At 37.7% G+C, this 144,179-nt stretch overlaps 1 long non-coding RNA gene across 2 annotated transcripts; it reads right to left on the bottom strand.

Moving 5' to 3' along the window:
• Positions 1-84,893: 84,893 nt before the first annotated feature.
• LOC109023454 (uncharacterized) lies at positions 84,894-139,085 on the bottom strand. Of its 2 annotated transcripts, XR_002002829.4 has the most exons (4): positions 138,957-139,085; positions 135,976-136,119; positions 90,374-90,439; positions 84,894-84,933 (listed from the first exon to the last, which is right to left on the bottom strand). It is a non-coding gene; the product is annotated as an uncharacterized lncRNA (long non-coding RNA). The 2 variants fall into 2 exon arrangements; XR_008671770.2 differs by lacking the exons at positions 84,894-84,933; positions 90,374-90,439 and adding an exon at positions 108,393-108,504.
• Between the last annotated feature and the right edge of the window lie 5,094 nt (positions 139,086-144,179).

Here is a 144,179-nt window from a genome sequence, read left to right as displayed (position 1 = left end):
GACTTGGACAGCTAGACAGATTTGTCCATGACATTGAAAAGGAAACCCGTGCAGTTTCTTGGAGTCCATAAATGTTTGGCTTGTTGGAGGCAGTGCAAATACTGGTGGGAAAATCAGTAGGAAAGAAGGTGGAGGGTATAATGGGAATAGGCTATGGAAATTCTGTTAGGCAGGCTCAAGGATTTATATTTTTATCCTGACAGTATAGAGTCACTAATGAGTTTTAAGTAGGGTAATGATGTGATAAGATTGTTTTTCCCGTAGGTTCTTTATCTACCTTCACTTCAAGGTTATATAGAACACATCTCTTCCACATAATGTACAATCCTATGAAAGTCCTTTCAGAGGTCAGTGTTTGTTAGATTGTCTGTAATTTTATTTTTACCATGACTATATGGTATACAAATTCTAACTTTTGCCTCAGCGATTAGAATTTTTTTAACCCACTATAACCAGTAATTGAATTGTGTTATCTTTCCTTTCCTATCTTTCGATTAGGGGTATTTCAGCAAAAAAATATCACAGTGTTAACTCTCATGGAAGTTACTGAAACCCGATGTTAAACTCTGAACTTCCATCCACAACCTCTTTAAGCCATGTTTCTCCAAAGTAGTCATTTCTCTGGGCTGAAATGGAGCCCTTCTAATATGTCTCCTGAAAGCTTTACAAATTTTTAAAAATAGATAATAAATGACTTTATTGTGTTCATTAGAAATCATTCATATAAATTATAAAAGATTATAATTAATCTTTTATATTGTCTACAATGTGTCTACAAAAAGTTAAGAAAAAAATCCCCCTCCAAGCATTTTTTCAAATTTAAACCTACACAAATTTGAAATACTTGTACAATAAACACCTCAATGCCCTTTATATAGATTAATCTACTGTTTTAAATTATCATGTATGCTTCCTCTCTATACAATTGGGCAAATGAAGCATTTGAAAATAAGTCACATGTATTATTAACTAAAACACAGTTATGCAGAATGCATCTTCTAAAAATAAATATATTATCCTTAAATAACGACAGTACCCTTACATTCGGTTGGTGCAAACATACCTAATATACTAAATATTGCCATTACTTTCAATGGCAAAAAACCACAATTACTTTTGCACCACCCTAATAATGGAGAAATGTAGCAGTAATAACAGTACTATGATAATAGTATTAACAATATTATTTTAAACACAGACCATATTCAATTGTCTCCAAAATAATTTTTATAGCATTTTAAAAATCAAAATTCAGACACTGAGTTTTACTTTTGTGTGTCTTATTCATTTTTAATCTATGAATGCCCATGTATATATATTTACAGATACATATTTCTTTTTATGACCTAATTATTTACTTTTGCATATTTAATTGGTTTTGGACTGAGGACTACCTGTACTTTGTAATGTGTGGAATTGCTCTATTTGTAGATTCTTAACATACACCCAATAATGGGAGTTTGAGTTGTTAGTTCTTGTTCTTGTTACTTTTTTTTATTTTCTGTGTGGTTTCCAGGAAGGGAAGTAAAACAATTAAAAACTAACCTGGAGATGGAGTTTTTTTTTTTTTCCACTTAGGATATAAAAACAACACATTGGAAAGTCATTCCCATCTTAACCATGAAAAATAGCTGACAAATCTTCAAAATCACCACTTTGATCCCATCAAAGAGCTGAGATCATTAGCCCAACAAGTGAATTGAATTCCAAAGAATAGGAAGACTCTCCAAAGAAAGAAAACACTACTCTTTTATCTTTGGATAAACACAGGTAAAAGAAGTAGTCTCCATAAAAGCATGTAAAAATAAAGTAGTTGAAATTTTTATAAATTATTAAAGGACAAGTGTGGGTTAATGTTACAGTTTAGAATAACTAGTAACACCGGACACAGGGGAGTCTGTACTCACTTAAAGTTCCTTTTCATCTGCCTGTACTGGGTACTCACAACACATACTGGGGGCAGAATAGGAGACTGGAAATACAAATGACCCACTTATTGGTTCATTAGGGGTTATTGACTGCTGCTGATGGAAGGCACAAAGTCTCTTTCAATACCTTGAATGATTATCTAATATGAAGCAAAAGTTTTTAAGTCACTGAGTGAGGAACAGGAATCCTACTTTCTAGCCCCTGGGCCTGGGTAAAGCTATTGATTCTGGTGGAGAAGTAGAAATAAAAGCCATATTTCCCTGAGGGAAAGGCAGGAAGCCATTTTGAATCCAGAATTCTGCACAAATAACAATTAGAGTTTGAATAATACTGGATATGGACAGGACATTCTCTGGCTTGAGACCTCCACAGATACAGGACAATTTGGTTGCCATGGGAGAGAGGCAAAAATGCTGAAAAAGGCTTACCCTCAAGGTACACCGGCGCTGCATAAGACTGAGTCTGAAGCAGGAGGATATATAACCACCTCTAGTCCCCTACAATGACCCAAGAATGGAGTCATGAGCAATAGCTGTCTACTACTGAAAGAGGGGCAAGAGTTTAGAGAGACTCCCCTGTGACAATTGTATGTGGAGACTACTAATAGCATTCCACAATTTCAGGGCTTTAAATCTGTAGTGCCTTGAAGGTAACTATAGCAAAAAAGTAAAATTCAGCTTAATCTCTTACTAGATTTACTCAACATCTCAAAGTAGTAGCTAAAGAAAAGATGTGCCAAATTATGGTTTTAATTATTATTTACCTCAGTCTCTAATTTTTTGTTGTTTATAGAGAATGTCTGCTCTTCAATAAAACCTATGATACATCAAAATTAACAAATAAACACTATAATTACCCATTTTAAAAGATAAAGCATTAACAGAAACGAACTTAGAGATAACAGAGACTTTAAAATAACTGTAAATAATATGTTAAAGGGTCTAGCATGATGGTTGATAATGTGAATGAAGAGGTGGGGTATTTTCATAGAAATAGAAAACTGTTTAAAATCGAATGAAAATCCTAGAAATAAAGAAATAGATAACAGAAATGAAGACTTTTTTGACAAATATACCAGTTTACTAGACACATCTGAAGAAAGGATGAGTTAACTTAATGACAGGTCAATAGAAATTATTCAACAGGGTTACAAAAAGAAAACAGAATAAAAAACAAGCAAAATATCCAAAAGCCGTGAGAAAATATAAAATGATCTCACGTACATATAATTGTTTTTCTGAAAGAAAATGAGGGACATACTGGTCAGAGAAAATATTTTAAAAGGTGACAACTGAGAATTTCCCCAAATTAATGAAGAGATTTAAATCACAGATTGAAGAATCCTAGAAAAGCCGAAGAAGGATAAATATAGAAGAAAAAAATAGACATTTAAGCCAAAGTGATGAAAATAAAAAATGAAGTAAAAATCTTAGCCAATTAGAGATAAAATAAAACATACAGAGTCACATATATAAGCAATGCAGCAGACTTCTCATTATAAATTATGCAAGCCAGAAAGCAATGGAGTCATATTTTTAAAGTACTGAAAGAATTAGAACCCTGTGTACAGTAATAATGTTTTTCATAAATGAAAACAAGTTAAATACTTTTTTTTACACCAGGCGGGGATAAATTTCTTGCCAAAGGCCTGCACTACAAGAAATGCTAAAGGAAGTTGTATAGAGAAGATATTACATGAATATTTGGATTCAAAAAAATGCCAGAAATAATATAAATGAGGTTAAATATATATAAACATAAGTGAGTCTGAGGACATGACTAAATTGCTGCAATCTCATGATAAAGCTTTAGTGGATGATGAGTTGCTTCTTATAGATGAGCAAAGAACATCGTTTCTGCGATGGAACATACAACTGGTACAAATGCTGTAACACGGTTGACATGACAACAAAAAAATTAGACTATCAGATAAATTTAGTTAATCAAGCAGCAACAGGGTTTGAGAGGATTGATTTCAATTTTAAAAGAAGTTCTACTGTGAGTAAAATGCTATCAGACAGCATCACATGCTACAGGGAAATCTTTAATGAAGAATGTCAATTGATGCAGCAAACTTCATTGTGTGATTTTAATAAATTTTCACAGCCACCCCAGACTTCAGCAACCACTGCTCTGATCAGTCAGCAGTCACCAACATCAAGGCAAGAACCTCCTCTAGCAAAAATATTACAACTTGCTGAAAGCTCAGATTATTCTTAGCATTTTCAGCAATAAAGTATTTTTAATTAAGGCATTTTTTAGACACAATGCTATTCCATACTTAACAGACTATAGTATAGTATAAACAACTTTTATATGCACTAGGACACCAAAAAAAAGTGTAACTCACTTTATTGTGATATTCACTTTGTTTCATTGGTCTAAACTGAGCCTGCAATATCCCTGAGGTAAGACTATAACTTTAATAGCTGTGATATATCTTTTTTTTTGTTAATTGGTCAGATTTCCTGGTTCTTTGTATACTGAAGAACTTTGATAGTATCTTAACAATTTTGAATAATATGTTATGAGACGTTGGAACCCATTAAGATCTATTGGATACTTTTAAATTGTTCTTCACCTGTGAATTAACCCATTCTGCCTTGAACACAAATTCTGTTTCACCCTCTTTGGCTAGCTGTTCCAATATCAGTTTTGTTTTGAAAGGCTTTGCTATTCTGAAGGTACCAACCAAAATTTCAGCTAGGACTTGGGTGGTAGTTATATTTTAGTTCAGCTCTCAAAATGTTTGCTACGCTTCTTGGATTTGATCTTGCTTTTGCAAGAGCTTGGGAAGAAAAGCAGGAATTTTAGTCAGCTTATATACATAGTTAGAGTACTTCCTCTCTTCTTCTCAGTATTTCCCACACATTCTCTAGTTTTAAAAGTCCCCTTTCCCAGTCTCTAGCTAGAAGGTCAGTTTTTCTCTCAGAATTTTAGCCCCTGCACTGATACCAATGGGGAGAAGCAGCAATAAAAAGAAAGAGAAAAGGAATGTATATTTCCCCCATGTTCTCCACACAGCATGGACCCCCTTTCCTGGTTCTGTATCCAAATTGATGGGTTTCCTCTCAGTGTTTTAGATTCCCTCTAAACCAGCTAGTCCATTCAATTGAACATGAGGTCATGAGAGTAATTCATATGAATATTTACTCTCTTTTTAGTAGGGAATCAAAATGCAAGCAGCATAATATTTACCTATCTTAAAAGAAGCTGACTTCAAAGCTATTATAAGAATATATTCCTAACTATGAAATTCTGTCTTACTAGTGAGGCCCACGAATTTCCCATCCAAACCATCAAGATTTGCTTCAATGTTTAGTACGTTCTTTGTACTTGAGTTATCTAAAAATGTGTGAAATACTGAAGGCTTTTGCTAGAGAAACATTTAGAATTGCTTAATAAATTTTATTTTAGGGGGCTTAAAGATCAATATACCATTTTGAATTAATTGTTCACACAGTGCTAAAGATTTTCCATCATATATTTCTTATGTTAATATTTATTTTTGCTAATGTAGACCAAAGGTTGTACTAAGAACTGAATTTGGATGCTTTTATCCATCACGTTAGAGTGATGCATAAGCACAGTTTCTTTGCTATTAAAATTAAAATGTCCCATTATACGGTATTTATGCGATGGGTGTTCTTAGTAAAGTGGAATTTTTATATTATGTCATTAAAATGAATATCAAAGTGGTACAATGGCAAAATATAGATTTTCATAATTCTTTGGCATAGAGAAATTCTAATGTGGAAGTACAAATAGAGTACAACAGAAAGACCTGGATTGAAGTCTTTGATTTAAAAGGAGGGCCACGTAGTTTTTAAAAGATACAGTTTAAATTCCTTTAACTCTTTCATTAATTAAAGTGATGAAATAAATAGAGTTTCTAAATATTATTACTATCTTTCTCTCTCTCTCTCTTTTTTTTTTTTTTTTTAAGACAGAGTGGGTCTCGCTCTGTTGCCCAGGCTGGAATGTAGTGGTGCCATCATAGCTCACTGTAACCTTGAATCCCTTGGCTTATCCGATCCTCCTACCTCAGTCTCCAGAGTAGCTAGGACTACAGGCATGTGCCACCACAGCTGGTAAATTTTAAAATATTTTCTAGAAATGGGGCCCTTGATATGTTGCCCAGGCTGGTCTCAACTCCTGGCCTCAAATGATTCTCCTGCTTTGGCCTCCCAAAGCGTGGGAATTACAGGCATGTGCCACCACATTGGACCTATGACTGTCTTCTTATACATTTTTTCCAAATATTGTATTCATGAATAACATTGAACAGCTGGCCATCATTCATTGTTCTCCCTTTCAGGTAAGAACATTCCAGCTTTCTTGTGGAAAAACCAATGCCGTTTTGGTGTGATTCAGCTCCTATCCAGGGAAGTTTTCTCAAACTTTCAGCATACCAGAAATACCGGAAGTGCTGGTTAAAACACATATCGCTGGGCCCTACCCACAGAGTTTCTGATTCAGCAGGTTCCAGGCGAGGCTTGAGAATGTGCATTTCTAACATGGGCTCAAGTGAAGCTGATGCTGCACATCTAGGGACAACACTTTCAGAAGCACTCATCTAGAGTAAATCTCTTTATTTTCTCATCACTGGGTAGTGGGTTCCTTCTGTATCACCTGTGAGCCATCATAGACTAGGCCAGTATAATATTCTCCATGCTGAATCAGAAACACACAGCTATGAACTGAGGATATGGTATTGCCGTTTTGAAACACGGGTGGCTGTTGATTAGAAACCAAAACTTAGTCGGTTGTGCACTGTGGTCAGAAACATAGTAATAGCAAATGGCTTATGTCATTTGCTTATGGGATAAGCCCTGTGTTCCTCAGAAGTCTCTCTCTTCGACCAACATCATTTTAGTCCTCAGGATACAAACTGGGTACTTTGGCCTCCAGGAAGTCTTCCTTGATTTATCCCTTCCTCAAGCTAAGCTATAGATCACTTCTTATTGCTCTCAAGACACTCTGTGAACATAGGCATCATTGCATTTTGCTCATTTTTTAAAACAAATATCTTTTTATGCATCTGTTGACTTCATTGGATTTTCTTTTGCCCTCAAAGACCATTTCTTATGAATCCTTTAACCCCAATATTTTAGACAAAACCTTGAAAGAGTGGTTGGCATCTGATAATTTTTTTTGAATAAAAGAAAGAGATTAATGATAGATGATGTGTGAAAGGGAAACTCAAGGAGTAGCCCATGCAAGATGATTTCCTGGGACAGTGGGTGTTTGCACCAGCACTTCATAAACTCACATGAGTCTGCACACGAGAAGTTATTGTCACCACAGCCCTTTATTCTTTTCAAGAAAGTGTCCATGTGCTTGCAACTTGTACAGAGAATGACAAATAAAACGCTCAAGGGGATAAGAGGCGATAGACTGGAAAATTTAAACTCTAGCTAGAAAGACACAAGCTGAAGGGGAACATGTCAGAAGTTTAAAATTCATTGAACACATGGATAGGAGAAGGTATATTTATTTAACAAACCCAGTAAAATAAGCTAGAATTGGACGTTTCCTTGGGGATTTAAGAAATTACATTAGTGCATATTTTAAAAAAGAAATATTACCTTGCATAATGATGAATACATTGCACATTCATCCTCTACCTACATTTTTGTTCCTACTGTTTTGTTCTGTTTGATCATTCTCCCCCTTTAAACTCGAAGCCACATTTCAACACTGCCAAGTGGCAGACCAATTACCTGAACTCACCTCTGTTCCTGCTCCAGCCTGGAGTGATCTCTTCCTCCACTGAAACTTATACAGTCCACACTAATGATCAAAATCCTGCCTTATCAAAACACACAAACATTTGTGAGCTGTGTACTGTCTTCAACTAGACTGAGTTATTTGATGTCACATATGAGAAATGGCAAATTAGATGCATTTTGCGTGCTACTTTTCACCAAATGGAAGTGGCTGCCTAAAGTCCTGTGATGAGAAGGATGCTGAGGGCATGTCTGGGCTTGATGAGAAAGAGTTTAAAAATCTGAGAATTGTATGTGGAAGGAGGAAATGGCATTATGCATGCCAGATATGATATTGTCATCAAGGTATCCCCAAAACTGATAGGACAGAGTTAGGCACAGAGAAAGACATATTACTCAGTAAGTTTAATGAGTAAATGAAAACAAATATAATATTTATTAAATTCCTTCTATAAAATGTATTTTGTTTAGTAAAATTCCTACATGATAGATTTATAAGAGATATTAATGAGCTCATGAGTGTGTATATTTAACTTTTTGAAAATACGTTTTCCTCCAAATTTTTGTTTCAAATACCCAAAATAGAGCTATTATTAGAACTATGAATAGAACTATTTTAATATCATGTCCTTACAATCCTAAGGTAAGCAAATACGACTCCATATAAAAACCAAACTTTGATCTGGAATCTCTGGACTTCATCTTTTTCCAATTGTTAATTTTCTATTCTGTGGCGTGTATTATACAACTACCTTTAAAACGAGGAATTTATGTTGCAATTGTAGAACATCAGGGTTTAAAATTTTAATGAATGTAACAGTCTACCTCATGTATTTGTCTCTGTATTCATGCAGGATTTCACCTAATCACCTCAGGCACATGAAAACGTGAATCTACTTTGGTGTTCTTAAAAACTGGGCAGCATTTGAGTATTACAATTGTTCATTCTTTTCTTTCTCAGTAACATTAATCTAAATTGCTCTTGCAGCAGAAATATCTTATTTCTTATTCATTTCCAATGATGAAAATTGCTGCTTCTTATAGATCTCAATAATACCTTGATTAAATCATGGATGAAGTATGCTTTTAAGTTCATTTTTCCCCAGAGATGGGAATACCATTTCTACCCATGGGGTTGAACTCCTTAGCCCTGAAACTTGTAAGTCTCTAGTATTTGTATAAAAGATAACTTGATTGCTTTTACTTCTTTTGGATGGCATATTATTATTTCTTTCTCTCTCATTAGCTCTCATTCATAAAATTGTATTCTCAACTTTCATTTATTAAATTTCTTCTCTATGCCAAACACTTCACTAAGTGTATGCGTGTTGGTGGGGGGTACACAGATGAAGATGATACAGACCCTGCATTCAAGAAATTCATAGGCTAATGAAGAGACACACAAAAAATAGGCAATTAGACTAAAATATATGTGTTATGATAGAAGTAAGTGATTTGTAGCCCTTTAATCTTTTATCACGTGCGTCTCTCAGGATTTAGGGCCCCTAACATCAGTACAATCTTTATACCTAGTTATACTTTATTTTTAAATTTCTGTAGCTCAGTCTTTTTCATGACCTTGCTCTACAACAATCTCTTATTTCTTACTCAGCACTACTAAGTTGAAAATCCTGTAGTTATTCCTTATATATGATTGTACCTTGATGTAGTGATAATAGATATAATGAGGCATTAGAGGATACCTAAACAAGCTGGAGATATGTCCCTTCCAGAACCTGGGTGAATTGATACATTTAAACATGAATTACCTGTGAAAGACAGGTGCATAGATGGGGGCAGGGTGGCTGGCTCTGACGTAAGACCATCCTAGGCAAAACTGTAATGAGTCAATTTTAGCTTCATTGTCTCATCCTGGATCTGTCCTGTTCCAGATTAGGAACTGGCCTCCGCTTTCTTGTTTTTGTTACATATGTTTTCATTACTCAGTACCTGCTTTGTACTTATAACAACGCAGATTGTGAGGCAGATCATGTTCAAAGGGGCAGGAATTAGGAAAACATCTGTCCTCATCATCTACCCATTTCTGGAAAATGTGTCATGTTCATTTCAAAATCTCTGTTTGCTGTAGAAAATGGATGAAAAAACCCTTTTCAGTGCTAATGTGTTCTGAAAAAATATATTGTCTAAATAATACAAATTTTAGGCAGGCCAAAGGAGTAGATATTTTGTGCTAACAACACACAATATGTACTGCCATATATTCTGCCTATAAATATAGTTACTCTAATTCTAGGCAAAATTACAAGGTTGAGAGCATGCTGTATTTGCTGTTTTGTAAATGTCTTTGTTCATTCAACAATGCTTTGCATTTTCTAATGTCAACGCATTCTACAGGATGAATTTTAATGCCTAAAAGTATTTAATGCATCTATCCCTTACCTATATGCATATAATTAAATTATATGCACATAAGTCAATTATATGCATATGATCTGCTATCATATAAGTATCATATGCATACTTATATGACATAATCTTATCACAGGAATGTATTGAGGTCACACAACATACTCCAAACATGAGGCAGTGAAGGCAAGGAGATAGAGAGCTAAGGGATGTAATAAAAATCAGATGTCCAGTGGGGAGAGATCCAGGGGCTGATCTCACACTGTTAAAGTCACCAGCTCTAATGGCATCACTTTCAACATATTCAATTCTATTTATAAATTTTTAAGTCTAATTCTATGTAATATGTATACTGCTTTTATTCAGAGCAGATTCAAACCTACTTTTTAAAAAAGAAACACATAGATTTTAATTAGGAAAATTAAAATATAAATTAAAATTTCATTCTCATTCCTTGTGTAACAAAAAGGTAGTTATTATTTGTAATATCTATATAGTTAAGATGTGGCTGGGCAGTTGATAATATACTAGGTCATTGGAAAATCCACCCTTAAGTCTGAGAGACATCTTGGCCAATTATACAGATGCATCCAGACAGATGGAGCTAGTGGCAAGCTGAACTTTGACTTTCTAAAGATTTGTTTGAATGAGACATAAATTTAATATTTTCTGATCAATATTATATAAAATACATTGTATTCTGTTTTTGGACACTGAGCTCGCTTACATTTTATAATGGTATTTTTAAAGGGACACATATTTTGTACATTTTTGGCAACCTCTTTTGGATAAATTCCTATAAAAGGAATTGCTTTATCAAATAATACAAGCATTTTTGAATGTTTCATTCTTTATTGTCCTATTTCCCTCCACAATATTGCTTACACTCCCAATAACTATAGATGCAATTGTTCTAAAAAGCCAGTTAGCCACTTATAAAATAGTTATTGGGCATTTAGAATAATTGGAGTTCCACGTTAGGTGGTGAAGGTGTTTCAATGAGCACAAGAAGACCAGGCAAGGTTTTCAATTATCTGTTTAATTTAGTAGTTATAGGACTTTGCCAATGGTCTATTTTGTCTTGTGTCAATTCAAATTTATTAACATAGACATGCTTATAATATCATTTTATAATCATTTTAATGGCTCAGAATCTATGGTGATGTTCTTATTTTTATTCTTGATATTTCCTATCTTGTCTTTTCAATTTTATTGTCTTCAAATAATCAATTTTTGTTTTTATTCATCTTCTCTACTGTATTTCAGCTTTCTATATAATTAATTTATCTATTTTATTATAGCCTTTATTATACTTTATTTGAGTTTGTTGTTTACAGTTTTTCTATTTTCGTTAGGTGAATCTTTACCGCATTGGTTTTTTTTTTTAGCCTTCTTGAGGATTGTAGATTTATTGTAGATGTTAACAAGAAAGATTAAATAATACAACTTTAAAAATGTAATATTAGGAATAAGGAAGGAATTTCTAAACAGGACAGAAAAAGCCTTAACCAAAAATTTGAAAAAATTGATACGAAAAAAGTTAATACGTTAGTATATTTCTGTTCATCAATATAAACACTAGAAATAAAAAGTGCAGAAAGGAAGAAACTGTTCAAAATAAACATCACTCACTAAAGAATCATATCTTTAAAGACATATGATCTGATATTGGCTCATGCCTGTAATCCCAGCACTTTGGGAGGCCAAGGTGGGCAGATCATGAGGTCAAGAGATTGAGACCATCCTGGTCAACATGGTGAAACCCCGTCTCTACTAAAAATAGAAAAATTAGCTGGGCGTGGTGGCCTGCGCCTGTAGTCCCAGCTACTCGGGAGGCTGAGATAGGAGAATCGCTTGAACCCGGGAGGCGGAGGTTGCAGTGAGCCGAAATAGCGTACTGCACTCTAGCCTGGCAACAGAGTGAGACTCTGTCTCAAAAAAAAAAAAGAAAAAAAAATGGACATAAGAGATGAAAAATTACCTATTTGGTTCAATGTACTCTATTTGGGTGATGGTACACTAAAAGCCCTGACTTCTTCACTATACAAGCCATCCACGTGACCAAAACCACCTAAAGCTGTTGAAATAAAACATAAATAAGTAACATTTTTAAAGAAATGGACATGAATCTCAAACAGGCATTTCAAAGAAGAGGCTCCTGAAATGACCAATAATTACATGAAAATTTACTGTATATAATCTGAAATCTGAAAATGCCAATGAAAATTACAATAAATGAAGAGTCCATATCCATCAGAAAGGCCAATATTAACAGGATTGATAATTTTACAATAACCATAGTAATCAAAGATTCCTCAAAGAATAGCCAGTGGATATTAAAATAGTTGGAAAGAAGATCCCTGGGGTCAGGATATTTTCTGACTGCCTCACCTTGTTGCTCTGGGATGCTGAGTCATGTACGTGGTGTTTTCTGCAAAGAGTGACATGCACCATGAGTGCTGCAACTCCAATGATCTAATGTTTAATCAGCAATGCTGTTTCCTTGACTGCTGTTTTCTGGAACTCGGAAAGTAATTTCAAAAGATAAAAGAGAAAACATACTCTAGTAGCCTCAAAAAGTACTCCTTGTGCAGAAAAGAAACAAACTCTGGGTTCCTGAGATAAGAAGCAGATGGTGTGGCATAATAAAAAATATCTTTGACCTCTTTCAAGACCTCTATCATAAGACATAACATGAAGTAGTCACTGGTTATATTTCCCAGTACAACTCAACTAGGTTTACAGTCAAATAGAAATTCCTCCCAAAATATTGTAAAATTTGTAAAGTTTGTTTTAGTTTATTACCATTATACCATATGTATTGGTTTCTCTCTGGGGGCACCTTTTTTCTCTTGTTGTTAGTAATCATAATGCATTATTGTATTTACTCATCATTTTCACTAGACTTCAGGCTCTGTGAAGGTAGGAACTATTTTTTTTTAAACATTATTCCGTGGCACAGTGTAGGTGCATCATATAATCTTTCAAGTAATGAAGGGAGCAATCACACACTCATGAAGTTTTAAGAGAATGCGTCCGTAATAGCTAGCTACATGTCACTGTACTTTAGAATTTATGTTATTAACATCTTGGCATTCAAAAGAAGCACTCACTAACAGCTGCAGAATAATGATTGGCACTGTATTGAATGGATTGGGGCAAGAACAGACTGTGTTGGGTAAGATGCAGTTGAAACGGGAACTTATACACTATGTTAGACACATGACAACCTAGCTATGTTGGCTAGACCCGTGAAAAGACTCAGAAGATAAACAGGGCACCTTATAGAGTGTCTTAAACTTGGGGATAATGAGTTTGAATTTATTAAGCATGATAAATACATAAAACTAGTTTTAGCCGTAAATGTTAAGATTTAAACAGCATTGCAGTGAGAATTAATTCAATGGCTATGTACATAATAAATTGTGGTTAAGTAGGAAAATGAAGCGAAAAGGCTGGTTAAGAAAGGGAAAGTATGGGCCAAACATCAGAGATATTCTCAGTGATTAGTTAGATTTGGAGGAAAAGGAAGTAAGATGAGTTAAGAATGGCTTTTGACAGGTAGACTACTGAGACTTGGAAAACGCACTCTGTTTCCGGGCTCTACTTTCTTTCCAGCTACCATGTGCATTTTCTAACCCTGGGGCCTTCTCTTCAGGTCTCTTTTGTTCTTTATCTTCCTCTACTTCTCTTTTCTTCCTCCTCCATCTCTCTTTTTTCCTCACTATTTCTCTCACACTTTATCTCTTTTCCTTATGCTCTTTACTCATTTTATTGTTTCTTTTCTTACTTCCCCCTGTAATTAGCCAATTTAGGATTGAAGATCACTCTTCATGTATTTATTCAACAGTTCAAGAAAAATGAATAGACTCCACACTACTGCATGGTGATGTTATAGTTAATTAGCATATAGAGATGAATAAGATGCAATATCCTGCCTCAAGACATTTAAGCATCAAACAGTGGTAAACATTCATTAATTCATCTGTTTATTTTGATTATTATTTATTTACTAAGGTACATAGTTCAATCATACATGATTCATGTTTGCAATGAATTCCAAGTTTGGTCTAAGAATAATTAAAACATTTTTATTGGTTATCAAGATGAAATGTGAAGGGATACACTCCATGTTGTTAGTACTGATTACCAGAGGGGTAGGGTTAAAGGTGAGGAGGGGAATATGGTCATTTTCCTATATACAACTTTGATTTATTTCAATGAAAAGGTATTTTATAACTTAACAAATGTAATCAACCAAAAAAGTACCAAATGCAATGTTATATACAACATATATTCTCTTGATAAATATGTCTTGCATTTTCTGAAATTCCCTTATCTTTATAAAACCACTTCCACTTATTATTAAGTTTAATTCTATATACTTTAATTTATTATTTTATCATTTGGTTCAGGGGCTATGAAAAGGAGGAGAAAAAGTTTTCTCAAGCTGTTTCACTGTTACTCTGCTACTGCACTCATTCAAAAAAATGTATAATTAAATTAAATTCTCAACTCATACTTCTATTTTCTTGCTCATGTGATTTATTCAAAATTCCCTTAAAAACTACTGCTTTCATGATGAAACTAATCTTATTTATTCATTACAGCTTTGAAATCCCCTGAAATACAACGCCCATTTTCACAAACATTTTAGCCAACAGTAAATTTATTTTTCATTATTCTCTAAAGTCTAAGCAGCCAGGAACAGCAAGTCTCATTCAAGGGTTCTGTGTATTCCTTCCCCTCCCAATTACTTTCTATCCTCAAGAAAGACAGAAGTGTGTCTTGACATATTTTAGATCTTGACAAGAAACCTGTCTTAGCTGAATGTGCTTTCCCTTCTATCACGTCTTTTCTTTTCTTTTTTAAGCAGTTGTCCCAGAATTTCAAAATTGAAATGAAAACCCATCATAATAAAAGCATACATTTTCAGGTTTCTGTGGAGCTTCTTGGCAAAGAATATGTCCTTTAAACTGATTTGAGAGAGAGAAATGTTGTGCTCCGATTGACAAAGGATTGCCCTACTTGTCAGATTTGTGCTTCTCTGGCTCTGTCACCTCCCCAGTAATGGATGCTGAGTCAAGCATATGGTGTTTGCTGCTGCAAGTGACACTGTGCTGGTTTTCTTTCCTATTCAGGAGCATCTTCCTGTGCCAAGTCAATTTGCAGTGGCTTGGATCTTTCAATAGGCCTTTGGTCCGACTCCAGAGTCCTTCTCAAATATCAGATGATGATGACCTCTTTGTGTAAACGTCAATATCTCAAAGACCCAACCTAAAACCCAAGAAGGTTTTTCAGTTTTTGAACTTTAATCTTGGGGGTCTACTTACTGTCCTTTGATTCCGTGGAAGGATTACTTGGTAACTTGCTAATATACCATCCAACTTGTCTGGAAGCTTTGGCTTATAGCCCTGTAGAAGGATAGACATAAAGACTTGGAAGCTGAGAGGCAGAAGAGAGCTGGCAATGTTACTACGTCCAATTAAGATTTATAAGTGAGAAGGCAGGAAAGAGGTGAAAGCAAGAGAGGTATGATGCCAGGAACAAAAAACAACAAACAAACAAGAGACACAACAACAGTGAAATACATCTCTTGTTGTAGCTCAACTGTTAAATGAATGTAAAAGAGTTGGTTATAAATGTGTGCATGTGGTGGTGTGTGGGGTGGCAAAATGTGGAGGCCAGAAGAAGGAAGTGGTTTTAGGAATATAGGAAATAGAAATTTTTTGCAGAAAATTCATAAATTATAAAAGTCTCTTCTCTGTCTTTAATTTTTCTTTTTTAACATGTAAGTTCTTTTTAGAGAAAAATAAATAAAAAATATCTTTATGTTAATCTTTCCTACTGTCATTTTTATTTTTTCTGACAGATGTTTGGTTTATTCTATATAAAAATGAAACTGATTGATTTTAAGTTATAATATTTGTCTGGATAATAACAACATTAATGGCATTAATATTTCTCTGTTTAGGGTGACTTTCTCTTTTTTTTGTTTGTTTTTTTTGTTTTTTGAGATGGAGTCTCGCTCTGTCACCCAGGCTGGAATGCTCAGCTCACTGCAACCCCCACCTCCCTGGTTCAAGCAATTCCCCTGCCTCAGCCTCCTGAGTAGCTGGGATTACAGGTGCATGCCACCATACTCTGCTAATTTTTTTTTTGTATTTTTAGTAGAGATGGGGTTTCACCATGTCGCCCAGGCTGGTTTCAAACTCCTGACCTCAGGCAATCTGCCTGTCTTGGCCTCCCAAAATCCTGGGATTACAGGTGTGAGCCACCCCGCCTGGCCTAGGATGACTTTCTTAGTCCATTTGCATTGCCATGAAGGACACCTGACGCTGGGTAATTTATAAGGAAAAGAGTTTTATTTGGCTCACAGCTCTGCAGGCTGCACAAGAAGTATGACATCAGCATCTGCATCTGGGGAGGGCTTCAGGGAATATCCAGTCACAGTGGAAGGGGAAGGGGAAGCAGGCATCACATGATGAGAAAGCAACCCAGACAGAGAGGTGGGGGGAAGGATGCCACAATCCTTTAAACAAAATATCATGAATGATTGGAGTGAGAACTCACTCACTACTGTGGGGAGGGCATGAAGCCATTCATGAGGAATTCACCCTATGACCCAAACACCTCCCATCAGGCCCCATTTTTAACACTGGGCATCAAATTTCAACATGAGATCTGAAGGGGACACATATTCAAACTATATCACTGACTATAAAGGAATACTACATCAACAAAAGCTTTTCAGCTCTTAAGAAGCTTAATTTTTAATTGAAGAAAAGGCATTTCTACATTAGAAAAGAGAGGAGGAAAAGACAAACAAATAAATGTTTACTACCACCATTGTCTGTAGGCCCACACATACACATACATACACACACTTCTTTTTTCTATGTAATCCCATTGTCAGTATCGTCGTTGTTAACAGCAATACCATATCTCAAATAGCATTAAAGGCTTCTAATTTATATATTTTTGAAAAATTAATGATTGGCCAGGCAAGGTGGTTCATGCCTGTAATCTCAGCACTGGAGGTCATGAGTTTGAGATCAGCCTGGGCAACACAGGGAGGCGACATCTCTAAAAAAAATTTAAAAATTAACCAAGCGTGGTGGTGCATGCCTGTAGTCTCTGCTGCTTGGGAGACTGAGGCTGGAGGATCACTTGAGCCTGGGAAATTGAGGCTGCAGTGAGCTGTGATTGAGCCCCTCTTCTCCCACCTAGGTGATATTGCAGGACCCTGTCTCAAAAAATAAAATAAATAATCTTTTAGAGCAGTTTTTTAGTTTTACAGAAAACCTGAGCAGAAAGTACAGAGAGTTCCCATATACAACATTTTCTCTTTCTTCCAATTACTAGTATCTTGCATTAGCATGGTACATTTCTTACCGTTGTTGAACAAATATTGATATATTGTTGCAAAAGCCCTCATTTACTTTGGGAGTCACTCTGTGTTCTAAAGTTTTATGAGTTTTGCCAAATGCTAACATCGGGTATCTATCATTAAAGTAGCATACAGCATACTTTCACTGCTCGAAATACCTTTTTATTATTTTGTATTATTTATTTATTTTATTTTATTTTTTTGAGATGGAGTCTCACTCTGTCACCCAGGCTGGAGTGCAGTGGCACAATCTCGGCTCACTGCAACTCCCACCTCCTGAGTTCAAGCATTTCTCCTGCCTCAGCCGCCTTCATAGCTGGGACTACAGGTGTGCACCACCATGCCCGGCTAATTTTTTGTATTTTTAGTAGAGATGAGGTTTCACCATGTCGGCCAGGCTGGTCTCGAACTCCTGACCTCAGGTGATCTGACCACCTCGGCCTCCCAAAGTGCTGGGATTACAGGTGTGCCCGGCCTCTAAATATCTTTTTAAAAGCATTGTTAAACCTATCTCCTGAGTAAAGTATAAGTGTAATTCTTGGGTGGTAAACAAGAAATGCAATGGCTGGGACACTGGAGATGCATGTAAACAAAAAACAATTTAAATAAAACCTGCCAATTTTCTCTAAAATACCCACACCAATATACACTCAGCTGCTTGAGAGTTTCTAATTTCCTTTGCCATTGCCAACATACAACCACATTTTGAAATTTAAAAAGGATATCTTACTTCAATTGACATTCCCACCAGTTACTGACGATGATTAACATCTTTTCATATGTGTGACTGAACCGACCATTTGTGTTTCTTCTTATGGTAACTGCTTTTTCAGATAACTTGTCTATGAGTTGGAGGTGGGCAGTTTGTCATTTTCTCATTGATTTTCAGGGTTTCAAAAATTCTAGACATTTAACCTTGACTGCCAGCTGTGTTGCAAATATTGTATTTCAGTTTGTTTCATTTCTCTTAACTTTGCTTATGGGGTGTTTATTGAATATAAGTTTGAGTAAAAAAAAATTAAATTAAAAACGAAGTCCAGAACATCACTTCCAGTAAAATAATGTAGGAGGATAAGTGTAGGGGATGGTAGCCAGAGGACATAATAAAAACATTTGCTATGGTCCCAAATTTGTATGGGGCTGATGCTTGTTCTGGTGACTAGCTTCCACTCACTTTCCTGAAAAGCAAATTTGTAATATATTTATTTTTTCATTTTCTTCTTCAACTGTTTGTGAATGAATTTCATTTGGTTTTTCTGTCACCCAACCATGTCATTCCATGAAAAGTCCCTGCTATTCCGATTTCCTCATTCAGAGCCCTTGTCTTCTGTGTTTGATGCTCTATAAAGGGCTGTGTACACTCACAGTTCTCTATAAATAATTGAAAGAGTAATAATTTGCACATACAGTGGCCTGTAATTGGTTGTGATATACTCACTAGTAATTTTGCATGAGGGATGCTCCAGTAAAATAAATCGTGCTTGTCTGCGTTTACTTTGAGCAGGTAAAGTACTGTATGGCATGCTGAATTTTTATATCAAGTTTTAATTAGGTCATCCTGCTTGAGTTACCAAAATAACCTGCTCTCCCCAATAATGAGAACGGGATTTATTTTGAAATGAATATCAATGGCTCATCTTTGGATTTCAGAATGTGAAAGAACTCTTCTCTTTAATATATGCAAGTTAAATATTTTGCATTCTAATCTAGTCAGGCTTACTGATTGACTCTTAGCCAAGAAGAGCTGCTGCCAAGGCAAGGAATGGAGATATTGGGGTCAGGACTCCACTGCACACCCAAGAGAGTACTGATAACCCAGTCTTCGGGGAGCCAGAGTGAGATCAACCTTCTTCCTTGTAATTCTCCCTCCAGCAAAGATCCAATCAGACAGGAAGGGGACAAACCCCCAACACTGTTTTACTTTTGGCAGCATCCAAAAGTAAGAGCTACACAAGCCCTGTATTTTTCAAAATGAGAGGATGAAGATTTTTGCAGAGTTTCACTCTTGTTGCCCAGGCTGGAGTGCAAAGGCGCGATCTTGGCTCACTGCAACGTCTGCCTCCTGGGTTCAAGTGATTCTCCTCCCTCGGCCTCCCGAGTAGCTGGGATTACAGGCATGCGCCACCACGCCCGGCTAATTTTGTATTTTTAGTAGAGATGGGGTTTCTTCATGTTGGTCAGGCTGGTCTCAAATTCCCGACCTCAGGTGATCTGCCCATCTCAGCCTCTCAAAGTGCTGGGATTACAGGTGTCAGCCACCGCACCTGGCCCTTGATTTCCTTTTTTACATAATAGGCCTTTGCAAATCAAGTGGATTTTTTTGAAACTTGGGATTTTTGGTTTAATCAAAATCAAAGCATGGAGAATGGCAGGAGAAAGTAGTTATAAGTTATACTAACACTTTGTTGTTATGATGCTTTTTATCCTCATGGAGGGCTTCTTTTTTTTTTTTTTTTTTTTTTTTTTTTTTTTTTTTTAATTCTTACCCTTACCAAGGCAAACTCAGGGAAGGAATACTAACGATAAAGCTAGGGTACAATTTGCACAGGATTTTAGGTCCATCCTAGTCACTTCAGAGATACACACAGGTATTTACTGATTCCATATTTATGTGCAAGGCACAGTCTATAGAGGAGGGAGTCAGGGAGGGAAGGATTTGTGTCCTCACACAAAGAACATATTATCAATAGTTTACAGTCCAATCAGATTATTGGAGATGAGCTATATACTTTCCTGGAAACAAGACTGGAGGGCTGTATCCAAACAAAGAAGGCATCATACTCCAGCAGCCTAGACGTAAGTCAAAAATTTTGCCTTGAAAATGTGTTTTTCAGGCAGGCGTGGTGGCTCATGCCTGTAATCCCAGCACTTTGGGAGGCCGAGGCGGATGGATCGCCGGGTCAGGAGTTCAAGACCAGCCTGGCCAAGATGGTGAAACCCCGTCTCTACCAACAATATGAAAATTAGCTGGGTGTGATGGTGGGTGCCTGTAATCCTAGCTACTCAGGAGGCTGAGGCAGAGAATTGCTTGAACCCAGGAGGTGGAGGCTGCAGTGAACAGAGATCATGCCACTGCACTCCAGCCTGGGCAACAGAGCAAGACTCCTAAAAAAAAAAATGTGTTTTTCACGAAAACAGTGGTTACGAGTTCCTAAGCTTTGCTGGAGTTAAGACTTCTTCCTTGAAACAGAGCCACGAGCTGAGGAGGGTGCTGGAAGTAAATTTCTTAGATGTCAGAAGTGTTTTTGAGAATCAGTGTCCTGGCAAGCACTGATCAGATGAAAGTAGGGTTATGGGAAGGGAGAAAGATAAGTGGAGGGATGCAAGAAAATTAGAGGAAAGTAAAAATGTGAGAAGGTGGGAGGCTGAGGCAGAAGGACCGCTTGAGCCTGGGAGGTCAAGGCTGTAGTGAGCAGTGAACACTCCAGCGCGGGTAAAAGAGTGAGACCTTGACTCAAAAATAAATGTGGGAGGGAACAATGGTAATAGCCAGATTGAACACCCCCTTCAAAGGATGCCTCATGGAGGTCGCTGCTTCCTTACTGAGATCCTCTGATACTGACATGGTTAATTTGCCTGGCTAGGCCATAAAGTCCTAAGTCCTATTTCACTCCCAAAATACTCTGTAATTCCTTCCCCATCTCAAATGCAATTAAGTTCTTTCTGGAGAAAGCCTGATAAAGAGAAAAATTTAAAAATCCTTCCCTGGTCTCTATCCATATATTCCCTATTTTGGTCCGACTTAGCCTAAAGAAATATGAGAAACTAGGTCCCAGCTATTTATCTTTGTTTTTATTGCATTTGCTTTTGGGTTCTTGGTCATGAAATCCTTGACCTAATTAAACTAAAGAGCTTTTGCACGGCAAAAGGAACAGTCATCAGAGTAAACAGACAACCCACAGAGTGGGAGAAAATCTTCACAATCTGTACATCTGACGAAGGACTAGTATCCAGAATCTACAAGGAACTCAAACAAATCAGTAAGAAAAAAAACAAACAATCCCATCAAAAAGTGGGCTAAGTACATGAATAAACAATTTTTAAAAGAAGATATACAAATGGCCAGCAAACATGAAAAAATGCTCAACATCACTAATGATCAGGGAAGTGCAAATCAAAACCATAATATGACACCACATTACTCCTGCAAGAATGGTCATAATAAAAAAAAATAAAAAAACAGTAGATGTTGGCATGGATGCAGTGGTCAGGGAACACATGTACACTGTTGGTGGGAATGTAAACTAGTACAGCTGCAGTGGAGAACAGTATGGAGATTCCTTAAAGAACTAAAAGTAGAACTACCATTTAATCCAGCAGTCCCACTACTGGGTATCTACCCAGAGGAGAAGAAGTCATTATTCGAAAAAGATACTTGCACACGCATCTTTATAGCAGCACAATTTGCAATTGCAAAATCATGGAACCAACCCAAATGCCCATCAATCAACAAGTGGATAAAGAAACTGTGTATTCCATGTGATGGAATACTACTCAGCCACAAAAAAGAATGAATTAACAGCATTTGCAGTGACCTGGATGAGATTGGAGACTATTATTCTAAGTGAAGTAACTCAGGAATGGAAAACCAAACATCATATGTTCTCACTGATATGTGGGAGCTAAGCTATGAGGACATAAGGCATAAGAATGATACAATGGGCTTTGGGGGCTTGGTGGGGAGAGTGGGAGGACGGTGAAGGATAAACAACTACAAATATAGTGCAATGCTTGGGTCATGTGTGCACCAAAATCTCACAAATCACACTAAAGAATTTACTTATGTAACCAAATACCACCTGTACGCCAATAACTTATGGAAAAATAAAATTAAAAACTAAATTAAAAAATTAAATGTTTTAAGTTTCAAGTAACAGAAAAAAATACAAAATTTAAATAAAAGAAATATGAGAAACTAAGTTGAACTCAACACTTTGGTCCCATTCTACACCCTCTCTTTCAAAATTCCAGTAATTCTTTTCCCCAGAAAGATGAAGTTCTCATGAAGCTCTAAAATTTGACCAGAGTTTCCCCCTCCTTTCTAAATGCCATTTCTTTCCAGGGATCCCCCAAAACAGCACAGATTACCTTAAAGGCTTAAAATCATATATGTACGAGAAGAAAAGCATTTCCATAAACCATAAAGGTGTGAATGACTGATAGTCAATAGCAGCACATTCTCTAATTGTTTCAAGTGGCTTCTTGTTAATATAATGATTCTGCAGATAATGGAATTATTAACATGCTACTGAGTTAGTTTTTAAACAATGGGTTATGTGGGGGAATGTTACGAAAAAAACAGAAAGGTGTCACTATTACATGAACTCTTACTAGAAATTGGCCACTGGTATTGACTCTTTAGAAAATTTCTTCTTTTCATTGTTGGTTTTCCTTTTGTCTTTCTAAATCCACAATTTCCATTAAAGTATGATGCCCATTTTATTGCTGTTGTTGTTTTTGTTGTCATCTTCCATTTTACTTCTCTATTAATCCCTTAGCATCCCTAGCCCATCTGGCACACCTGGTATACCTGGTGTGTGCTCCACCTCCCCTATCCACATCCCCAGTCCTAACCCGAAAAGTCCATGCTGGGCTCTGTCCACAAGCAACTCTGCACATCGTGCCTAGTGTTCGAAGCCCACCTTGTTCTGAATCCCCTCTCTCACATGCACGGCCTTCTCCTGTAATTCCCAGCTCTCCCTGGCTTCTCTTTCTGCTTCCTGGCCTTCACTTGTGCCCTAGCCTAAGGCCACTGGTTTGGCGAAAGAGTCTGCCTCACAATATAGTTTTCTGTATTTCATTCCACAGGTATTTTATCTTGTTGTCTAAAATCTGTTTACTTTTGAGAGCTCTCAGAGAACTGTCATGCTCAATACCTGCCCCACAGCATGCCTGAGTTCTCCGTTGTAGAAATTGGCCTCAGGATAGGTCCAGAGAGATGACAGCTTAAGGACATTCACCCAAATGCCTTTCATCTGTCCCATGCTTGTAGGAGCACATCACTTGAAAGTGGAAAATGCTCATCTGGCAACAATAACAGGGACTTCAGAGGGGACAGCGGAGAGTGGTGGTTTTTCACAAACGTAATTACAAAGTAAGGTGTTTCTTTATAGGATTTCAGGAACCATAACATCCATCAATGCAAGTGGTGTCACAAAATAGTTAACATCCAATGCTAAAGAGGTGGTTTGTGAAGAAAGAGCCAAGGGTAGTACTAATCAGCAAAGTTTGTTTAAAGGAGTGGGAATACAGCTTCAGGTTATCTGAATGAAGAAGAAAAAGACAGCTTTTCCACAGTGTCAAGACTATGCAGAAAATCACATTGGGAGATGAATGCATTTTCTTCAGATATTTAGATTGAACCAAATGAAATGACTATTTTTAGGTGAAAAAATGGCCTAATACCAGCAATTTCATAAGACCCAACCAACAGTTGAATAATGTTGCTGGGGGCTGAGGAAGGTTGGAATGGATGGAAGGTTGAGAAGATGAAATAGGGTCATCAAGGAAGGATTTTTTATTCCATGCTTGAGTTTTAGGGGGTCCTTCTTATCTGCATGAGTTTTGGGAAAGACCGAAAGTGTTTGAGAAAGTCAAGGGCATGATAAAATGGTGTTTTTGGAAAACATACCTGGAAGTGAAATTCAATGAAGGGATATCAAAGCTGACAGGTTTCTTTTTATGATTATTTTAAGGCTATGAAAGCATTTCCAGGTCCTAATGAATGATCTTTCTAACACTCAGTGACCCCCAGCCCCCAATGGTTGCCTTCCCCGCATCCAGCAACTTTTGTATACATGTTCTTACACATCTTTCTTACAAAGGAAGAATAAAGTAAAGAATCAATCTAATAGAGAATGTAGATGCATGTCTAATTGGTCTCTGGGTAGGAAAAACTTTGCAAGCATAAGAATATGGAAAAAACAGTTGAAAATTCAATAGATTTGATCACATAAATGTTTCAATCTTTTACACATCAGAAACCAATATAAATGGAGTTAAAATTCCAAAATAAATTATTAAATATTTGGCAACAGGGCCAGATGCAGCAGCTCATGCCTGTAATCCCAGCCCTTTGGGAAGCCAAGGTGGGTGGATTGCTTGAGCTCAGGAGTTCAAGACCAGCCTGAGCAACATGATGATACCTTACTCTACAAAAAATACAAAAATTAGCCAGGCCTGGTGGCATGTGCCTGTAGTCCCAGTTACTCCTATAGTCCCAGCTAACTCAGGAGGCTGAGGTGGGAGAATTGCTTGAACCCAGGAGGTTGAAGCTACAGTGAGCCATGATTGTGCCATTGCACTCCAGCCTGCGTGACAGAGTGAGACCCAGTCTTGAAAAAAAAAAAAAAAGACAACATATATGAAAAGGTCATATATCATAAATTGTAAAGTACATTTATACAGCAATAAGAAAATTACATCATTCTAATAGAAATGAGGCAAATTGACAGGCAAATCACAAAAAATAAAATAAAACTGATAAACATGGGAAACTATCCTCAGCAATAAAAAAGGACAAATTAACTAAAATAAAAGGCTTTTTTGCCCATTTAATTAAAACATTTCAGAGTTACTATTCAATGCTAGTGAGAAAACATTCAGATGACTCTTCATATAGTGCCACTCTGATACTAAGCCTTTCAAGAATCTGCTAAATTATATCAGAAACTTAAAAATGTTTACATTATTTGACTCAGAAATCATATAAGGAATTTAAAAGCAAAAAGAAAGTGATATACAGAGATATTCATCTCAGCCAAACGTGAAAAACAACTTTGAATCTTTAGGGTTCTTAGATTAAACAAACAAACAAAAACAGAACCCACTTTAACTGATTCAACAAAAAAGAAATGTATTGCAAGTGGCTCACAGAATTCCAGGGAGCGTAGAGTCACATTTAGGGGCTCTACAGGCATATGACGGGGCCACTCCAATGAAGACTCCTATGCTGCTGTTTTTTGTCACAGAACCTACCGCTGACACCACCTAGGTTAGATTCTAACTGCCATTACTTCAGCCATCACAGTCCCAAAGAGCCAGACACCAGCCTTGCTGTTGTTAACAAATGCGGATCTGCCCATTCCCAGCACATTTTCTTCCTAGGAGAAGGGTCCTGTGGGGGTGTCTGATTGATAGAGCCTAATCACATGACTCCACCTTCATTGCAAGGGAGGCTGGGAGAGGAAGTTAAGGTTTCTTACCTGGGGAGCTAGGACATGAGTATGGGAAATTCCTCTGATAGAGGAAGAATGTTAAAAAGTTGCAGGTCAGCGAAAGAATGAAAAATGCCCTGCACAAACCTAAATACCACCCCAATCGGAGAATAGTTACATAAATTTATATCCAAAGAATGGCTTAGTATGGGGTCAACTAAAAGTCATATTTTAAGAATATTTACTGGTGTGGCACATGATAAAAAACATATATGACAATATATACATACAAAACTATAAAGAATGGTTCTATTTTTAAAGATATGTGGGGGAAAAGGACTTAAAAGTTAACATAAAATATTAAACATGGATAAAAGGTGTAGTTTTTATCTTCTTTAATGTTTCTGTATTTTGTATAATTACCACACATTTTGTAATAAGGAGTATCTATTAAAATTCTAACTTCTTATGTGTTGGATTATAGATATTAATAAATTATCATGACATGAGTGTAATGTAATTTGCTATGCTTTGCCTGCCAAGACATCTTAGGTGCTCAAATGTTGGATCACCTGAGGTACTCAACTCCATCCATAGCCAGTAAATAGCTGAAAAGGAAGGAAACTGTTTATTGTGGGTCTACCCACATGCCTACTTGGCAAGCCCTTGTTTTTTGTTATTGTTTTTGTTTTTGTTTTGAGACAGGGTCTTGCTCTGTGGCTCAGGCTGGAGTGTGTAGTGGTGCGATCTCGGCTCACTGCAACCTCTAACTCCCAGGTTCAAGCGATTCTCCTGCCTCAGCATTCCGAGTAGCTGGGATTACAGGCACATGCCCCCATGTCTGGCTAATTTTTGTACTTTTAGGGGAGACGGGGTTTCACCATGGTGGCCAGGCTGGTCTTGAACTCCTGACCTCAAGTGATCCACCTGCCTAAGCCTCCCAAAGTGCTGGGATTACAGGCGAGAGCCACTGCGCCTGGCCTAAGCTCTTGTTATCTAAACACTCCTTGAAAATAAATTCTACATTCAGCAGCCCAGATTTATCACCTTCTTTCCTTGTTCAGTGTTTAGCAATCCAGTTTCTGCTCCCAATGTTGTGTCAAAAGATCTCTTAGCCAATCACCAACGACCTCCTAATTGGTAAGTCTACTTTATATTTTTCCCATCCTTGAATTATGACTTCTCTCTGCTATATTGCATTTTTAATATTCTCCTTTGTTAGGGTTTACTTCCATATTCCTGTTGAATAGGAAAGGGAACTACACTCTCTCTGTTTTCCTTTTATCTATCCACTCCTTTTTATTTGCAAATAAATATTTATTTGGCTTTCTATTATATTCCAGATACACCTGTGAGCAAGATTGATAAAGTCCTTGCCCTGAAGGAACCTCCATGTTGGGGTTGGTGAAAGGAATATTAAAGAAACAAATAAACACATAAAGCAATTTTATTTTAGGCTTCTTAACCTTTCTCTACTTCATACATAGGCTTCTTTCTTCCAGCAATCATTTCATCTTAGTGTTTTTTGGGGTTCCCTCTTACTGTCTCTTCTCATTATGCACACTTTTCTATCCTTTCTCATGGTTTCAACAAATGTTTAGTCTTGATCTCACCCACAACTCATGTATACAACTGTCCATCCACTGATATCTCTACCTGGTTGTCTGGCAAGCATCAAATTCAAGAAATGTCAAGATAAATTTGTTATCTTCTTTCAACTTGCATCTTCAGGAGGGATCTTCTCAGATGAAAAGTCTACCCTAGCCTAAAAACTACTATATACTCATAGAAAATGCAAATCATTGCTCATCATTCCTATGTCTGTAATCTCCCAGAGTACCAAAATAAAGTACTGGTTTTCATCTCTGATCTTCCAGAACAATCCACATTATAAGTACAGTGACTTCTTTATTCTAAAATTTGTAAATAATAAATGCAACCTCAGGGACATGCATGCACAGTGAATCCTTGGAAGTCAAGTTTAAGTCTGGTGTTCCTAACTAATTCTATTCATTTCTGGAAATAGGTATTTACAATAAGATGTTAACATCAGAAATCTTGATTTCTATTTCCCCACACATCTATGTTACAAGTTTCCAGTTAATATCAGGCTCTGAACATCATGGCATCTCACTAAAAACTAGGAATGTACTAGGCCCTTAATAAATGTGTCCGTTATCTCTTGTGTTTACTTAGAGATCCTGTACCTTGAGGCTGCTGCTGGCCAGTCACTGAGAATGAAACAAAACAATGAGAATGAAAATGAAACTGAGTAACTTGTTTTCTATTTTAACAAAAGGTTTTGAATTTGTGCTGCGAAGTAAAGGATACACGTATATCTTTGATTAAACATTATGTGATGTATTTTCTGCCCTTACCTCTTGGCTTTGTTATTGTGAAAGATGATTTGAGATCTGTTTTATTTGTTTAACAACTGTTTGGCAATCAAGTGAATCTACTGTATTTTCCACAGCGTAGTCTTTTCCTTTCTTTTTCTTAAAAACCTAACAAAACAAACAACATCAGTGCAGTAGCCTCATGTGTGCTGGCCTGACCTGCTATCCAATCCGATTGGGCACAGGTTTCCATCCTGCTCACCCAGCAACCTGGGATGCAAGTCTACTAGCTGGCTGGGCTCATGTTCCCTCAGCCAGCTGAGTTGCTAGCCTCGGGAAGATGGTATCCTTTTTCAAGACAGAAAGGCAGCTGCTGGAGGCCACAGACCTGGACCTGGAGAAAGGCACACACGGACACCTTAGGTGGCACCCTGTCTATATTGTACCCTAAAACCTCTTCGTTATTTGCAGGAAAACACTTGCAAGGTACAGAGTGAAGTCCAAGCATATTTTATAGAACAGGTTTATTAGAGCTATTAGAATCCAATTCCAATCTATATCATCACCTTCTAAAAGCACTCATGTTTTTCCCTCAAAACTTTTGCATGCTGCTGTTATTCTGACCAAGGTGAAATAAATGCCTGATTACTCCCACAGGCCCGAGTCTTCTCCCTCCTTATCCTCTGTCTGTATGCTTTCATCCCTGTCTCTGTTTTTCTGTCCTCTCTCTCCCTCTTTCCTCATATTCCAAAGGAGAAAAGGGCTGAGGAAGAAGATGTGAAACAGGCTTCATTGCCTTTAGCTGCTTCTAGAATGCTAAACCACTAATAATAACAACATTCACCATAACGAAGAAATGGGGCCAAAAAAGACTAAAAAACCTCTAACTCACATTCAGGTTGTTTAAACCCCAGCATTTACAGGAGCTCGTTAAGAGAGATGGTGCATGACAACGCTACCCACGAATAAGGATGAGAACTTTAAAAGCGTTTCTTTAAACAAGCAGAAAAAAAAGAAAAAGAAATGCACCATCCTCAGACCCAGATGCAGGGATTGGGAAGGGGAGCAGTTATTTGCTAAAGGTGTGCCTCTCCACTCCCATTTTGGGGATCTTTGTATACACAATCCAGCCCCAGACAAAAGGAACAGGGCAGCTTTAGAGTCTTCAGAACTGGGGGCTGAGGAGGCGAGGGAAGAGAGGGGCATGATTGATGGAGTTCTGGTTGGCTTATAAAGGGCAGCCGGGAGTGCAGGGAAATAATCAGGGAAAAGGGCGTCCCGTGCTGGCTTTCTCAGAGGGGCGAAATGAATCCTGCTCCTCTGCATTATTAAGTTGTCAGGCGGGCTGATGATGAAAATCTGAAGGTCAGGCATAACAAGAAGCACCTTATGGGGGGGATCACGACCTTTCTGAAAGTGCTACACTCATGTTTATCTGCACCTAACCCTTATCCACAATTCTTCATTTGATAAGAACATTGGGAGAGGGGGAGGCAGGGAGGGGTGTCTCCTCATATGTATAAGCAGTGAGTGAAATTAGGCTTCCCGTGAAACTGATTGTAGAGGCTCAATTCACAGTGAAAGATAATAAACCAAAAGGACACACGAGGGATGCAGGCAGAAATTGTTCGCTACAGTGAAACTCAATAAAGGGAACAAGAGCTTCCCTAAATGACAAATTTGGTACAGTGGTGCTAAAATCAGGATTCTCCCTGGAATTGCCACAGCAATTCACTCTCGGCAGTACCACTTTTTATTTACTTTGGAGATCCTAATGGCATGGGGTGAGGGCTGCTTTTGGGGAATGTTTATTTCTTTATCTGCTTGCTTTAAACCAAAGACTCAAGGTGAAGGATAATCAGACACATTTTTTTTTTCTATTTGATATTTATTTTTGTTTGTTTTTGAACTGAGAATGGAGCGGCCGTTCTCATGTATCTTGTTCGTGTGCGTGTGTGTGTGTGTGTGTGTGTGGCGGTGGGGGGGTGGGGAGTTTGTATTTTTCACTTGAAGAATCCTTTTCCAGGTGTTCTCCATTTCTTGGGAATTGAGGAAGTACTTGGGATTCTCAGCTGGGAATCATAGACAAAATCTCTAACTGATCACAAAAATAAACATATCACTTGTAAAAATAACACTGGAACAATTCACAAGCTACAATGCAGGCTTCTAGCGACACTTCCAAATCTAGTTGTTTATCCCTGTTTGTAAAAGGAGCATTCTTCAGATTTTGACTCTTTGGCAGTACCATAACGTGAAAAATGTAGCATTTACAAAATCATCTACTTTTAAAGTTGAAGATATATTTGAAATTGCACAGAAACAAAATTTTGGCAAAATGAGGACTGAAAATAATTTACCTGTGGAATAAGAAAAACGTTCTCAAAGTCAGTTAAGAATTTTACCTTCCTGGAAAGGAATTCTCTAAAATCTGGAAAGAAGGAAAATGTCGTATAATGCCCCTCATATTTCTTTTGCTTATTTCTCTTTTAAGGAGTAAAACCTGATTGTCAACATGATACTTTGAGATGGACCTATTACCAAATGTGCAGACTTCTATTTGAGTGGATGATATTCAACCTGGATTTATATTCGTTTATTTGCTAGGGCATTTTTTACACTTTCCTCAGGTTCTTAAAGTTTATCTCCATAAGCTTCTTGCTATCTCGTCTACCAACTCATATGCACAGAAACATTATCCCAAATAGATAAGCCACATATAAACTAAGAAAAAATTCCATTTCAGTTTCTCAATTCCACATAGAAGTAAAAATGCAATATATATATTATAACTTAACTGACCCATCACTCTTGCCGTATACATTTGAAGACCACATCTGTGCTTTTACCTCGCATGTGTCTCCCTGTGTAGTTGAGATAAAATCACTACCTTTCTATCATGCTCATATTCATAATGATTGTTTAAAAATTGGACTCCTGCTATAAAAAGTAGCATTGGGACATACAGTGAAACAATGTTCACCAGCGATGTTGCACTCAAGCATGTATTTATTATTTTTCTTTTTTCTTTCTTTTTTGTTTTCATTTTCCTTTTTTTGCCAGAAGACAAGATAGGTTTAAAATTGATTAGACACTCTGGCTTAGACTATCTTGACCCAGAAGCCAGGATGAAAGTGAGAGAGAGGGAGTCTCTCATTGCTAGCATGGCTGACATGCCCGGGTGCACCAAGGCTGACTTTTCACATAGGCCGGAACAAGTGCTGAGAGATGAGCCCTTAGGAATATCATTGCACAATTATTTTTGATAATTTTAAATAAACATCATCCTTTCGATTCTTTTGTAGGCTAAAGTATGGGTATCATTTGGAATGTATTTTACACAATATTGATCAGAAAATATTAAATCCATGTCTCATTCAAACAAATCTTTAAAAAGTCAAAGTTCAGCTTCCCACTAGCTCCTTTTGTCCAGTTGCATCCATATAATTGGCCAAGATGTCTGTCGGACTTAAGGGTGGATTTTCCAATGACATAGTATATCATCAATTGCCCAGCCACATCTTAGCTATACAGAATATTACAAATAATAACTACCTTTTTGTTATACAACGTGTGAGAATGAAATTTTATTTTTTTACTTTGCTTCTTTAAAATCTTTGCATTTCTTCTTTAAAAAATAGGTTTGAATCTGCTCCCAATAAAAGATGTAAACATATTACATAGAATTAGATTTAAAAATGTATAAATAGAATTGAAGATATTGAAAGTGATGCTATTAGAGCTGGTGACTTTAACAGTGTGAGATCGGCCCCTGGATCTCTCCCCACTGGCCATCTGATCTTTATTACCTGCCTCAGCTCTCCACCTCCCTGCCTTCACTGCCTCATGTTTGGAGTGTGTTGTGTGACCTCAATACATTCCTGTGATAAGATTATGTCTGTGGTTCTAGGGCCATGACATTCAATTTGTCTAGGCTTCCACCAAGTTTTATATCACATTCAGAAAATTATCCTAAAATATTGGTAACACTTGTGTGTATGGAAGGGGCCCAGTCTCCTTAAACCTTGGTATTCAAGCTGTGGTCCCGGGACCAGAAGCATCTGTCCCCTGGCAGACCAGCAGCACACTGGGAGCTTGGTGCAGATGCTCTGGTCTTAGATAGCCCAGACCCACTCACTCAAAAACTGCATTTTCACAAGATCTGAAGTCATTCCTATGCACATTCCAGCTGGACTGAACTAGAAGCAGTTTGGCATTTTCCTGGGCTTCATATACCTTAGTAGAGGGCAAGTCTGCTCTCAATTACATGGCAATTGCAGATGCCTGCTACCTCTACAGTATAGTTTTCCTTGGTGAGTTGACAAACACATAACCTTTCTCTACTTATCTTCCCCCTGGCTGAGCAGAAAGCATCAAAGAGAAGTCGGAAGATAGTTTCTGTGGAAGCAGAAATCCCTAGAGAAAAGGAGGTCTCCATTTCCCACTAAAAGTATGACTCAAAAGGTAACCAATAATAGATCTTCCAATAGCAGATACCTGTGCACCAAGTTAATTTTAAGTTGCAATAACAATAATAAAAATGGATATTCTTTTTTTTACATTAGCTATGTCAAGAGAAAAATGCATTCTATTCTCTTGATGCATTTTATAAGCTGCCTTTTCTTTCCTTATCTTTGCATAGGGCAAAAAAATACTACTTGTGTTTTTAAAGGTACTGGAAGGTGAATGCTACCTATCACAGTACCCTTTATTTTATTTTCAACTCTGCAAGAAACTACCACGACTTTTTACTGCTGTCTTTGTTATACATTCTCAATTTTATAGGGCAATCGATTCAAATCCATTTTAAATCTCAATGGGCTGGAACTTGGCATGCAAGTTGGTTGGCCAGGTGCAAGTTTCTCTCCAAAATATGACAAAAGTCATGGCTGAAATATAGAGCGGCAAAATTGTTGGAGAGTTTTGCCAAGCTGCGGCCAAACAAGGCTGACTGTTATTAGCAAGGGGCAGAAGGGCAAACTAGGGGGAGGGAGAGAATGTGGGCAGTATGCCATTTGCATGATGATCAAACTAGCTTTAAAAAAGGAAAACCACTTTGCTTGTTTCTGTTTGTGCTTTTTTAAGCTATTTGTTCATGTTAAAAAAAAAAGAAGGTAGTTCAGAGACCTAAGAATTCAGAAAACAAATGAGACAGGAGAGGTGAGATTGGAAAAGCTTTAATGATCTTAAGCTAGATATTCAATCCCCCTAAAGTTCTATCTCAATGACACCTCAAGATTCAGTTTCAACTGCCATTGCATGAAGCTTTGCTGTAGCACACACAGTTTATGTACCAATGAGCAGATGCTGCAAAATAAGGATGAAACAGTTGCTTGTTCGTTTTAGATAATCACAGCAGATTAAGCAGTAGTTTCATTACAGTGTTTTTACTATGCATTATTTTTACTATGCAGCGTCCTTTGAAATAATGGGAATTGATTTCACAGATCTTTTGCATATTACTGATACTGAGTAATGTTGCCGAGTAAAACCTTTTCTATCCTGCCACTGTGAAAAGGCACTAATTGGGGAAGAAGAAGGTTCCCCTATGGAAGTCTCTCTTCCGCAGATTTGAGGCTGGGAAGCAATTGAGCCAGGGAAGCTATATGTAGGCCTTTGTGGTTTTGCAGCTGTAGCTTAGAGTCCTGATTTAGCTGACCTAAAATTCATGCACTCCCAGATCACGGAGCATTGGCTGCACTGCCCTTGGTTTCCCCTTCTTGGCCCTCAACTCACCCCTGCCCCTCCCCCACCTCCAACACATTTCATTTGCTGGATAAAACAACTGGAAATGAGCTGATGATGAATGAGGAATCTAGAGAATGAATGCAGAGAGAAAGATCATTGATGTCTTCCGAAATCAGACATTAACTTTAAAATGCATTGAATTTTTCACTTCCACATTGAGTCACTTTGTGTACAGTCCATCTCTACCGGGCTGTTTGGCTACATTCCCTGACTAGCATATCTGCAAACCTACTCACCAATGGGCATGTTAAGCGAAGACAGACCTTGTCTCTCTTCTCCAAAGTTGCCTTTATCACAGTTTGACTTGGCTATGACCTCGTTATTCCTCTTGGACACATTTTTTACAGGGAGCATCTATGGTTTTGCTCAAGCCTCCGTCTCTAAGTCAATGGAAATTTCCTCTTGCTGGGAGTGAGGAGATCTTCAGTATTGGGAAAATACAGTAAGAGAGGCAACAGGCAAACTGGAATGGATTCCAGTGCAGTGTTTTGTCATGAATATAGCTGCAGGACTTGCGCAAGACATTTAACTTCACTGCAAGCTCACTTTCTCCATATGCAACTTCGGAGTGATTAAGGCAGTCTTCACCTTCACCACTCTTACCTTTGGGGAGTTCTGCTATTAAATTCCATATGATAATTCACCTACATCCTAATATCAACACTGTAAGCAAGCCAGGCAGTACTGAGCTGAAGACATTAGGAAGAGGCTGGAAGATTTACTGATTTTATCTGACAAAGTCTGAGAACAGGACATGACAAGATATTTCTCTTCCAGTTAGTACGTGGAAATACTTGGGCAGAGAAAGTCTATATAACTCATTAAAATATTTTAGATGATAAGGTTGGGTAGATTCAGTAGTAATATTCTAGAATTATTTTAAATGTAATTTGTGTGGGAGCAATCTGTTTCAGTACACTTCAAGGATAAAATGATCAGCAAAGACTCAGAAGTATCTTGTTCTATGAGGCTTTCCAGGGAGTTCAAAGTCGATTGGTTCAACCTAGAGTTACAATTGCGACAGCTCAGGAATTGATCTGGAAATTTCCCAAAGTGTGTTACCTGTTTCCCCAACACTGTGTCAGTGAGATGTCAGTGGTTAGTCCACACACACAGAGTTAGTTTTCATGATTAAAAAGTTTGTGAGATTTGGGCTGAAATACAGTTAAACTGGTTTTTCAATGGCAGGATGTTGAGAGTTTTATCTGCAAATGTGCACCATGAATCTCACAGAGAAAGATGGCCTTCATACTGTCTTTATAACCTATAGGGCCACAGAACTCTCTGGAGGAAAATACCAGTTAATACCTTACTAAACCAGTGCACCTCAGAACACAATTTGCTAAACAATGATATAAATCCAATCGTTGGAAACAAACAGAAGTAGAAATCCAACAGTAACTCCTAGACATAGCTTTAAATAGATAACGTTTACAAACTTTGGACAATGATTATTAGGTTACTCTTAGTTACTTTTACATATCCTTATCTTTCTTGGTAGAAAAGGACCAAAACCTCACTAAAAGCCATTTTAAGTGGTAAGTAAAGATGATTCATGCATTATTAGCTATTTGGCTTAAATTTTTAAAAATTTTAATTTTTTTTTTTGTCAGGGAGTCTCGCTCTGTCACCCAGGCTGGAGTGCAGTGGTGCCATCTCGGCTCACTGCAAGCTCCGCCTCCTGGGTTCATCCCATTCTCCTGCCTCAGCCTCCCAAGTAGCTGGGACCACGGGCACCTGCGACCAAGCCCGGTTAACTCTGGGACCAGCCTCCCAGAGTGCTGGGATTACAGGTATGAGCCACCACGTGGTATTCATAGCCTGCCATAAGGAAACCCCAATATGCCATTTAAACTAGATCACCCATTACACAGAAATCAAGTGATGTAATTTTAGTAACATCAAACCCACCACGTGCTTTCTTTCCTCCTGCCTTGGTTCAGACAGTGTTTCCTACCTAAAAATCCTTTCACCCTTATGGCCACTTTTTAAATTCTTTTTATCCTTGACGAACCACATCAATGCTAAGAAGCTTCCTTTGATCTGCTTATAACTAATCTTTTCCTCTTTGGTTCTTACTTAGCAATTTGTACTGCTGCTAGTTACTGGGCACACATTCCTCCTATTATATTTAGCTCTTATTATTATCTTAATTCCTACTCCATGCGTTTATTCCGAGCCAGTCATAGGGCTAAGTTTTGCATACATGATCTTATTAATGTGTAATCTATGCAATGATAAGTACCTATCTGTCCCCACACAGGTACTCTACCCACATCCCCATGTAATCACTCTCTTAACAATGATGGGGGCTTAGTGAAGTTTTTTGAAATCCCTGAATAGTGCTAAAATTGATTTCAATTGGGTGACTAAGACTAAATGTCTCAGATGAAAGTATGCCATTTTTCCAAGTTTCTTTTGCCTTGGTCAATGTCCAAAAGATGTCCTGCATTAGTATCTTGCTATGTTTGCTATGTTTGATGACATTTTGCTTTGTGTTAGACACCTTCTTAGTCCTTAGAAATCATGAGATGCTGACTGATAATATCCCATGCTCTAGCATGGCTATGTTTTTTTTTTTTTTTTTTGGACCAAGGGTCATTCCTGGGGCTACATGAACCTGTTTTTGAAAAAGTGGCATTCTTTGTTCCATCCAAAAGCAGCAGAGATGCCATCACTTGGCTTACATTAGCTGAATGAAGATTCCTACTTCAGTTCAGTACACTTCTCCTGAGTGCCAAGACTTGCCCAAGACATTGTGGATACAAAGTTAATTAAGACATCTCATTGTGCACTAATGGGTAACACACATTGATAAGACATTATTTTAACAGAAAGTATTAAGTTCTAAGGCTGACATATACTCTGGGTGCTATGGAAGTCCTAAAAGAGGCATGTGCCCTAGGATAAAGCTTTAAAAGCCCCAATTAATCCTAGTTTCTAACATTTTGGGACTTACAGCCAAGAATTCTTGTCTATGTGTCTATCTAAAGTTAAGAGAAATCATTGTTTGGCTTCTCACATGTCTAGTTGAAAACCTTCTACCTTGACAAAATTCTGTATGTCGTCAGTCTTGGAAGTCCGTCCTAAGTAGTGTCTGTGTCACCCACGCCTGACTCTCCAACTAAGGGGAGGAAGGAGCCAGTCTTTCTTTCAGCTGGAATCAATTTTTTCTACCCAAGTCCATTTGCTAGAATTAATTGTTTCGGAAGAAGCTCAATTTTGCTGGAAAATCCAGAAAAGATTTTAGTTACAGCTCCACAAAATAAAGCAATTGTGTAATTAGTAATACATTTGTCACTCCTTTACTGAGTGGTGGGGGGCAGGAGGGAGGGCAGGGGGGAGGGGAGTAACCCATGGATTGCTTTAGTGTAAATCCTGACAGTGGTGATTTTTTTTTCAGGGAATTATACCATTATACCATAAAAGTGTCAAGGCACAAGTTTACTGTTCCTACTAATATTCTAAAATATTCTCTTAAGCTGACATCTCTGTCAATTAAAATTAAACAAAATTGCATTCTGCCATATACATTTCAAGGAGGAAGCGTTTGAGTTTATGGCTGCGCTTTGAATTGATTTTTAACATGGCATCTGTAAAACTTGGCTCGAACAAGATGAGGTGGGATGTATTTAAGGACCAGTCAATTAAAAAAATGTTTTTAAAGATCATAAATTGACAGGCAGAATAGACTGCACATGCCTCCAGGTTTCTCAGCTATTAAAATAAATCCAGCCATTCTTTTGAATTGAATGTTTGTGCTGACATAATTCAGTGCCAACACGCTTCTGACTTGTTTTGGGTTTTCAGTGTTTTTACAGAGAATAACATAAACAAGGAAGCTTGTGAGTGTCGCTTCCAGTTGCTCAATTCGCACAGATTTGGGAAAAGTCCTTCTCCTGGTGTTTCCCACAGCGGAGCAGTGGGAACGTGCTTTCTCACGGGACATTGGTTCTCAGGGAGGAGAGCAAGGGCAGTGAGCACTTTTGGCAGAACTGCGCTGCCAATAAAGTCTTCGGGGAGATCACCCCCTGTGATAGGAAGATGAGCAAAGTAAATCTCTGTTCCAATTCCTTTAAAAGGAATTTAAGAAGCCGTCTTTGGGCTCAGCCCTCCGATTGCCAAACCTTAATGTACAATGTTTTATTGATGCATTTAAGGCAAGTATTATTTAATGATCCAGAGTTTCTAAGGGCCAAAGTACTTTCCTCATTCTTTGTTAAGCACCTTTTGGAAGCTCAATGTGCCTTTTCAGGTCACCTGGTTACCACTTAAGAGAAAGAGATAATATCCTAAGTAGCTTAAAAGGGTTTATGCCCTTTCAAGCAAGTTCACAAATGATATTCTGGCTTGGCCACTGTCCCGAATAATTTGGGTATGTGTGAAACATCCGTATTCTTAATGGGAAGATGCTTTGTCTAGACAGAGAGGAAAAGGTGTCCCTGAAAAAGCAGGGAGGAATGGGGGAAACTTTCTTCTTTGCTTTAAAGTCAGGAGGCCAGGCTGTGAAGGGACAATCAGGCAAGGAGTATTTGGGTCTTGCCCAAAAGGATGGCATCTTCCTTATGGGTCATTTGTAAACCTCTATAAATTCTAAGGCCATAGCATCACATCCAGCTTTTTCACTGGTGAATCCACCACGCCAATCATACTGGTACTATATGGTATGGGCTACATAAATACTTCTGAAATTATAAATAAATGAATAAGCAAATTGAACTCTGGTGTCCCAATTTTTAAAATATTTCTGCCAAAGAAGTGGAGTAGCTAAAAATACCTAGAGAGGAAGTCACATGGAGAAAACCTACCCAGGGGAGACTCTTGTTGGGTTTTATAGAGACTCACAGAGACCACAGGGGTATGTAACACTCCCTGGAGGAAAATCCAGGAGACAGAGGTTGCTTTCACTCTTTTGGTTGTCATCCTCTCTTCCCTCTTTCAATCTCGAACTCTTCAGTAGCCATGGTTCCTGTGTTCTCTCTCTCTCTTTTCCCTCCTTCTGCTCTTGTTGGGTTAAGGTATGTCTCTAGAGGATGTCTACCGTGTGCTGCACATCCAAATTACATTGGTGGATGGTGGTCACTAGAGAGACCGAGCACAGGACAGGGGTGGTGATACAAGATGAATGTCCAGACATGAGTCAGGTAGGCAAAGTGCACAGAACCAGGAGAACCAAGTGGCCAAGAGAATCCACCTACTGCACGGGTAGCATGAAACTGGTCCCTCACAGAAAGTTTGATTTATAACACTGTCCTCTGCCCAACCCACAATCTGGAAATACTAAACAGTTTTTTTTTTTTTTTAAACGTAAAGCTGTGTTACACAAATTCTTGAAATGTCTGACATGGTAATAGGGTGTATTTTAGTTGATTATTGATTCACTCCACATTTTTTTCATTTTAATAAATATTTACCAGGCTCCTACTATAGGTAGAGGTGCAGTTCAAAGAATCTTGGATTCCGATAGGAATGACAATAAAACTCTTCCTAATGGAATTTATATTCTAGTGAGGAGTATAAGCAAGATAACTTTTAAGTAAATATCTATGTATGTATACACAGCAAGATGATAGGGAATGTGGGTAGGGGGTGTTGGAAGGGGGTGAGAAAGGGTGCAGGAAGTGGTAATATTTTCAAAGGGTGCTTGGGAGAAGCTTCCTAAGAAGGTGCTATTTGCATAAAGAACTAAAGAAAGTGAAGGAGCCAATCTTGCAGATTCCCACCCACCATCTTAGCCCTCTGCCACTCTCGAACACTTGGCACTCAATGAATGGCATTATTATCCAACCTAATTACGTAAATCATAAAAAAGTGGTCTTTGAATCATCTCTCCTCCTCATCCATGAGCCCCATCCAAACATCTCTGTGTTCACTGGATTGATATTCTCAATGGATCCCTCAGATCTTAACTCTTTCACCCATTTCCATTATCCCCTGTAGTCTTGGCTATCATGCTATCATCATATCTCATGGCCTACCTGTTTTAATCTGTAGTTACTCTTGGCCTCTCATATCTCTTCTCCACACATTAGGGATGTCTGTGTTCTATATCTTCAAACACATGTTTGATTATTTTACTTTACTTAAAAATTTTTGGTGGCTTTCAATTGTTCTGAAGATAAAGATAATAATTCCTAATTTGGCCCACAAGACTTATAGCTTTCCCTTTCCTGCAACAGGTTTATGCCTGTTGTGACAGTGTAATTCTTATTAGCATCCCCTTTCATTCTCAAAAGAATCTAGGTTTGGACCATAAATTACATGGTCAGTTTTCTCCTGATCAAGTTTATATTCTTAACTGGTGAACACCAAAATTATTCTCAACTTCTTAAAGAAATATTTTCTGAACAAACAGAAATTTGTTTTCTGAACAAACGCATTTTGATTGAGACAAAATACAGGTACTAGCAGCTTAGGAGCCATGTTTCAAAAAAAGTATTTTTCATTGTTCCCCTGAGAAGAAAGGAGAGGCCATGGGGCCCTTGACCCGATGAATAAGGAAAAAAGAGGCTGGTGACAGAGAGATGTTAATTCATGCATTGTGAGTTTGAATGATGTGTTTTCTTTACACCTTCGAGTTAAGATCACCTGGATGACTAAACCACAGTTCAACTTCCCTTTCACTGTTACAAACCGTGGAAGTTAGTCTAAGCTTCTGGATTTCTTTCAAAAATTCAACATTTCACCTTATATGAAATCAAAATTTATAGTCATCTCATGATAAATTTTAAAAGGTGGCATGAGCTTCTGTTTTCAGATGAGAAAATAAGATTTTTAATTTTTTTTTAAATAAATGAACTTTGTAGTGTTGTTCAATGTTACTGGAATGTTAGCCTTTTGTTAAATTTAAATTATTTATTCATCATTTGTGTTTGAAGCCTGCTAACGTTTCAGAAGACTGCTGAAAGAGTCTAGACAGATGCTGCTGTACATAGAATTCTGTTCCACACTCTGGAACTGGACATGGTTTGAATTCCAGCCCGACCCTTAATGATCCATGGGACCTTGGCAAGTCTCTCTGTGTTAGTTTCTTCATCTGTGACAGGGGTTAATAATTGTGAAGACTAACAGAGATAACTTGTGAACAATGTGTAAATGTTCTCTGGCAGATGATAGACCCACTATATTCCAAGTCTGCAGATTATCTTTATTACTAGTTATTGAGCCCCTAATATGTAACAAACTATATGTACCCTTACTCTGTTCTTCATAACCGAGTATATTTTTCATATTCCCATGAAAAAGCTACCCAGATAATTTTTTTTTTTTTGAGACAGAGTTTCACTCTTGTCAGCCAGGCTGGAGTGCAGTGGCACGATCTTGGCTCACTGCAACCTCCACCTCCCGGGTTCAAGCGATTCTCCTGCCTCAGCCTCCCAAGTAGCTGGGATTACAGTTGCCCACCACCATGCCCAGCTAATTTTTTTATTTTTGGTATAGACGGGATTTCACCATGTTGACCAGGCTGGTCTTGAACTCCTGACCTCAGGTGATCCATCCGCCTAGGCCTCTCAAAGTGCTGGGATTACAGGCTTGAGCCACTGCACCTGGCTGCTACCCGTATCATTATTAAACACCTCCATTGGCAAGTATTTAAGGAACAGTGAACACAAACAACAATGCATTCAGCATTCTGAGATGCCAAACCTTCTATCTTCGGACTACCACCTGAGAAAATTATATAAAAAGATGCTTTGAGTCTCTCATGATTGACCACCATCCCTCACCCTTCAGCCTTATTTCACTCTCTTGTGTAACTCATATACACATTTATGCCCCACACATTCCTCTAAGTGTCCATCTCACTTCTGAGTGCTGCTTCACTTACTGGTGGCCATGAACTGTGAAAGATGCATAAGTCATGTCTATGTCTCCAAAGAGCTTACGAGATACTTTCATAAAGATAACATATACATAAAGCCACAAGTGAGGGAACACAAATGGGCATAACATTGTTTTCCATACTTTAAAAATAACTATTGTATGTGTGTTCCTCACTCGATTTGCCTTTTGAAAGAACGTTGTGACTAGCTGTTCCTATCTGTTCAAATTCCTTAGACTTATTGACTTTTATGTGCTTCACACTCAGATTTGGTTAATAGCTTTGCATATTCTGAGACACTTTTCCCAATTTTTTGTCCACCAATTTGAATTATTTCTTTGGTAAACAGCCAGCTCTTGATGTTCTGCATATGCTAGGTTGAGAACACAAACATCAGTATATTTATATCAACTTGAGATCCCAAAAAATTGACTTGGACCATCATGTAATTCTGAAATACACTTTGAGACTAAAGTATGTCTGTCTAGTTAGTTATTCTCTGAAAAAGATCCCCAGAGGAGTTTGGCCTGACCCCAGAGTGTTTTTCTTCATTGTTGGAGGGGGACAGTCTTGAGCCTAGCCCCACTGCAAACTATATAACTGTTTATTTTGATTCCCAGGCAGATCTCCATGATAAATAAAGAAGACTTGCTTTGCATGTAGATATTTATATTTTAGAAATGTGGTCCAGGTTTCTCAGCTCATACCATTCTGCATGGAATATAATCAAATGGGTGAGGATAACAGTAAAAATGTCAATGAAAGACTCTCATAAGCAACCGGGCTGGGCTTCTCAACCCTAATTCAAGCACTTCCCTGATTCAGGCAGAGGCCTAGCCAGGTTCAGAATCCTTAACCATAATGATTGGAATCCTTTGTCCATTACAGGTTAGTTCTGTTCTTCCCTGTTTCATTTCCAGAGGCCACAATTGTTCTCTATATTATCTACTTTGCTCTCCCATTTTCTGTCTATTTGCTCCTGGTCTCTGCTGAGGACATGGTTGAATCTAAGGCTAGTCACGGTCTCCTGAGATCATCTCCGTCATTACTGTCATCTTCATGCAGTTGGTCACCCATGTGGCCATCACCATTGTGGCAGAGAAAAATACCAAGCAAAATACAACCTTTATTAATAGGTAGAACAATCAGGGACCTTGTCTCTTTGTTACTTTACAACAGATTTATTTTACAATTTTTTCAGTAAGTGCTGCCACCTTTCCCCAGGAGTTGGCAGAATCTATCAGAAAATCCAGACACAGGACAAAATGAACATCATTGCAGAATTGACAGTCAAATCCACCCATTCTCACCAGCGTTTAGACAGCCCAATGCTAGAGGGGGTGCCTCAACTCTCTCTTTGCTCAAGTGTGTTGCTTTCTCATCCAGCTACCCTGGAGGGTTAGGAGTAACTGTGCGCATGTCATTTGAAGGTTATAGTTCCAAAGGATAGCTGATAAGATCAACATATTCTACCATATTAGGTAATGCAAAGTACTGGCTCTAGACCCCTGGGCCATGACATATGGCACACTGATACGCTGTAAACTCTCAGGAAGTACCATCAGGTTTTTTGATTTGTAAACTTTCTCTTCTTCATAACCGCATATACGTATCCGTATTTGTTGGTGTTTGGTCTGAGCTTTGCTAAGAAAAAGAAAACAAAAACACAATGACGAGATACAGGTTAGTATCAGTCATAGAATAGTCCAAAGTGTGTGGGAGGCCTGGGGCAGTAGTCGACTCTGCTACAAGTGGTTGTAGAACCCTAGCTGCTTCTGCAGTGAACTCTTGCAACTCAGCAATTCCCTAAAGTTGAGCTTTCTTGGATACATGGCCAAACTTGGCCCACAAGATTCATGCCTGTGTTACACATGTTCCACAGGAAGGAGGAAATCAAAGTCGTGGAGAGCAAGGAAGTAAAGAGGGAATTACACACATCACATTTTGCCTCCATTGCCTTGGCAAGAAGGTGCACATGGACAAAACAAGATGCAAGTAAGTCTGAGAAATGCAGCTTTCAGTTGGATGGCTACTTGCTAGCTAAAGCTCAGGGGCTAGGGGGCAGGGTTCTATTATTAAAAAGAAAAAATGGAAGACTAGTGACTGGATGACAATTAGCAGCCTTAATCGCAATACTGTTACAGTGATGCCTACAGGGTGTAGTACTGAGCTGAATGGCTCATGTGGTGCAAGGTGTGCTGGGCACAATTACTCCACCTTTGGACTAATGTGTCAGGCTGAAAGTGGAACTTTGCTTGGTGAATCCGTAAATGGAGCTATGGAAGCTTCCTGGAGCAGCTAAGTACACAGATGGAAGGTTACACAAGCAACTACAGGGATGATGCAGAATGCTTTATGGATGTGATCAGACATTCTCAAGAGTCTTTGAATCTTTTATTTTCCTTTTTAAGTGCTGTGAAAAGTTCTAAAATTCTAAACAGTACCAAAGACACAAAAACATTGTGAACGACTTGTTTTATAAGTTCAGCAGAGGGCCAAACCCCGCGGCTATGATGACGAACAGGATAGACATGGACACTCCTCCCAAGAAACATACGGAGGGGGAAAAGAAGGTAATAACTACAGGCAATTAAATGATTGCAAATGTGTGAAAGACGGTGAGGAAGATGTACACGATGCTAACAGCGTGTTTATCTCCAATAATCCAATCTAGCCTGGGGTCATGAAAGGCTTTTCCAAGAAAGTGAGGTTTCTGTTCAGACCTGCAGGATGGGAAAGGATTCCTGAGGCTAACATGAAGAAGGTTAGAGGGTGAAATAGTATATATGAATTTAGTAGGATAAGTTGGACAGCTTTGATTTTGTAAAGCTCAGGGTTTTCACCTATAAAATGGAGATAAAAATGTCTACCTCTGAGGACTAATTTGAGGGTTATGTGAAATAATGCAGATAATGCTTAGTAACAAGTATGGCAAGAGAGAAAGTGCAATAACCGGTAGGTTTCATTTTTATTATTATTAATATGATTCCTACTCACCTAGGAAGCTGAAGGAATATTTATGTAAATGTAATCTCTCACCCGACTCTGGAAACATCCTCCTATATCTTAATTCCTCTTATTTCCTTTTGCTGGTTGTGTAGAATCCCTGTGCAAATATATACACAGCAGATATGTATACCTATATCCATATTTGTATCCATATCCGTATCTATGTCTAGATCTATGTTTGTGGCATCATCTAGCCAGCAGGAATAAGAAGTCAGAGAGCTAGATTAAGCAAACAGGAGTCTTAGAGATGTGTAGTCATACCAGCTGAAAGTGACAGAATATCCGGTTAACGGTGGCTCGAACAATAAAGATACTTAATAATCTTTCCATCCAGAGAGTCTAGAGAAATGGTTCTACTGGTAGTGCAGTGGCTCTGTGATGTTTTTAAGGACTTTCCAATACTTTGTTCCACCTTTCTCAGTATTGCCTCTTGCTTGCAATGTGGCTGCCACAGATCCAGGCAGCTCAGCCTTTTCCAAATGCATTCAAGGCAGAATGTGAGGGCCACATAAAAAGAGCTTCTTTTTCTTTTATCAGTGGGCAAAATCTTTCCCAGGAGTACTGTAACAGAGTTTTCCCTTGTGTATTAATACGTGCCCACCTCTAGCTGCAAGTGACATTAAATAAATTACCAAGATTGTTGTGATAGAGTCAGGTTAACTTGTCAATGGCCTACTTACTGTGGGCATAATACTGGAAAATGTGATCAGGAGAGGAAGTGAATGTTGGATGTTGCTTGTGTAATTAGCAATGTGTATAACAATGGTTTAGAGACAATTTGAGGATACAATTTTTGGTTGATTTTCTAGGTTAACAAAAAATAAACCTGAAAAAAGTGTGAATGTAAACAGCCAGTACAGCGTTTAGCTTTACATACAGACAAACCTGAAGCAGATTTCAATTCAAATCAAGATTTGTTAATTAACAGGAGCTTTGCTTATATTATCTCATTTAATTCTCAAAATCCTGGAGAGGGAGGCACTAGGCTTTACTACAGATCAGAAAACTTAGCTCCAAGAAAACTTAGCTCAAGCAATCCTCCTGCATCAGCCTTCCAAGTAGCTAGGACCACAAGTGTGTGTCACCCTGCCCAGCTAATTTTTGTTATTTTTTGTAGAGATGGGGTGTGACTATGATGACCACGCTAGTCTCCAACTCCTTGTCTCAAAGAGCTAAGTTCCTGGGTTCAAGATCACATCCTAGTCAATCAAGGGCATAATTGGGATTCCAATTTATGTAGTTCTGACAATAATTCCAGGGTTTTTTTGTTTTGTTTTTTTTTTAGATGGAGTTTTGCTCTTGTCCAGGCTGGAGTGCAGTGGCACGATCTCAGCTCACTGCAATCTCTGCCTCCTGGGTACAAGCCATTCTCCTGCCTCAGCCTTCTGAGTAGCTGGAACTACAGGCGTGTGCCACTAAGCCTGGTTAATTTTTTTGTATTTTTAGTAGAGACGGGATTTCACCATTTTGGCCAGGCTAGTCTCGAACTCCTGACCTCAGGTGATCCACCTGCCTTGCCCTCCCAAAGTGCTGGGATTACAGGCACGAGCCACTGCACCTGCCCTTTTTTTTTTTTTGTCTGAAAACAGTCCCTTTTTCCCAATGACAGAAAAGCCTGTGTAAAGAAATGTGTGAACGTGGCTTTAAAAGAATTAAACCAGTATGAACTTAAGGTGCAATTACTAATATGTACTAGGATTTGTTGAGCACCAAACTACAGGCGCAATCTGAAGTTCTTTAAATACAGGTAGACATCTTAATAATAGATGCTACTATACATTGTCCCTACTTTATGGGTTAAGGCACCATTAAACCATATGCCCAAGCTCACATAGCTGGTGCGCTCCACTCAGTGGCATAGGGTTACCATCTGACTCTAGGGCTCAGCCCATTAGCCAGAATGCAATGCTGCCTCTGAAGAGTCATCACGGTGAGCTCTGGGCTGTTCTCTTCAACTACCTGTTCTCCTGGGAGCCTGTTTAGAATATACCCCAGGCACATGTATAGTGACTCCACAGCACCTGCATGTGGGCAGGACAGCCTCCCTCCTTCGGGAAAGAACCCATATTAGGAAATGAGAACCCATATTAGGAAGAGCTGAGAAAGACAAAAGTTAGTGAGGGGGAAAAATACCACATAAAACCCCAACAATTGAATAGTTCGTTAGAACAAACCACTAAGCAAACAGAATTCTTTCAATTAAATTATCTCACCTAATAGGAAACATAGTCACTTATATGTTTTCAAAAAGTATTGTCAATAGCCAGAAATGGTGGAAGAAGAGAATGACACTTTTTTTTAGTTTTGATGTATTAAGGGTTCCCATTGGAGTTCAGTTCCAAGAGCTTTTAACTAGAACTGTCTCCTCAGAATTACTCTTTGGGATTCTGCATGAAGCTGGTATATTTCTTTTCTTTCCTTGTTTTTAGAGACTGGGTCTCACTCTGTCACTCAGGCTAGAATGCAGTGGTGTGATCACAGCTCACTGCAGTCTCAAACCCCTAGATGCAAGCAATCCTCCCACCTCAGCCTCCAGAGTCCCTAGGACCACCAGCGTGTGCCACTATACCCAGCTAATTTCTTTAATTACTGTTTTTTGTAGAGAAGGGAATATCACTGTGTTGACCAGGCTGGTCTCCAACTCCTGGCCTCAAGCTATCCTCCTGTTCAGGGTTCCAAAAGTTTTGGGATTACAGGCGTGAGCCACCATGCGTGGCCCTTCCTGTAATTTCTAGCTGTATTGGGGGAGGGGCAAGCATACCGTAATAAGAAACTTACAATAATTCATAAACTTAAGAAAGGTTAGCCATGTTTGCAGGAAGAAGAAACAAATAACATTTTCCAAGTCACTAGGAAGTGCTAGAAGTTCCTTCAAGTGGAGCAACTGTTGACATTACCAGCAGAATCAGCTGATGTGAGGTTTTCTTTCTAGTCCTAAAATCCTCAAAAGACCAGATCAAGGTTTAGATGATCACAAGAGTGAATATGTCTGTTTGTCCAATACGACTTTAAATGCCGATCCAAATTTTATATTTAATTTTCTTAAAAGGCCCATGGAATGGACTACCCTCAGGAGAAATGAAATAGCAAAAGAAAGAAAGAAACAAAAATACATATTATAAAATAAAATTGCCCTTACATTTGGGTCTGTGGCTGAATGGGACAGGAAAAGAAAAAGCAAGATGATTTTGAAGGCCTATTGAATTCAGTTTGGCAGTCATATAGTCAAGGAGATGAGACAGAGGGAAAACTGTGCTGAGGGTAGAGAGATGAGATTTTCTCCAATCTTGAAGGATGGATTCACAAGTTTAAGGGGCAAGGAAACATTAAAGGACGGATAAAAGTTCAAATTAAAAGCCCTTTATCTGACAGTATTCACATTATATTTGCATTGTATTTTCTTTGTGAAGATTTTGCCCTGGATATTTCTTTTGCTAGAACAGCAATTCACAGTTGAACTGTTTGAAATAATCCACATCAAAATAAGGCCCAGGGTGTCTCTATCCAGGCCAGAGAGCCAACCCTCAGTGGCATGAGCCAGGGCACCCTGCCTTTACATCATGCTTTGAACTGATTAAACCCATTCAGAGATGGACCACCCGAACAAAGACAGAAATGTAACCCCCTGTCTTCTGTCCTGTTGTGTCTTTTTTGAGAAAGTAGAAACATTTCTGCTCTTACCATAAGGAAAGGAAATAGGAAGAAGCCAAATTATATGTGTGATCCCTGTAATATATACCTGTATATATGTATGTATGTATATTTGTGTCAATAAGAGATTAAATGTATTAATTTACTTATTACTAAAGCAAAAAAAGAAAGTAGAAGGATAAATATTTTACTGCTTCAAATTAAGAGTTATAGTATTTTATAAATATAAATAATATTGGCATTTGATTTTTAAAAGGTAGCTTTGTTTCCTTTTTTAAATTGCAATGCAGAAACTGTGATAATCCAGTTAAAATAGTTATGCAATAATTATCAAGGTAGAGAAAATATTGGGGAGAATTAAATTGGTCCATTCGTGGCCATAATTCTTACCTCTACTTGATGTGGCAGGTGTTTTTACAGAAATAGCTCATTTTTCCAGTTTAAAATGTGGCTAGCATCAATTTCAAGTTAATTTGGAAAAATTATCATTTTAGGAAAGATACACCAAGGCATTAACTGTAGTTACTTCTGGAATTGGAGATTATGTGTGATTTTTGTTTTCTTCTTGATACTTTTACATATTTTAAAAGTTCTGTGCAATGAATTTGTGTTACTTAAACAATTGATAATTAAGAAAAGTTATTTTAAAATAACAAAATGTACATCGTAGTTTTTTCTTATTGAGTAAAAACAGTTATATTCTACCAAATAAAAGGTTAAAGAAAAACCATTTATTTTTATTCCATAAACTACCCAAAGTCAGAAAACAGACAATGAAATCAGGTGACATATCATGAATCAGATGGTTTAAATTGTTGTCTTTAAGAATTAATTTTGTAAATACTTCCTACCCTCAGCCAGCGAATTTACAAACATTTTTAAAAATTTTTGAAAAATAATATGTTTTATTTGTATAGAAATGGCAACTTTTAAATTTTTCTGAATTTCATACTTTTTTCATAGAGAAAGCTAGCATTTTCTTGTTTTTTGTTTTATGTACAAGATTTCTGTTTCCATTTGACAGGAATTTAGTACATTTAGATTTGAACATATATTCTCCAGGTTTAGTACTTACAGGGATTTTGGAAGATTCTCACATACTCACTTCGTATAAATCGTAGAAACTACTTCTGTCTTAGATCTCCACCAGCCGTCTGTTTTATTATTTTACCATCATTTACAATCTCCTTATCTCATAAGCACTTAGAGACTCTCTCTCTTAACTATAACTTCAGGAACAGATTAAGTTTGCTTTTCAAAGCCATTTGTCATCTGAGATATGTTTTGTTAGTGTTTTCTTTTGTAAATCATTTTATTATTGTAAGGTGCCTCTGGATGCTGGCATGATAATAGGCTATATAAATGATTTTGTCCTATATTTGTGTTGTATATACTTTATTGTAATAGCACTCTCGGGTCAAAAGCAGCCAATATTATTCCGATTAATTCCCGTCTAGACACTCATAAATTGTCCCTTAATTTGCAGAGAGAAAACGAAGTCATATGAAGCATAACCTTTCTCCGCTGCAGAAACTGCACCTGGCTTTTCTGGGTGAGAGGAGGCCCGCCTCCCTGCGTCCTTCAAAGCAGCAGGCCTCGCTGCCACAAGGGTGAGCATCTCGTTTTTTGTGCTCAGCCCAGGTAGCCAGCCAAGGCTTGCCAGTTGGCATGCTGCTCCTCAAAAGGAAAACACAAAGCCTAATCCCCCAACACAGTTTCAGACAAACACTCATTTTATTTACTCATATTCATCTCCCCAGAAGAAAAAAAAAAAGGAGGAGAAAAGAGCCTGCTTAATCCCAATACTAACACAATATTGATTCACATTCATGTTCGGTATTTATTGACGTGCATTGCATACAATGGGGGCTATCACTCAGGCTACTGTGTTCAAGGGAAGGCGCAATCACCTTAGAGAAAGAGATGAAGCACACAGTTTATACAGCCCTAATTTTATGTAATGTAAACCTTTCAAACATTGCACATGGGAGTGAAAATGCATGTCCTAATGAAAAACCAAATGCATACCAAATGGATTTCTCTTAAAGCTAATTATGGCTGCGGAATATCTGTCCTCAAAAGTTCACCATTATTTCCTAAACTTGTATAATGAAATTAACTTCTTTGGCTTTGCAGCAGCTTTCTGTATATCTCATTAACCAACTGTAAATGCATTTGTGCTTGAGAGCACAGCACAGGGTTTTTGTTTTGTGACATCTAGTGTTCAGTGTTTTGAAATTATGCAGGTGGTGTGTAATGCTCTAGGCTAACTATATACAAAGCTGGAGTATATATTGAATACCAGACAGCATATATGTATTACTAGCATATGGCTTCTGCAAGAAGAAAGCAGATATGAAAAACACTGTACTCTTTTTTTTGGCCCCTTGGAGATTTTTATTGCCTAGTGGCAGCTGTATTTAATAAAATATTAGTAGCCACTCGAGGTTTAAAGGTGTAGCACAATTCTGTTTCAATATAACAATTCCATAAATTCAAATATGAAACCTTCATAGAAGCATGATATAGCTATAATTAAAGAAAACTTGGTATGTGCTTTTGAAAAACCAAATGGAGGGCACATTGTACCTGCAGTCGATCTATAAAGTGGATTTTGGGTAATCATTCACAGGTTTGAAAGTTGGAAGCGATTCTAGAAAAGCCTCCATAACAGAGACTGATAGTTTAATTTCTGTTTTGTTTTGTTTTTGAAAAATCTTACCAAAACCACAACGATCTGCCCACGGCTTACAAATAAGTTTTCTTCCCCCACCTGACCCCCCCGCCATTGCTTTCTTCATGCCTTTTAAAGTTCTCCTTTCCAGACATATCAAAAGTATGAAAGTGCTTAGGAAGCTGCCAAGTTCCATACAAATGTTAAACTTCATTGCTGTTATTTACAACTGCATAAAGAAACAAAACACTGCCTTAACCACCTTGCTTAATCTCTGTCCTGGCATAGTCAGGGTGCCAGAGTGACAGAGGCTTTGGGTAGGAAAGAGTTTGGTTGGGCCCCTGTATTGATGAATTTATTTAAAGGACAGGGTGAGAGAAATAGTCCTCTACAGGAGGGAGATTGTACCTTTATAGATACCCAGCAAAGACTCTAGAGGAAACTCAGAATATTTGAGTGTGGTCAGAGTACATACAGAGGTTGCAATGGCTTCGCAAAAGCTGCATCCGGCCCAGAGAAGAGTTCTACTTGCCTAGCACAATGTATTTAAAACGATGTTTAGTTGCTTCAGATTGTACATGCTCTCTAGCTTATCACAGTCCCCAGGACTCTCCATCAGCTTGAAACTGCTCAAGCACCCAGGAGACAGTCTAGGTTATGATCCTTGCTATAAGACATGGGGAAAGGAAGGACAGGGAGACCCCATGTTTGAGACTAGTGGAGAGATAAGTGAGGGGGGTGAGTGGATGACAGATCAAGGCAAAGCCCTCACGGTGCTGGTAAAGGGAACTCCTGAAGGACTAAACATGATACAACTCGGGAATTGCGTAGAAGAGGGGACAGGGTGTCCGGCTAAGCAATGATTCAAAATAGCCTCAGGGGTGATGAAGAATAGACTAAAGGCAGTATCAGGGGACAATGAAGAGGCCCTGGCTTCTGAACATGTTAGTGAAGTAGAACAAATACAAATTTCTACTGCACTGTAAGGAAAACCTGGTTAAGGGAAAGTTTCATATAACTTCAAATATCTTAGCTGAAGTGCAGAAATGAATGAGAAGCAACTAGCAGAGATGGAGAAGCCCATATGAGGAGAACAATGGTGAGTTTTATGTGTTGAGCAGACGTCGGGTGGAGGTAATCAACTCTGAAACAGCATGGGGTTTTGGAGAATGCTCTAGAGATGATAAAGTCTTGGCTAGAGATAAGGTCTTGGGTGAGATGGATGGCAGGGAATTGTAAGTTGCACAGTGACTAACCTCACTTGGGAAAAAGAATACTCAGTGAGAAGAGAAAGGGGCCAGATGTGGCTCCTTTGAACAGCAGTGTACAAACACTGAGAAGATGAGGAAGGTAAAAACAGAGACTGAGAAGGAATAATCAAAGAGAAGATGAAGAATCAAGAGTGAGGGTCGGCTGTGATACCAAAATACAATGGTTAATATTACTATCCTGTATGATAGCAGGGAGGTGAATTCCCAGAGGGAAGGGTACTCTTCTTTTCTTTCCCTGAGAATTTTTTGTCTGTAAATTGATTTTGTGTTTAGTCACATGGACAGGGCCCATTGTGAACACATCAAGAACTCCTATTTTCCACAAGCTAACCAAAAATAGCTAACCAAAAATCTTGTTTGGAGATGCATTTCATTCCTGTGTGTGACTCCATTACAATGTTCTAAGTGACCCTGTAGCTGATTTATTTTCCTGTGAATGCTATGATAAGGCTGGAGCTCAGGAAACAGGACTTGAGAAGTTCAGAATTTAAATCAAGATGAACTTTATTAAAGTGTACAATTTGAACCAAATTTGAATCTCTAGTCCCAGGAAAGAAGAATTACACAGCCCAATCCAGTTGGACTGTGTGTATTGCAACTTCTCCAAACATGGGTCAGGAGCAGATGCTACTGTTGCTATGGTAACTTCTGAGCTTTTAGTCTGTGTGCGCGTGTGTGCGTGTGTGTGTGTTTTTGTGTGTATGTGGTATGTTCTCTATCTTGCTTCTGCAGTTCCAAAGTAAGATAATGGTTGCTAAAATTTCAGTGTTCTTTCTTGTAGTAGTTAGAAGGAAAATGCATTTCAGATCTTTGAGACCAATGATTTTTTTCATATGTATTAAGACATGATGGAATTATTTAATTACCTTTGCTAGCAAGTTTACAGACAACCATCCCCTTACCATATTGCATATCCGCAAATAGGATTATTTACATCCAATCTAAGGAGTGCTGACTGGTGTCATTGGAAGCTGAAGCTGTATCAGCATTTAAATTCTCACTTTTCTGGGCAAAAACCCAACTGAATGATTCAATTAAACTCGTTATGTTATATATTATCCAGAAGTTCACAATACTATAACATGATTCTCCCAGTCTGAACCCCTGCCTTTGTGATTGCAATTTGGTAGCAAGACAATTTCCAAGTACTATTTTACTTGAACTGCAATGAAAACGTCAGGCCATAACACACTTTTTGATGTGGGTTTTATGAATGGCACTCTAAAATCAACCATTATTTCAAGTACATGCAATACAGAACCTTCATTATTCATCAGAGCGTAAATATGCATTTGTGTTTGCAAATATGGTGGTTCCCTGAGCAAAGCAGCCTGCAATCAACAGCTCCTTCAGCCATTTAAGGAGGTAACAAATGGACGCCAGCCTCTTTAATTGGTAAGGACCATCTCTGGAGTTACTGAGAGACAAACAGCTTATTCTGCAGCAGAGACTTTGCTCATTGCCCTGTTCCCAGTGCCTAGTATCAAAGAGAGTGTCATATTTTAAACATTCAACTAATATGTATTAAATAAATGACATTTAACTCACACTCCCTAGTGCCCTATGGAGACATATTTTTCTCCAATGATTTTAAAGAAATTCATTTTCCACATCTCCTGAATTTGTCAAGCCCAAAGAATTCTTTCAAAAGAATTAATCTATTAGGTAGACTTAGTAAATTTCAGTCCTAAAACTGGAATGGTAGAAAATGTCTTTCTTTGAAGACACTTGCTCACTGCCTAACATCTTTTTGTTTCAAGACAGAGAAAGCCAAAAATATTTGCACTGATATTCTAAAAGTATATAAAGCCAACACAGTATATCAACCCCATTGTACTGATAGATAAATCCACTATGTCCAATAAAGCCATTGTGTGTCATTGCTTCCGACATCCAGGAGAGACACATTTCTGGTCACTTTCAGCTTCCCCAGCACTTGGTCTTCGAACCTCCTTCTGCTCCAGACCTCTTAAATGGATTTCTTTGCCAATTTAATACTCCTTGCTATTGCCTACTGGGCTGATAGAGACATTTCCCTCCCCTTTGTGTGATTCTGTTACTTCACCTTCTTCACTAGAATTATATTGCTCATTTGCTTGTCCGTGTGTTTATCTACGATAAGTTACCAGGTGCCTGCCATGTGTCAGCCACTGCACTTTGTGCTGCATACTGGGGTATAAATATCAGTAACTCTGTTATGGACTGGATGTTTGTGCCTCCCGTCCCCTAAAAATTCATATGTTCAAGCCCTAACCTAACCTTCTTTTCTTTTCTTTTTTTTTTTTTTTTTTAAACAGAGTTTTGCTCTTGTTGCCCAGGCTGGAGTGCAATGGTACCATCTCAGCTCACTGCAACCTCTGCCTCCCGGGTTTAAGCAATTCTCCTACATCAACTTCCTGAGTAGCTGGAATTACAGGTGCTCGCTGCCATGCCGGGCTAATTTTTGTATTTGTAGTAGAGAAAATACAGGGGTTTCTCCATGTTGGCCAGGATGGTCTTGAACTCCTGACCTCAGGTGACCAGCTCACCTTGGCCTCCCAAAGTGCTGGGATTACAGGCGTCAGCCACTGTGCCTGGCCTGATAAGTGTTCTCATAAGAAGAGGCACTAGGGAGCTCGCTCTCTTTCCCCACCATGTGAGGACACCGCAAAAAGGCAGCCATCTGCAGGCCAGGAAGAGGGTCCTCACCAGGACCCAACCACACTGATGCCTGATGTTGGACTTCCAGCCTCCAGAGCTGTGAGGAAAGCATTTCTATTATTTAAGCCACTCAGCCTTTGGTGTTTTGTAATGGCAGCCTGAGCAGACTAAGGACAAACTCTAAAGTGCTCTTCACCTCAGTGCCAGGGGCTGATCCATAATATCAGCCATATTCACTGTAGTAAGTACCATAACCCCAGAGAGGAGATAGGCTAACTGCTTGGAGCAGTCATAAATTAGTGAATATTTATGTTAGGTTTTGCACTAAAAAAAGAAATTTGGTAGGTTGTTTTCTGGGCAGAAGACGCAGCCTGTGCAAAGGCCTGGTACCACGGTCACATTCAAGGAACAGTTGACTGTCAAAGTCATTGAGATATAGGTGTGGTCAGACCAGTGGTGACACTCCTGCAATGATAGGTTAGAGTCAGATCATGAAAGGTCATAACTTCTTTGCTAAGGAGTTTAGGCTCCATTCCGTAAGACAAAAACAAAAACAAAGAAGGTGGGTCACAGGATTCTTAATCAAGTGAAGGACAAGGTCAAATTTTTAAGGATGACCTATAACAGCTAAGGGCAACATAGATGACATAGAAGCTAGTAAGAAGGCTGTTGAGCTCATCTGTGGGAGAGGGAATGAGGGCTCAGGCTGTATTGAAGGGACAGAAAGGAGCCAACAGACATGTGTTGGGTTCTGCAGGACTGGCCCTTTAGACAAGACAGGGTGTCAGCCGTCTGCCTTCTCCAATGTGTCAGAAGGTTCCCTCTCCCCAAGCATCTCCTTTGCCAGTACACCTGACAAGCCCACTGCTTCTCACTCAAATTAATTAAGAAGCAACAGTTCCTTAAAACAAATCAAAAACAGGAGTGTTTTTGGAGGTATGGCACACACTGTCAATGAGATTACCTTACATCAGCCAGGGGCAACATTTCCCAAAGTGTGTTCTGTGGAACCCCAGTGTCTGCCAGAGGTTAATACTTATTACATTAACCAAATGAAGAAGGAATTCTTAATGAAATTACTTGGTGGGAATCTCTGGGTCAAACAGGTTTTTTGCTGCAGACATTCAAACCTCTAATTCCTCATGAGCAGCATGGATATGTTAAACAAGGATAGAGCATGCGTGGTTTCTTAAACGTACTGGAGACTTTCATAGAGCTTCTCCCGTGATTAGAGACAATGATTAGGGACAACTTTGGAAAACTTTCATACACAGAGGGCTGTCTAGCTAACAATGTCATTTGATATACATTGCTTCAATGGGTCCCTTCAAGGATTTCATGCTGTGGGTAAGGCAAACATTAGTGTGAACATTTTAGCAGAAGGAAGCAAAGGCTCAGAGGAGCTGGTGCCTTGTCACAGATTTCCTAAGAGGAAGAACTGAGACTTACAAGCAAATTCTCTGCCGCCATGTGCAGGGATCTTCCTACTGTACACAAATAGCATCACTGCCATAGCTAAAAGGAATGGGGAGGAAGGGGACCACAGGTGCAAGAAGTGAGTGAGAGGCTCGAGGTAATAGGTTTAAGGAGATGGAGGAAAAATCAGTGGAAAGAGACATCTATATGACATCTTGGAAGGCTGTCTGTCATCAAACAAGGGACACAATGGGACCAGTGCTGCCTAACAAATGATTCAACAGTTGAATGAAAGCACTCAGTGCAAATTATACCTTCTCTTTCTCATTACCTGGAGTCACTACCAAGTGAGGTGGAGCTGGTGATCTAAGGGTCTTTATTTGTTTGTTCATTTTTTTGTTTATTCAAGAAACACATAGGAATTTAATCCCAGGGTCTGCCCAGCCTGGATATAGCTACATCTCCCCATAGCTGAGATGACAATGAGACTTCTCTAAGCTGAGGACTCTCTGTGGCTATATACCACTCACAATGAGAGGTCACTTCATTCTAAAATGAATGCATCCAAATTGGATGAGGGAAGCTATTCTATAATTCTGCAAAGCTGAAGGAGTAGCTTGGTATCACACAGACCCTGCCTACAAACTCTCACTGGAACACCATTGGTCAGGCTGTCATTCAACATTATAGAGCACCTACTGCATGCTGGAGAGAAGTGTACAACAGAGGCACGGCCTCTGGCCTCATAGGAAACGAGAATCCACTAGGGAAGAAAGGCAATCGCCAAGAGCTATGGGAAGGCAGCAAAAGAGGTCCAACAATATTCCGTAACGGTGTTAGTCAGGAAAAGCTACACTGAGTTTCTTAAGTTCACTTGATCTGAGAACAATTGCAAAATGAGGTGACTGGACCATAGCAATATTTTCCAAAGGGTCCTCCACAGACTGTGGTTTAACATACTTGCAAGTCACCTGGATTATACAAAGTTCAGCTGTGGCTTTTTTTTTTTAGCAAAGCACATGTTGGTCTGTAGAGCGCTAATATGCATTATGAATCTCGAAGGGAAGCTCTAGAGAAGAGTAGCTCCCGAATGTTATGGGAAACATTTTACTGCAGAATATTTATAGCAGCCAGTATTGTCTTGTAACGGTGAAAATTTACAAAACAGTGGAGTAGATGTCTAAAGTCTCTAGCAGCTTTAAAATTCAATTATTGTGTCTTAGAGTATGTTTTAGAAAGCAGATAACCCACCAATAACACACAGGATAGATTAGATAGGTGGACACCGGGAGCTGGAGGTTGTGGCAGCAAATCTTTGTGGAAAATCATGACGGTCTGCGTTAAGATGGAAGGGACAAACAAGGCTTGGATGCTAATTAAATATAAAGTATATGAGAACAAACAATAGAACAGTAGCTGAGTACCTAGGGAAACACTATAGGTTATTTAAGAATGCTTTATGTAGATAGGTGTAATTTAGTCAATTAACATGGAGAGTCAAAAAAGTAACCATTTACAGCCCTGTGTGGTGGTGTGCCTGTAGTTCCAGCTACTCTGGAGGCTGAGGTGGAAGGATCGCTTGAGCCCAGGGGTTGGAGGTTGCAGTGAGCTGTGATGGCACCACTGTACTCCAGCCTGGGTGACAGAGTGAGACTCTGTCGATAAGAAAATAAAAATTAAATATAATATAAAATATCATTTATAAAGGGAACTTTCTGGGGTGAAACACATCCAATAGGATTCTGAGTAAGCTGGGCGGACATAAGTAGGAGGAGCATAGAGTGGAGTATTTTTATTTTCAAAGAAAGCAAATGAGAATGGAAGGGAGCTCTGTCTCCGCTGAGGGCCCATGAGTATCCTTACCCACCCTAGTGTGGGTACTAATCTTATCTACTCCTTCCCCCTTGAATCTATCCTCCCTTTTCTAATATGTGTAACTTTTATTACAGTGCATGGCGAGAAGTGTGAATTTTTGTTTCCCCTAGATAGCTTTCCAATTTTAAAGCTCACCCTTAAAAGATTATTTTCATAGCTCTTTGTCAGGGAAACTTTACTAACTTTCTGAGTTCTATCTCAAATTTTACTTCCTCAGTGATACCTTCCATCAAAACTCCAGCCAACTACAATATCATCCCATGCTCACTGTCAAATTGCACCGAAATTACACTATAACTTTTCTGTACAATAAGACAATTATCTATATTCAAAAGAGTATTTCCTTTTGTATAACATTATATTGTTCTCTCATTATGCCATGAGTTTTTGTAACTCTCCTCCTGAAGTTTGTATTCCTGTAAGTAGCACATCGCTGGATATTCCATAGGCCTACAGTTGAACGCAAATCAATGAGTATTTATCCATAATTTCTAGATGTTAGAGCCATTTAGATGCTGGGTAAGGGGGGTTACAATACAGAAAAGACAAAACGAAATAATAACAGAATATAGACTTCACTTTCACGGAGCTTAAATGCTTGTAGAAGTTTCAAGAAATAACTGAGAGTAAGTAAAACAAATATAAGCCAAAACATATTCATTGCTATAAAAGAAAAGTTTTAATGCAGTTTTACAGTGGTCTAGGCAAAAAAACATCAAATACAGTTGGGAAGATTGGAGTGGCCTTGACCTCCCAAGTCATTATCCTTGAATCCTCTCTGTGAGATCAGATCAACCTTTAGCATGTTCATGAACCCCTTGAAGCAACTAAGAAATCACTTTGTCTAAAAATATAAAGTATGACTCTAGATCCTAGTTATTATGATTGAATTAGAAAGTTTTACCTCAGGGCCGGGCGCGGTGGCTCAAGACTGTAATCCCAGCACTTTAGGAGGCCGAGGCGGGCGGATCACGAGGGCAGGAGATCGAGACCATCCTGGCTAACACGGTGAAACCCCGTCTCTACTAAAAAATACACAAAATTAGCCGGGCGTGATGGCGGGCGCCTGTAATCCCAGCTACTCCGGAGGCTGAGGCAAGAGAATGGCGGGAACCTGGGAGGCGGAGCTTGCAGTGAGCCGATCGCGCCACTGCACTCCAGCCTGGGGGACAGAGCGAGACTCCATCTCAAAAAAAAAAAAAAAGAAAGTTTTACCTCAGAAATCTTCATTTAAGAATCAGTAACAACATTGAGAGTTTCCTTTTAAATCATACTTAGGCTTTTCTGTGTGTTTGTTCACAGGCATTTTACTGATCTGAGACGTGAAATGTAAAGTTGTGGAATAAGATACGTAGGAAGTGGTAAGTTTTCTGAGTTTTTAAAATATATTTCTAATCATTATCTGTTTTGAATTTTTAAAATGTGTTGCTATACACTGGCTGTTTTGCCTTCTAAAACGAATGACAACTTGACTTAGGGTTCTTGTGACAGTTCTTTTATTCTCAAATCTTATAAACTATGCCACTGTCTTCTGACTTTCAAAGCTGCAGAGAAGAAGTATGATGCCAAAGTGATTTTCGGGATTACATACCAAAATAGTTAATTTATATTTTCTTTCTGGATATTTGTAGGATTCTTTTTTTTTTTTAATTTTTATACTTTAAGTTCTAGGGTACATGTGCACAACGTGCGGGTTTGTTACATATGTATACGTGTGCCGTGTTGGTGTGCTGCACCCATTAACTGGTCATTTACATTAGGTATTTCTCCTAATACTATCCCTCCCCCCTCCCCCCACCCCACAACAGGCCCCAGTGTGTGATGTTCCCCTTCCTGTGTCCAAGTGTTCTCGTTGTTCAAATCCCACCTATGAATGAGAACATGCAGTGTTTGGTTTTCTGTCCTTGCGATAGTTTGCTGAGAATGATGGTTTCCAGCTTCATCCATGTCCCTACAAAGGACACGAGCTCATCCTTTTTTATGGCTGCATAGTATTCCATGGTGTATATGTGCTGCTTTTTTTTATTCTTCTACATTAATGTTTTAGCCAAATTATATAGATATTTATCTCTTTTTATCAGTTGCTTTCTATGCAAGTTCTCCTTTGACTCTATTCAGAGCTTTCTTCTATCCTTCAAATTTTGCTTTTTACATAATTATCTCTATTTTTTTCTGTATAACTTTTATTTGGTTGTTTTAATTCCATTTTTCTAATCTCTTTTTTTATAAATGCTGATTATTAGGGGATTGGGTCTCTGATGGCCTCTTTTATAAATTCCAACTCTTCATACCTGTCTTCTGCATTCTGAGTGAAAATTTCACCACAGGATCAATTTTCTTGGTGGCGAATGTTTCACTTTAATTGATCTAGTGAAAATTTTTGTATTTATATTGCATTTTTTTGTCCCCTTAGAGTCTCTGTCATTTTATGTCTGCTCTTTTTTTTTGTTTTTAGCCAGCTTACTTTTCTGGGCAGTTTGTTTTCTTTATAGCCTTTGATTTCATAGCTCTGTTTTCTTTTTTTTAAAAAAACATAAAATGTATATTATATAAAATTATTTTTCTTATAATAACTTTTCCCCTAAAATATTATTTTAATACTCCCTGTGAGTGCTTTGTTTCCCTTCTCATATCTTACTGAATCTCTCAACGGTCATGTTTTACTAATTAAAAAACAATGTAGTTTTGATTTAGTAAGTTACAATGAGAAGCCCACATCAGCCATGAATCTGGCGGGTGAGTTCTCCTTTCATTTCATAATGTCCAGCCACTTTCATCTAGAATTAACCTCTCAGATTGTAGACCAGTGGGCAGGTTAAAGTTACTTTGCATTACCTGCTCCCTGATCCAGAAATCTGGGAGCAATATGCTAAGAGTCAGAACTCTGGGAAATTCTGGAAGGTTTTATTTGATAATGCTATAGTCTGGATTTTTGTGTCTCCCCAAAATTCATATGTTGGAATCCTAATGCCCATGGCAATGATATTGGGGGGATGGTGAGGCTTTGGGAAGTGATTTGTTCATTAGGGTGGAGCCGTGTGAGGGTTGAGTGAGAAGAGAGTCATCTATAAATCAGGATGAGGATTCTCACAAGTCACCAAATCTGCCAGTGACTTGATCTTGGACTTCCCCGCCTCCAGAACTGTGAAAAATACACTTTCGTTATTTATAAGTTACCTGGTTTGTGGTGTTTTGTTGTATCAGCCCAAATGGACTCAAGATTGGTTAAACAGCAGCTGGGGAACAGAAAACTGTGACTACCTTTCCTATAAACTTACCCTCTATGCCAGCTATGCAATGTGCATATGGGAACTTTCTCCCTGATGCTGCTTCCCATTGCACCAGGAAGGAGCCATCTATCACATCAGATTGCCAGCTGCAGACCCTGCCAGCTTTCCCTATGCAGCTATCTAGACCCTCTCACAACAGCAGCAGCACTGAGTGGATTCCTGGTTTCACCCAAGCTTCTGATAGTTCTTTTAGCCTATCTCCTACAAAGAAGTGTGAGTGGGATTATCTGCAGGCTTATCTATTTACTCATCATGATGCTGAGAAGGAAGAACCATGAGTTGACTCTCAACGTCCTCCTTTAGTATGTTTTCATACGTGTGTCAACTTGTATAACAGGAATTCCTCAAAATTTCTGTTACGGCTGCCTCTGTTTCCACGGATGATGAAGGCTTTTCCCTAGTTAGAAAAAACTTTGGATAATTTTACTAATAACCTTAGTGGGCAGTAGGCCTGGGAAATAATTAGATGTTCTATATCAAGTGGCCATTTTAACCAGAAGTATAACCTTTGGCTTTAGTTACAACTTTCTGGTCCAACATCTGTTCTTCATCTTTGTTCCAAAGAGAACAAACCCATTCTTTCCTTTACGTGGTAAATCTTTCAGCAATGGAAGATAACCTTCATTTATTACTATGCTGACCCAGAGCTTCTTTGTGTGGTACAGGCTTATACTCTGCTCATGGCATGAACTGGAATTTTCTCCCATTTGGTATCTTGTTCCAGCATTTCTATGTGGGTTTCTTAGGATGTAACACTCATAAATGACTACAACACTGGTCATTACCTGACCAGGGCTTATGTAAGATAATCACCTCCTTACAGATAGTACCTCTCTTTCTGTAATCAGCAGCAAGACTATATTAGCTTACTGGGTGTCACATCATATAGCTGACACATACTGCTCTTTTGTCTTTTTTTTCTTTGTTTGTTTGTTTGTTTGTGAGACGGAGTCTTGTTCTGTCTCCCAGTCTGTTGCGGTGGCGCGATTTCAGCTCACTGCAAGCTCCACCTCCCGGGTTCATGCCATTCTCCTGCCTCAGCCTCCGGAATAGCTGGAACTCCAGGCGCCCGCCACCATGCCCGGCTAATTTTTTTTTTTTTTTTTTTTTTTTTGTATTTTTAGTAGAGATAGGGTTTCACCGTGTTAGGCAGGATGATTTCGATCTCCTGACCTCCTGATCCGCCCGCCTCGGCCTCCCAAAGTGCTGGGATTACAGGCGTGAGCCACATGCCCCGCCCACATGCTGCTCTTTTTTCAAAATCTTAACCACTAATCTTTTTCAGAGAGACTTTGATTAAGCTGCAGGTTTCTCTTCCAACCATTTTAGGCCTTTTACCTCTTTGAATGAAAGTGCAGGGCCTTACATTTGCTCCACTTACATTACTGTAGATTTCTGCTCATCATTCATATCCACTCACATTCTATCATTCACTGCACTTACTCCAGCTCCTTTCTGGTTCCATGTAAGAAAATTTCATCAATACACCTTCTGTACTGTTTTCTGATCCCGGATAAAAATGCGAAGCAAGACAAGGCTGAGCACACAATATGCATGACATCCCCAAGAACTGTATCCCCTCAGTGGCCTCAATTCACTAATTAGCCACCTCTGGTAACAGATGTTCTGCTAAGTCCAGAACTCTCTCATGATCTCAAATTTTGTCATTTTGATCACGGGTAAACCAGAAAAGGCTTTGTATCCTCAAAGGGACTTTTAAGAAGAGTTCTTAATTTTTCTGTAAGTCTGTGTGTGTGTTAGTGTTTGCACGTGTGTATAGGGCTGTGTGTGTATGTATGTGTGTGCATATATTTATATATATATACACACATATATGTTTATATAAAGATTAATAATTTCCTAATATTATAAAATGTGTTTAAAATCTTTATTTCTTTAATTAGCAACATTATAATATAGCTTCTGTGACGTGGTGGAATCCCAGGATGTTGTCTCTGTGATCAGTGTCGGAAACCTCTCTGCGATTTGTCACAAACTGATCCAACTCAAAAGTTTATCTGGAAAAATTAAGCTCTCAAAGAAATCTTGGCAGTCTTCTACCTTTTCCTGGATTTCAGGGAGCAATTTTGATTTGTGATCTCTTAAGTCCGTAACAATTTGCTATTTCTAATTTATTGCTTCATTTGTGACTGCTGCTACGGCAAGGTAAATTTATTCTGATTTGCACAACCTAAGTCCTTCCTCTGACAGTGACTAATTATTACCTGAGTTAAAATAATGAAAGTGTCGGAAAGTGTCCGAATGCAATTTGTTAGGAAAACATGTGGCATGCTGTGTTACCCCAGTCCAGAAAAGCCTAAGTGATCAGAAACCATGGAGAATTAAGATTTTTTTTTCTCTCTAAGGTTATAAATCAATGTAGAAAATTTCAGAAACTTCCATTGCAAAGAACTGAATTTGCTGAAACAAGGGGAACTTCTGGGCCTTTAAATATCCTGGACTTTAATAAAAGTAACTCTTTAAGGGGATCTACTGTAAAATTACATGAAAATAACAATAAGCAAGTGAAGAGAAGCAACGTTTATTGAATGCCTACTGTGTTCTTAGCTTCACTGGGTGCTAGGCACATTGCATGCCTCATCTCATTTTACAACCATTCTGTGTGGACCATTTTACTTTTTCTGATTTTATTCCCAGCTTACAGAGAATCAGAGCTTATGTGATTTTCCAAGCACATAGCTGATCAGTATTAGAGCTGTGCTTGAAATACCAATTTCTCTGATTCAAGAGCTTGTGCTTTCTCTCCTGTACCAAGATTTCACTTAAAGCTGATTTCATTTCACACGTGCAGCAATTTAAAATGTAAAATTAGCCAACAGAGCTCCTATTCAAGAAGCTACATGTATGAAACGACACATATATGACATATAACTAATTATTAAAACCAGGAGTGATAAATACAGACTGAAATGATTAATAGAAATTGGTGGACAAACAAAATAGCTAAAGAATTCCTCGTTTGTTTCATATCCAAAAGCATGTCTGGCCAAAGGCTGGATTCTTTCTGATGTCCAATGGCTCTGTAATTTAGTTACTCAGTCTCCAAATACATATTTTTAAAATATCAAGACCTGTTCTATTTAAATTTTTTGACCCAAATAGGTTAAACATGTCAGAATTTTTCCAGGTAAAATACATATAATCGTGATAATAATTATGGTAATGAAGAAAGTAAGTTTCCAAAAGGAGCTTCATTTAAATTAATGGCATAATTTTTATATGCGCAGTACATTTATAAAATGCGGTAACTGAATTTTGGCAATTTACAAGTACAATATAATAAAAATATGTTTATGTTGGAAGAGCTGCTTTTTCACATTAAACTCTTGCTAAGTTATTAAGATTGGTACTTAAATATTTCACAGGTTAAGATACTTCTGCTTACAATGCCCATAAGATATCTAAATTGTGAGTTTAAAGCACTGTTTCAATTATATTTCTTATTTTGTGTTAAATATTTTAAGCTAATGTTTTTAACTATTGTAGTTGGTGTTCACTTTCAGAAAGGTTTTCTTAATTTGATGATAATGTTAATTATGAACAACATTAAAAATAATCATTCTCAGGGTGTTCACTCACACAATGCTAATTGATGTTTTAGATGTGGCCAGGAAAGAATCATACCAGCACAACATTGACACCTATCTGGATCTCATAACCTTCCAACTTTTTAAAAGGGTTCCACCTAGAAACGTAGTTAATCAAAAAGACGCTCTATGGTAAAACAGATGCTCAACACAAGTGTTCATTGATGGATAAATGGATAAACAAAATGTGGCATATACATAGAATGGAAGGCTATTCAACCCTGAAAAGGAAAGGAATTATGACACGGGCTACGACATGGATGAAACTGGAAGACATGATGCTAAATGAAATAAGCCAGACACAAAAGGACAAATGCTATATGATTCTACTCATATAAGATACCTGGAGTGGTCAAATTCGTAGAGACAGAAAGTAGAGTGGTGGTGATTGCCCAGAGCTGGGGCGTGGGGAGAATGTGGAATTGTTTAATGAGTGCAGAGCTTCAACTGGGGAACATGAAACATTTTGGGAGGTAGATGCAAATGATGACTGCACAACAATGTTAACATACTTAATGGCATAGAACAGTACACTTAAAAAGGATTAAAATGATAACATTTGTGTTATATATTTTATCGCAATAAAAAGTAGCTAATTTTCAGTTGAAGAAATGTATGTTCTGGTAAAGTCTTCACTGATATATTTGCTAGTAAGAACAAGTTAGGATAGAGGCAAAGCAAGAAAAGTTTTAAAAGCTATGCAAAATATTAAAAACTATGCAAAAAAACTACCGTATTTTTGAATGGGTAATACATGCATATAATAAAAAATGCAAATTTTCCCACAGGGTACATGGTGAAACTTAAGCCTCTCTCTCTTCCTAGTTCTCTATTCATTGGAGGCAGCATCATTAGCAGTTTTTGGTAGAGACTTCCAAGACATTCAAGTATTTAAACAAGTTTTTTTTTTTCCCTTTAACACAAATGGTAGTTTTTCTTGCTTTCTTCATCAAAGAAATCTTGGAAATTCTTCATTTATGATACAGCTTCCTTATTTTTAATTGCTGGACACTATTTCATTGTAAGAATGTACCATAATTTATCCAACAGTCTCCTGTTGATGGGTATTATGCTTTGTTTCCATTATTTTAGAATCATAAGTGATTCTTCAGTAACTACCATTGTATGACTGCCATTTTGTACTGTCAGGAAATAGAGATATCCTCACAAGTTCACCAGTGGGAAATTGTGGCTTCTTGGATAAAATATCAAAAGGTATAGCTCAATCTATCTGGAGGGATGGATGATGGAGGGTACCACCTTCATCAGAAGAAAAGTTAGAAAGCTGGAGTGTGAACTCAGTGATGGTAGGGACTAAGCAGTAGTGTAAGGAAAGAAAAAGGAGGGATATATTTAACCAGCTTTCAAGGAGAGAAACATTTTAGGACTTGACAAAAAAAGTATGAAAAATGGTAGTTTAAAGTTTCAAGGTTTAAATACTTCAAGATTTCTAGATTGGGAGACTGGGAATTCGGCTTTTACTGAGTAGTTACCAATGTACCTGGATCATGGTCTATAAGGGAATGGGAAGAAGATTACCATTCATCCCCTGGCACAAGTCTGTATCAGCTTTTGGGACTTCTTTAAAGATCATTATGGCAGGCACACAGTGTCTAGAAAATATGTATGTCTGGGAGAATGAGAACAACCTCTGTTTATAACTAATGAAAGCTCTGTGCACAGCATTTCATATACTGTGGGGTCTTGATTAATACCTACAAACTGACTACCTTTCAGTATGGTGGGAGATAATTAACTCAAAAAAGTCTTCTCTCATCAACAGCACAAAATAGTTTTCTTGGATTTCTGAAAATGGCCACCATCTCTGTTTTGGCAAACATATACGTGTGGTTCACAGTAAGTGGACCAACGAAAGACATATTGAATGAAAGAAAGAAATAATAAAATCAAGAGACTCAGTTAAGAATATTGGTCATAGAGTAAGATAATATCCCTACAAACAAGGATTTATTTCATGAAATCAAATTGGAGAAGACTAAAGCAGGTGGGTGCATGAGGATCTCATGGACAGAGAATGAGATCTAGAGACAAATATTTCTAGGTTTAAATCTTAACAATTAATAAATGATTTTGTTTTATTTGGAGCAAGTCTTTAGCTCTTTATGTCTCAGTTTTGTTACTTGTGAAATATATAAAATTAGACATTTTGTGTACGAATTAAACAAGGTAACACATAAAGCGCTGAGCACAGTGTCAGGTGTACAGTGCATATTCAGTAAATGCTACACTCCTCTCTTTTTGTTCCAAGTACTAGTTCCAGGATAAAATATTCAGGTTTAGAATTTAATGAGATTGAGCCATGAAGAAATCCAAAACCTGAATAGACCAATAACAAGTAATGTGATAAAAGCTGTATAAAAACTCTTCCAGCAAAGAAAAGCCCAGGATTTAATAGCTTCACTCCTGAATCTTACCAAACATTTAAAGAACCAATACCAATACTACTCAAAATATTCTGAAAAATAAAGGAGGAAGGAATGCTTCCAAACTCATTCTACAAGGCCAGTATTATCCTGATACCAAAACCAAACAAAGACACGTCAAAAAGAGAAAACTACAGGTCAATACCTTTGAAGAACATTGACACAGAAATCCTCAACAGAAATACTAGCAAACCAAATTCAACCAAACCTTAAAAAATATTCATCCTGACCAAGTAGGATTTATTTCAGGGATGAAAGGATTATTCAACATATGCAAGTCAATTAAATGTGATATCAATAGAAAGGAGAACAAAAACCACATGATTATTTCAATTAATACTGAAAAAGGATTAGATAAAATTCAACATCCTTTCATTATAGAAATCCTCAAAAAACTGGGTATAGAATAAAACATGCCTCAACACATGAAAGCCATACACAACACATTCACAGCTGGTATCATACTAAATGAAAAAGCAAAAACCTTTCCTCCAAGATCTGGTACAAGACAGGGTGCTCACTTTCATTACAGTTATTCAACATAGTACTGGAAGTCCTAGCTAGAACAATCAGACAAGGGAAAGATACAAGGGGCATCCAAATTGGAAAGGAAAAAGTCAAATTATCCTGTTTGCAGATAATATGACTTTATATTTGGAAAATCCAAAAGATTCAACCAAAAAACTAAAAGAACTAACAAACAAATTTAGTAAAGTCACAGGATACAAAATCAATATACAAAAATCAGTAGCATTTCCATATGTCAACAACAAATAATAAAAAAATTAAGAAAGTGATTTCATTTACAATAGCTCCAAATAAAATAAAATATCTAAGAATAAACTTGACCAAAGAAGTGAAAGATCTCTTAAAAATAAACTGTAAAACACTGATGCAGGAAATTGAAAAGGATATAAATAAATGGGAAAAAAATCCTTGTTCATGGATTGAAAGAATCAATATTGTTATAAATGTTCATACTACCCAAAGCAAATTACAGATGCAATGAAATTCCTATCAAAATACCAATAACATTCTTCACAGGAACAGAAAACATAGTCCTAAAATTTATATTGCACCAGAAAAGAAGTAGCCAAAGCCATCATGAGCCAAAAGAACAAAACTGGAAGATTCACACTTCTGGACTTTAAAATATACTACAGAGCTACAGTAACCAAAACAGCATAGCACTGTCATAAAAACAGGCACATGGACCAATGGAACTGAATAGAGAACCCAGAAATAAATCTATACATCTACAGTGAACTCATTTTTTACAAAGGTGCCAAGAACATACATTGAAGAAGGGACAGTCTCTTCAGTGAGTAGTGCTAGCAAAACTGGATATCCATAGCAGAATAAAACTAGACCCCTGTCTCTCACCCTATACAAAAATCAAATCAAAAGGGATAAAAGACTGAATTAAATGACCTCAAATTATAAAACTACTATAAGAAATCATTGGTAAAACTCTGAATAACATTGATTTGGGCAAAGATTTCTTGAGTAATACCCCAAAAACATAGCCAACCGAAACAAAAATGGACAAACGGGATCATGTCAAGTTGAAAACTGGTCTATAGCAAAGGAAATTATATTAAAAAAAAACTGAAGAGAAAACCCACTGAATAGGAGAAAATATATATCTGCAAACTATCCATTTGTCAAGGGATTAATATCCAGAATATATAAGAAGATCAAACAACACAATAGGAAAACAAATCTAATAATTTGATTAAAATATGGGCAAATATCTAAAGATACATTTCTTAAAAGAAAACATGCAAATGGAAAATAGGTATATGAAAAGGTGCTCAACATCATTGTTCATCCGAGAAATGTGTCAAAACTACAATTAGAAATCATCCTACTCCAATTAAAATGGCTTTTATCCAAAAGACAGTCAATAACATATGTTAGTGAAGATGTGGATAAAATGAGACCTTTGTACACTGTTGGGGGAATGTAAATTATTAGTACAACCACTATGGAGAACAGTATGAAGGTTTCTCAAAAAACTAAAAGTAAAACTACCATATGATCCAGCAATCCCACTGTTAGATATATACCCCAAAGAATGAAAATCAGTATATTGAAGAGATATCTGCACTCCTATGTTTATTGCAGCACTATTCACAGTAGTCAAGCTTTAAAATCAATTTAAGTGTTCATCAACAGATAAATCAATGAAGAAGATGTGATACATATATACAATGGAGTACTATTCAGCCATGAAAAAGAATGAGATCCTGTCATTTGCAACAACATGAATGGAAGTGGAGGCCATTATGTTAAGCGAAAACACAAAGATAATCTTTACATGTCTCACTCATTTGTGAGAGCTAAAAATTAAAATAATTGAACTTATGAAGCTAGAGAGTAGAATGATGGTTACTAGAGGCTGAGAAAAGTAGTGGGGAGGGGAGGGGAAAATAGGGATGGTTAATGGGTACAAAAATATAGTTAGAATGAGATGTAGTATTTGATAGTACAACAGAGTGACTACAGCCAAAAATAATTTAGTGAACGTTTTAAAATAACAGAAAGAGTATAATTGGATTGTTTGTAACACAAAGAAATGATAAATGCTTGATACCCCATGTACTCTGATGTGATTATTACACATTGTATACCTGTATCAAAATATCTTATGTATCCCATAAATATATACACCTGCTATGTACCCATAAAATAAGAAATTTTAAAAATTTTAAAAAGCAACCAAAAAAAAAAAGAATTTAATGAAAGACTGAAGGTCTAAGATTCTTGCCAGTATAGTGTGATGTTAAGAGCATAAGCTACGGAGCTTGAATGCATAAAACCTAATCTGAGTCTTGTTGCCTATCAACCATGTAACTGCACCAACTACATGCTTTCCTTTCTCTTATTCCCAGTAACATGGAGATAACCATGGTGCCAGTTCATAGGATGGCATGGTTGAAGGAAATCATGCCTCATAGTGCTTTTCAAAATGTTAAGCACTCAGAAAATGGTGTTGAGGAAAGAAAGTACTAGCAGATGAAGGAAGCTGCTCTTACCCATTTGCTAAACATAAATTGGGTTGCCATTCTGCATTTAACTACCGGAACAACTGCCGAGAGCTTTCTGTATGAGTGGCCATTTAATTATGGTCTAAAGATAGACCATTATGTGTGTAAAGATAAGGCATGTCCTAGGATTACAGACTTGTGGAATGTTAACATACGGGGGGACTCCCTTAGACTTTGAGAAAAATATGATCACAACTTTTCTTTTTAAGCAGTTTGATAAATAGAAACCAACTGGACAGCTCTGTTGTATTTAATGGTTTGAGCACACTGTCTAAAATCTGCTTTAACAGTATAATATCTATTGAATATTTCCTCTGAGAACAGGTTTATTATTAGATTACATTATACGAGATAAGATCAGTCAATAAGGGATTTTTTTTCCCCCAATCCAGCTTGCCAATGGAAATATCTGTTTTTAAATTACTCCAAGACCTTCTTTGTAGGAGGCTGGGAAAAATATAGCTATGAATCATAAAATTGACAAACCCTGGGGCTGGCATGGGCCTGGTCTAAGAGATGCAAAGGACAAAGATAAAGGTGCACAACAGGTACACAGGACAGGGAGAATGAAAGATAAACAGAAGTAGCTGTTGAATGGGAGGAGCAAGACAGAATGCTGTACTTAGAATGCAAAATCAAAATACAAAATGGAAAAAAAAAGTGCTTGAACTGGAGAGAATAAGAAATCAGCCTTTCCTTCCAATATTAGGAGGAAAATTCAGATGATTCTATTGCATAATCAAGACTTAATTGGACCATAGAATGCTATACTTTCACTTTGCTGTTGATTTTATATGTCAGTTTAATCCATCTTCAGTCACAAAGGTTTTCTTCCTTTTTCTTCATCTCATATCATCACCAGTAACAGCTCACCTGTTTTAAAAATATCTTGACCCAAATAAGAAAAGCCTCTTTTGAATTAATTACTCCTCATGGGACAGTGAAGGTACTTTCCTTAATTCAAAGTTAGACTTTCAGGATAAAAAGAAAAATAAAAACAAAACAATCTCACAGCTCTCTTTTGCTGGTCAATCTAATAGGAGAAAGGAAAAAAGTCTTGCATTTAAATATCCATTTTGCCTATAAAGATTTTTCATATCTCTCAAAACCAAATTCTTTCATAAGATTGACATTTCAGAAGAGGAGGGAAGGCAGACAGGTGAACTGAGATCAAAATGGATTTTGCCAACCTTCCATTTTAAAGGTCAAGGTTGTTGCAGACTAGCATTGTGTCTTCTGTCTAAAGCTCCCGACTTCATTTCCAACACTCAGGAAATGCCCATGAGAAAAAAAGGAAGAGAATTCTTCCCTTGCTCTCTCTGGGACTTCAAATGTATGTGGGTGGATGCCTTGAGTGCAGGACATCCACATCAAATGACTTTCTATCGTGTGTTCTATTCTTCTAGAGGTGGAGCAAAGATGTTTAATTTCATGCATGAATTTTGGACAATTCTGAAAAAAATGGCGCCGTTTCCTTCCATTCTATGTTGTTCTGGGTTGCAATGGTCAATTGCATTCAGTGATTACACATTCACCTTCTGGTAAAATTCGGCTCCCACCTTCTTGCTTTCACCTGTCAGACCGTGTATTCACTCTGGAGTTTGTTCTTCGAGTGTTTTAAAGATCAAGTGAAAAGTTTCTGTGTTGTCTCATGAACCAAGGTGTTGCCTCTGCCGTCTTGAACCGATGTGCACATATCTGGCCTGGCTCTGTTCACACCCTGCATCCTGGCCATACAATGAGAATTCTGCACAGTTCTTGCTCTTGAGGAGTGCATGGCCAATTAGGAGGATTCCTTGTAAAAAGATGAGTTTAGGTCTCCTGTCTTTGGAGGAGATGAATCATTTGTGTAAAGTTATAAAAAGTACAACTTTCGTAAGCACAGAAGCTACGTACATTCAGATCCTTTATAGATGAGGGTTGTTTGAATTTTGACCTAATTGTTCTATAGATGCCCTCTTTATGCTAGCATTTAACGTGATTTTAACTCTTAGTTACAATGTTTTAAGTATTTACATAATATATACATTGGTATGACGTATTTTGTGTTTTTTGTGATGTATTACAATATTTGTAATACTTAAAAATATTACAGAATAACAATACACAAGCTTTTGGGTTATAGTATCAATATGCAATATATTAAAAGACACATGGTACATGCTTGTTACATAACCACATCCCCGCACACACAAAGAGAAAATGATTCTGTGTTTCTTGAAATCAAGCAAGATATAAGTTAATGAAATGTTACTGGTGGAAGGGTCCTCAGAAATGATTGATAATAGTCCCCCGATTTTTAAAATGACCAAACCAGGATTAGAGTACTCAGAGAAGTCATCCAGTGGAAGACAGAAGGGTAAAGACAATGCAGGGAGTGGAACCTGGGGTCCTCCTGTGTCCTCCTCCAGCCAACCCTCAGCTCTTAACACTCAGCAACCCGCTCTAATTCTCCAAAGACTTGAGATGCTCGGGAAAGGTCTTCACCACCATCAGATTGCACAAAATAAGCACGTGCAACTGAACTGCTTAGGTTCCGAATATTTGACATTTAACACCCCATACTGAGGAATATCTTTGACCCATCAGTGCTACATCTGAACCTGAAAGAAAAATGTTTATGTTTGTTATTAGACGTAGATATGCCTGCCTCCCTTCCCTGCTCTTAGAGACATATGCCTCTACTGTCAGCTCCGTTTCCTGTGTTTAACCCATGCTCTGTCTCCTCTGATTGCCCCTAATGGAGCTTGACAGTTGTAGAGTTAATCCAAGCTCTGGTCTCCAGGTTTCACCTCAGGAAACAATCGGTCCCCAGAGCTTTGAGGCTTCTTGCAAGGCTATATTCCCCAAGAGTCCTTTCCCAGCCCAGCTGGGGAGCTTTTCCCATTGTCTGCCAAACGGACACCAATTAAGTCAACTGTTCCCCAATTAGAATTTTGCAGAATTTATCTTGTTCTCTTGTACTCCGGCTCCCAAGCAGGGGTCTGTTTTTGGAATTAGTTACAGAAGGAAGAAAATAAATAAATAAATCGCAGCTCTTTCCTGTAACGCGATACCCCTGGGTTTTTCCCGTCAGCCATTCACACAACATGATCCCGGGAAATATGGCAACTGCTTGGTAGCTCTGAGATTTATCATCTGCATGGTGGAACCGTTCTTAGGTCAGGGCCCAAAGCAAAGGGCTGGTGCTCACCCAGGAGGGGCACTCAAGTGACTGGAAAGAGGTGGGAAAACTCCTCTTTGTACCAAAAACGAGGATTTGCTTTGAAGAGATGAAAGCCTGGGGTTTTGCTTTCTGGAGGAAATGCCCCTCCATTTGGACAGCCGACTTTAAGGCAGATGTGTTCTTGTGATGAAGGATTTTGCAGAGCGCGGCATTTCCAGGCAACGTTTAAGATGTCAATCAGTAGTGTTTGAAATCACTCAGGCTGTCACAGCTGGGTGACACTGTGGCTGCGCTGGGAGCCTTTAGAGAATGCGGATGTTGTTGACATCAGAATGCACTTGTTTGTGAAACACAGTCAATCACAAATGGTATCTTCCTCAAAGAATCCTATTTATGGTCATATGTTTTTAAGCATTTATTCAGCATGTTCATTTGATAGACTCACAAATAACACAGAAAAGTAGGTGCTTAGAGGCCCACTTCTCAAACTTTAACGAGCACACAGGTTACCTGGGGTCTTACCAAAATGCAGCTTCTGATTCAGCAGATCTGGGGTGGGGCCTGAGATTCTGCATTTTTCCTCAGGTCCCAGATGATGCGGAAGCTTTGAATCCCCTACCATAGTGCGAATAATAGGAGTTGAGACTGATACTTTGTAGGTAAAAGTTACATTATTCTTATTGGATTGGATTCGCAGTGACACAATAAGATTTGAACTTGAATGATGTGTTTAGATATTTCAAATAAAACCCCCTGTCACTCTGTGATTGCCTTCTTTTTCTAACAGTATTCAATCATTTATACGCTCATTAGTTCATCTGTTCTTTTGATATTTATTTACAACTTATTATGTGTGTGGTACTCAGCTGCGTACTAACATACGGGAACAGACAAAAAAGTCACTGACATTCAGACAAAACATAAGGAAATGAAAGTTTGGCATCTATGAATGCATCCATTGCTACATGAGCAGTAATCTCAAAACTTAGTATTTTAAAATAGCCACAGCATAGCCAGATTTCAATTCTCAAGTCCCCCAAAAGTGCAGCAGCCAAATCTGCCTGGCCTTGTCCACTGACTCAAGACTGGTTAAGCACCTCTCACTACTGATTAACACTAATTGAAGGCTCAGCTTCCATTTGGTGCAGGAGGCTACTTACTGTACAAGGCCAGGAACACTTGAAAGCATGATTACTCACTCAGGGGGCGTCACTGGCAACTAACAGCTAGTATACAAAATAGCTAAAATGAAAAAACACAAATAAGGACTGTAGCAGTTCAAAGAAGAATAGAATCAGTGTGAGCTAAAGTGTCTTCACCTATAAGACAAGTCAAAAGAGATGAAAGAGTCATTTACAATACTTATATACTTGTTACTTTCATTATTAAAGTTAAGTAAATGCTTGTTGAAATAAATTAGACAACATCAGAAAGCAGAAAGTCACCTATAATCAAATTATTAACTAGATAGCTATTTTAAATAGGCCCTTTATCTTGATAACAGCAACATAACACCAAAGAGTAAGATTTGAAACAGAAAAGCTAAAGGCCATACAGAAAATTATATGTTCTGGGGGAAAGGACCCTCTTAAAAGCATAAGATGACAATATATCAATGATCTGGGTTGGTTTTAAATAATGTGCTTCACGCTTACTGCAGGCTGAGAAAGGAATTCCTTAGCTTGTCACAAATCACCAACACTCCCAGCAGACTTCACTCAACAGTCAGATGCAATAATGTGAAAATTCATACCTCCATACACTTTCCAGCTGCATGCCACCACCGCAAAGAAAACACCAACTATTAGTGAAATGAGGCTGACTCAATTTTCTCTGAATTATCTGTGTTTAGAAAGTGATCAATAAACCTTGTATAAAACAAAAATTGACATCTACATTTTAAGAGGAGAATGGCTCCCTGAGAAGCCATTTCTGTTTGTCTGTAGTTAAATCCAAATAAGAAAAAGAAAAAAAAAATCAAGTGAAGGTATCTTAGGCGGGTGTTTGTAATGGTCAAACAGCAATCATTCATCAAGTAGCCAATGTTAAGAAATAATGACTTAACATTGTGACATACGCATAGCTGTTCTTCAGCTCCTGTCTTGGTGTTTGAAATATTTCTTTGCCTTGTTTTTCCTTCTTCGGTTCTTCTGTGGCTTAACCACCTAATGCTATATTCTGGGCAATTTTCCAGGCCTGATGTTCCTCGCTATTCTCCTCGCTGTTGTTATCCCAAGAAAGTAATGGCATAGCATTATTAAAATATCATTACTTTCTGTGGGGAAAAGTAAGAAAATGCTTTTATTTAATTTACCATTAATGAGGCCACCTGGAGATGTGCCCAAAGGACCTGGGACTTATGTTTCAGATGATGAGAAAACTTCCAGATCTTGATAGGATAAACTATCAAAACGTTGTGGGAGTGTTGGGGGACTTGAGGCCACCCTGTCATTTTTCACCAGGGCCTTACTTCTTCTGTCTCAACTGTCCTCGTCTTCAGAGGATGCAGAATTCAGGCCAGAGGGCTAGAGAAGGGATATTTCTGGCCTGACCCAACCCAGGGCAGCCTGAAACGTTTACAAGAAAGTTTGTTTTTAGGAAATTTCCAGTCCAATTATGCTCTCCCTGGAGATGTGAATAGTTCAGATAGCATTCAGATAAGCATCCACAATGTTGGGAACTTCATAGAAAACAGACCAGCATAGAAATTTTTGAGACTTGGCCTTCTCTGGATAAAATAGCTCTTTCAGGGTGAGGCAGCCTAGCCTGGTGGTCTCAGGATAGAGGTTAGCATCAGGAGATCCTGAGCGTTATGATTCCTGCTTCCTCTCTGGCTTGATGGGTGGCCTGAGGAATAAAATGAGAGCCCACCTCTGGATTTGAGACAAAGCGACCAATAATGATCAATCTCATATTCTTTGACTTGATTAATTGGTGTGACGAATAGGTCTAAAAAGAAAATCACTTTCCAGCCTAAAATGTATACGTGAGATTCATGGGCCAATCATTTGGGGTGTGCTAAAATCATTCTGAACAGAATTCTGCCTTCTCCATTAACCTCTACAGTTATCTAAGATTCCTACAGTGGCTTGAGTTCTTTGTGGCCTCTGGTCAGTGGCAACTTCTACTTTGGGATGGCAATTTTAGATCAACATGGTACCTAATTTTGGCTGATGTAATTAATTAATCTTCATTCATTTTAGAGAACAGCAGTTTCCGTGATCTTGAGGAGAAAACTCAAATGTTGTGGCCTGACTTTCAAGTACCTTTGAGCTCTAATTTCTGCTTATCATGCCAAACTCATCTCGAGCCACATATTGAACCATTTGACACCAACTATGCATTTTTTTAGATTCTACTTCCATGCCTCGCCCTCCGATGCTCTCCTGCAATCCAGTATTACCTTACTGTAGCACTGCATCATTTTTCAAATTGTTTGGCAACTATCCATTTGTCCACAGATGGTATGTAATTAAGGTTAAAAGCACGGTGTTTGAAGTCATCCAGGCAAGAGTGTGAACTGTGCACTCCCACATGGCACAAAGGTCTTACCCTAACACTGTTCTAAGAGACTGGACCAAATTTAACTTGGCTTCCACCTGCACTAGGCTATGTCCCTAACAGGGATTCCCAGACCCCATGCTGAGTCTTTGCTCATGGAAATATATGCTGCCAAACCATGCAAAGCACATCTTCTATCATTTTCCATTCCCCCCACACCTGGCTCCCAGTCTCTTTTTTTTCCTCTTTTTAAAATTTCTCATAACCTTTTTTTGTTTTCTTTTTGTTTTCCCTTTAATAACCTTAGTCATCTTTATCTTAGTTGACGTTGAACTCAGCTTATACTGGAGTTTCTGTCTCCTGTTGCAGTAGTCTGGATAAAATCTGTCTTGCCTCCTTTAATACATGACTGGTGCTGTTTCTCTTCAATAAGATTGGAATCTTAGGTCTGCTGCTTCATAGTTAACAGGTCTTCAGGAAATTAACTCCTCTAAGCCTTCATTTTGTTCACCTCTAAAATGAGAATAATTACGCTTATCTCACAGGGATAAAATGAGGATAAATACATACAGTTAGTCCAGGTCCTGGGACTTAGTAAGCCCTTAATATACTATAGTAATTCTTAGTATTCTATGTCCCTGTCTGGGTGGATCCCAAGGGATCTACCATGTGTTTTATTCTACCATGTCTCTCATTGCTGAGTTCCTGGCCTGCCAAGGTACCCAGTGGTGCCTTCACTGCTTTCTTTTTTCTTTTCTTAGACAGAGTTTCGCTCTTGTCACCCAGGCTGGAGTGCAATGGCATGATCTCAGCTCACTGCAATCTCTGCCTCCCAGGTTCAAGTGATTCTTCTGCCTCCGCCTCCCAAGTAGCTGAGATTACAGGCACGCACCACCATGCCCAGCTAATTTTGTATTTTTAGTAGAGATGGAGTTTCACCATGTTGGCCAGGCTAGTTTTGAACTCCTGACCTCAAGTGATCCACCTATTTTGGCATCCCAAAGTGCTGGGATTACAGGCGTGAGCCACCATGCCCAGCCTGCCTCCACTGTTTTCTGTGCCCAAATCATACCCAAGGTTTTCTCCAAAGCATCTTCACAGTTTTATTTCTTTTCCTGTTCATGTGCCTCTCTCCTAGGCCTTCCTCTTTCTACTCTATGGTGGCTACTTGGTGGCCTTTTGATTTCACGGAGGAGGACATAACTATAGTATGACTTTTGCCACCAGGTACTTTAATCAACGAAGAGGGCTCCATACACCTAATTTGATCTTTGCCCTGGAAGTTTTTTTATCAAATGAAATGTTCACCCAGCACTTGTCCCTCCAAGTGTTGTTAACCTCATCTCTACAAGTCCTCATATTCTCCAACCTTATAGGGCCTGGAATATCTGAAATCACCCTATTCCTTTGCATTGCTGCCTTCAAACTGGCATTGTTTTTCTCTTGAGCTCATCTCATTCTTATAATATCTTGCCAAATTCAATTAAGAGGAGCTAAATATTGTTTTCCAAAGTCTTCTCCTATTTCAATAGGTAGTGTCCATCTCCCAAATGAACATGGGTAATAGGCTTTCTATACATATGTTTTGAAATGTTTAAAGTTACTTCTTTTGTATTATTTTATTTTTAACTGACAATAATTGTGTACATTTTAAGGTATGATGTGATATTTTGATATATGTGTACATTTAGAAATTATTAAATCAAGCAAATTAACGTATCAATCCCTTCACTTATCTTTTGTGTTGAGAACACTTAAAATCCACTCTTTAAGCAGTTTTTAAATGTATAATACATTGAGCATTGCATGACAAGCATCTCCATATTTTAATATTTCCCAAATATGATATTCATTTTCTCACCTTCTTGCCCCACTGCTCAGCCAATGGCAATTATTCTTAGTTTTTGTTGTGAGTAATTCTCACTTCTGCTTCCAATTTCTATATTAATCAGAATAGGAAAGGCTGTACTGTGGTAATAAACTTCCAGCTCTCAGTGGCCTATCACATGAAAGATAGTTTCTTTCTTGTTCAAAGTCCTCTAGAAGAGAAGCAGCTCTCCAGGGTGGAACACTTCTCCAGCAGGATTGAGGGACTCATGCGGCTTATACCTGGTTATATAGCTTCTGGGACACACATCTTTCAAGGTCTCTGTGGTGGGAGAAGGATGGGTATGGAGAACTCACACCCTTGCTTATAAACCTCCAGCTGAAAGTGAAACTGTTATTTTTACTCACTATTGGCAAGAATCTCATACTTCAACCTTCCCTGAAGAGGTTGGGAAATATGGGGCATAAAGGTGCTCATCTGTGTAGCATGAGCCCTTCCACTTTGCCCTGTCTCCCTTTCTGCCTGTTTCCCTTTCTCTCAGATTGCCAGCTGAGAAAGTATTCAGCATTCTACCTTTTTAGACACCTTTGTCTATGCACATTCAGAAGAATGAGATGGGACCAGATGATAAACTCACTGTTTATGTGAAAAAGAAAAACTGTCTTCAAGCTTCAATCTGGAAGGAAATAATAGCAAGAGAAAATTATTCAAAGCAGAACATGAGTAGTGTTATCTGGAGTGAGCTATTGCTGTCGAGCACTGATTCTACATCCACAAGGGAGGTTTATTTATGGGAGTAAAGGATTGTTGGTGGGTTTGTTTTGCTTTTTTTTTTTTTTTTTTAAAAGACTAATACCTAGGCCTAATCCTGAAAATCCCAATTTAGTAATCCAAGGTGAGGCTCAGATTTCAACATGTCTCCAGGTAGTTTGGATGATCAGCTAGGGTGAGGGACAACTGGACACAAGATACCCAGGAATACTTCGTCACTGGTAGAGGACCTAGTATAAAGGGGTGAGAGGTTGAAAATGTTGGTGGGAAAGTAACAAGATATTTAAAGAGGCAGACAGCATAACAGTCGGTCAATGGGAAGGTGGGTGGTCTAGCCATAAAAAGAAAGAAGATGGCTCTTCATCTGCAATGGAAGAGATGACACAAAGAAGAAATTGTGAGACACACACCCCTTGGCAGCCTCAGACTTTCCAGTCGCCACTCACTCATTTATTTAACATTTATTGAGTAGCACTAGCCATCAGCCAGGTAGTCTGCTAGGGGCCCACAAATACAGTGCTGGACAGGACAGCCATCCTGTCCTTGGGAGGCTCACAGCCAGTGGGCAATCAAGGTAAGAACACACCGTGATGTGTGTGGTGACAGCGGGAGAACATGGAAGGGAAGTGACTGAACCAGGAAAGACTTCTGCAAGGAAGGAAATCTTTTCCAAAGCTTTAAGAGTAAAATAAGTAACAGGTGCTACTCTCTTAAATATTTTCTGAGACAAATGAGGTATGCAAACAAACAGGGCTGAGTGTTGGCCTCATTGTCCACAGGGTGCTATAAAGAACTCAAAGGCGGAAGCAGATAGACCTGGACAGCAACACCAGCCTCAGCATTAGCAGTGCGTCCTGAGCACCACTAATGCTGGTGCTCCATCAGCTTGCTCCACCAGCCTCCGTTTCCTCAGTTATACAGTGAGCATATGAACACCCTCCTCTCATGGGTTGTTCTTGAGGAATGGATGCCATTGCCTGCCTTCAGCAGCTAGCACCAAGTTTGGTTTAATGCCAGTTCTCTTCTTCTCTTTCCTGCCACTCATCACTGTCTTACCAAAATAGGGATACTAATGCTGATAATAGTATTAACACCATTATTAGATATGACTTCTACTACTAATAGTGTAAATATATTATTTTTGCACAACAGTCTACAATTGACACCATACTCTCACGCACATCACCGTTCTGAAGTTACTATCGCCTATTCTCCCTTTCCCTTCCTACCTTTGTTGTTGTCTTTGTAACAGTATTGAGTCTGCCTTAAAGTGTACTTAAAATAATATGAGTGAATGAATTAAAATTAACTTGAAAAAAAAGTATAGTGAAAAAGTGATACCAATAAGATTGGCCACAATGTATTTACTGATCCTCTGGGCAGATTTAAGAGTTAGCTTTCAGCTTCCTAGAAGCCAAAGTGAAGAGAAGTATTTTCAGATACATAGTTTATAGCATCCATGAAATAAGTAATCACCAGTAGCTTTGGTGATTTTCAACTATTATTGGTACTAATTTCAGACAGGTGTTTCTCCCTGGGAGTCTCACAGGGGAAAGCTGTACACTTGAGTGAACAATATTCAAGGCAACCTTTTGACGGATGAGCAAGAGCAATGCTGGGCTACTTTCTCCGAGATTCCCAGTGTGCGCTGATGGTTGAGAGAAATTATCTTAGGGAAGAGAGAAAGATGGTGTAATTTAATTACCAATGGTCACCTTATTTGGCTTGACCAAAGGATAGATATAATATAGAATTTGGGGAGAATGAAAGCTGTGTGTTCTCTAAACATTCCCCGATGGACTTTCCGTGATTGTTAAATGACAGTGTGCTCAAGATACATCTATGTGGTAGCTTACGCATATTTGTTTTCTAAATGCAGCTTTTCCAACTAAAAATCTTGGAATCTTTCCATCAGGAAGTGTAAACTCTATTGGAGGCTCATGATGAAGTCACTTTGGCACTCCTCAGTTCCCATTCCTTCCTGATTTACCTTCGGTCCCATGGCAAGGAAAGCACTTAACGTCACCCTTCCACCCTGAAGCGTAACTGGAAGGTTACCTGAGAAATGTGTATAGGATGTTTCCCCTAGCGCCTAGCACAGTGCCTCAGTGATCCATCAGCTATCCTCTAGGTATTGTGGTTGTTTCAAGAGTTGATTCGATTTTCTTGCAGCATTTGTAGTTTAATGGTGCTTTTAAGTAAACATTTTTTAACAGTATTTAAAAAGGGGCCTAATTGAAATCCATTTGGATTCAGGTAGGCCCTTCAGACCCCTAATGCTTAGCTAATCAGCCAATCATTGGCACAGTGGATTGCGACTGCCGTCTTGCAGAGTAGCCTCTGAATGGCTATGTCTCATTGAGCAAATGCCCACTTGGCAACGCTGTGGCCCTCGCTGTCAGGATGTTCTCAGCAGCAGGAAGAACCAACTGAAACACACATGTTTCAGCAAGAGATGTAGCAAATCACCAGTGGTGGTGCTGGCTCTACCACCACACATGGTGTCCCATGTCCAAGAACAGGTTTCCCAGGCACACAACCAGTATTCTCTTCAGCACACAGAAAATAGATCCCCAGCTAATCCCTTAAGATAACTCTCTACAAGAGGAGATTTAATATGTCATCCATGGGCAATTCCACAATTGCACACACTCCACTCACCTTTTTTCAACTCTTGTCTTCAGATGCTGTGGGAAGCAGCAGATGCCAGACCACCACAGAACCCCAGGCAATCAAGCATGACAAAGTCCGAATTCATGCTCATCGGTCAGTGTCCTGGGTCTTAGTGTAGGCATAAGGGCCTGTACTCTGCAACCAGGCTGCCTTGGTTCTGTACGGTCAGGGATTCCCTAAGCCAGTTACTTTACCACTCTGTGCCTCAAGCCCAGTTTGTAAAACTAAAGATGGTAAACATATAGGGTTGTTGAGAGGACTAAATAATTGGATACGGGTAATTCATTTAGAACAGCATCTGACACAGATTTTACCAGGTTTCCGTTATTAAAAGTTGTGGTCTTGAACTGCTACAGAGATTCTGAGATTTACAGAGTATACCAGAGATGACCCTGGGGGGCAGCCAGCTCTCCTTTTTCTCCCCTAGGAATCCCAAATTAGGTGCAGCTTCAGAGGACCTCAGAGCTTTAAACTCCCTGAACAAAGGGTAAATAAACAATTTAGTTTTCTGTGCTAAATCCCAACTATATATTAAATGTTTTATGTATAGGTTCACCTATAATCTTTCCGTTTACCTGTGAAGTAGGCACTATTATCCCCATTACTTAAGGAAATTATCTTTCTCTAGAGAGAGTATGATTACCACACTGGGCTTTAATACTCATCTCGCTACCGGTAGGGTAAACTATAGAATGCCTTGACAGTAAACTAGAGGATGCCTCATTCAAATTGAATCTCAGATTTAAAACATTAAATGAGATTTTAATATAAGCCTATCCCAGAGGTTGCATGGAACATACTTATAATAAAATATTATTCACTTTTTAATCTGAAATCAGAATTTCACTGGCTGTACTGAATTTTCATTTGCTACATCTGGGACCCTAACTACAAGGAAGTGTCTTCTGGTTGCCAAGCACTGAGCTTAGCCCTTTATACAGTTTATCACATTTAGATCATACAAGAGCAAGCCACGGAGAAGGTCAATTATGGAGCAATTTATATACCTCTTTGCCAGCTGGGTTGATCTTTCACTAGCGTGTTGAATGCCAACCTCTCTTCTGGCATTAGAGCATTTTGTCATACACAGCAGATTTTTCACATAATTAACCTTCAACTGTACTGGTAAGGCTCCCCAGTGATGAGGTATAGGTAGGGCTATTTAAAAAATAATTAAAAACAATAAGAAGCATCTGAAGCAAAAGAAAAAAGAAAAAAGAAAACACACACACACAAAACAAAAAAATACAAGCTTTGGATTTAGAAAAACATAAAATTCAAGTTCAAGATCTTTCACTGGCTGTCTCTATGAGCCTCAGTTTTAACATATGTAAATTTAACATTCTCCCCACAAGGTAATAGGGGATTAAATGAGGACTCTGTCTAAGTGCCTAGCTCAGTGTAGTACAAGTGAGTGTTCAACAAGTGACTGCTTCCTCCTCTTTCTCCTTCCATCTTGTAATAATAGGTGGTAAGTATGAAGACTTTAAGTTCTTCATCTCAGTCACCTCTAGAGAGAAACTGTCTTCCAGCGTTTCCTATAGTGAGACCCACACTGTTAAGAAGCCATTGGGAAACTTCCCCTGGAACTTGGCCAGCTGGGCTGAAGCTTCAAGGGTGGGAAGGGAAGGAAGGCAGGTGAGGTCAGTTTCTACTAGAGCAGGCCCGCCTTTCAATTGGTGTCATTTGTTGTGTCCATGGGAATTCTTCTGTGGTGCGGAAAAAGCAAGTGGCTGCAGGCTGGGATTTTTACCCAGGTGTCTGAAAGAAGATGGATATATAAAAAAAAAAAACAAAACAAAAAAACATAACCTGAAGACTTGTCCCGAGGAAATGCTGATCTTAGGCTAGATCCTTATGCAATTTAGAAAATAAGTGTGCCATATTCTGGTTAAGGTTGCAAATGTTTAGCCCAGGGTCTCCCTTTTGTGTGTTATTTATGGAATCTGTATTTAAGGACTTAAGGAATCTGCTATACAAGTCAAAGGACGCCTTGATGAAAAAAATTGCACAACAATGGCAAATGTCCTAGTGACAGCTCCCCTTCTCCCCCAACCAAATCTTCTGGTGGAGCTGCCATGACAGGACAGTTGTACTGTGCAAGCAGAGAGAAAGTCAGCCCTGGTTAGCACAAATTTGCTTACTGAGAGCTGGTCCATAGAGTGCGTCTTCCTTGTCAGAGATATCCTCCCTTTCCAAGCCCAGGAGCACTGTTGAACACATCTCAGCTTGTGCCCTCTTTTATCTAAGGGTGGTATGAAGGAAATGAATCTGAACTTCACTTCTGACTCCCCCCTGCAATTGGTTCAAAGGCTAAATTCCGTTTCCCTACCTTAGCTAAGTCTTGTAGCATCTCCAGCACAATACGAAATTTGCTTGTGAAATAAAGACAAACACAAGCTTGACAGAAATGGTATAATCAATCCTTGGTATATTTATATAGAAGTGAAGTGCAGCTCGTGGATGATTGCTTCATACTTTATTTCTTTGCTTTTCCAAGAAATTCTGATAGATGTAGTGGGGCAGTTTGACATCATCTGGCTGTGTCCCTCGTGTATGTCTTGAAAAATAATCAGCCCCAAATCAGGTCTGGTGAATATGAAGAAAAAACAGCATGGAAATCTAAGAAGAAACATCTTTAGAGTAGGTAACAATTGGCATTTTATAATATTCATTTGCTCAGTCCCCCAAACTTTATGATATGTGTATATCACATTAGTTTCCTGATAGAAAGTCTGGTACGAGGAGTCAGAAACTTTTTATAGGATGAACTTATTGGTGAGGTTTCCAGCCTCAGTATGCAATCCCCAGACACCAAAATAACTTGGGACCCATTCAAATATTCTCAGTAACACATGAGAAATGCCAAGTTCCGCAGAGAACGGTGTGTTACATATTTGTTGAATATACATCTTCACAGCAATATGGTATTCCATTTATTAATTCTGTTTGCTGCAGATGGCTTCATTATGTGTACTTAATTTTAGTGCCTAAGTAAACATACAGGAAGGGTATGTAAGAAATTCTGAAGATATCCTTAAACAAAAAGCAAAGACTGTGTAATGGTGTAGGAGAGCCTGCTGAGAGTAAATCTATTCTAAAACGGTTTGGGGAAAATCTCCTCAAAGGCCTTGAGTGTGTGTGTCTCCTTATTTGTGATGAGGTGGAGAGTTTGAGAGGGAGTAAGATACTAATCAATGAGGCCGTAATTTGCAACAGCAATTACAGTGATTCTATTTTTCTCACAATAATTGCCACATGTTGACTGTGCAGATGTCCAAACACATGGGAGTACTTCTCTTTCTGTAAGACAAACGAAGATTTTTACTTTGTTTGGTAAACGTGTCAAGATTTATGACTTTAGTCATGTGCCATACATTAGGGTGTTTATAAAATATGGCTTTCTGCACTCCTGTTATGTAGTTTTATGATTTCAACAACATGGCAGTGAGGAAATCAATGTTTTCTGGATTCAAATTTGCCCTAAGTCTCAGAGTGGACTGTGGGCAGGAGTTCAGTGGTTAAAAACAAGAAAGCAAGAAATCCCCATCTATCTATCTATACATATAGAAGGGGATATATATATATATATACACACACACATACACACACACACACACATGCATATATATACACACATGCATATATATATCTAAGGATATATACACATGTGTATATATGGATATATACACATGTGTATATATGTGTGTATATGTGTGCATATATATGTGTATGTATATGTGTGTGTATAGATAGATAGATAGATAGATAGATAGATAGATAGATAGATAGATAGATATGGTAGCCAGATGAACATTCCTGATCTCCTCTCCTCCCTGTCCAGGAAAATGATGATCAAGTGGAATAACATTGTCCAATAAGCTTTGACTTAAGAGGCCTTGGGAGTTGGAGCTTCCAGCTTTTCATTGTAGACTGGCCGTAGTAACTATTTCCAAAATGCAAGGGAATTGAAGAGAATATGAAACTCCTGTGAGATGCACAGATGAAAGTAAGGGGTAGGTCCTGAGAAGACAGTGAAAACAAGTCCAAGATAAGCCCCAAAATAGTATGTCTGTTAAATCTGAGGACAACATAAAACATTTCATAAAGATACAAATGCTGCCTCTTGTCCAGTGGCAAGCCAAAGCTTGTCTGTTAGCAAAGAACTCATACTATTTAGGATACCCCCTTTCTTGGCCACAAACTAAGCTAATCTGAATTTTGATGGCTCTTCTAAAACTTGCTCAATCCACAAAAGTTATGCTTTTTAAAGGAATCTGAAAGCACATTCGTGAATTAGGAAGATGGTAATTTACACTTTTGGCTTAACATTTAGGGAATAAACAGCCGGAGTAAGAGCGGGTTTTTCGGTTTCTTAGCTGCACAAAAAAGCTTGGGATTCAGAGAAAAGACAATGCTCTAAAATCTCCCTGGATCTATGACACATTAATTTTCTGCATTGTCCTAGAAATGTATAATTTCACAAAAATGGAATAGGATTTTTCTTGTAACATGTGGAAGGAAGAGAACATTTGTAGAATGGGGAAAATAATACCATCCTCTATTGTCTCATAATGGTTTCTAATGTAAACATCTTTTTTTCTCAATCAGACTATAAAATCCACAAAGGCAGAGGAATCCTTTGGATTCTCTCGTATCTATCACACTCCTAGGCATATGATTGATAGGTATTACTTATGTATTGGTGTAACACACACATCAGTTTTGTTAAGTACTGTAGGTTTATCATTTAGTACAGCACCTGGAATAAAGTAGGAACTTACTATGTTTGTCAAATGGGTGAATGGTTGAGATTCCTCAGGCCAGGGCAAAAGAGCCATGGCACATTGGAAACCCTGATGATGGATGCATATGAGCAGTTGTGAACATGACCCAGAAACATTTAGGCTGTTGCCCAAGAAAAGACCAGAATTTCCTTTAGATGGCATGGTGTGCGTTATGTGACAACTCCCTGGCTGTAGTTAGGACCAGTACAAGGCAATATTTCAGTGTTGGACAGTCCATTTGCTTTAAGGCCTCAGACAGAAAGTCAACAGAGAGCTCAGTGCTACTGGCAAATGCCAGGCATTTGTAGCAGCCTCTGAAAGCTCTGCAACACCCTCTGAAGGGCCATCCTTGAAGATTTGGTTTTGCTCCACCTTTGTTCATTCGTGCTCAGATAGTTACTTTGGAAATGCTGCCCAATGGCATAGGCACCTTGGTAAGCTTCCCCAAAATCTTCGGGAAAATTCTTGTAGTGTATGCTTACTACAGAGTTGTTAAGTGGTTCTAGCTTTGGAAAACAGTGCTTCCCTTACCTTATAAAAATCAACTTGGAGGAATGGGATTTAAAAACCAAGCTTGGCTGGTGCTGTGGCTCACGCCTGTAATCCCAGCACTTTGGGAGACTGAGGTGGGTGGGCCACTTGAGGCCAGCAATTCGAGACCAGCCTGGCGAAAATAGTGAAACCCTGTCTCTACTAAAATACAAAAATTAGCCAGGCATGGTAGTGCAGGCCTGTGGTCCCAGCCATTCGGGGGGCTGAGGCAGAAGAATCACTTGAACCTGGGAGACAGTGGCTGCAGTAAGCCAAGATTACTCCACTGCAGTCCAGCCTGGGCATCAGAGTGAGACTCCATCTCTAAATAAATAAATAAATATAAAATAAAATAAAACAAAAAAAACAAGCTAAAGAAATAAGATGCAAGGAATGACTGAATGCTCAAATCTTGTCTAATGCAATAAGGCCAAGGATTTTCGGGCAATTAATGGTAATTGATCATTCTTAAATATTTGAAAAACCTGTTATCACTGTTGAAGAGAAATTTATTTTTTTAGTGTATGCATCACTGTGATGTGAAAGGAAATTTCCAAAGAGTCATAGAGGTAGCAATCAGTAATTTCTGGGAGATAGTCTTAAAAAGAGAATTGGTTTTCTGTTATAGTACTTTTAAAATAGAAAGGATAGATGAAGCTAAAATGTAAGAATAAATACAGATTTATTTGTTATTTTATCCCCATCTATCTCTAGTCTCTACACGGATTTGTTTTCTCAAAAGCCAAATAGACAAATACTCAACAGATGGGCAAAGGCGGCCTTGAGGAAGGCTTAATGTAAACACCTGCCTTCTTTTCTGTGGCGCCCTCACAATTTATGGGTGTTTCCGATAATAATGGGGGCATTCTTGTTTGGGAGATATAAATTCTCCTGTTCTAAAGTAGAGGCTGGTTTTTTTTTTTTTTTTCTGTAGATTTTTACTACCATTGAAGGACACTGGGAAAGATGATAAGACTCTTGATGTTGGAGGAAAAAAAGCAATGAATTCTTTTGGATTTTCTAATCATAAGCATTTTTTCCAAAGTTTTGAAGAATGTTGAGATGGTGGAGGAAAATAATTCAGACTTTCCTCTAAATACATAAAAGAATAATAAATATCTCTTTTTGCTAACTAAACAGACATCATAAACAAATAAACACTTAAACTGTTAAAAAACAAACAAAAAAGAGAACCCACTACTATTCTAACATCATCCTTCCGATACCAGCAGTTTTTCCTGTTAGTGTCTATAATACCGTTTCGAGAAGTTTATGTGGATCTTATATTTTAAAAAAGATTTATAAGCTGTTCTCTACAAGAATGTTATTAATTAGGAGGAGCTATTTTTACCCTTCATAATATGCATTTTTCTTATATTGAGACTTTGTTGCAAAGAATCAAAACTCTTGCATTCTATTTTTTTTTTGACAGTTTGCCTTTTTGTTTCTGAAATTTAAAATAGCCATATAAAATCTCCATGGAAGCCGTAAAGATGTACCTCTTTGGCTTATCCCCTTTTTGGTTGGCATGCCATTGTGCTTACAGTTGGGGGTGGAGTGTGCATGGTACAAAAAGCCAGTACTATCTTTTATCAAACAAAGAATGTAAAGAAATCCAGGCAACTTCTCAGTACAAAAGCCTGACCTCTCTGGCCTCTGGGGCCTAAGGCCTAGACAATCATCCAAGCCTAGATCTTTCCTGCAAACTGGTGCAGGGAAGATCTGAGAAAGGACACAAATTGTGCCTTTTAGAAGCAAAGTCTGAGGTCTGAGGATCTAACAGGTTCTAGCTACACGAAGAATAAAGTTGAACGCTCCTTCTCAAGGTAACTGAATAAAGGAAAAAGTCAGCAGTAGAGATCTTAATTCTTTAAAATTTAAAAGCTAATTTTGTGTCTTTTAGTCAATTTCCTGCACAGGAAGGAAGAATTTATTAACTGCCTTCTGGTATTAAATGGAGTGCTAATGGGTAAGTACAACAATTCAACAGGTGTCAAGTAGATATATAGAGGCATTATATCAATATTAATCGTAATGCCTCGCAAATGCATTTGTAGAGTGATAGCTTTTTTTCTCCCCCGTTGAGTTTATTTTGGGAACCTGTCTCTCTCTAAATACTAAAATGGCTGCTATACCTTATCCTGGAAAACAGAATATTGTATGGTTTTATTTATTAATTCATCCTATGGAAATGTTATTGCACAGTTCTAAGCAATAGGGAGGAGGATAAGCCAAGTGTTCAGCTTTTCAGAAAATAATAATAATGAAAGCAGTTGAGGGGTCGAATCAGATTTAGGAAGGAATTTTCTCATTTGAAATCCAAGATTATAACCCTAAACCATGAACGCTTATATAAAATGCAGTCACAGAACTTGGAAGCAACAGCTTCTCTACAGCAAAAAGATGAATGTTCACTGTTTTATATTCTGTGTTCTATTTTTGTTCTTCATCTTTTCTTTAGAAGTTTAGCCTGATTCAGTTGTCAATAGGAACAAAACACATAAAGCTACAAGTTTTATATAAGTTTATAGAAAAATGAAGGCCGATAATTAATGCCACTCTCAATGAACTTGTTTAGATCAAGCTGTTCTCTTAAATGGATCAGGTGCCACTTAGAAGGACAAAAGAGATTTCTTCCATAATAAGTTTGATTTAAAACCACACAGTGGGGCCCTTTAGTATTTCTGCAGAAGGAATGTTTTTACCAATACCTCATGCTGCATCCAACTCTTGGAGTTGTTCTTCTGTACAAGCCGCTGAAACTCATGTTCTTCTTCCTAATGGGAGGAGAGATGCCTTCAGATGGAAATCTCTAGACCTTTGAATAATCCCATTTTCTTCAAGGTTTAGTGGGGGATGTGGGAGGAGAAAAAGCCATTTATTCTTTTTGGTCATTCCTCTCACATTTTTTTGAATATTGGAATTTATCTCAACTTTCCTTTTGAACAGTTAACCCTTTTTCTTTATCTTTCATGAACAGAAAAGATTAGAGGGTGCTTGTAATGGAAACTTTATTATTCAGTGAAATTGGAATCTCAGGCCTGATCAGAGAGGGGCGTGGAGAAACAGAATATGAAATTTTCACATTATGGAAAAGTTAGGAATGTGAAAATTAAAGAAATAAAGGCCTACCCTGATCAATATTCATGTTTCCTCTATGGAGGCCACCATTTGGAGTCACCATTTGGAGACACTTGGTTTGATACATTTAGGATGGAGGGAGGAAGAAAGGGTGAAAAGGGTTTTAGATCATGATGCGCATCCCGAAAGGCCTAGAGGCTCAGTTAAATTTCTTCCTCAGACAACCATGCTGTATAATGACAGACACCAAAAATAGAAAACATTTAAAAAATGGTTCATGATTACACATACCAGCTCAAAGGAAATGACAAACAATTTTGTCAGGAAGCATCGAAAAATGCAGTGACCACAGTGAACATTTCATCACAAACCTCTCTTTTCTCAAATATAGTATCAGGCCATCTTTAATGCTCTTATGTTTGGAAATATGACTCTATTTAAGCATGACATTTTAACTCCTGAGGGAAAATGTCTCTATGTTGTAGTATGATAAGTTAGAATCGTAGAACCCAAAGTTCTGGAATTAAAATTAACATGAAGGACTTCTCATTTGTACTAAAGATATAAAGCCCCAATTTGATTTATAAATATTCTGTGGCCTTGTTGATTAAATAGATAATTTTTCAAAGGAATATTTCGCTGGTGTATTCTCCATCATAGTATTCTTGGCATAATTGTCTAAACTAATGTTTAAGTAGATGAATTAAAGCCATCTTTAACATCATAATACTCACTCTGGAGTTTTCAGTTCTCACCTAAGAAAAGCTAAGTTTCAAACACTAAACAAAAAGACAAAAGTCAAGCAGGAAACTAGTACACACACACACAAAAAAAAAACAATTGTGCATCCTTGGTTAAGGAAACTTTTCTTCCGACTTTCTAATTTCTAACTAACTAAAGTGAAAAATAACAAGCTTACAATGGAAATAAATCCAACAAGTAGGAGGAGTTTGAGAAGCAATAGCAGTGGCGTATAAATTACATGCACACGCAGACATTGCCACACAGATATAAATAATCTTGTTTCAAATGGGCCATAAAGTTTAAGTTACTTTCCACATCAACAAAGTAAGACCAGGAAAAAAATACTGAAAACAAAAACAAAAACCCAACTAACCTTGGTTAAAATAATACTGTGACCCTCTAAAGAAAACACAAAAAAGTAGTAGTTGATAACTTAATGGTTACCCTGGGTTTCCATAAACATGTCGCTTTCAACATTAAAAATACCATTGGCTTCTAATTTCTAAGAGCAGAGAAGCAAGAGGACTGAGGGTAGACTCCTGGATTTCCACCTTCATGTGTCTTAAATTGTTAATTCATGTAATATAAAGTTTTTGTAAGACTCTGACTCTTAATGTAATTAAAACTTTTCATACCTGTTGAGTTTTCAAAGTATTCAGGTACTTGTTTTTATAAAATAGTAAACAATTGGGGAGTGTTTTAAACTCTGAGTTAATAAAGCAATAGCCTCAAGATCTTGCATTAAAATCACAATGGCAGTATATGATCAATTGAGGAAAAATTGAAAGTGCAGAAACATGAAAGAACAAAGGAGAAAGAAGAGGAAGACAATCCAGCCATTCTACTTTGTTTCTCGTACACATTTGTGTGTGGTTAAAGGAGGGATTATTTTCTCCTACACACATCTATACACCTGTACATAAAATCATGTTCATATTGTTTTGCAACTAGATCTTTCAGTTTACATTATTATGTGAATAAGTTTTTATGTCTTTTAATATATTTCTAGATATTTTTGTTTAGATAATACTTCATTGTGTGCTTTCTGTATTTTCTGCACGTAATCTAATATTTCTGTAAACCTAAGTTGCTTTCAAACTTTTGCTGTTATACATACTGTTGCAATGATCATTCTTGGACCTCTGTTTTAGTGAATACCCCCCACTTATTTTCCATAGGATATTCCTAAATATAGAAATTCCTAACAGTGAAATTTCTAGGTTAAAGCATGTTGTGCTCTGAAAAGCTTCTATCGCTTTGTATCACCACACACAAAACTTCACTGTCTTACACTAACGCCAATCTGAAAAAGTAGAAATTGTAACAAATTAGTTTGCCTTTTTTTGACTTATGAAATTTTATCTATATTCATAAATGTACTGACCGAGTACTTGCCGAGTACTGACCAGGACTTGTACTGACCAAGTGCTGATCATTTTCTTATTAAATTATAAGACTATTTTATTTATAAAGGATATTATCTTTTGGTAGGTCAAATATTTTGAAATTTGTACCTAGGTTTTTATTTGCCTTACATTTTCTTACAGTGATCTTTTACTTCAAAATTTGTTTTGCTAGTGTAGTGAAATCTATCAATCATTGTTCCTTTGGTTTTCTGCTTAGAAAGAATTTACTCTTGCAATAATTATAACTAGCATTTATTGAAAGCTTACTATGTGCTGGGACATGTTCACTGAGTGAAAATAATTATTCACTTATTTTTTCTTTGCTTTTTCTTCTTTTTAGTTAAATTTTAATATCTCTGGAGTTTATTTTGGTAAATTATGTAAAGAAGGAATCTAACTTTATTTTTTGCCCAGTGATAGCCAATAAAACAGGATTTGGTGAATAATTCAATTTTTCAAAATTGGATTTGAAATGCCACCTTTATTATGCATATTTTAATGGCAAAATGCAAAATAATCATGGCATACAGACATTCTTCTGTGACTTGTGAAGACAATATTGTTAATTTTAATTTTCAAAAATATGCGTGCATGGTTATTACTTCCATTGATAGTGTGGTTCTTAGAGAAGTTCATGGATATTAATTAGAAACTTAGGCTTTCTTTTATAACTTAAGTTGCAATCTCAACTCTCAAGTGTATGTAAATTTCAACCGAATCATATAAAATAATGCTGACTAGTATTTTTACTGTAGAAATTATAACTAGAATCAGTAGCATAAACCTTGTCTTAGTCATTCCAATGGGACTCTACCCAGTGAAAATATTGTACACTTATGTTGCATGTCAAGGTATTAAAAAAGCCATAGTGCGAATAATACCAGCTTGAATGCAATTTATAAACCTTATTTTATGTGTGTGAAAATACTAAAATACTTTATCTCAGGTGAAGAATTAGCTTCCTGTCAGGAAAAATTTAAATTAAGACTTCTTGGTTTACAACTTGGCAAAATCACATCTGAAACCCATTTTTTGAAGCTCTATAAATCAGCAGAGCTCAGCAGAGTACAGTTTTGTTGTTATTATTGTATGTGAAAATATTTAGATCTGGACTGGCAGTGTTTCCCAATCGTGCCAAGTAAAAGCAATCACCTAGATATTAAATTCTGAAAAAATCAAAGAATATAAATGCACAGAACAAAAGAACCCGAAGCACTATTTCTTTCTAAGAGCATGAATGCTAAAAATAAATGATGGACAGAATCTCTAGAATATGCTCAACCGTATCTTTGAAAAATATAAATATTAAGAGAGTGGAAAACTCTTTTTAATCAAATGTCTACCCAGGAGAGCCACCTTTCTTAACACTATTTTTGAAATAGGAAATATGTAGAATTTTTCCTTTTACCGTTTTGCTTTTCTGGACAGGAAACTATGATTTTTTGGGGGGAGGAAGAAGGGTTTCTTTGTTTGTTTACTTAGTTGAGAACTGTCTGTCTATATGAGCCCAGTTATATTTGATGCTTCTGCCCAAGTGTCCTTTTGCAGAATAAAACTAGAACAAGCACACCCATTGCATGGATGGCTGCAAGAGAAACTATTTCACATCTGTTGTATCATAAGTGGAAAAGCAAAGTTTCCATTTTATCATTTCTTACTCTATAAATATGGGTTCTGTCATAGCAAATTAAAATCACATTAACTTGTGATATATTCTAATAAAATCTCTTGGTTAAAAAAATTGTGCATTATATTTTCTCAGAAGCGGTATAATTTACGAGATTAAAGCAGGCACTCTGGAACCTGATCACCTGGGTTTCTGCCCCAGCTTTGCCATTTACTGTTTGTGTGGCATGGGGAAATTAACCTCCCTGAGCCTCAGTTTCCCCACCTGTGAAAGGAGAGTAAAACCGTAAGGCTGGAAGGAAACTTGAAAGGCATTAATATATATAAAAGAACTTGGAACACTGCTGGGCACCTTTTAGGTTCCAGAAAAGATACAATTATTCCTGTTTTCTAATTGTAAATGACACAACTTTTAATGTTGGCTTTTTTAGTGTTTTGTAGTTTTGAAATTGACAGCAATAATGTAAGTAGACTGTGCTGTTTGATTGGAACAGAAAAAAAAATCTTAAAGAAAATGACATAAGATAAGCCATGTCAAGTCATCTGATTTAATGCCTCTGACCAGAGTCCCCAGGCCCCTTTTGGTATAATCTTAGGCTAATCAAAGCCAGCAAGTCATCAGACCCTTGGATAACTGAAATAAAGTCCTAAATGTGATTTTATGAGATAACATAAAAATGGAAAATTTTTGTTTTTTTTCCTTTTCTTAAAATAATACCGAAGAAAAATAAAGTAACTAGACCATATTTTATTCTTATTTAACCAAAAGATTAGCACAGTGGGTTACTGGTTTTCTTCTACTTTTTTTTTAAATTTTCCATTAAGCAAATTCTTTTAAAACAAATTTGAACTTTTCCCATCCCAATGATTCCCACGGACAGTTGGCAAAGAATCTTGGATAACTTGCAAAACTGGGATTTTTTCCAGGCATGAGTAACTTGTTAAAAAGCCACTATTTCCTTAATACTAACAGTAAATAGAGTTCACATCCACATAAATCCTCTGTGGCCCACTGGGGAAAGTTTTATATGTATATGTGTGTGTGTGTATGTGTGTGTGTTTGTGTGTGTGTGTGTGTGTGTGAAATCTTTTTTTTAATTCATAAAACACTTGGCTCTCAGCATGTCTGTTTATATTTCACTTCTTAAAAATAAATACACACGTTTATGCCAGTTGAGGTTAAAAGGTATCCTTTTTCCAGTTGCCTGCTGTGTGCCAATGATTTTATGATGGATGGGTTTAGAATACCTGGCTAGAATTCTTGAAGAATATTTCCCTTCAATTTCTTCTATTTTTTAAAAAGAGAATAAAACTTAGTTACCATGTAATTAAAATACATGTTTTCATGAAATTTGATTTTATTGGAAAAGCTCAAGTAAATATTTTCAAGACTTACAGGAAAAACAAAATGTGTAATTTTAAATTCAAATAGCAAAATCAGTTTGCTTTTTGAGCATTGGGATGGAGTGTATGGTAACCTTTAGCAGTTACTATGAGTATAAATTTCCATTTTATCCATGGATAATAATAAGATTTTCCCATTTACAAGATTTGTTAAGGGAGACGTGCTTTAAAGTCATTACTGTAAAAGTCTGTTGTGTAGACGTGTTTAATGAGGCAGGCAGAGGTTAAGGGGGACTTTGCAAGACCACGTAATGATACAGCGTGGGTCAGGGACTAGAACTTACAGGGGGCATTTCTGTCCCATATCATTTCCCAGTGCTGCATCTATAGCAGAATGTTCTATAATCCTCTTTATCTGGGTGTTGAACAAGCAAACTTCTCTTGTCTTTGCAGTGCTGGAGTGGGTATATTTTGATAACAGGCAGTCCCGTGAGATATCTTGCATTTCCTGCTTCCGGTCAGATGTTCCAGAAGAATAACTTCTCTACATATGTTTTTGCATTTTTGATCACGATCCCAGCTGGAATCAGGAAGTTTGGAGGCAGCATGGAAATGGAAACTCGATGAAACTCACAGCAGCATTGTTTTGAGTTGCAAAAATATTTAATTTTCTGGTGGTCCGAAAGGGGAAAAAAAGTCCGTATCAGCTGTTATCTACTTAAAACTTCAGTTCCTTATTCAATATACATTTTTATTTAAAAGAATAGGGTCCCTGTTATGTGGGAAAAGATTGCCCAAGGTCAGGTACCTAACCACAGAGAGATCTGAGGTTGGAACTTTTAAAATTCTTAATTGAGGGCTTAATTAAAACAACATTAGGCATTACCACTGGCTTCAATTACTTCTTGTGCCCATATAAAACCTAACGTCTTATAACTCCTCTGATGAACGTAATGTATTTAAACAAAGGAAGAAGGAAGAAATAGATAACTCAGTCTTCTCAAAAAGCTTAAAGATGAATTCTCGACATTGTGTTTTTTAAGGCATTCTAAAAGAAACACTTAATACTCAGCTTCACTTTGCTTATTTGTGATTCCTTTGTGTACAGGTTGTCTAATTAGGATTAATTGAAAATATGTATGGAGTGTTTAGATGGTGGCTGGTCCCGAAAATGCATTAGAAAATGTGAACCCCTTTACTGATGCCTTTTTCTTTTTGGTTACTCACCTCAGAATGTAGGCCTGATACTTTTTAACAAACTGGGATTTTTAGAGACATCAATAAAACACTGTACCTAAGCTGGAGCTCGTTCTGTTGTCTGGCAAGATTCAGATTGAAATAGAATAGGTAGAAAGTAGGTTTTCTTGCTAATTTCTGCCACCACTACTTACATTATTAATGTTTTATTAAATTTAGATGCACACATATGGTCATTGTGACACTATCCACAATAGCAAAGACATGGAATCAACCTAAACACCCATCAATGGTAGACTGGATAAAGAAAATGTGGTACATATACACCATGGAATACTATGCAGGCATAAAAAAGAATGAGACTGTGTCCTTTGCAGGAACATGGTAGAGCTGGAGGTCATCATCCTTAAAAAAACGAATGCAGGAACAGAACACGAAATACTACGTGTTCTCACTTATAAATGGCAGCTAAAAGTTGAGAACTCCCGGATACAAAGAGGGGAACAACAGATACTGAGGCCTACTGGGCGATGGAGGGTGGGAGAAGAGAGAGGATTAGAAAAAATAACTATTGGGTACTAGACTTGGTACCTGGGTGAGAAAATAATCTGTACAACATACCTCCATGACACACACGAGTTTACCTATGTAACAAACCTATACATGTACCCCGAATCTAAAATAAAAGTTTAAAAAATTTAGATAAACTCCTTAAGGAAAATAAACAAATATATATGTGTATATATATATGTATATATATATATAAATATATGTATATATAAATGTATATATATTTATAAATATACATTTATACATATATTCATATTTATAAATTTTTATATATTTATATTTAGAAATATATATATTTATAAATATATATATGTATAAATATATATATATAAATATATATATGTATTTATTCCTAAAATCCTGACACATTCTCCAACTGGGGAGATCCAACACAATTGCTGTCATTTTGTTTCAGACAAGCTGGAGAATGTCAATGGAGAAGTCCCAAGTATTTTCTCTCATTCAGCCCCTTTCCTGTGATCTGTCTGAAACTTCAGGAAGAGTTTGCTTTATTGTTGTTGTTTGGTTTTTTTTTTTCTGTTTTTGCCTTTGTCTTTTTGATATCTTTTTCTGTGAAAATTCCAAGGTGTGGTCATTTTTTGTTGTTGTTGGTATGGACCACATAAGAAAATAACCAATATTTATTGAGGATCAACGATGGGTCAGCCTCTTTTTATCCCTTGTCTCATGTAATCTCCTAGCAGTCAAATGACATAGGTGTTCTTGTCCCTGTCTTTTATTATGGGAGGCTAGTTGTGGTTAAATTTGGTCAAGTTCATGGATACCATATGGCAAAGCTAGAATTCAAATCAAAGTTTATGCACCTTCAAAGACTGTTCTTTCCTCTGAATTCCCTGCCCTTCGGCTTCTATTAAGGGGTGGGATTCTGAGCACCCATCATCAGAGTTAATAGAGCAGAATTCTCCAAGAGTAAAATCCCCCAGGGCAAGCACACACAAGATGTGGTTTAAAAATGCAGTTGGAAGGCATTTTCAATCAATGTTAACTTTCTTGGGTGGGATAACTACTTGATGTAGTGAATGCCTCTGCACTTGAAGAGATGCTCCGTGAAGTGTTTAGATGAGCAGAATTTGATATCTGCAGCTTACTTTCACATGATTCAGCAAAATATTAATCATCGGTGAATCCAGCTGCTAGGTATTTAGGTGTTCATTGTACTAATCTTTCACGACTTTCATAGACTTGAACATTTCCAAAATAAAAAGCTGGGGGTAGCAGTAACTTTTGTTCATTGTGGATAACAGAAAATTCTAGTCCACCCACTGTGACCCAGGGAATCAACTTTCCTAACTCCTGACTTTCCTATATCTTCATTTGTAATCAATGTTGACAATAACAGTTTTAAAATTCTAATTTATAGAAGACAGACTAGGCAAGCAGACGTTCTACTGTTGGTGATTATGAGTTTCAGTGTTGTTGACTATTACAAACCAAAATGTTATGCCAGATTTTGGGATCCCTTGAGTAGTAGTGAAGCTATAAATGGGGTTCATGGGTACTACTAAAAATCTAGTTTCCCCTGAGCTTGGGGTTTTTGGTTGACTGTCCTGTTGCTACCTAGGAACATATTTGAGCTTACTAAATGCTGAATTTAGTTAACTGTAGGACTTCATGAGCCCCTGGGGCTTTCTTAGGATAATCATTCATACTTACGAATAAAAGAGTAGAGAAAAAAGGGAGATGGCTTAACACATAGAGAGGATGCTGAAGAAAGTGAAAATGTGAATCCCGTTTAGATAAGCACCTACTATATACATCAGTTACTGTAAGAGATTTTCTTCTTCCTCTTACCTTCCCTCCTCTCCTTTTGTATCCCATCCCCTCCCCTCCACTCCCCTCCTTTGTCTTCCTCTTCCCTCCCTTTCCCTTCCCTCTCCTCCTTTCCCGAAGTATTTATAATACCCTTTTCATAGTGTGAGAGGTTGAGATTCAGAGTTTTAGTAAAGACCAGTAAACTCTGGATTCACTTTCAAATCATTGGGTTCCACAAACATGTATTGAGTGCTTATCATGTGTCAGGCACTGGTGCCTGCCAAGGAGGAGATTGTTTATCTAGTAAGAGCGATTTTAGCTTCAGAACCTATGCTTTGAAGGAAGGGAGAAAGTCACGCAGGAGACACACATTTATTTGCTATCAACTATATGTGAAGCATTAGATAAGCATTTAAAAAATCTGTTTAGGTCAAGCTCATTAGGACATGGTTACAGAAGAAATAGAAGATATAATCACACTGAGCTCCTCATCTGGTTGAGGAAAGACACCTAACAATGTTAAAAAATATGGAGATTGAAAGGCAATGGCACTGGGAGTCTGGGTACCCTGAATCTAGTAGCATCTCATCTGTAAACACCACCACATCTCCATGTCTTATAGTCCTCATTCAAGGTGTCCTATAGACAGGCCTAAGGAAGGTAATAACACAGATAGTTACGCCAGCATATTTGATCAACAGAGCATGCATAATCAATTTGCATGGAGAATATAGTTTTGTGCAGGGTTGATGTTCATGGTGGACCTATGCAGTTTGAACAGTTCTTATCTCAAAGATGTGGGTAGTGAAATATGGTGTCAAGGGCAAGACAGGAAAGATAAATAGCAAATTATCTGGTCTTGGGAAGCTAAGACACAGATAGCAGCTCTCCTAGGAGCCTTCTGACCGCCTCTCTCTGGATCAGTTGAACAACATGGATACCAATGAAGTGAGAGGGTCCTGGAATCATGGCCACTGTCTTGGAAATTCCACCCAGCTGAAGGATGGAGGATCCTCACTGATATTTAAGCCAGAGTAGACAAGTGCGATCAGGTGGTACCAAAGTGCATATGGAATGTGGGTGGACGGGAATCCCACAGCAACACTCTGAGACTTCCTGGCTGAATCACTCTGCATGCTGGCCTGGATCTCTTCAACATCCTCCCCTTAACATAACCCCACATCTTATGTTACTGAATTTCATGGCTCCTACTTATCTCACTATGGCAGAGCTTTGCCTTAATTTTCTTAAGATTATGTACATCTCTACCATCTATTTTCTTTTCTTTTTATCTTTATTTTTGTATAAAAGAGAGATTGGGACATGTTAAAAAGTCACTTCACAAATACTGACACCGCACCAATACTTTCCCCTTTATACAACTGAGGATTGAAAGAAAACTAGGTAAACTATTATATGGCTAATTAAGAGCATAATAAGCCTCTTTGTTACTGATACAAAATAATTTTAAATATATATTGTTACAGCAAAACAATGTATCCAATATACATATGCACACACATACTCTACATATACATATATACATTTGGTTATTGCATCTGAGTAAAAATATCTCTAGAACATTCACAAAAATATTTATAGGATGAGAAAAGAATGAAATGAACACGGGCTAATGGGTAATTTTTATTGTACTAGCTTTCGAAATCTGAATCGAATGTGATACTTATTCAAAAAATAAGTGAATGTGATACTTATTTAAAAAGTAAATAAAATGCAATTTTCTTGAAGTGAAATAATTAAAATTAAAGGAATGACTTTATAACTACATAATTTCTGTTTTTGTATCACTTGAAATTTTCTTATGCTATACTTTGGAAAGCAATTGAAATAATTATAATAATATAATATTTTACATAGTTTCTGGAACTTTCACAATACTCATTAAAAATGGTACCTCTTATCAAATATAGACTTACTTCTTTTTTAAAATAGGTCTTCCTTTTGAGATTTTAGGTCCCACACAATCACAGCATTCATCAGATGACTGGAGATATTTTCCCAAATACTGGGGAGAGACTTGGTAACGGGGGAAACTGAATATAAACTTAACAGAATACTTTCTGTTCCAAGGACTGCCACTCAACTGTAATTAAGTTCTAAGCTATTTTTGCCAAATTAGTGCAGCCACTGTACATTTTTAGCCTCTTATGCTATCTTGATATCCTTTATACCATCTCAAAACTATTTTTATACCATATATTATTAAAAAAATCCAACTTGGGTATTCAGTAGGTTAAGATGTGTGAGAATAAAGCTTCATCCTCAACAGATGCCCCACTTAGGCATAACAATCTAATTCTATTTAATTTAGTCACTGGCACCCTCGCCTTTTCCTGTCAAAGTGAATCAACCTGAGTGCTAATTTTTGAAGCAAAACCTCTGTGATCATTTCACTCGTGATTTAATCCAGATCTAACCTCGGGCCTTTAGAGGTTCAAGGTCAATGACCCAATTTACTCTGCCATCCGCCTCTGTATCAGTAACCATTGTTATTCCTTGCAAGACATTTACTACATACATTATTTCTTCTGTGTGTAGTCTCAACAAATTATGCGGGCAGTTAAAGGTGATTCCAGATTGCAACTTGAAGAAACTTGGCAAGAGGTTTTGGCTTCTCCGGCTTTTGGTAAACACAGCAAAAACGGTATTGAATGCAATCTTTGCCTCCATTAGCAAAAGCCAACGAGGAAGAAATTAATTAACTTTCTCCAATGAGAAGAAACTAGTCATTGGCATCTTTGCCAATTGTAAACTAATTGTTCTACAAAGAAATCCCCGAGCTTAAACACGCCATATAAAATTAGAAAGGAAATAAAGGTATGCGTAGCACACTAAATGTTTTTACAGATGAGTAAACATACATGAGCTCAAATCTGGGGCCCTTATTTTACTTTTTTTTTTTTTTTTTTTTTTTAACAACCAGTGTCTCTTTGGTCCCCTTCAGTCATAGCAGTTAATACATTTTGTGAATTTCCTTTTATGTTTTAAATAATTTTTCCTTCCCTGGTGTCTCACCAGCACATCTGCCGGGAGCAGCAGCACGTTGGAGAAAGTCTCCTTAAGTAAAGGAGCTATCCCAGGGATGCGCCAGCCCCACTCAGGGAATTGCTGCTCCAGGGCTTTACCCCTCCCAGGAGGAGTTAAACTGGGTTTCTGTGTCAAAGATGCTGAATGAAATTGGGGGTGGAATTGTTAAAATTGGAAATGACCTATTTAACTATGTGCACATTCCCCATGACTGGTATAAATACATCCGACTTTCTAATTTTCTCATCAGAATGAACTTATCATAGACTTTGATGCAGAAAGTCTTTTTAACAATGTATTAAAAGGAAAAAGAACACACGATTGATCTTTATAAATCTGTAGAATCTTTATGACTTCTTATTCTCTGTCCTAATATTAAGAACACAAAGATGGCTTACATCCCACTGAAGCTGAGGGGAGAAAAAATAGTGGGTTGGGAGGTGCTAAGACAGATAATAGAAAAGAGTTTGTAAACTAAAACAATTTATTTTGGCTCCTTTACAGATCAGAAACAGAAAGCATAGTTATCTAATAATTACAATATAATGCTGCACTGGAAGTTACTTGCCAAATTCCATTGCTCTGTGTGCACAATTTGATTTTTCATAAAATTTCATACTTACAAAATCGCATAATAATTTTTATTTCACCCTTCCTAAATCAATCATCAGCTGTAAATCTAAGGAACAGCCCGAAAGTTATTGCTAAGGAGAGTTAACTGGTATTCCCTATGTACAATGATTATAATTTTATTAATAAGACATGTAAATATCTTGGTATCAACTTATTTATTACTTTATGGAACATATTTTCAAATGCCCTAAAAACAGAAATGCGGAGATGAGGCAGAGCTTATTTAAGCTAAATCCACTAGGAGGCTGCTGTAACGTATTCTAATCACACTTGTTACTACTGGATGTGGATGTTTCAGGTAGAGGCCTCTAACATCTATTCAAATGAATTCTGCATTTAGAACTTAAAAACGTGTAACAAATTTTGCATTGACTGCAGACAAATAAGTGTCTCAGCTAAAACTCTTCAGATCTGGCATGAACTTCACATAGCTTTTTTTTTTCTTTTTCTTTAACAAAAGAATATTTTGTTTTTAGAAAATAGGATTCCTTTCCTTTTTTTTTGGATACGTGACCTTTAAGAAAAGGTTGTGCTGTGTATTTCAGCCACCAAGTATTGAGAAAATTGCATTAACAGTAAAATAATATTCTTACTGCCAAGTGTACAAATATTCACTAACAGCAATCTTATTCTCCAAGGCCCCAAGCAGTGCTTCATCATGCTAGCATGGTCACCGTGACAGAAGGCTTCCCTGAAATCCATCCGCCCCTCTGTCATTTACAGCTTTCTTATTCAAACCAGCTCAGCGCCCTCACTGGCTGGCTGACCCGTGGCCCCAAGCCCTGCAGTACTCAGTTGGCAGGGGGTTCCTCTGGGACCTTCTGTCCTGGCTTGACTGGTGACTCTCATCATTGGGATAGCTGTCCATGATTTTTGTTTAGGACAGAAAGTGGGGTACTCACAGAAAAGCTGTCTCATAGGCTAGTTATAAATAAGACTAAAACAAACACACATATGTATATTTATTTATATTTACAATGAGTTTGTTTGTAAATGCAATAAGATATATATTTTCAAAAAAGGTATGCTCTTTGGGAAAATGTTATTTCTTTATGGAATTTATTTTTAATCAGGCTACAGAGGAATTCAGGTAAAAGTTGATGATGCTTATATGCCTCGAATACTATTTGTTATACAGGATGAATATCCACTAGGCTTAAATGAGGGTATAAATAAATAGATTACTTCTCAGTCTTCAACTTAACTAAAAGCAGAGTGATGAACTAAAATATAATGTTATTTTGTAAGATTTTCATTGGTAGCCAATACATTCAAGTAGAACCTTTTAAAGTGGAGCCTTCGATCTTTTTCACAAAATTCAGACACTTGCAATGGTTTGGATGTGTGTGTCTGTACATGCTTTTATTTTCTTTCCCTATGCTGCCCCAACTATGACTGGGAGGATCAAATCCACAGCAAGTTCATTTCTGGGCCAACTCTGCCAAATTATATGATGTGAATTGATGTCTACTAGGGCTTAGAACAGCAAATCCTGATTTAAGTTCCTAGAGTGAACTTGTCCACAACTCTTAGGGTGAAAGGCCAGTTCATATCCATTAATTAGTCTAATCCATCTCAATCCACTTTATTTTATACCTTTCAGGGAATATAGCTATGTGAGATATATTTGGATAAAGTAATGCCATGAACACTCAGAAATACAACCATTCCATGGAAAATGATTACTACTTAGCGATGTTTTAATTTTTTCCCCAAGATTAAAATTTTAGAAGGTTTTGTATACAGATTCTTGATGATAATGAAGTAACTTTATGTGAAACAGCAGTGGGGAGATTATTCTATGAGTACTGAACCAAAATATTAAAATTAGTTAGAAAGGTCACATGATTTTGTCAAAGACTATGGCAGGCTAGAATTCTGGAAAATAATTTGTCTTACATGAAACGATTTTCCTTCCATTGTACAAGTTCCGTACAAGTATTAAATTTCAAAACAAATTAATTCATGCCTATGACTTGAAATTTTTACAATTTAGACATTTAAATACCAGGGTTCCATTTAATGGTATGAACAGGTTGTAGAGATTTGTTAATTTGAAATTCCATTTAGTAACAGATGCAATAACTTGTCTGGCATCAAAACTGAGTTTAAGGTAATCACTGCACTTGCTCTTTTGTTCTAAGTGTTTTACAATCCTTAATTCACATAAAACATCTGTGAAATTTAGTTAGGAGTGTGGTGAGTAAAATTTAATCCCTGTTTTTATACCAGCATGTTCGGAAACATGCTTACGTATATTTTAATCTTGCTTGTGTGAAAAATACATGTGGGAATCAATGGGAAAGCGTTTTAGTGATATCCTAAACCTTTAGGGCAATAGAAGATTAATGTTCTAACAGAATTAAAACTATGCCAGCTAAAGATTCTTTCTTTAATTGATTTTGACACCAATTGGAGGAATAACTGCAGAAACAAATGAAAATTTGGAAATTATTAAGTGGCCGAATATGTCTTTGTTTAAGAGAACACTGGTTTCTTTTCTATGTCATGGATTAGATATAGGCAAAAGAAGTTATTTTGTTGAGAACATTCCCGTTAGGTAGGAATGGTGAGTTGGTGGCAGTGCACAACTCTCGCCTTCTCTATCAAATGGAGACAACATTAACCAACCCTGCACTTTCCAGGCCTGGAGTCAGCCCCAGCTCCTTCTCAGCACTTCTCAGCACTGCACCCTGGCAGCTGTCATCAGCGACGCATAGTTATGTACCAGCAGGGTCTTTTGTGAAGTTCCTTTGGTAAGTGATAATAAGGCAAATGCTTCAGAAGCATTTTCCAGCATGGATGTAATAGAAAGGTTAGCATTAATAAAGCTACTGGAGAATTTGACATGGAAGATGTTTCACATAAATTTCATCTCCCCACTTATTAATCTGGAAATGTTTATCTAGCACCTTCTATCATAAGGCACTAAGCTAGACACTGAGATAGATGTGCACACACACTAATTCTTTATGCCCTGGCCCATTCCACAAAGGATTTAAATTTGTTCATAAATATGTGCACATAGGTGTACATGTATGTGTGCATATATGTATATGTGTGTGTGAATATAGAATAAATACAAATAATGGAAGGACTTCTGGTAAAGGAAAAATTTTGATAAGGAAAAAGGAGAGAATAAGACTAATATGCAAGGCCTAACTTCCATGGGGATATTACAAAGTTGCTGAAAGTAAACAAAATTTTGGCATCAAATTTACTTTCTAGAGATCAAAGCAAAGTGGGAAATGTGATCAGTTACAAAGATTTATAAGATAATAGGCCATAGGCTAAAACCAAGTGGGAGAGATTTTCCAGTTATTGAGATGAGAGGGAAAATTGTCCCATGGATTCTCATCTGGAAAACACTGTGCTATATGATGGGTGGGAGGCTTGCCAACATCTACACAATAATTAAAATATTCACTTTGATGGGACCATTCATTGTACAGTCCTTAAAGTATTCCAGTGACCTAACATCCAGATAAAATACAGTAAAAGCAAGTGTGTGAATAGGTAAAATATTGCAGGAAAAAATCTAACTTTGTTTTCATCTTGCCTGAACCTACTGTAAAATTTAGAAAGTGCATTTAAACCAAACGCCCTTGAGGTGATCATTCTGGTGCATGTGGGAGGTGGTGGAAAATGACTCTAGAGAGTAGATATCCACACTCCTATTCCCAACACAGGGGTTGTTTTTCATCCGCGTTACACATGAGACTTCTGAGTAGTGCATCTCACATTAAGATACTTGATAAGCATAAAAGAAAGCAGAGAATTTCAGGAGGCCATCCTGCGTAAAGACCTGAAGTACAGATACCATGTGGAGCTGATGAAAGGAACATCTTAATGCCTTGACAACTAATCCTGTGCTGAGCAGTGGGAAAGTTCTTTAATCGTATGGTGGATATGTCCTACACCTCAGCCTAGAGGAGTAAGAGTCTTCCTCAGGAACTGTTCCTAGTCTGCTCCAGATGGGGAAATTGGTTCTCAAGGCCCCCAGGTTCTACCTTGCCGAACATTTTTCTCCAGGAAGCATTATTTCTAAAGGATGATAAGGATACTCTATGATCAACTAAGTTTGAGAGCCAATGAATAAAATAAGGTTCAACCAGTTATTTTCTTGCAGGATTTCTTAAAGCCTTAACTAGGCTAATGTGAGCTGCAAATCTCCAAGAATAGTATGGCTTTCCAATACTGATTCAATTAAGGGTTCCTGTTTCCATGAAGTAGCTCACTGAACTAGCTTTCTATGGCAAAGTCCTGTAGCACATTGCTTAGCATTTTAGCCTAGAACATTTCCCCCGTGAGCATTTCCAAGCTGACCGATAACGTTGATATGAGTCTTCAGGTACATGTAACATAAACCACCTTGCCTTCCCAGGTAGAATCCTTGAGTACAGTCTACAGATGAGCTCTGAATTCAAACCACAAATAAATCCTGAATCAACCATGACCTTGGGCAGGTTCTTGTGCCTCACTGAACCTTGGCTTCTGTATGTGTCAAATGGCAAAAATGAGGTCCATCTTGCAGGTTTAATCATGTGCAAATGGCACCAAGAAAAGTGTCTAGGATTCTGAGATATCCACAAGGGGCTAACAACACAACTGGGAAGTCAGGGAGGGCTAGGAGAAGTTGATGCCTACACTGAATCTTGAAAGATAAATAAAATTTATTCAGTAGGAGAAGCTGTGGAAAGGACACAGGAAGGCTTCCCCTTCCAGGACTGTGGTCTCTCAGTAGAATATGTAAGAGGTGACAAGACACTTAGAATTCCTAGTATGTTGGAAATGGCTGAGGTGTAAATTCGTGAGTCTGGCTGCTAGCATTTTTGACAATATCAGTTTACCTGACCCTTCAAATTACATTCTAGCTCTATTTTAAAAGTGAAAACCAAATTTATTGTTTCTAAACCAGAGTATTTACTTTTTAGTTGAAAGGCGGGAAATATGTTATGAAATAATAGAAAAATGACCACATGAAAGGGTTTGAACTTGTAGATAACATAAGGAAAACTAATAGCTTTTCAACTAAGCCCTACCCAATATTTTGGCTCTAAGCAAATTTTGAAATCAAGTAAAGATTCACAGCGTTTTATTATTCTTTTCCTTCTCAAGCCAGAATAATTAGTTTTAGGAAAGAAAATACAATAAAGGCAAGTATTCTCTGACCGATATTTCCATTTCATTTTTCTCTGCTTCTCATCTTCTGCCAAACCTAGGAATGGAATACTGGCTTTTGGATTCTTCAGCCAGAAGAGACAGGGAGATGATAAGAGGACAAATGAGTGTTAGACTTGGTGTTTCATGCCTCAAAAATGTCGTCTTTTATTTATACGTGGTAAGAAGAAGTGAAAAGATCTTAGGCAGGATATCTGACTCTCTGGAAACTTCTCAACTTCTAGATCATGTGTTTGAATCTAGAATATAAAACAGCACAGGTTAGGACACTTTCATTTGAACAAAACTTTGTTATTCCATTTTCCATTGTAAATGATGCCTTGTATTTTGGCCTGTTAACAGCATAAAATGTATAAACCATTTAAGATTTACATTGTTCCATAGACTAGAATACTCATTAGAATAAAACGACCATGAACAAAAAGAAAGAAGAGAAAGGTGGGCTTAGTAAATTCACACAGTGCTTAGGAAATTCACAAAATTGAGTTCCCAGGATCTTGGGAAGTAATCCCATGAAAGTGTTAAAACATTTTGTTAAAAACCAGGTTTGCTGTATTTATATCCTCAATTCATGAGCTCATTGTTAGCTCACCAAATATGAATGTACAGGTAACAAAGTGGTACTATGGTTGCTAAATCTTGGATTCTCTAGGTATAGTATTCTAGAGAAAGAATCAGGCCAAATACCTAGGCAAGTGATCTGAACTTTCATTCTCTGTTTTCTCATGTTGAAAGAGAAATAAAGCTCACACTTTCTGTCTCAATCACAGAGAGTTTGTGAAAACTAAATGAGATGATGAATGTGAAAACACTTCGAAAATCGTAGTCATATAATTAATATTGATACTATTATTACTCAATTCAGTCACTTTCTAGATCATCTGGCTGCTCACCGAGAATTGTTCTGAAGAAGGGAAGGCTGAAATCAACTGCCAAATTAAGATTCAGAATTAATCTGTGAATTTTTTTCTTCTACCAGATATCCCTGGTAATTGAAAGTTGATGTATAATTCCATTTGTAAAAATGGGAAGAGTAGCTCTGACACTGACTTACTAAGTTTTCAGTAAAATAAATGTACCTTTGATGGGTTTAAGATAATGAAACATGGAAAGGCAGTCAGATAAGCAAATTTGCTCTTTTTAGCTTTGTGGCTGAAGTGTGTCTATAGCCAACATGAAGATGCTGTAGAGTGCCAAGTAAACACTTGACACAGTGAAGTAGTCCCTCTCTAAAATGTTCTCAGCTTGTGCCTACTCAATCCCTTTGTTCTGACAGAAATGTTTCTGAGACTTGCCAAATTATACTTCTGTAAGAAGGGCATGTTCTGAAGATTAGAGATGACCAATGCTATATTTCCTACTAGTGTGATTGTCTCCACTAAAAAAGCAAAGTAGAAACTCCAAGAGAGGCCAAAGAAATGTCACCACTGGTAAAGAGTCCTAATAAATGCATAGATTTAGAACCTTATTTATGTTGAGGTTTATTTAGTGAGCACGCTTGCCGTCTAAATACTGGAACAAACTTTCTTTTTGCTGGTTTAATAACTCCAAAGACCTAACTGGTTGTAAAGGGTAAAGAGTTGCTTCATTCACTTACGATTCAGAGTCATGTTTCTTAGACTTGCATAAAGTGGTAATAATAAAACACTTACACAAACACAGTCAGATCTTTGAGTTAAGTGGCTTTTAGCATTGCCTTTAGCTAAGTGAGGTTGAAAAATTGTCCTGAATGAAGCCTGGCCAAAACAAAATCTTTCTCCCGGTGGCCCATTAGTTGCCTTCTTTCTTAAACTATATGCCTTCTTAAAAAAAAAAAAAAAAAAAAAAAAATATATATATATATATATATATATATATATGAAGGTCATATACCTTCAGGGAATTCACATACCTGGCCAACCATATTAAGATACTTTACACCGATGTTATATATAGCCAGAGATATTATTTCTTTGCCTAGGGCAGATCCAGATGGGCTGTTTCGCCAAATCTGGACATGGGAATTTGTACATAGTAAATCATTAAATGGCCAAGAGAATTCCTTATATTGCCAAACAGGAAGAAAAAAACAGCAAAAAATAAAAAAACCTTTATTTTGATGGCATTCATGCCAAAGTGAACTATGTTGGCTTTTAACAGAGAATATGGCAAAAGGGGCCAGAATGCCCATCATGCATCTCTTATCTCTTCTTTTCTCTTCAGTGTCTTCTCTTGCTAGCAGCATTACACTCAAGCCAGTGGACTAAAAGCGTGGTTTACATGCTGTGTCAGCTGGAGCCCTAAATGTTCCAGTCTCCACTGGAGATTGCCGTGGTCTTCAATGAAGGAAGAGCCAAGAATTTGCAAAGTCAGGTCTCTGCTCTCAAACACAGAAGTTCTGTTTTTGTATACTGTATGCATTAGGCCTCCACTTTAAGTTTTTGTTGAGAAAAATAAATGCCTCTTGAAAAGAATAAAACTTGAAAACTATATTTTCAGAGTCCAGAAGCACTGCTTTTCTACAGAGCTGTTGCTTTACCTTGTTATGGCCAGCACTGAAACTGACACTCAGAGCATGTACTGTGTACACAGAAGATGTGCCTCCAATTAGTTCTGAAATATTTGATGTGTCCAAAGTCATTGAGTAAATGGGGCAGATGGTCCTTCAGATTCTATGTTGTGTATCTGGTCCACTTATGGTCCCGCCATTGCATGTAATGGTCCATAAAGCCTGGTAAGGGACACTTTCAGATGTGAGGTTGTAGGTGCCAGATTTAGCAACTATTTGGCACATGCTTATATTAACACGGTATTTGTTTATCTGCAATTTGATTTTAGCTAGGCATCCTATATTTTATCTGCCAACCCTATGTGGTAGAAAAGTTGCAAGGATTGAGCAAGTTAGTATTTGGTGAAGAAATTAAATCATTCTGTGCAGACCACATTTTAAAGGACATGTCAGGTAAAGATGACAAAAATGGTAGTTTTGAAGGCATAATCAATGGTCAGAAAAATTTGTTTTTGGTGTTCTGTTTGTAAGAACTTGGAACAACAATATATTTGTAGCCAGAGCTGGCCAAAGCACATGTTTGGGGCACCAGTGAAATGGGAGAGAAAGATCAGCTTAGCAGAGCTTATCAAGAATTTTGGAATCAGAAAATACATCAAGGCAGGAATAATTTGAATTTTAGGATTTCACATGTGCATGCACACACACACACGCAATAGTTATTTAAAATAGTTTTGAAAAAGAATATTTAAAAATGTTTATCTGAAAACCTGGGGAAGTTGAATTTGCACACCCCTAATCATCATTCATTTTTGTTTCTTTTCCTGGGAAGATTGCAATCACAGACTCCAGTACATAAACGTATACACCAGTGGTCCTGCTTTTAGCCCTTCTTTCCCTGTCCTAGTGTTTGAAAGCTGTTCCAAACCACTTACCCCACTCACTGCACTGTGCATTGAATGGCACTTTCTCCCTCTAAGCTAACATGGCCTTCCTATTCTCTTTTATCCAAAATCCCATTCTCCCCAACCCTATCTATCTCATTTAAATTGTTCAGAAATGCATCTTAGACTAAACTCATCCATATTAAAGTATGGCTGTATTGACGCATTAACTGTCTCAGGCATGTTTGCATTTTTAAATTGGAGATTGAGCTAATCAAAGCAAGGATCCTGGGTAGAGTCATTTGAGAATGGGTGGGTTGGGTACCTTCTTCCTTTTATCCATTTACACAGGAAAAGGCCTTGATACACAGAAGTGTGTACGTAAAAGCACCTTAAGAGTATCTATTTGTCACAGAATCCGAAGTTCAAGTTAAAATGGCTCTTTTAGTTTTACCTACATGGAGTAAGAGTTGAGGAAACATGGATAAATTTGATTGTGAACTCTGCTATTAAACTCAAAAATAGCTAATTTACCAGCTGTCTTTTATTAATAAGTCAAAAGAAAAATCCTGAAACTGCTTAAGCTTCAACTGAAATTTTTTGGCACCATCCTCTGGGTCCAAGGGGAAAAACATGGAATGAGGTCGAATTGAACATTCTACTGTCAACCATCAAATCACTGATCCCACTGTCCTCTTCACATAGAGTCACATAAAGTGTGTATTATACACATGCACAAGCCATTTAATCAATTTGTCGCATTTTAAAATTGCATCCTTTCTGCAAAGTCTCTGGGTAGAAGTATAATTAAATCATTCATTACAATATATTCTTAAAATATAACAGCAACCATAGTAACAAATAAAAACTTCGCCTCTCAACAAATGCATTTTATGTTATTACTTCAACTGGAAGGCTTTACTTTGTGCAACTTCCTTACAATTTAGGTTTTATCTCATGGTCTGTGATACAATACTGGGGCTCTATCTGAACCTATAGAGGAGTGAGGAAGGGAGCCAGGAGTGCAGGCATCCTTTTCAGAAAAATACATCTGGTTTTTGTGAACACAAATTGAGACAATGTGTGACTTTGGCTTTTTTTAGAAAGGAAGTGTATATAGATTTAAAAAAAACCCTTATCAAACTGCTTGGCTCATTTTTAAGCTGCTTTAAGGGAAAAGAAACCAACAGGCACATGAACCTTCAGAGTCTGTGCTTGCATTTCACACGCTTCCTAAAGTTTGATTCAGCTTCACCTTTCTTATTTAGCACAACGAATATTTGCATATCTTAAGGTTTCCCTTTTTTCTAACCCTAACTTTGTCTATTTCTGCACTTTACCATAAATTTGTATTTTTCATCTTCTCTGTTGGCTCATATTGGTTGAAATGTGCTAATGCATGCTCTCTGATGATTTGGAAGCATCGATTTCTCTATATAAATTATGGATGTATTCTAAAACCATTTAGTTGAATTCAAACTGGAGATACACATATATGTATATGTACACATATATACATATGTATAAGTTTATACATACATACATGTATACACACATATATACATACATGTGTTAGGCAATCTTAACACTAACCAGAACAGTACATTAGTTATCTATTACTGTGTAACAAATTAGAGCCAACTTAGCAATTCAAAATGATACATTCATTATTTCCCAGTTTCTGTGGGTAAAGGGCTCAGGCGTGGCTTCACTAGGTCCTCTATTTCAGGGTCTTTGACTAGGCTTCCATTGAGATGTTAGCTGGGGCTGGGGCCTTGTCTGAGAGTCCCACTTCAGGGAAATGATCTACTTGTAAGATCATTCAGGGTGTTAGCAGAACCTAGTATCTGGAGAGCTGTTTGACTGAGGACCCCCATCCCTTGCCAACCTGGCCTTTGCAACATGACCACTTATTTTATTAAAGCATATAAATCCAGAAGGCAATAGAAAGAGTCTGATAGAAAAGGAAGGTCTCATCTTTTGTAATTTAATCATGGAAGTGAATTCCCATTACATTTATCATATTCAATTGGTTAGAAGCAATCACCAGCCTAGCTCTCGCTCAAGGGGAAAGGGCTACATGAGGGAGTGAATACCAGAAGGTGAGAATCATCCACAAGGGGGATGGGGTACGTTTCAGTGTCAGCCTGCCTCAAATGGGTGGGTAAGAAAATGGTAGAGCAAAAGGTATGCTTCACGTCTCATTGTCAATAAATCTTATTTTAACTTAATCTTGTAGAAGAGTTTTACAAAATTTTTACTCACGCGTATTATCTGGAGATTTTCTTAGCCACAGTTTTTACTTTAGTAATAACACAGGCCTTACATCAAGGATTGGCTCACCAATCCTATTTCCCCTTCCAGTAGAAAACAGCTGTTTCTCAGCATACCTTGCATGGAAATGACTGGTTCAAGCCAATGGAATGTAGGCAGAAATGATATTTGGCTCTTCTAACCTGGCCGTGTATCTCTTGTGCTCTCTTCCACCCATGGCAACACAAGATGGAAAAAGCCTGGGTCCCTCGTTATTGCTCAAATGAGAGCCCCTAAAAGACCTGCCTGACCTGCATCAGAATACAACTTGAGGCTGAGCACCGTGGCTCAGGCCTGTAATCCTAGCACTTTGGGAGGCCGAGGCAGGCGGACCACTTGCGGTCAGGAGTTCGAGACCAGCCTGGCCAAAATAGCGAAATCCCATCTCTACTAAAAAAAAAAAAAAAAAATTACCCAGGTGTGGTGATGTGTGCCTGCAGTCCCAGCTACTTGAGAGGCTGAGGCAGGAGAATCAATCACTTGAACCCGGGAGGTGGAGGTTGCAGTGAGCCAAGATGGCACCAGTGCACTCCATCCTGGGCGACAGAGTGAGACTCTGTCTCAAAAAACAAAACAAAACAAAACAGAATACGACTTGATCTAGCAATTAATCTGCGTTTTGTCCCCTGATATTTATCCTGATTTATTTAGACCCCAGAAGTGCTAGTAGTGATTGTCATCTGCAAATATCTCACCAAATAAGACACTCATATTTCTATAATAATAATTCTGATACATGATTGGTTATTTCCCAAGCTTTTGCATACATTAAACTACTGTATACTCACAAAACATAAGGACAGTGATATCATCCTGGATTAAAGATGGAGGAACAACTTAAATGAAAATCACTGTAGGGTGAACAATGCATATGTTTGGAAAATACATTTCTAGAAGCTGTTTAAAAGTAAGGGTGAGACCACAAGAAAATTATAGTTGCCAATTTGCTCTGCGTAAGGAAAATGACAAGAAATTTGAGATACCAGAAGGAAAAGCCCAGAAGAGAATAAATAAGAGAACAAATAGAAGTGAGTAGACGGTGGTAGAGAAAAAAGGGTTCTGCTGGGAGCGATGTGTTGTAGGGCCTTTCCTTCACCTTCTCTAAGAAATCTTTCATAATTTTTACATTGCTTACCAATGTATGTGTGTGTGTGTGGGGGGTGTCTGAAAGTGTGTTTGTGTATAAGTAGGTTTTATTAGGAGATCTCAAAATGCATGAAAATGGTAAGCGCCAAGATCAGGCCACAATTGTCTACATGACTAAAGTGAAGCATGGAAATTCTAACTGATGAGATCAAGGATATGCAGTCATTCAACTGAAGTCAGATTTCAAGAGGCAAACCCAGATGAGTTGGGTTCTAAAACCTCTGTCCTTAACCTATACACTGCAAACTCTCTCTTCCTTTCTATAAAAATTGCTCTTTCTGACCAGAAGGAAAATTTTAAGAATGACGCATAAATAAAATAGAGACAAAGGAAGAAAATATGATTTAGTTCCAGAACCAATGTAAAAATTGGAATAATCAGAGATTAAAATGGAAAAGGTAAGTTGCATTTGAGAGATGAAGGCCTGAAATAATAGTCAGAAAAGAAGAGCATAGATTTTTGGAGATGAAGTAAAAATAGCATGAAAGGTCTTGGCAGCCATTTGGCCTTTAGTGTTGAGGAAGAAAAAGAAATAAAAGATGACTTTGAGGTTCTTAATTCCAGTGATTAGAAAGATGCAGTGCAAATGAATCAAGGTGCAAAAATAGAAATTAATTTTTTATTCAATTAAATTGAAACGCTTATTGAGTCCTACTACAAAGAAATATGTTTGCCATTGTTCACAGTCAAGTGATGCATAAATCATGGCACCCGGAAAGTGAGTGTGATGTTGTTTCGGTGGTTAAGTGTGAGATACTTTGAGGAATTTAAGGAGAAATCCTTAGAGGTGATAATTCTGTTGTCTTCTACATAGAAGAGCAGTTTAAAATAATGGAAGGGATAAGATTACCCAAGGATGGAAACAGCAACTATTATAATTTCATCTTAAAATACAGACTAGATGCTATACAAAGAGCTTTGGATTAGGATTAGCTAAATTATTTTTTATTCTCTGTTTCTAGTAAATATATATGACCTTGGAAAGTTGGATTAACATCCATTAAAGGCTGATGAACTAGGTAAGTATTAGGATATCTTTTGCTGATTATGCTTAGCTGTGAAAGGAAGAGACTTGACTTTTTAATATGTGTAAAAGGTATGACTAGGTCCATATATTAGCCAGGAAAAGGCAGTAGTGCACTATGTAAACAACCTCAGAATTTTACTGACTCAACACAGCAAATGTTTATTTCCTTCCCATGCAGAATCATTCTGAACAAATTTGCATTTGTGCAAATTACTGGGGCAGTGGTACTTTAAGCAGCCCCCTGATACTAATCCCTACATCTAGAACACTGCCCTTCCCATGACCATGACAGAAGGAGGAGCTGCAGGTAGTTCAAATAATGTCAATGAAATGCTTCAGTTTCAGGTGACACAATCACGTCTACTCATATTTCACTGGACAGAACTGGTCACATGGCTACACTTTTAACTTCAAGGGGGCTGGAAACGTTTCCTTCCAGGTACCTGGCCTTAGGGGAAAACCAAATATATGTGAGTGTAAGTAATAACACAGGCTGTCATGCTTACTTGATAGTTAAAAGTAGAGAAAGTTCCCCCTCTCCCCCCCGTTTCAAAGTTTTCCTGTTCTAAATGAAATTTTATTGATGTCTCTGAAACAAGTTATTTCCCTGTCCCCAAATCTCACTGTTTCGCCATTCATTCCATTAGAGCCTATCTTGGAAAGCAAAGACTCCATCAGAATATGGTATTACATGACATTGTAACCTTTTTCCCCTCCAGAAAACCACCCTTTATGAATAAAACATGGGTGACCTTTAAAAACTTAGCAGTTGTACTAGGTGATTGCATATTAACAAGCTTTTTGAAGAAATAGGACAGGCACTGTATGTTTCAGTTAAGGATAGATAATAGAACTATTCAAATAATTTATTATTTTATTCAATATGAAGGAATGCAACAACTATTTTACAAAGTCTGCTTACACTTCCCTGAGTATAATTGTATGTGACTTCCCATTTATTTAAATTGTGTATGTACCATTAAATTGAAGATTCCCATGGAAATGACAATTCTTATCTTCTTGATTTTTTAATTTTTGGTTAAAAATCTCTGAAAAATCCAAGATTTCTTTAAGCAAGAAGCAAAGTAAGGCAGATTTATACAAAGTGGAATTGAATCTCCTGACTACAAACACAAATCTGCAGGTTTCTCAGTACCTGGCATAGAGAGGATACTCAATAAGTTATTATTGAATAGGAAGAGTGTTCTTCAAGGCTGAACAACAGTGAAGGTAAGGGGAGTTTTTCTAGAGAATTCTGTCAGTGCTATGAGGAAATATTTAATCAGATCACACAAAAAAGACAGTTTCAGTTTGGGCTCAAGGGGAGAAATGTCGAGAGGGGAATGAATGAGGTGAGGAAGATTGAATCAACCCCTCAATAACATATAGTTAAGAAAAGGCCTCTGCTCAAGGCAGGATGTTTCTAATTCAATTGTTTAGGAGAATTATTTTCAAATTAGACCCTCCTGAGTTGTAGGGTTCTAAGGGGGGATCTCAAGAAGCCCTAAAATAGATGAAGGAGTTATCTACATCCAGGGAAGTTTGGCATTTGTCTCTTTATAAAAAAGGGGGTCAATATAAGATCTCACTTATGCAAACGTCCTACTGGTAAAAAAAAAATACATGTTTTAAAACCATTTGTTCAGAATATTGTAGTTCTCTTGGGCAAAATCGAACGTACTGGTAATGAGCAACATAACGAGATGCAAGGTACAAAGACACGCGCTTTCCCTTTCCCTCAATCTTGTTTCCATCCTCCCTCAAAAATCTCCAAATGTGTGCTTTTTTTAACTGCAGTGACATACTAGGATACAAAGGCTTAGGCTTTATTCTGGTCCTAGGAGGTACATCAAGGGGCTCGGAGGGGCCATGTGACTCCCATCACAAAGAAGAAAGTACAGAACTTCATAAATGCAATAACACTGTTAGAATTACATGAAAACAGCTCTATGTAAATTGCATTATGCAGGTCATAGTTTTATTTTTTCTATCACATTGCAAAATGCGTAGGGTTAAAAAACTCTCACAGAGACACTGGTGACACCACAGCCTACTTACCCACCTCTCTCCCCTGTATTATAGTCTAACTATACCTGCCGAGCACAATCACCAGCCAGTTTGGACAACTCATTTGAGCTCTTGACAGTTCAGTATCTTCATCTGTGAATACAGAATATACTAGCCACTAAGCTGATGTCTGGGGAACTACTTTGAGAAGCAAGATAGACAGTTATTATTATACTTGTCACTGTTGCTTTTGGTAAACTAGTCGAATCTCTTTGGTATACAAACTCAGACAAAAATCCTTTAACATCTTGGGAGGTTTTTTAAAAAGTTAAGTGGGTCTTTTAAACTTGAAGATCTGCTCAAGTAGAAGATATTAACAATGCAGTTTTTTAAACTTACAAAATTGAGGGATTATTTCTTTAACTGATGAGGAATAAGGGTGGGAAAGTTTCAATGCTGCTTGATTTAATAAGAGACTACTACTTTGCAAGCAACCAATGTTTTTGTCACAACATACGCTTTAGATTTTCTTTAAGAAATACATACATTTCTGGCCGGGCGCGGTGGCTCAAGCATATAATCCCAGCACTTTGGGAGGCCGAGGTGAGCAGATCGCCTGAGGTCAGGAATTTGAGACCAGTCTGGCCAACATGGTGAAACCCTGTGTCTACTAAAAACACAAAAAATAGCCAGGCACGGTGGCTCATGCCTGTAATCCCAGGTACTCAGGAGGCTGAGGCAGGAGAATCACTTGAACTCGGGAGCTGGAGGTTGCAGTGAGCCGAGATCAAGCCACTGCATTCCAGCCTGGGCAACAGAGTGAGACTCTGTCTCAAAAAAAAAAAAAAAAAAAAAGGGAAAAAGAAAGAAAGAAAGATACACATTACTGGAACATTTGTTTAGGTGGGCATCAATAAGGTAAATACTGCACTATTTTTGCAGTAGCAGGACTAAGGGATGCCTGTCACCCAGCCTTGCTAAAAGATGGGGCCATATGAACTCTGATCTTTGTATCACCTAGTCTCACACTCAGGAATGTACAGGGGAGTGATTCTTGCAGCAGGCAAGCAAGAAGGGATAGTGCTAGGGCTCAGAAAAGTTGGAGAAGGTGCCAGGAGAGGAAAGAACCTTTCTGAGGGTGAGAAAATTGAATGTCTTCAGGAAATTGAAGAATCTTGTTTGAGGGAGGCACTTTCCTTGGAAGGGGCTTGAGGGCTTTTGTCTTCATTTGGGTAATAAGCTGTAGGCTTTATCTGTATTAAAGGAGCTTGTACCATTGCCTGTGCTTATTGACCACTAGAATGTCCTGCATTGACCACAGTCAATCACATCACCATCGCTCTTGTGACAACTTTTCAGTATTTAAGGCCACCAAATGGAAATGATCAGTGAATGAGGTTTAAATCCTGCAGAATATTTAAAAAGTAGTTAGTACAGATTCAAAATTATTAAGCACAAAGAATAATTCAACACATAGATGTAGATTGTTAAGCATATATCAAACAATGTATAAATAACTCATAGAACTTTTGATTAATGTTTGCAAGGCTCAATAAAGCCATTTACAGACTTACATAGACATTGAAATCTGGGTCTCCTTTCAAAGCTGTAGTACTCTTAAGTGGTAGAATATTATTTTTAAATTATTTTTGTACTGGTAAAAATTCTTATAGTAACTGAGGATTTAATATTTATTAAAATTTCTGGAATATTTATAGATTATAAATATATAAATATATATATAAATGTTCATATATATACAGATTTTTGAAATTTCTTAAGTTATCAGCTATTCTCATAATTTCAATGGAAGGGAATTGATTACATTTCAGCAGTTATCAATATATCCCATTAGGGATTTTACCATAAGACTTCTTGAATTGTTTAAATCTGAGGGCTTCATTGTAATGGTCCATCTTCCCTAGTACTCTTTTAATTCAAGTATAGTGGTAACTTATCCCTTTCAATCCTTGAGCGTAAAGTAGGCAGTTTCATTTAATCTACAATTATGGCAATAAGCCTCATAACTTTGCTTTGCTTTGCTGGGCAGGCTTGGGTAAGATTGCCTCTAGGTGGCTCGATGCTGCTTCATCTTTTTGCTGTATGTGCTGTCTCTCCAGAGAGCCGGGAATAGATAAATCTGAGCATTGAGAAGACAAAATCACTTACATTTGTCATTTTAGCATTTAGGCTCCTAGGATTGTCTAAAGGATTCCTGAGATATAAAATAAAGACATTTCTGTGCAAGAGGGAGTGGAGGAATGTTTGCATGCCCTTTTCCCTAATGTACGCAGCATCCACAACGTTCACTCTGGGAGCCAATGAGGGGAGGAAGGGAAAGAACACTACACAGGGCCCGCTTGAGAAGTTTTCTCCAATGTGTCATTAAGGTGTTTCAGAGCATCTGTGTGGCTGCCACATGAACTGGATGGGAACACAAAGTAATCAATTTCAGTTGAGAGCACTAATTTATCACCTTGCCATCTTTTATTGCAAGGTAGAGAATCTCAACCTCTCGTTCACTTGCTCTCTCTCTCACACACACAAACCCCTCTGCACATATACACACTTACCTCCTATACATACTTACAAACTCTTACACTTAATACATCTCATTTTTTAAAATACCAAACTGCCAAATAAGAAATTTATCATTTTTTATGCTTTAAGATAGTTTGAATTTGGGATTGTGAAGACAGTTGTTTAATCAACATTTTCCTTTGATATTATGGGAGGTTTTTTTTTTACATGGTTTCCCTTTGACTCCTAAAATAAGTTTCAGTACGATTACAATATTAATGTAAAGCTGGCTCCAAATAAGCTCTCTGTCAGCAAGCAAAGTCTTTAGCTTCTTAGAGCTCAAAATCCCAATCTATGGGAACAATTTAATAATGCAGCTCAAATCTTAATTCCTAGGGTAGTATGACTACCAAAGTCAAACTTTAAAAATGGAAACATAAACCCTTCAAGTACTCAGAAGGAAGTACTCATGACCATGCACCCTCATTTCACTCAGCATCACAGCCAGAATATTGTCATCATAAGTTATACCTGCAAGTCCTGAGGGGTGTCCAGCATGACAAGTCCAAGGTAGAATCCCTTATCAGATAGGGAACGGGGGAAAGAACAGCACAGGAAAGAGCATGAAGAGAGGGCTATAACTCTCCAAAAATAAATTTTGCAGATCTTAAAAGTCCCCAAGGCTCCAAGCAAATGTTGAGTTATTTTTCTCATCATTGCAGGTAGAATTTGAAGGAAACTAGAAAAGCAGCTGGGATATTTTATTGAGCTCCTGTTTTTAACTTTTTTTAAAACTAAATCTAGATTTCGTTTTGCCATCCTGGCTACCTAATTTTTGTATTAAACCATGCAATGACTATCTTCAGAATGTGCCTTTCCTGGAACTCTGGAAATTGTGTGTGTTATTTATATTATGATATGCAGCACCTCTCCCAACAAAAAAATAAATCTTTTTTGGCCACTGGGGCCAAAGTTCATCTGTCCACCCCAGATGTGTTTTTCTTCAGAATCCTTACAAGATCTCAGTGTTTTTTTTCATAAAATCTAAAATCCCACCACAAACATCTTTTTTCCCTTTTAACTCCTAATATATTTTTCTGCAAGCCCTGATGTTCTCTCTCTAACTCCCAATATTTCTCCCTAGACCCCAATTTCCTAACCAAAGCACATTACTGATCTGATGCTTTCAACAGCCTGGTAGCACATCAATAAACTAAAGATTATTGTGCTTTGTCAGGTTTTATTTTGTAACGTTATGGGAAATTCTCCGCTGTCTTGGATGAGTGCATAAACTCTGATTGCTTGACAATTAACAGAGCTAGTAATAGAAAAGGCAACGTAATTTACCTTCATACAAGGGATCTCAGTTAACAAAAATTAAACTATTGAACTCTCCTCTCCAAGGAAAGGGATGTCGCCTCATTATGTTAAAAAGAAAAACAGATTCCAGTGGCAAGTGGGCCCTCAGTCTGGCTGGGTGAATTTATTGTTCAGATTATGTGTTTTTCTGACATGCATACAAAATTATGGCTTTTAAACTGGACTAAACTCTCTCTTCATTAAATGAGTATTTCCCCCCTTTGGTACTATAACTCAAAGAGAGCATTCTAGATAAATAATGTCAAGGGGGAGTATCTTCGTGTGCTTCATGGGTTGGATGTTGAGGACGTTTCTAATCTGCAGGGCTGGAGTACAGCTCTCTCTCTCTCTCTCCCCTTCACTCTCTGTGTCTCTGTCTTTCTGTATCACAGCACTAAAGAAGAAAATATACAGTGTAATTAAATACAGAGCCATCACGCTAAAAGTGAAGAACTCCCACAGAGGAGAGTGCTGGGTTTTACAGACTCCCACGGAGACCATATGAAGCTTGTATTCAAAATGGCATCTGCGGCTTTGAGCCTGCCTTCTGCCCTTTCAAAGATTTCTGCTTAGTTCAAAGAAATACTGTGTTTGAACACAGAGATCCTGGGAACTTAGGAAGTGGAGAGAGAAGTTGAGGCTCTTCTTCTTCCTGCTTCCTTGAGGTTTCAACCTCTTATATCTGTTTTCTAAAACGTTTTTCAGGCCCTCCAAACATTCCCGGATTGGATGGCTAGAATCATTGGTCCCTTGCCTTAGGCTAGGTAAATGATGAACAACTGTTGGACTCTCGAACACTGCAACATCTGTTTCTGCCTTCAAGAAGTTTATAGTCCAGTGGTCAGTAAACTATGGCTCAGAGACCAAACCCAGTCTGCCATCTCTTTTTGTGTGATTTGTGAACTAGGAAAGGTTCTCACACTTATAAACAGTTAGGAAAATTTTCAAAAGAATGCTATTTCATGTGACGTGAAAATTGCATACAATTTAAATTTCAGAGTTCATACATGAAGTTGTGTTGGAACACAGTCATTCCATTCATTTACATATGGCGTATGGCTGCTGCCACACTAAAATGGCAGAGTTCAGTAGTTGTGACAGACGTTGTAAGGCATGAAACACCTAAAATATTTACTGTCTGGCCCATTACAGAAAGAGTTTGCAACCCCTGTTATAATCTCATGGAAGAGCCACTACTAATAACTGTAAAATAATAAATGAGCAACGGAAAACAGTATGTTCCTGATTGTTAAATGGGAAGCTGGTGGAAAATTGCCATTTTAATCAAGAAAGATATATGTCTCTGAGATTGCTTTTGTATGGAAAAGTCTTCAAGAAGCAAAAGAGGACAGGAGCCAGTTTTAAGAAATAGTAAGTTTTGAGTGGATAGAGAGTAGCAGGAAAGACGTTTCAGGGTGGCTAGACAGAGCGAAAATGAGATCTGGCATGGCAGGAGTGAGGCTCCAGGAAAAGATGTTTGCGATCTACAATGAGAGTGAGAAGTCTAGGTTATTTAAAATATCAAGGGTAAATGAGTTGTCTTCTGTTCTGATTGTGATATTTAGGAATAGAGGGTGAATCACTGAGAAAAGAAAATGTAAAATTTAAAAGTAAAATCAAGTTCAAGGGAAGTTAGGCTGGGGAATTAAAGACATATGCTTCATGTCATTGAAACAGTTAATCCTGTTTCAAAAGATGGCAAATAACTGACAAGAAACAGAGAAGCATCATGAGCAAGGAGGATCTTATTTACATATAAAATAAGCTAAGAAGGTGGTAGGATCCTAAGGTAAAAACCACAGGAGCATATCCACCATGTTTCATGTTACATTTGGGTCATTTTTCTGTAACCATTCTTTAATAGGATGAGGTGATGGCTATAATTTTGATTATATGGTTAATTCCAAACAGTTATCTAATAAAATCACACTGCATGAGAAAAATGGAATGTGCAGTTTTACACCTGGCTATTTCCACTTTAAAATAAAACACAGGATACAGGAAGTAAAGAACATTATGAGTTGTTTGCTAGCTGAGGCCTCTAAACCATGGTATGTTGGAGAAGTATTTTAAAATGTGTTTGGCTTTGGGATTTAACCAGAAAGTAATGCAAAAGAAAATACTAATTATGAAATTATGATATTGTTGCATTAAATTTGATTTATCATGTAATTCAAGCATTTGTCTTATTTTCTTTCAGTATTGGAGTTTGGACAACTTCAATGGCTAGCTTGACTTTTATTTACTATCTGGTTTTTTCCCCCACAGAATGCTATTTGACTTTATGATATTATTGCATTATTTAAAAATAGTTTCCTCTTTCATTTATGGTTATGGTGTGAAGGATGGAAAGAAGCACATAAATATTTTATTTCCAGGTGTTTAATATGCTTTGCATAACTCAGGAACAGAGAAGTAACAGGAAAGTTTTGAAAGCAGAGCTGGGGGGGCACTCACCCAGGACACAGTGGAAGGATGGAATAGTTACGTGCAAAAGAAAATGCAGCTAATTAAGTACGTGGAGTTCAGTTGGATGAACCCCAAATATTATTTATACCTAAGTGTATGTAAGAGGGTGAAGGGAAGTGGGTGCATCTTTTTACAAGCAGGTGTGACTTCAGTGTTCATTGATTCTCTGGTTAAATATTGAGCATGTGCTCTGTTCTCAGAACTGTGTCAAGCACTAGAGATACAGAGGCGAATGAGGCAGAGACTCTGTACTCAAGTTGTTCATAGTCTATCGAGAAAGATAGACAAGGAATCAGAAGATGAAATACAGAGTGATAAGTGTAATGTTAAAACTCAGCAGTAGACTTGCAGCAAATGTCTACTAACCAAGACCTGGATCCAGGAGTGCAAATCATTGCAAAGATTTGGGGACGCCAATATGAGAACATCTCCCTTCCCTATTCCCCATCTCTTAATCCCCTTGGGGCATAGCAAGTACAATTCTATGCCACATAGGTCCCCTAAGTTTATACGGGAGCTGAAAAATTCCTATCGCCTAGTGATGTTGTAGCTTTTGTAACATCTTAACAATATAAACAGCACATTACCTTTTCTATGTTAGGTTATGGTTAGATACACAAATACCATTGTGTTACAGTTGCCTACAGCATTCAGTACAGCAATATGCTGTACAGGTTTATAGCCTATACCATATAGCCTAGGTGTATAGTATGCTATACCATCTAGGTTTGTGTAAGCACACTCTGTGAAGTTACCATGGGGTGAAATTACCTGATGAGGTCGGGCATGGTGGCTCATGCCAGTAATCCCAGCACTTTGGGAAGCTGAAGAGGGCAGATCACTTGAGGTCAGGAGTTTGAGACCAGTCTGGCCAACATGGTGAAACCCCGTCTCTACTAAAAATACAGAAATTAGCTGGCATGGTGGCACATACCTGTAATCCCAGCTACTAGGGAGGTTGAGGCAGGAGAATCCCTTGAACCCAGGAGGCGGAGGTTGCAGTGAGCCAAAAAAAAAAATTACCTAATGATGCATTTCTGAGAATGTATCCCTGTCATAAGTGAGACATGGCCATAGTTTTGTGTGGCAGCAGTTTACAAAGCAAACACGGAGAATGTGAGACATGGATCAGCTCTCCTGTCTCTCTACAACTTTTCCTCCTATTTATACTTTTTTTCTCTCTCTCTGCTAAAATATAACTGTGAAAACAATGTCACTGAGACAGGGGGAACTTTTAGTACCAATCAGAGGGATTTATAAGCCTTTAAGACTAGAATTCACCCTCACAAACAAACAGTAATATGTTTAAAGAATGAACAATCATCTTAGAAAAAAATTTGAGATCATTGTGACTCGTTTTTTAAGAATAGGGAGTACACGTTGCATTTAAATATCTAAGAATATTCCTTTGTTTGGCTTTCACAGATATTTAGTTGTGATCATTTCTGTTTGAAAGGAAAAAAAAAAAATGTCTTCACTTTGTCCCTAATCCACAAACACAGTCCAGGATGAACTGGCCGGTGCTAATGCGAGGTCATATTTGAACAGTGAGCTTTCAGGCTAGAGAGTAGTTTCCGAAGTTAGATAATAATGAATGTTATGGATTTGTGCATTGAGTTTTAAAATTGCCCTATGCTGCTGAGCCTCCTTACACAGGCGAATAATACGAAGGGGTTAAGATGAGGGCATTAGGCCTAACTGGTGAAACGTTCTCCTCTTCTCATGAAGAACAAACTTTTATCAGATGTGTTGAAATCTCCTACTTGACCCTTGTCTAACCTTCAGCCCCAAATGCAAAGTAAGATACAGCTAATCCCAGAAAGCAGGTTTAAACAAACAAGCTAACAGTCTACTACATCTTTGAGGAGTCTGATTTTCCTACTTTCCTTACACACATGCTGCTTGGGAAACAAGAAGCCTATGACTTGGAGGTGGGTCACGGAGTCCTTGTCTGGAGGTTGTAAGACTCATGGCAGCTATTTGATCACTGCTGTCCAAAATATCTGATTACTTTTTACCTGACTTTTCTGGAGCAACAATATATGTATGGTTCTGCAGTCTTCACAGATTTTTATTATATGTAAGAACTTTTACATTCCTGACAATAATATCTTACTTAACCCAAAGCATCCTCATTCATTTAGTTGAAAAATTGTAATAGTTTGATATTTTTTGAAATTGTAATGACTGTCATTGTATAATGCTAACCAACAGCTCCTTTTATTTAAAGCTTCTTTTCTCTTAAAGCTTTAGATTTCTAGTGTAGGTAAAAAGGTAAAATGTGAACCATTTCTTACCCAGGGTGAATTTTTCAATAATACTGAAATTGAGATGACATTCATGCTGTAACAAAATATGTAGGAAACTGTACCTTCTGATTCCATTTAGGAGGTATTAGATAATAATTATAAAAAACAATTGCAAAATTATCCATTAGTTACACAAATAGAGATACTTAGATATTGTACATAGAGTTGCTACTTAAACAACACAGGTTGGACTTGTGAGGGTTCACTTATATACAAATTTTTGTCCAACTCTGCCATGCCTGAGATAGGAAAACCAACTTTTCCTCTTCCTCCTTTTTCTCAGCTTACTCAACCTGAAGACAAAAATTATGAAGACCTTTTTGATGACCCACTTCCACTAACTAAATAGTAAATATATTTTCTCTTCCTTATGATTTTCTTAATAACATTTTTTCTCTAGCTTACTTTATTGTAAGAATACAGTACATAATACACATAACATAGAAAATATGTGTTCATTGACCATTTATGTTATTAGTAGTTAAGTCTTTGGGGAGTCAAAAGTTATATGAGGATTTTCAACTCCACAGGATGTTGGCAACCCTAACCTTTTGTTGTTCAAGGGTCAACTGTGTTTAGATATAACCCGTAGATTGCCTTCGCTGGCTGATGAAATCTATTGCTACATTCAACAGAAAAATCCATAATTAACATTCATTCTTACATTCTTATACCGAGGTTCTTTAGAATGAATTTTTTTTTCTTTAGAATGAATTTTAACTACATGTATTTTTTCTCTCTCTCTCTGTGTATGTGTGTTTAGTCCTTTCTATAATGAGTATCTGAGACACCGAACTCTGAACTCTGCATGCACCATGAAGCCCAATCTGTGAATAAAAAACTCTCTTGTTCACGTAGTGTTAAATACCATTTTTTTTGGTCAGTGATGATGGGAAGGGGATGCACACTCTTTGGAATTGATTTTAAAACCAGTAGTTGCTCTGAAATACCAAAGATTCACTTCATTCATCTGTGGCCCAGGCCTGAGAAAAAGCCCAGTGAAGAGCCTAGAGCCATTTGAAGATGTAGATGGAAGAAGACACTAGACCAGCAAGATGCAGTCAAAAAGGATCAGGGGACATGAGGGTGTGACCTGGCAGGAGGCTCATCAAGGGGATAGTCTAGGAAACTACCAAGCTATAGGATTCATGACCCCCAAACTCTCACTGGGAATTTCTGATCCCAATTAAGGAGTGAATGGTAACCAGGCCACAGGGTTTCTAATCCTAAGGTAGGGATTTGCATAAAGCTGTGTTCCTATGTTTTTCAATCTGATGCTTAATAACTTGAACCCACAGTAACACCCGAGGATGTGTCTAAAGTCTGTGGTTGATCTAATTGTCATGCTTTTATAGGCAATCTTTCTTTTTCTTTATCCTTGAGGTGTTGTGATAGCAATACCTAGGTGCTGACTTAATTACATGCATCCTAATTAGTACTTGATATAACTTTTGACTACTTATTTCTTTTCTCTGAAAATTTCTCATCCTTTGTCTCTTAGAATATTGACTTTCCACAAGTCTCTTTAGTTTCTACTTGTGAGACTTCCCTCACGTGTATATTAGAGCTGCTGTTTCTATCCTCCAAAGCTCTTAGTCCTTTATCCATAATTTCTATCACTTTATGTCTCTGTAATTTTTTCTGTCTTCCAGTTCTCTAATTTTATTTTCTATGGTGTCTAATCTACTGTTCCAACCATCTTTTGAGTATTTTTTATTTTAATGAGTAGATTTTTTTCAGAATTTTACTTAATTTTTTAATATATCAGATTTTGTTTTATAATACCTTGTTCTTGTTTTGTGGGTATTAGCCCTTCTATTGTATCTTTGACACAAGTAAAAAAAAAAAGATGTGTTTCATCTTTCATTTTTTAACTTGAGTGAAACCTTTATGATTGCTGTTTCCCTTTCTTGAGTTACTCTGAGTGAGTAACTCATACACCCATTTGGGATGTATGCATATTATTTTAAAAGGCATTGCATCGGCGTGATGGTGGGCGCCTATAGTCCCAGCTACTCAGGAGGCTGAGGCAGGAGAATGGGGTGAAACCGGGAGGCGGAGCTTGCAGTGAACCGAGATTGCGCCACTGCACTCCCGCCTGGGCCACAGAGCGAGACTCCGTCTCAAGAAAAAAAAAAAAAAAAAAAAGGCATTGCATCTCCTCAAATTTTATAATTCTTGATAGGTGAGCTTATCATCCGTTAGTTATCTTATGTAGAATTGCAGGTGCTCTCTATAATGCAGCTTTGAGAATATCTCTGCCCCATCCCAAAACATATCATCTCTAATCTAGTTTTAAATTAGAGTCTTTAAATTCAAAATATCAGTCCTCCTGCAGTGCAGATGAAATGTCCCAATCTCATTTTAGTGAGTCTTTTTCTACTACAGTCATGTATGTATGGCATACATCTGGGCTAAACCTCTAACTGGAAGGTAGGAATATTGAAGTTCTTCATCACAGATTATGAACCTGTGTTGTAGGACCAGCTCTAACTGCCTGCAGAAAACCCAGTTTTAGACTCCTTATATGCTTGAAGCCTAAAACCTCAAATCTAGTTTTCCCTGCCTGGATATTGGAACTCCAGCCTCATGTCCTACAGCCAGACTAAAAATACCCCATTTCCTCACTGTAGGCTTTGCTGGTTTATGTACTCCCCACCAACAGGTTTTCTTTCTGTTTCTAGCCTCTGAAGATTTCCCATCCTTAGGGTTCAGCTCTGTCATGGTTTTTAATGTTATATGTTAAAATATTTTATTTAGCCTTTCTATTGTTTGAAGTAGGAGTGGGGAGGCTTTAGCCTATGCTCAGCTGCCATCTGACATGAATTCTTTTTCTACTAATACTAATATATGAGTCTTCCTTTTGCCTTCAAATAACTTGACTCTAATTTTTGCCTAGGGTATTTAATCAATCTATGATCACTTAAAGTGGGTGTAAAAGAGAATAAGAAGTTACAATGATCTAAAATGGAGATTTAGTAGAACAGCCTAAGCACATCCTTCATCCTTTATTGAGGCATTGGCCCAATATCGATTTGAACTGTAAACAAGAGCTGATTTATCATTTACAAAGACTTGGTAAGAATGCCTACTCTTATAAGAATGCCTCTGTGTGTGTGTGTGTGTGTGTGTGTGTGTGTGTGTGTTTGTAATATGCTAAACATTTGAAAAAGGCTTTGTGACTTATTAGTCTTCTTTGGCTTGCATTCTCTTCACTTTTGAATATTTTCTTTCTGCACTTATTAATAAAACAATTTAAAATTATTTTACTTATGTAAATTCACTCTTTCCAATTAGATAGGATATTTTTTGAAGTACAGGCAAGCCTCACTTAACTTTGCTTTGCTTTATTGTGCTTCACAGGCAGTGCAGTTTTTACAAATTGAAAGTTTGTGGCAACTCTGCATTGAGCATGTCTGTTGGTGCCATCTTTCCAAAACCATATGCTTTTTGTGGCTCCATGTCACATTTTGTGAATTCTCACAGTATTTCAAACCATTTTTATTATTATGTCTAGTGTGGTGATCTGCGATCAGTGACTTTTAATGGCACTATTGTAATTATTTGGGGGCACCAAGAACTGCTCCCATGTAAGAAGATGAACTTAACTGATAAATGTTTTGTGTGTTCTGGCTGATCCATCCACTGGTTGTTCTCCCATGTTTCTTCTTCTCCTTAGGCCTGCCTATTCCTTGAGATACACTAATACTGAAATTAGGCCAACTAATAACTCTACAATGGCTTCTAAGCGTTCAAATAAAAGAAGATTCCCACATCTATCACTTTCAACTAAAAGATAGAAATGATTAAGCTTAGTGAAGAAGGCATGTCAAAAGTCAAGATAGGGCAAAATCTAGGCTTCTTGCACCAAACAGCCAAGTTGTGAATGCAAAGGAAAAGTCTATGTAGGAAATGAAAAGTGCTACTCCAGTGAACACATGAATGATAAGAAAGTGAAACATCTTTATTGCTGATATGGTGAAAGTTTGAATGGTCTGGATAGAAGATCAAACCTGCCATAACATCCTCCTTAGCCAAAGCCTAATCCAGAGCAAAACCCTAACTCTCTTTAATTCTATGAAGTCTGAGAGACGTAAGGAAACTGCAAAAGAAAAGTTTGAGGCTAGCAGAGATTGGTCCATGAGGTTTAAGGAAAGGTACTGTCTTCGTACCATAAAAGTGCAAGGTGAAGCAGCAAGTGCTGATACAGGAGTTGCAACAAGTTATTTAGAAGATCTAACTATGATCATTGATGAAGGTGGTTAAACTCTTCATTGATCATTGATCAATGAAGTGATAAGATCATTGATGAAGGTGGCTAAACACCAAACAACAGATTTTCAATGTAAATAAAACAGCCTTTTATTGGAAGAAGATGCCTTCCAGGACTTACATAGTTAGAGAGGAGATGCCAATGCCCGGATTTAAAGCTTCAAAAGACAGGCTGACTCTCTTGTTAGGGTCTAGTGCTGCTGGTGACTTTAAGTTGAAGCCAATGCTTATTTACCATTCCCCAAATCCTAGGGCCCTAAAGAATTATGCTAAATCTACTCTGCTTATAGTGCTCTTATAAATGAAACAACAAACTCTGGATGATAGCACATCTGTTTACAACATGGTTTAGTGAGTATTTCAAGCCCCCTGTTGAAACCTACTGTTCGAAAGAAAAGATTCCTTTAAAAATGTTACTCCTCATTGACAATATACCTTGTTACCCAAGAGCTCTGATGGAGATGTTCAAGGAAATTGATGTTTTCCGGCCTGCTAACACAATGTCCATTCTGCAGCTTGTGGATCATGGACTATTTCTGACTTTCAAGTCTTCTTATTTAAGAATTACGTTTTGTAAGGCTGTTGCTGTCATACATTGTGATTTCTCTGATGGATCTGGGCAAAGTACATTGAAAATCTTCTGAAATGGATTACCAATTCTAGATGCCATCAAAAACATTACTGATTCATGGGGAGAGGTCAAAATATCAACATTAACAGAAGTTTGCAAAAAGTTGATTCCAACCCTCACAGATGATGTTGATGAGTTCAAGACGTCAGTGGGAAAAGTAACTGCAGATGTGGTGGTAATAGGAAGAGCACTAAAATTAGAAGTGGAGCATGAAGATGCGATTGAATTGCTGCAATCTCATAATAAAACATAAAGGGATAAGATGTTGCTTCCTATGAATGAGGAAAAAATGTGGTCTCTTGAGATGGGTTTGCTCATGGTGAAGATGCTATGAACATTTTTGAAATAAAAAAAGAAGATATAGAATATTACACAAATGTAGTTGATAAAGCAGTGGCAGGATTTGAGAGGATTGACTCTAATTTTGAAAGAAATTCTACTTTGGGTAAAATGCTGTGAAACAGTGTCACATGCTACAGAGTCATCTTTTATGAAAGGCAGAGTCAATCAATGTAGCAAACTTTATTGTTGTCTTATTTTAAGAAATTGCCACAACCACCCAACCTTCAGCCACTACACCCTGATCAGTCAGCAGCCATCAACGTGAAGGAAAGACTCTCTACTAGCAAAAAGATTATGACTTGCTGAAGGCTTAGATAATTGTTAGCATTTTTTAGCAACAAAGGATTTTTAATTCAGGTGTGCACATTGTTTTCTAAACATAATGCTACTGTACATTTACTAGATTACAGTACAGTATAAACATAACCTTTATATGCAAAACATTTATATGCACCAAAGAATTTGTGTGATTTGCTTTATTGCAATATTCACTTTATGGCGGTGGTCTGGAACTGAACCCACAACATCTTTGCTGTCTGCCAGTATTCCAACAATTTGTGGAATTTTGAATCTGAAAGGAATGGGTGTCATTATCCTGTCTGATATTTCCAGGCAAAGATCCACAGATTAGTGAGGCAAACTGTACTTCTCTGTGACTATTCTCCCCTCTGACTAGTCCCCTTAGAAATTTACATCTCAGTCATTTGTATTCTGTTTTTCTCACATTCTCACCCCAGACTTGGAATTTTGGTAATGGATCTAGTTTGTAAGGACACAGTATAGTTTAGGCTGAGAAAGGCAAATTTCATCTGGTTTCTCACTTTATAGGTAAGGATACCATATCTCAAAATATTTAGCTGACATGAGCAAGTTAATGGTGTTAGTGGGTAAGCAAGTGACTAAAACCACTTGTGTCTCCCAGTGTCTTTTCTTGGCAGTAACCTACTCTGTATCATATGTTTGATATCCAAGTGTTATGACAAATTGCACCTCAAACCCTTTGGGTTTCTTAAGGAAAGTATGAGATTTTGAACTATCAATAAATATTTAAAAAGTAGTTTTGATTCTAGAAGTATTTATTAATTTAGTTAACAACCCTTTATTAAACAACTACTATATCCTAGTTACTGCCTGTCATAACCTGGGTTCCCCAGGAGACAGAGCCTCAGACAATGACTTAATGTGCTCCCTTTGTTATGAAGTACAATCCTAAGAAAGCAAAAGTGAGAGAAAAAGAGAACAGAGGAGAAAAGAAGAAGAACCCACATTAGGGTTTCTTGTGGAGCTAGCTATTATAACTGATCTTGCATAACTGCTTTCCAAGAAATCACTTAAATGGCTGTGCCTCAGAATAGTCACATCTAGAGGAGGAAAGAAGACTTTATCCATTGGCTCAGGTCTTCCATTGGACAAAAGTTGGCCACACAGAGTGCTAATTCTCCTGCATTTTTGGATATGTATCAGCCTCAGTAATGAAGACTTGGTGAAGGACAGGTATGAAGTGAGCCTGCGCCTCTGCAATGCCCGGAAGAGTCCTCCCACAAATGGTCTCTCCAGTGTTAGCTGAGATATGTAGCCAAAGATTCTGAACATAGGTGAAGCTGAGAGGACCCAATACATATGCTAAGATAACTATGATAATGGCTTTCTCCTCCCGAAGAGGGTAACGACTCAACAATTGCTGTGTAAGTTTCACAAGTGATGCTGTGAGACTGCCTATGAGAGCAAATTAACACAGTGAGTAGAAGGAAGGAAGGTGATGTCTGAGCTAATGCCTGCAGATGAGATAGGAGTTATCTAGACAGAAAGAGACTAGACAGAGGAGAGAGGGAAGAGTGTTTTAGGGTGAGGGAACACAATATACACAATTATAAGTAAGAGTGGTGGTAACTTTGAAGAAATATAACGAGTGCAACATGACTCTGTCCAAAATCTGCAGACCTTATGTGTAGTAAAGAAATATTTTCTACCTTTAAGCAAATTCATTCATTGCAAAAGAGGTATAGCAAAAACATTGTGTAGAGACAAGCTCTGTGGAAGAAAGAAAGCAGCTGTATTTGAATGAGGGAAAGAACACAGCTCACCGCCTAACCATCCAGAATCCATCAAATATTCTTATTATAATGTAATAACAATAATTAATAAGGATGATAGACAATCATTTGTATTTGCAATAAAAGAGTAATTGTTGCTCTTTTTTTGGTAGTGCCACTACTGAATTAATCATGCCCTTGCTAAATTACTGAAACACGGTGTTATGCTATTGTAGGTGTCCGAATTCTTTGCAACTGTTTAAGACTGTTTTTATTGTGAAATGTCATAGCCTTGTAATGGCAAAATTAAAGAACTGATGAAGGTTTGGAAAAAAGGTAACTTTTCTGGTCGTTTCTTTAAAAATGTGCCTTTTTATGTGTGTGTGTATTGTTGTTATTCTAGATAGAGGACCAGTTGATTTTTTAAGTAATCCCTAAGCAAGACTGATAAAATAAAGAATATAATTTGTTCTCCCCAAATTTGGTGGATTGAAGCCAGGAGCATAATGACAATTTAATGGGCTTCATCACGTCACTTAGAAATATAAAACCTGTTAATGTGGAAAGAGAAGGAATCTCCAGTGTCAGGTTAGAGAATTGGAAAACGCACATTCCTCAGTCACTGAAATCTTACTGGTAGGTTTAGTTGTTTGCTGTTTAGCATAGAAATTCAATGTGACAACTTAAAATAGTTTGGAAATTTGGTATAAGTATCCTGTTTTAGAAGTGATTTGTTCAGTCCATTTATTCCTACAATGCTACTAAACTAATTCTACAGAACAAACTCCCTTGAGTGATTCCCAATTCTCTAAACGACACCCCAAATTCCTTATTATGCTCATTGCAGCCTAACTTTGTAAAATGTCCACAGTGTTTCTCCACGGGTGAAATGCCGGATAATAAGATAAAAAAAAAACAAGAACTAAGGTCATGCTTTGCTGAATCAACTTTGGTACCAGTTGCAAAACAGTGGTTACTTTTTCATTGTCGATTATGCATTTGGCAAAACAACTTGATCTTTTGTTCATCCACTGGGAATTAATGCATAGCAAACATCATAATTATATTAGTGAAAATTCCATCAGCCCTAACATATCTTTCTAGAGCAGTGAACACACTATGGTCATTATGAACAAAATTGACCGCGATTCCTTGGCTGATGCTAGCATAATGTCCGATGACATCAGGGGTGTTTTAGCCATCCTGTTGTTGCAAATTGACAGGATTTTAATAGCATGCAAGAACAAGACAGTTCTGCCCAGTGGTATTTTCATATATTCAGAAGGACCGTCTGCTCTCACAGCTCATCGTTACATGGATTTAGATGGAAAATAAATCCTATCTCATCTCTTGAAAGAGAATTATATGACCATACTGTAATATGTCTAGCATATAAGGCAGCTGTTATGTTCTCTCTAACAAGTATTATAAAGCTGTTCTCAGCCAGGTGTGGTGGCTCATGCCTGTAATCTCAGTGTTTTGGGAGACCAAGGTGGGCAGAACACCTGAGATCAGGAGTTCAAGACCAGCCTGGCCAACATGGTGAAACCCCGTCTCTATAAAAATGCAAAAATTAGCCAGGCATGATGGTGGGTGCCTGTAATCCCAGCTACTCAGGAGGCTGAGGCAGGAGAATCGCTTGAATCTGACAGGTGGAGTTTGAAGTGAACCGAGATCGTGCCATTGCACTCTAGCCTGGGTGACAGAGGGAGACTCCGTCTTAAAACAAAACAAACAAAAAAGCTGCTCTACTCTACTGGTGGAAAATATTCATTCTGTGCTAAGCACCTTCAAAACCGAAGTTCCTGATACAGAGTTTGCTCTTAGAACCATTGTGGGGCTTTGTGGAGGGCTAATTCTGAGCTAACTTAGAAAGACAGGAATTGCATAGCTGGAGATCAAAATATTACCTTTATTCAGGTTGGGTGGGAGAAGGTTGCCTTAGGTCTGGTAGCGAAGAGGTTCTTCTCTGAATTCAACTCACCACTCTGTGACAGACAGCACTGGAAACCAGGGATTTCCTGGTCAGGACGAGGCCTTCTCTGCTAAGTCAACTGCAAGGTCAAGAGAATGTAAGTCCTTTTCAGGAGTGGTTGACCAGGAAGCAGCTGAGCCAGGTAGGCTTGGTTCCTCCTGCCAGGCTCATCATTCATCAGGTAAGTCAGCTCCACCCCTGGGGAGGAGGGAGTGAAGGAAAGGACTAGATAGCTTTGCCACGGGCCCTCCATCCACAGGAAAACATGAAGCCAGGGATAGGACCCTTCCTTATTTCCCCAGTACCCAGGAGATCAAAAAGCTGCCCTAAAGAGTTTCTGTACCTCTTATAACATGTCATGCTATACAATTGTGACCTACAACAAAGATACATGTGTTCTTGGCCATTTAAGCAGAGTAGTTTTCAGCACCCCGCACTATAATTCCAGAAATGCTTACAAAGCATATCCCTCTCACTTCATCCAGTCAATGGTGCCCTAGTGCCCTCAGGATAAAATCGAAACCTAGTGGCATTCAATCCGGTGCCCTCCTGCCTAACGTCACCTGCTGCCTCTTCTGTTTCCACCTGTACCCTAACCTCTAGCCTCCCTGGATGACTCACAGGAATGGGCCCTAGGCTGTGTTTCTGGGGAGGCTTTGCACAAATGGCTTCTTCTGTCTTTGGCTCAAATGAAATCACTGCCATTGTCATACCAGTTTTGTAAATAAGGAATTCGGCACCTGATACATTACTTGCCCAGGATCACACTGAGTACTGGAGCTGAGAACTAAACCCAGCTTTGTGTAATTGACAGGTGATGAGCTCTTTACCTCTGGGTTGTAACCTCTGAATTTAAAGCGCCTCTAACACATTCTGGAACAGTAAGCCCTTAATTAATATTTGTCTCCCTCATCCTAAAAAGAAAATAATTTTATTAGTCTTAGTGATTTACAAATAATTTTATTAGCTCTAGTGATTTGTAAATGAAGAAGTGATTAATGATTAATCCATTCCATATGCATACTTTGCATTTGATACAAAAATAAATGTAATTGTTTCTACTGTTAGAATTTTTGGTATAACTTTGGTAATATTTCAGAATATTCAAAACTTGCAAACAATAATAGAAACATCCCACATTTTCTAGGAACTATCTGCCAGCTATGAGAAACTGGTATTAAGCTAGATTTTACAAGTTTGAAGTTGCATTTGATGTACTTTCTCCTAACATCTCGGCTTTTCTAGGAAATATGTTTCCAGCATATCAAGAGCATGCGTGTTGTCTCTAAGCGTTTCACACTATTCATAATGTAATTTAAATAATAAAACCACTGGGAAAATGGAAACCAATGTAGCTGAATAAATAGAGCTAATCAATCCCATTGTGTTTCTAGAATACAGTTTATTTAATTCATTTTTATTATAAAAATTTCACTTTTATTGTGTAAAATTTGGGAAGTACTTAAAAGTACAAAAGAAAACATCCACAATCATATTGCCTACAGATGACTTCCACTGGTGTTTTGGTTTCAATCTTTTATTTTTTATATATTTATTTATTTTGCCTTTGTCTCATCATTGAGATCAGTCTGTATACAGGATTTTAAATTTGGCCATACACTTTGAACTTTATTATATGCATTTTCTTTGTTACTAGAAAAAATCTGACAGAATTTAATGGCTATTTTTTGTTCCACTATGAGGATGCTTCATTATTTACTAATCATTTCCCTGTTGTTGATATTTTCTTATATCCAAGTTTTTGCCACTGTAAGCAACATAATATTGATCACTATGAGGGCATCAGACACAAAACTTTATTTCTTTACTTAGGATAATTTCCTTGGTCTGCATTTTAAATATCTGAATTACTAAATTAATGGGCTTTATATTATAAAGGCTTCTGATATATGTTGTCCATTTGCTCTATATAAAAAGTAGTTGTTAGTTTACATTCATGCTAGCCATCTATCTCCTTTAGTCTCTAAGTTTTGTTTTTTAAGTCTATAATTAGAAAACAAAATGTAATAAAACAAAACAAATACAAACTCTTCCTAGGAAAATTCCAATCTACTATTTTGTGAAGAGGCTGAAATTAAACTGGTTTCTACATGATCCATACTTCATGTGTCTTCTTTCATCAGCAGATAGCATTTTCTTTAATCTCAAGGTTGGGGTAAGGGGGCCTTTGACATGAATCTCTCTGATATACTCTTAAGTAAGAACCAATCTTTGCAGGCCTATGTCAAATTGTCAAGCATGGAGGAAGGAATGAGAATTTGATGGGCACCTATTGTCAATCATTTTATTCTTTAACTTTTCTCTTTTTGTCTCATGATTCTCTGCTCTGCACACTTTCAGTTCCAAACACTGTTAGCTGGGTGTTGTAGTCCCAGCTACTTGGTAGGCTGAGTCAAGAGGATTGCTTGAGCCCAGGAGTTTCAAGCTGCAGTGAGCGATGATCACACAACTGTACTTCAGCCTAGGTGACAGAGTGAGACTCTGTCTCTAAATAAATAAAAAATAAAAATAAAAATAAAAATAAAATAAAACTCTAAACACTTGTGATAGCCAAGCCATAATCCTACAGGGATGCATAATATAATAAATAGTAGGTCCAAAAGGTGTGTGTTTGTGTTTGCACGTCTGAAAGCATGGTGTGGGTGTGTGTCTGTGTATGTGTATGTGAGTGTGGAGTAGTGTTTGTCTATTTGTGTATATATGATTGTGAATGAATGGAATGTGTGTGTGCTGGTGTATGTGTGTGTGTGGAGTGATGTGTGTGAGAGAAGGAATGTGAAGTGGCGGTATGTGTGTGTTATGTGTTTGTGTGAAGGAGTGAGTATGGGAGATGTGGTATTACTGGGGAAAAGGTTGAAATAGGGGAGGAGGAAAAAGATGAGATATGGCCCATACATCATTTAACTTGGAGTTAAAGCATATGATCTCTTGGAAACTAGTTCAAATGTAAACTTTTGACATGATTCTTCACCAGGAATTTCTTCACATTTTCATTTGAACTGCAGTAGATCTGATGCAATGAACTAGCTGCTACATTTGCCTTTTCATAAAGTTTTTTCTCCAAATAGATTGTATTTTTGAGAAGTCATTTAACCAAGTTTGCAAAATCACCTGTGCAGGAAATAGAGAAAGATATGGTTGTTTGAGGATTTTAAGAGAAAAGTCACAAAAGTACATTTGACAGTGTGTCAATGCTTATTGGTTTATACATATTCACACATATATATTCATATATATATATATATATGAGAGAGACAGAGAGTTGCAGCTTAGAAGATTTCTAAGTTGTTCACCTTGAGAAACGAAATAAGCTTAAGTTTCCCTTGAATTTAGTATCTACAAGAACAGTTGACTCTTTGTCCTATAATCTAAAAATAATTCTAGTTGTCTATACATTTAATTTTTTTTATTCTCACATAGAATCATAATACTTTGGTTAGCCACATTTGCAGCGCATATGAAAAATTTCATGTCATTGGAGCATTTCTGTGACTTTCAGGCATGGGTGAAATCTACCCGATATTTTAGTATCCAGATTAGAATCTGGATGATCACACCTGAAGCTTTTTTCATCGAGTTCCATCTCCTCAGTGCTCTGCATTCTGCATTGTTTTGTGAGTCTTAAATTTGCCTCTGTCTTCAAGTTTACTTTTATGCCAGCTAAAATATTAAATCTTATTTTTAATTGGGACAAGTACTATTATCATAGGCTGGAAAACCTTAAACACACTTCATTTTGTGGTGATATGAGTTATATATTTTATATTATATACATTATATATAATGTATATAATACATAATAGAACATTATATATTATGTACATAACATAATAAATACATAATGTTATATATTATATTCTTTATTTAATATAAAGTTATACATATATCTATATATGTATATCTATATATATCTATGTATCTATAATATAGAGATACATATAAATTCCAAGACTCTCAGTGGATGCCTGTAACTATAGATAGTTACACACTATCTACATATATACACTATCCCTATATACACTATATTTTTTCCTATACATGCATACCTATAATAAAGTGTGATTTATAAATTAGGCACAATAAGAAATTAACAGCAATAATAGTAAAATAGAACAATGACAATAATATGACGTAATAAAAGGTATATGGATGTGGTCTCTCTCTCTTTCTCAAAATATCTTGCTGTACTGTACTCACCCTTTTCTTTATGATGATGTGAAATGATAAAATGTCTATGTCATGAGATAAAGGGATGCATAGTTATAGGCATTGTGACGTAAATGAGCAATTTCAGAAATAAACAATTCATAAATTCTAAATTGTGCCACATTCTGAGTAGTGTGATGAAATCTTGGGCCATCTTGCTCCGTCGCACGTGGGACATGAATCATTTCTTGGAGAAGCAGATCCCGGCTGTCTGCACTCTCTGCCCATGACTCACTTAGTAGCCATCTCCGTTATCAGATTGACTGTCCTGTTGTTGCCGTGCTTGTGTTCAATTAACCTTTCTTTGACTTAATAATGGCCCCAAAGCACACAGGTAGTGACGTCCTATTTTCAGACCCCCATTGACCACAGATAAGTGAAACTACGGAAAACAAAATTGTGGATAAACGGGGACTGCTGCACTTGGTTGTATTATAGAAGGGCAGTTTTCACTGTCTTATTCTTATAACCTAGATAAAAAGCAATGGCTTAACAAAATAGTAACAGATAAAATGGATATGATCATGTGCCTGGCTAAACTCAAAAAGTAGTAAAATGTTTGTAATTAATAAGGCTAATTGACCACATAGAGTCCGAAAAGTAATTTCACTGGGGTGGATGCAGAGGGATGGGGTGAACCTCACAAATCTCCTTGCAGGGCACAGGGGACCTTCATTACTAAACGGTATCCTAACCCTTAATATCCCCTCAATCACTTCCTCCAACACCTGCCAGCTACTGGGAAATTGTGCCTTCCCCAGGGCACTTCCTGCACATTCTTTTCCTTATGCCCAAGCCTAACACTTCTCTGCCTGAAATATGAACTCCTCCCCTAAATTCCTACTTTTTCTTTGGGACCTAACTTTCCACTTGACTGGGTCTTTGAAATATCCATGACTCTCCCCGTTGTGATGCCATACAGCTCTTATCTACTGTATTGTAAATATTTCTTTACATGCTAATCAAACTTTAAGAAACTCAAGAAGGAGCTCATAACAAAAATAAGTATTACGTTTAGTTCTTCTTCCTTTTAATACCTGACACTAAGTCTGGAAGACAGCAGCTAATAAATAAATGCTAGCTGAATGAATGACGAAAAAATGAATAACCCTGAGCCAACCATCGTATCTTTAAGAAATCATTATAATAGTAACAACAAGGAGATGACTAATATAATTTTACTAAGTTTAGAAAGCCTTGGAAGGTTAAACATCATGAGAGCAGTAGTCCTACCAAGTGTTTTATTATATTAGCAATCATCTTTTACATTCTAGTAAAATCCAGGCCTTTATTCATATTTTTCTCTGTGAAAGGTACAATCAATCAATTATGAAGGTGAAATTATGTTGATGCTGAGGCAGCATGGGGAACCCTAAATAGGTGGAGTACTCAAGTCACAGAAAATCATGAAAATGAAGCTCAAGTGATGGATTAGTGAAGACGGTAAGTCCCTCAAATTTGAGTTGCAGGGATAAGAGAATTGAGGGGGAAAAAAAAGCTAAGAAGAAACTCAGTTGAAAAATGCACTTAAGTCTTCGTGATAAAATTTCAAACTTCTTTTATTACTATTCATTTTTATCTAAAAAATCATGTTAGCATTTAGTCCCAAATTTCCAAGTCTTGTGTTCGTCTTTCTCTGCGATGTTATCAGCTGGAAGGGAAAGCTGGCCGTGAAACTGTTATGTTAAGCACTTTTCCACAAGAACTTATTGCTTTAATAAGTAGGGAAAATGCTCTTAAAGCAAAAAAAATGTCATTCAAGATTCATTAGAGGGAAAAAAATAAAAAAGAAACCCACGTGATTCTCCATCGAATTCACACTTCCTTACCATGGAATACTGAACATACATACCCTGAGGTCTTAACAAAGAGTAGGAGTAAACAGTTACTCATCACTAGAAAGAGAATTGTATATTCTCCGGGACAGTGCACTAAGACAAGAGTACATAGACCAGTGTGTACACCAGACAGTTATTCCCATGTCCCTGCAGACTGGGGATTCCAAGATAAACAATGCCTCACACAGGTAAGCACTCAATAAATATTTTTTGAAAGGATAGATGAACATTAGAAAGCAGTTTAATGCTCTTTAATAACTATAATCTCCCCTTGTAGATCAAACTCTCATCTTATATGAGCTTATGGCAGAAACCACAATTACTTTTGCACCAACCTAATAAATAAAATTAATTTATATCTATAAGAATTCGCATATCAGCATAATCTACTGCCTTAGAACCTCATGCCTCTTTAGGAGTTGTTTTATTGCCATTGTCTTACGGTTTTTACCAATTTTGAAACCAATATGTATTAATAACAATAAAGTCACTTTATGACCTCAATGAAAAGATGTGGATTTTTTTTTTTCTGACAAGGTGTTTTTTTCCTAATTAACCTTATTTTTAGAACTTGTTTTAAACACATGTGACTAGACATAATCAGCCTATGGTTAAAAACATAATACTATGATGAGTCATGTGGGTAGCAATGAAAGGGAAAAGAGATGACTCATTTTCCCAGCAGTGAGCATTCCTCTTGTCTTCCTGGTTTCCGGCCACCTCCCTCCACTGGCCCCATAAAAACCCTGCCTTAGCTAAAGCTAGGCAATTTTTCTCACCTTCCCTCCGAACCTTGTACTTAAGACTACGAAGTTTAGATACTTTGGCATGAGGCTATTTTAAAGTCTGAATCCGATGTGGTAGGAAAAGCAGGTGTAGAAATGGACCCCCATGCCAGATTACATCTGTGAATGAAACCCAATAATGTTCTCAAGTTCAAAGCGATCGCCCACTCACCCGATGGTCTCTTTGGATGATTGAAAATGGCTTAAGCAAGTACATATGGGCTTAAAGAGCCACTCAAAATAACTGAAAAGCATGTTGTCCACAGAGAAGCCATGTCACTTCGTTGACAAATAAGCGTGGGCTGAGCTGGCAAGGGGCTTCCCGGGGGCTCCTCACCGGCAGGGGGAGAGGAAACGTCGGGTGAGTGTGGGAATAATAAGTGAACGTGGCGTCCTCTCTGGTTCTACTATTCTATAAATGCTATATTTGTTAGGCGAGCTCCCTCCCTGACCACCCCCCAAGCAGTTCATAGACAATAAAACACCAGGAATCCCTGAAGAGTGGTAAAATGCTGACATGATTTAAGAAGGAAGACTCTGATAAGAAGATAAAAACCTAATAAACAGAGTCTAGAGAACCTTGGTTCGTCTCAGCCGCTTGCCAGTGTAAGCAAAACCCTCCCAAGGAAAACAAAAGGAGCCTTAATGGTAAGGACATTCCACTCGCAGACCATCTGAAGGAGAAAGTTGAGGCCGTGACCTCTGCAGGCTGCAGTTATGAGAGCTCGGACAAAAAAATATTTGATTTGGTTCAAGAAGCAAAATCAGTCACTGGATTTTTTAATATCTTTTTTCTTCAATAAAAAAATAATGTATTTTATGTGTGCTTGAGAGAGAGTTGTGTATACATGGTAAATATTTCTCCCACCCATGTAGTTTTTCTGTTTAGCTTGGTCTTAATTTCTTCTTGGATTTTAATCAACCCCAGGAAAACGTGGATTCACAGGCCCATTGATTTCCCTTTTTTCATTAACACAAGGCTCCCGAAGGCTAATCTGAAGTTTCACACATGAATCTGCAAATATGTAAAGACATGCATTCTCTCCAAGAACCAGAATGAGAATCTGCAAAGCTGTGAGTTTATTGTTGAAAATTTAGGGAATGCTAAAAAACTATATTAGCATCTTTGAAATCTAGAACAGAGAATTCCTTAGAAAATGCTTCAATGCACATAGGCTCCCAGGCTAGCTAAAAACAAAAACCTACAAATGGTTGAAATTCTGAGCAATTCTGTTGCAACATCGATAGACACACGTAATAAGAGATATCTGTGAAGTTATTTGTGCTTT

This window comes from Gorilla gorilla, chromosome 16, assembly GCF_029281585.2.
Source record: "Gorilla gorilla gorilla isolate KB3781 chromosome 16, NHGRI_mGorGor1-v2.1_pri, whole genome shotgun sequence".
Lineage (NCBI taxonomy): Eukaryota > Metazoa > Chordata > Mammalia > Primates > Hominidae > Gorilla > Gorilla gorilla.
Note: the sequence above shows the minus strand (reverse complement) of the source record. Positions and strands in the feature narration are given on the sequence as shown.